We start from the raw sequence: 115,316 nt of genomic DNA, 5'->3' as shown, positions 1-115,316 counted from the left end.
GTTATTATTTTTTTATATCCACCTATTCGATACAAAGAGATCTTTTTAGAAATTAAATATTATTATAAAATGTTAAGGGACATGTTTCGCCCATATTAAGGGCATCATCTGCCTCAAAGTCAAACTTGTATGATGAAAAATCAGGATCCTGATTGCTCTTACAAGTCATAAAAAGAGGATATCATTGTAGATGTCTGTCCAAACATACAAATTATTAAAATGTCCTTGGCTAAAATTGCAGTATCAAGCTGCATGTCAAAAGTTCACACGATTATACTTTCCGGAGCGTTGAAAAACTTGTTGGGGGTAGAGCAATAAATAGCTCAGTCTTTGAAATGAAACAGAAATGTGCCTCCTTGAATGCTCCCACAATTACTTAAGGAAGACTGTTATCTTATCATAACGCATTCGACTTTCACTCCTTCAGCCAGTTAAATAGACTATAGGCAGCTGAACAGCCACTTAAGAGGGCTGTTATCTTATCACAACATACGAAATTGGCATCTGTAACAGTGTATCAGCTTTGCTTTTTCTTATCCTGTAACAGGAGTATTCAAGGAGGCACATTTCTGTTTCATTTCAAAGACTGAGCTGTTTATTGCTCTACCCCCAACAAGTTTTTCAACGCTCCGGAAAGTATAATCGTGTGAACTTTTGACGTGCAGCTTGATACTGCAATTTTAGCCAAGGACATTTTAATAATTTGTATGTTTGGACAGACATCTACAATGATATCCTCTTTTTATGACTTGTAAGAGCAATCAGGATCCTGATTTCTCACCATACAGGTTTGAATTTGAGGCTGATGATGCCCTTAATATGGGCGAAACATGTCCCTTAACATTTTATAATAATATTTAATTTCTAAAAAGATCTCTTTGTATTGAATAGGTGGATATAAAAAAATAATAACACTTGTAACATACTTTGTATTTACGTACATTTCAATACGGACTTAACATGAGAATTATAATGTGTAACATGATGTCGTTCGAGCAGCATGAGAAGGAAATGACCACAGTTTTAGATGAAAGTAACATTGATTTCAGGGATATTGAGAGTGACTTTCAATAAGTGGTGCGGAAGATATTGCGGAACTAGATTGTGTTGGTGAGTTGAGTGATGAAGATCCCAATAATGAGAAGAGTATGGCTGGGGTGAATACCATGACATGGACTTGGACTTCAAAAGAACCCCATTCACAGCCACCACAAGGGACTAAACCTAAGAGTGAACTTGACTTTGTCCAATTATTCTTGACTGATGAGTCATCTTTATCATCTGATGAGTTATTGTCGGAAATTGTGCGCGAGACTAACCGGTATGCCAGTGTAAACATTCAAATGGTTACACCCGTCAGACGTGAGTCTAGTTGGAGGTCATGGATAGATGTTACTCTTCTTGAATTCAAAGCATTTTTAGGTGCCATCCTAAATATGGAAATGAGCAGTAAGCCTGAGACTGTTTTTCTGTAATACTTGTGATTACATCCTGGTGAGTGCTTGACAAGTTCCACACAATTACAGACAAAAAGTGACAGATAATTTCAGGCTTAAAGATGCTGGATATTGTATTCTATTTATTTTGTATTTGAATTTTATAAATATGCTGTCCATTTGTTTGCGCTGGCTCTTATCCCTCTGCAAGCAGATTCCTGAATGGAACTGTAGAGGCAGGAGTGTTCAGGAAAAAATAAAAGGACAACTAAGGGTTAAAACTCATCCAGAATTATCGAACACTAGCTATAAGCATGTGTATGTAGGTAATATTGCAATATTATCTTGAATATTGGATGTACTCCATCCCAGAGGTCCGTAGGATATTCTTGAAATTTTCACGACAGCATGTTAGTGCAAAGAAAGGCATAAGAGTAATTCCACTAATAAGTTTTATTCCAGTCAAATCCCTTGTATCAGATAGTGTCTTCTAGTGGAGGTGTTGCCTGTTGTTTCCTGGTGAGTAACGTCAACATTTCAGTACCAAGTACTCTGTAGGCTCAGTGTAAAACTGGTCCTTCATTAACATTATATATCGGAATGATACTTGAAGGTCCAGGGTCCAAGTCACTCACGTCGCTTGTGCACTGAGAACATGGACTGCTTGAATTTCCATTTTTGGGCTGTTCAGATAAAAAGTTGCTTTCATCTAAATTTGTTGAGTCCAAAATTGAAGCAATCTATTGCTCACTGACTGTCTTCTTACTAACCATGTCGTAAAATAGCTGTATAAATCACAAAAAGCTAGTCTCAAAACTTGCGACACACCCTTTACTGAACACGATAACCTCTCATAGCATGTAAAAAGCTAGTGGGGATATAATTCATCTCCATTCGAGGATTCCTCTTTCAGCCAGACCTATAAGTATCGTTTACTGCCATCTGTTGAGTTTTTTATTACTACGCTGCCGCAGCACGGGGAAGAGATGATACTCCCACGTGGTGGATCCAAGATGGCAGATATAGGGGGTCCTAACCAGCTTGCCGGTGGATTTGAGGGAAATAAAACAGCTCTCGTGGACCAAACACAAGAACCCCCCGGTGGGTGGGAGAATACACACATGGTATCCCCTGCCTGTCGTAGGGGGCGACCAAGGGATGATCGAATTAGGACCATGAGACTACTTATAATTATTACCATCACACAGGATTGCCTTTGCTTGCGAGTAGTACCACTATTTTAGGTACACAATAGGTCTGTGATTAATACCAACAGTGTTTGAATCAAGTTAGGTTTTACAGTACCCATGATTAGTAGCACTACATGCAGAATACCAGGGGCTTATGTTGCCTGTAATTAGTACCATTATGTGAGAACCACCACAGCTCTGGGCATTTTCTGTGATTAGTTCCCACTATGTGAAGAACACCATAGGCTTGCATTACATGTGTGTATTACAATACCTGTGGATAGTACCATAATGTGCGGAATACTGCAAGTCTACACTACTTTTGATTAGTACCACAACATGATAAACACCATGGTTCTGCTTTACTAGCAATAAGTGCTATTATGAGGGACCGTTGACCTCTTTAGCAACAAGCATCATCGATTCTGGATTGTGCTTTAGAAGCAGTCCCTTGGTCAGTAATACTATTGTTTTACGCTACTTTCTGGGAATGTGGGGCATTACGGGTCGGATCCACTGATTGTTTTACATTCATATTCATCCATTCATTCTTCGTCATAACGTTTTAAATTCTGGTCAGTGGATGATTGTCATTACATTTCGTCTCATTTTGTACCGGTGACTTAGATGTTAGGCCCCTTTAAACAGCAAGCATCATCATCATCATCATCATCATCATCATTTACTACCATAAATTTCACTCTCTAAGAGTTAAGAATGTATTCCAGTGATTTTTTGATGTAACACACCACTGTGTGATCACTTGACCTAGGATAGAGAAAGTGAGGTAGATCTACAGTCGGATGTGTGTGCGAGAAAACTATAAATGCACACAGGTGATAAGTTAAAAACACCTGAAAATGTGCTGTGCAGTCTCAGATAAAGAAAACTTCTCTGTGGATGAGTCTCTAGATCCTAAGATCACTGTTTCAAACCCAGTAGAGCTATGGATTTTTGAGTCCCAAGACTTATGTAATATTATTTATTTGATATATTTCATTGAAAAGGTGGATCTCTTGTCAATTTATTTCTTATACTTGCACTTCAGTATGGGACAAAAATGAAATTTATAGCTTATAATGGTGGAAGAAAGTCCACATTGTAGTGTTGGTGTGTAAAGATCTCTGTTGACATGAACTAGTTGTAGTACCTGGCATTGCCCACTCAGTTGTGTGTGAAGTGAATCTTTATAGAGTATTTTACTATCTATTTTGTAGTTTTAGAGTTATTTAGACGTGTTCGATTTCAAGTTTTAGATTATTAAATTTTCGAGTAAAACTTTGTCCACCGGGCGAGTTGGCCGTGCAGTTAGGAGCTCACAGCTGTGGACTCGCATCCAGGAGATGGTTCGAATCCCACTGTCGGCAGCCCTGAAGATGGTTTTCCGTGGTTTCCCATTTTCACACCTGGCAACTGCTGGGGCTGTACAAATCCATTCATAATCTCAGTTATTTTTACATTAATTTTCACCCCTTCTCAACCTCCATTCTGATTGTGGCTGAAGTATGACAGAACTCAGCGACCTCATAAATAATGTACTTGACATTAATATAAGCCATTTTCGTTTATATTTCACCAGCTCATCGAGGAGTGCTAGGGGTATTTTACCCCAACAGTATTTTTTTCACATAGAAAATCATGTGTACCAATTTTGTATGAGGGCTATGCTGGAAGAAACACACATACATCTGTAATTTCAGTCATTTTGAACATATTCTTTTCTGACCCCTCTCATCCCCATGCCAATGGGGGCTAAGCATGGACTTCAACTATATCTGGAGTGTCATTATTCACATGAGCGACCCCTTACACTATGGGCTTCATGTACATCAGCCACCACCACCTCGACTGAAGTCCAGGAAGAGTTTTCTACAGTCTTCCGCTCCACTTGATTCTGACCCTAAAAAGGCCAGGGTAAGCTATAGAAACAAAGGTACCCAGATCATCCAGAACGTGTTGAAATTAGAGAAAAGTTGCCACCCGCTCACGAAGAGGGATGCTATATATATGGAAGTCCTTAAACAGACTGCAGACCGGCGTTGCAAGATCTTATGGCAGTCTTATGAAACGGGGCATTGTGCATGGTGGGGGCTCATTGTGTGAATGTGGAGAGGAACAGACTTCTATGCACCTCTTGGACTGTCGTCTATGCCCAGGTTCACGTACACGGTTGGAACTGGTACTGGTTGGAAACAATGTAGCTAAATACTGGTTACAACTTGTGTAAATATTGTATACTAGCTGTAGTACCCGGCGTTGCCCGGATAGTTTCTGAATATTTCCCTTTATGATTTGCATTACCAGTTAGTTATGTGTGAAGTGAATTTTTATAGAATTCCTTTTTGACTTGCAGATTGATATGTTACGATCTATTATGTAGTTTTAGAATTATTTAGATGTGTTTGATTTCAAGTTTTAGATTGTTTAATTTTCGAGTAAAACTTCGCCCTCATGGAAGCTCGAATCAACTGGGAAGTATTTGATCCTGTCAAAAATTAATAAGCGATAACTATATGTATTTAGCTGTCACACTATAGATACGATGTACAGGATTTCAACTGTCAATGAGACTGTCCCCCTCTCGCCCCCCACCCCTAAGAGATAAAAATCTGGATTGTCACCATTCATCTCAGTAACCCCAGAAACTGTAGATTCATCACTGTTTCCAATTATTTTTATATCTCACTCCCCCCCTCACCCTCACCCCAAAGGGGGATGAACATGAACTTTAAAAAATTCGGAGTGTCACTATTCATTTCAGCAACCATGAAAACTATGGATTCGATACTATTATAGATTATTTTTATACCACCCCCCCAATCCCCTGCCCATAAGGATGCTAGTGGTGTCTTACCCCCACACGGTTTGTCTCCTGATACTAATTGAGAAGTGTACCAAGTTTGGTGAAATTGCTCCAGTGGTTTAGGAGGAGATGTGTCATTTACACGCGCACACACACACACACACACACACACACATCCATTTTTATATATAGTAAGTAAGATAACACATTTATACTTCACCCCCTTCCCATCCCCACCCAAAGGAGTCCTATGAGTGCCTTACACAACAGTATATTTTTTTCCAGATAGTAAGTCTTATGTGTACCAATTTTGGTTGGCAGCTATGCCCAAACGTACACGCATAATCTCACTGCTCTAGAATCCTGGAGCTGACGTTGCCATGGTTACGGCAGTTCATTTCTTTTATCCGATTCCTAGAGCAGGTGTACTGTGGTGCCAATATCTCCATAACGGTTGGTTTTAGGGCCTTAAAACATGGTTTTCCGGCCCATTGAGCATTGTCTCGTTCTTATATGACAAATTCGATATTTTGCCTATATTAGCCTATTATTTTTATATCTTCCCCCCGTGCCCCCCAAATTGAATTGTTTTGAATATAAAATACAGCCCATGTTACTCACTGGCAATGTAGCTTTCTATAGGTGAAGAAATTTTTAAAATCGGTTCAGTAGTTTTTGAGTCTATTCGTTACAAACAAACATACAAATTTTTCCTCCTTATAATATTAGTATAGATATAGTGTAGATATTGTCATGTAATATTTGATTTCTCCTTTTTGATTTTTATGTATGTTTTTCCAATTTGTTATACTTCATATGCAAATTATTTCAAGTGCTTCATTTATAACTATATACAATTAATTTGTTCAGGTATATTTTTAATATACAGTATTTCTTTCTTGTATATATTGGTATCCCAACACGAATGAATAAATAAATAAATACTATGGGCTGTACATTAATATTTGTTGCTGTCAATTATTTGTATACATTTCACCCTTCTTTCTGAGTTTTTTTACAATTCAGCTCCACCCCTAAGGGTGCTAGGAGTATCTCACCCCATAGTAATCTCTTCCAGGTAGTGAAGCATATGTGTACCAAGTTTGGTTGAGATGTATGCTAGAACATGTCCGGCCCTGCGGTGTAGGGGCAATGCATCCGCCTGTCACCCGGCAGCCCCGAGTTCGATTCCCGGCTGGGTCATGGGTTTTTGATTGTAAATTATTAATATCCCTGACCTGGTGACTGGGTATTTGTGTTGTCCTTAATGTTCCTTTCCTCACATTCAACACTCTACACTTCCTCCATTCCAATTACATGCAGGTTCATATCATATGGTGCAAGTAGGGGCAAAAGATCTCTATAGGTCGATGCCTTGAACAAATAGCATTTTTTTATGTCATACCTCCACGCAGTTTGTCTCCTGATAGTAAGTCATATGTGTACCAAGTTTGGTTGAAATCACTCCTGTAGTTAATGAACGTAGGTTTTCGTGGCTCATTGTACTAACATAAGGAAATAAATGAACTGGATGAAAGCCACTATATATGTATTTATTTAATAATAAAGCCAAGCTTTCAGCCAAATTACATTGGCCTTCATCAGGGCATGTGAAGTTTTGCCTCCGACAATGAGCAAAGAAATTCTCCGAAGGAACATGGAAGTCATGCCCGTACTATCCACGGCCTACCCCACTAACTGGACTCAAGGATCGTCGCGCTGTGCTGTGGTGGTTGGGATGGAAGTTACTGATTCACCGCCCTCTGTTGACAGTTTGAGTGCGTCCCGCTGTGCCATGGTGGTGTTATGCATGTATTTCTGCAGCGTACAGTTCTCCATGTATTTGATAACTTGAAGCCGTCTTCCCTGTTGATGTTTTTTGGGCGCAGCTCTATCTCTATGGCTTCCCTCACAAGAGGAGCACAGAAATCTTTTACAGGCGCGATGACCTTCGCCTTGTCAAAGAGGATTTCATGGTGTGTACTGTAGAAATGTTCTGCTATGGCAGACTGGCTTATAGTGTTCTCCGTGGAGGATGAAAGAGCGACATTCTTTCCCGACCTGATGTGCTCTTTCACCCTGGTGCTGACAAGCCTTTTTGTCATGCCAACATATGAACAACCACAACCACATGGAATTTCATATACGCCCGGTGTTTCCAGATGTGGTTTTTCTTTGACTGGTCGAAACAGAGATTTGAGCTTCCGGTCTGTTTCATCTCAGCGACCCCGAAAACTATGGATTCAACACTATTTTAGATTAATTTTATATCTTACCTCTCGTGCACCGCTCTTAAGGGTGCTTGGGGTGTACCCCCAAGCAATTTGTCTCCTGATACTAAGTCATAAGTGCACCATGTGTGGTTGTTTAGGAGGACATGTAATACATACACACATACAAACAATGGCACTTACAAGGATTATATAGACTCGCATTTTCTCGCTGGGGGCCCCCAGTTGCTCTTCGTTAGGGTTGGGTGATAACGCATGTCATTCTACTGTTGAAATTCTACATTCTTCACAATTTCTTAAATATTTTTGCACATCTAATACACAGCGACATTGTTCAAACTGAGCAGACCTATCAAAGTTGCTACATCTCGATCACAGCATGTTGGATTGCTATTGCACGGTCATCAAACTCCTAGCAAGAAAGGCACTTTATAAAAAATGGTGGGATGTTCCCATTCTCCTATACAATGATGTAGTGTAAGCTGCTGTCTCCTAGCGACAATCTGTTCATCAAGTCGATCCAGTCTTGGGGCAACTTTGGAATTAATTGTGTAAAATTACTCATCATAAAAACTACCCATAGGATTTTGTTCAAACCACTTCCTAAACCCTCCCAGGAGTTTAAACTGTGTAATTTTCAGCAAAATCAGTCCAGTAGTTTTTGAGTCCATTCGAGACATACTTACAAACATTCATTTTTATATATAGAGATTATTCTTCTCCAAACCAGCGAGGCTGCTAGGAATGACAAAGAATATTACAGAACAAGTATTTCATTATAAAATAAAATGCATGGTTACAGGGGTATAAAGAAATCGATCATAAGGATATCTTCAAGTGGCTTTGCTTGTGAAATCGGATAAAGTGAGTTGTGTACATCCAAAAAAAACTTAGCCATAGATGGTCCAGTAGAGATCTGGATTGTCCTGTCCCCCAAATTAACACGTAAATGTTGTCAAATGTAAGTATCCACTGATAGCAGCTGAGGCCATGTGTTATTATTTGGATATAGGAAGAATTCAGCAGGTGAAGTTGACCCGTTTCTTGAAAGATCCTTGGTCAAGACAGCCTGTTATCAGCTTCTGTTCCTTCTCCAGGGTATAAATAAAAAAATAATTGGATCATAAAGAGTGTATTATAGTAGGCAGTCGTAAAGCACCACAAACCTAAAACAAAATGTTCGTTTTTATTAACCCATACATGCCCAGTAATGCATTTTCACAACACTGTGCAAGAAGAAAACTAAAACTGTGACATGTACAATATGACATTAAAAATTGATGAGCTTGCATCCGGGAGATAGTAGGTTCGAATCCCACTATCGGCAGCCCTGAAAATGGTTTTCCGTGGTTTCCCATTTTCACACCAGGCAAATGCTGGGGCTGTACCTTAATTAAGGCCACGGCCGCTTTCTTCCAACTCCTAGGCCTTTCCTATCCCATCGTCGCCATAAGACATATCTGTGTCGGCGCGACGTAAAGTCCCTAGCAAAAAAATAAATAAATAATTGATGAATAGTGGCATGGAAGTAAATTCCATCTTGTCGTCTCCATATCAACACAACATAAGGGGGGCGACTATGTAGATAAAATGTTGTGCACTGTTGCGATGTGAAGTCAATGTCCCCTTGTTAATCCAATACTCCCCTATCAAAATCAAATTGGATCATATTAAAAAATATAAAATGGTGTGAAACCAAGTTGTCAAGCTGATCCCCTCAGTAATATCTTGGCGGAGGGGGGGGGGCTGTTTCATTAGGTCTTATTGTAATATACAAATTTTCACCTATATCAAAAAATAAGGTTCCTGGATTTCAGAAGGCAACTTGGAAGGAAATTATGGTTTCCTTCTAGGAAACTTATTTTTTGATATAGGCCAAAGGCAGGCATTTAAACAAGTACATATCTGTACATATCAAGTATATGTCAACCAGCAATACTTCAGAGTGTGGTACTCCTGTCTGCAATGTTGTGTTTTTGCAATACAGTGCACCGTCACTGCATTGTCCTTGCAGTGGTGTCTCGACGGCACACTAGCTGCCAGCGTCTTGCAAAGGTGCAGCATTCCAACTGATGAGCCTGTTGCTGCAGTGAGGCAAAACGCTGGTAATTTCACAATTGAAATAACTTAAAGACTTACGAGCTCGAAATTTTAACCTATTTAGCTCAAGAAGAGAATGAACATATTCTCAAAACATGTACTATATATGTTGTAAATGTGAAATGTAAATAAATGTTTAATAGGTAGCATTGACTGGGCAGATTATTCATCTCTCTGTTTACTGTGATTAAGTCAATATGGACCCAATACTGGCCATTATGGTCAAGATGATTAATAATTCGATTGTAGACATACTCCCAGAGTATGTAGTCGACATATTTATAATGCAACCAGTACCAAACAAAATACAAATACCACAGCCAAAACTCATAGGACACTATAGCACTCACGTGGGCAGTTCTGATCAAATGTACCGATCAAATGTAAGATCTAAAAAATGGTGGTGGCCCATCTTCCTGCAGCTGCTTCACAAGAGATCTGGTACTGCATTAGAACTTTTAGATTTCAGAAGGCAGTTGTGCGTGGAAATAAGCAACAATTTGGTGGTGCTACAGGACCAGTGCAGAACATTATGATAATATTGGTCATTACTCGAAATGTCAGGGGAATAGAACAAGATGTGCTGTTTGTAATCTTCAAACAAACAAGAGATGTATAAGTGTCAAGTTAGATTTCAATAAAATACGTGGTTTAAACTACATGACTCCCTGTAAAGGAAATCTTTATTTGTTCGTAAACGTGTGTACTGTTTAACCCTTTCTCTCCAGTGTAGCGAGTACGGTTGCGTGACCCTCTGTATGGGATACTTGCCTCGCTCCGCTCTCCCATCCGCATACAGCTCACGACTTGAGGAGAGAACAGGAAGAGGTAAAATGTATTTTATTTTTAATGCGGAACTCCACCTGCAGCCATCTTCTGAGATAAGTATCTATTAGTCTCCTCGTACAGAAGAATTATGATACTCATGCTAAAAAACAGCTGAAAGAAACTTAACATTGTTCACTAAACTTTTCAGTCCAGAATTAGCTGCACAATGTTAAAAAGAGAGTTAAGAGGTTCCACCTATTCAATACACTGATATACAGTTGCACAAACTTATGTTTCAACATGTTTAATTCGGGACCGGTTTTGACACATATTTGATGCCATCATCAGCCGATTGAAAGTGCAGGGCTAAAAGTATACAATTATCAACACACATGACAACGTTCACACTCTAAAGGATGTAACACTTTGATGAAGATGAACTAGCAACGTGATGGTCTTGTACACTGCTGCGAGTGTTGGAATCACATATAATGATGTTGAATTAATGGATAAAAACTCACACTCAACATTAAGATTCTCAGTTCAACATGGAACAATTATGAAGTTTATAACTTTAAAAACCGGGTGAGTTGGCCGTGCGCGTAGAGGCGCGTGACTGTGAGCTTGCATCCGGGAGATAGTAGGTTCGAATCCCACTATCGGCAGCCCTGAAGATGGTTTTCCATGGTTTCCCATTTTCACACCAGGCAAATGCTGAGGCTGTACCTTAATTAAGGCCACGGCCACTTCCTTCCAACTCCTAGCCTTTCCTATCCTATTGTCGCTATAAGACCTATCTGTGTCGGTGCGACACAGAAAAAAAAAAGAAAACTTAAAAAAAAAACAGAACTAGCTGCGTCGAAATTATATTTCTACAAATTCAGGTTCTCCTTTTTCCAATTTAGTTTTATGCTCGGTGGTTCAGGCACATGGTCTTCATCCTCAGTTGAATTGTCGAACTAGGCGGACCTTTTTGACAACAAAGCTGAAACTGAAGTAGAAAACGTGCCCGAACTAGAAGGTGTAATTGAAATCGTTCCATCACCAGAATCAGATAACAAATCACAATCATCAACATCAGCTTGTTCAAAGTCACTACGCAACAAGAGGGCAAAGGCTTCGTCCGCAGTATATCTTTCCTTCGTCATCTGGCTTTTCACAATTTAAAAGCGATTGAAAGCCGAGTCAAAAAGCACAGGGACATCAGCACAGGGGAGCAACTGGGCGTGAAGTGAGTAGCATATCATCTTTGTGCTGATTATTGCTGTCATCTGGTGATCATAGCCATCACTACAGACTCCCAAGTCAGCCATAGGAGACCTGCAAGGCCGAACTTCGCCAGCAGTCCACTGGGTGCAAGGTACAGCTCTCTCCCAAGCAGTCGACCGGAGTGAAAGGATTAATGCCATGCAATGTTTTTCACAAGCCAGTATTATTTTATGTCTGTTTCCTAGGTTCAAAACTGTATTCGTTACCTAATAAACTATAACAATAATGTTATTTGCTTTACATCCCACTAACTACTTTTATGGTTCTCGGAAACGCTGAGGTGTTGGAATTTAGTCCCGCAGGAGTTCTTTTACATGCCAGTGAATCTAGCAACCCGAGGCTCACTTATTTGAACACCTTCATATACCAATGGACTGTGCCAGGATCGAACCTGCCAAGTTGGGGTCAGAAGGGCAGCAGGTGAAAATGTGTGAGAACAGCAATAGTGAAGTGTACATAAAAATAATGTGAGAATAAATTGCTGTTTTTAAAATACAAATGTATGAACCATTCTCATATTTATCTGCCGAGTGACGCATTTTTGCAACATGGGTTTTTACAGAGGAGACTTATAAAATAAATTGTGTCTGCACTTTGGCGTTACATTTCCTCCATTTTGAGAGAGTTCTATAATGTTTTTCAGGGCAATAATGCAATAAACTTCTGCGCATAAATGGGTTAACATGTAAAGATCTCAACTAACAAGTTAAAACTTTCTACCTTTCCACGACTCTAAATCTTCGATTATTCTGACATTAAGGGGACAAATTACTGAAATTTTCAACTTCTACACTTTTGCAGATATTGGTATGAAATTTTGTGAGTGCATTAACAAAGTAAATATTACCTATTATACCAAGTTTCAAAGCAGTGATTCAATCTTCTTCAATTATAATGTTCTGATATTTAGTTATGAGTTACTGAAAAAGGTTCCCTGAGACACAGTATTGGTTTCTTTTACTTCAATATTTGATAATGGTATTTGCATACATATATAAACATAAATAACTGAAAAATGTATCTCTCCTCAAATATGTCAGACTGGAAATGATTGATTTTCTGGTTTGGTAATTTCTATAGAAAAATAATATACTGTTGTAATCAAATGCATGTAATGTTGCTTCCAATCAACAAAATTTGTTTATAGGTATGTTTTGTTAGTTGAAAATATTACTATAACTCCAGAAAGTTTTGTATCAGTCAGACAAGAACTGCAGCAAATGGAGCTTTTCACAGGAAGCAAAGCAGTAAAAAAAAATGAAAGGTGAGAAAATGGCATCTGAAGTTTTGAATACACTTGTCATTTTTTAAGATTATGAGGTAAACAGTAAAGCGTTGACACCATACCACTATCACTTGTCACACCTTGGAAACAGATTCAAACAGAAATGGTATAATACTGCCAAAATGTGCAATAAAGTGTCATTGGCAAAGACACCCACACGGCAGTCCATTGAAATGTCTGTACAGACTTTAAAAATGGCAGAACTTCTGCCATTTCTGATAATAGAAGGATTGGTGTCATTATTTAAGAATAATTCCTGAACTTATTTTTTTTTTTTTTTTTGTAAGGAAATCATGAAATTTCATTGGTCCACTTAGAAAACATTAATCTATTAAAAAATGGTACATGCTTTGTGCTTTGTTTTCTCTTGAAAACATATTCAGCCATGTTCATGTTCAAGATTAAAATACACACCAAGTACAGGTTTCATAGATACACACATTGTACTAATTGTGGAAAAGTCTTTGAGTCTTGGAGCATGTGATGTATCTTGTTCGTAAAGGCACGTTACACGTGAAATTCATTTGATCTTTGAAATCTTACAAACGCTTTGAAGAATGAAGAATTACAACTAGATAAAATTATTCAAATATGTTCAGCAGGTCACTTGCTATTAGTAGAAAGGGAAATTTCTTAATTTGGACAAAACAGACCAATTGCTTTTGAATTAAAAGAGTAACTTCATGTGCAGTCATATCCTAATCCTGTATCACCTCCCACAGCTGACTCACACCTGATTACTTGCTGAACTCGCAGGAAGGAAGGCAGGGCAGATATAACAGACACTTTTCAAGAATGAATTCAAAAATGTCTAGACCACCATGTTACAAAAACTCAGAGGAAAGTCCTCTAAAAGCACATTTAGCAAGGGGTCTTACTGCTCACATCCAGTTTGGATTGATGTCGTTCTGGAAATCTTGCACAGCCATACAAGAATATGTGATGAAAGCGCTGAAAAGGCCAATTGACAGTTGTTTATATCGAAAGTGGCATCAGTGTAATATATTTTCCATTAATAATTGAAGAAAAGGAAGTGGAGGGAGAATTAGGGCAGCTATGGGAACAGTGGTGCCTCAGATTTCCTTTTTTGTTGCTTCTAAAACATGCTGTTCAGCAAATTAATGTGTCACTCAGTTTTCTTGAGTCAGGGAAATTTTTCATAGTAGGTCAGGGAAACGTGCGTGAACATGACAATATGTTGAAATCTTGTCATAACTTAGTTACTGGAAGGGGAGTAGTCTAGGACCCTGTCGGACATAAGACACCCTGTAAGACTTACGATGACTAGCGTGGTCTTTGGCACCAAGAAACAAAGTCTGTATATATAGTTTCTTAGGGAAAACAGAGAAATTAGATTTATTATTTGGTTGGATGCTGGAATGGATTGAAAGTGATTCTGTTCTCTTTTTTCATACATTAACAAGAAAGCGGACTTGTGTTGCTCCACAGCATAAACACGTCTTGTTTTGTCTGCCCTTTTCACTAGTTTTGAGAACTTTTAATACCGATACATAATAACTGATTCATTCGTTATGTAGTTCATAACACTTCTGTCCACACAGTATTCACTGTACTTTGACCATTTGGCCGAATCTGGATCTTAACATTTTCAAACAATCTTGCCCGAAATAGTACAGCATACAATTGGCAGTGACTGAATACTGGTTCACATAAATAGATACCGACTTTTCCAAGAGGTTGTCCCTGCGCTTTATTTCTGGTAATGGTCATACAGAAGGCTATGCAAATTCATACCTTCATAATAACACTTTGTTATTGCAAATCCTTTTCTCACAGGGTCGGTCCCCAAGCCTTTGAGAGTCCCTTCTCTAACCACAAGGCAGTGGTCTAATTAATCAGCCTTGTTTGGAAAGGGCTCTCTCTTCCGCCAGTTCTGCCGTACTGGTGATCATCATCTCTGCCTTCACTCTCGTTGAGGTTTGCACAGGTAATATTGTGGTAGTATGTAGGAAGGAGGTGCTGGATAATAGGACACAGATGAATGCAGATGAAAGCAATACAAAACGATTGTGTTCATTGTAATGGCACCCTGAAGTAAAAACTCCATGTCCTAGGCAATGCACTACTCTTGCAGAAACTATGATGCATGGCCAAGACGACTTATGGGAAGAAGAACCTAATCAGGAACGCCAAACTGCAGCGCTATACGATGACCATCTGGAACTCTGCATTGTATGCTACTGAGACCACATTAAGTAAAAGAGCTTATATTTGATTGGAAAAGGAGATATCCTGAGAGGTATATGTGGTACCAAAAAATAGGGTGAACAGATCAAATGCCGCGAGATACAAACCCTCCCTCCCTCATGTTCCTGGTTTTTGCCCAAAAGGGGAACTATTGAGAAATAATAGGCACCATAAGGTCAGGAGCAGTACTGCAGAACTTCTAAAAAATCTGCCAGACCTGAAGTCTTTGAAGAAGTGCACTGTATCTGTAGGGATGGATCCAGTAAATGTGCAGACAATTGACAGGAGAAACATCGACGTTGTTATCAATCCAACAATAAGGTTGGAGAGTAACACTTCACAGACCAAAGAAGTTAATTCTGAAAAGAAGAGACACTATGAACCCCGTTTTAAGTACTTTGAAGAAAAGTATCACACGCCCACCAGTGTCCGGGAGGTGCGCAAGGATATGTCGCAACATTTTCGGTTCATGTCTTCCTACATTTTGGTATTCCTCTTTCGTTTCTGAAAGATATTTGTTCAGAAGTTTTACGTAGTTCATTGTCAATGGTAAATCACCATTCATACGGTATATGTAAAGAAAAATAAAGTTTTCCTGATCGGGGATATCTGTACAACAGGGGAATTTCAAAACATAAAAATATATAACCTCATTTTATCCTATAACATGGAACAACAGGCAGTCACCACACAACCTCGGATAACACCAAACTGGCAAACAGCAACTGGAGGGACATACAACAAGATAAACTACCCAACAACTTTTAAATACCATCGTCGATTTACGTCCCTTTCAATTATGCCTTATTAAATCCATTATTTCAAGGTACGGTCACTGACGTCAACAAGAGCATATTTATTCAACAGCATTCGCCGAGGTCAAATGACAACAAGCATTTAAATTTCTTGAAGACCAACATTCATCCTGTCACAAGTTCAATTATCAAATTGACGAGATCTTTTTGTACTCTTATCCAAAAGGGATAAAAAACTTTTTTACCAGATCTCATTGCCAAGAAAATCTTCAAATTTAGCTCATAAGATTGATTTTCAACTCTTTCTAAGATCTTAGACATGATACTTGTTTTAAATATTTTAGAACAACCCATTCTTCCACAATTTTAATGTATCTTTCCTATTAAGCACATGTAATTAAGGCATGTCTCCAAAGATTCTGCATTTTATATTCTAATAGAGTAAGTTTTAAGTTTGTGAAAATTGGTCCAATAGGCTTAAGTCATTATTTACGAACATAACCATTCTTCGAGATTCAGATTTGGCGGATGATGCTCTGTAAGGGAGCGGAACATGTCCCACATATAACTTTTTAACTAATGAAGATATTTTAAATGTGACAACATTATAATGTATTGAACAGGTGGATCATAATAAAACTTTGTTATTGTAAATCAACAGATTTCAATACGGATTAAAACATGAGATTAGTCACTTGCAAAGAAAAGGATTCTGCAGCTCACTACCTCAGTTGTACCAGGTGTATGCATAAGTCTTTTCCAGTTGCACTAAGGGATGGTGACAGGGAACAGTATGCCGTGTATGAATTTGACACATACGTCAGTTTGTTCGTCCGACATTAACACACCAACACGTACAAGTTGACTCCGCCGAACACTAGCGTCTGTGTTCTACGGTTCAGTGATCATGTCGACGTTTGTGCCTGAAAAGATCATTGCGGTACACATTGCTTTTCTCATTTAATCAAAAGAAAAATGCTGTGGAAAGTCATCGTTTGCTGGTAAAAACATATGGTGAACACGCTCCATCGATTAAAACATGTGAGACGCGGTTTTGACAATTTTAATGTGAAAGACAGTGCGCTCTGGTAGAGCACAAAAGTGCAGGCGCTGCTGGATGATGACCCAAGTCAAACTCAAAGCTATCACCAGCAAATTATCAATTTAAATCACACATTAATCAAAAGATGACCGGAACTGGCCAGAAGACATGGCAAAGTGATTTTGTTACACGACAATGTGCCGTCTCACACAGCAAAACCAGTGAAAGACACCTTGAAATCGTTTGGATGGGACTGCCCCAACCTGGTGCCATCTGACTATCACCTCTTTGCATCAATGGGGTACATGCTTGCAGAGCAGTACTTCAGCAATTTCGAGGAAGTTGGAAAATGGCTCGACGAATGGTTTGCTGCAATCTCAAGGAGTTTTTCTGGCATGGTATTCATAGCTAACATGAAAGTTGGGTGAAGTGTGTACGGAAGCCAATGGCCAATATTTTGAATAAACAAATAATCAGTTTCGCCTGAAAAAGACATATTTTCTTTACCACAAAAACTTATGCATATACCTGGTAATCATGCTACTGGCAGTGCAGTAACTCAACACCATAATAATAATAATGCAGTCAAATCCCTGTATAATGAAATTTGATTTAACAATAAACCTGCAGTGCCAGGCAGAGTGGCTCAGATGGTAGAGTGCTACCTTCTGAGCCCAACTTGGCAGGTTGGATCCTGACTCATTGGTATTTGAAGTTGCTCAGATATGTCAGCTTCATGTTGTCAGATTTATTGTCACACAAAAGAACTTCTGTGGCACAAAATTCTGGCCCCTCAATGCCTCCAAAAAGCAATAAATAAATTATTTAGTGGGATATAAACCAGTTACATTATTTAACAACCTGTATTATGCAATGTTTTTGCACAAAACTGGCATGTTTCCTGTCTGAATATTGTTCACTGTAATTCACTACATTGCCGAAAACACCCTACAAAGCAGTGGTATACAAGTATTTTGCTTGGCGAACACCCAAAATTCAACTGTTTTGCCTTCATACCTCTGAAGTATGAGTGCTTTTTATTTTGTTATATTTTTTCTTTGTTGAATTGGCTTTACGTCACACCGACACAAATAGGCCTTATGGCGATGATGGGATAGGAAAGGGCTGTGAATGGGAAGGAAGCAGCCATGGCCTTAATTGAGGCACACATTTGCCTGGTGTGAAAATGGGAAACGATGGAAAACCATCTTCAGGGCTGCCAACTGTGGGGCTCGAACCCACTATCTCCCGGATGTAAGCTCACAGCTGGGCGCCCCTAACTGCATGGCTTACTCTCACGGTGAAGTACGAGTATATTGCGATTGTACTAGAAATAAAGAAGTGATTGTTGCTAGACACCAAATGATACCAACTATAATCATCATCATCATCATCATCATCATCATCTGCAGCTTATCCTGCTTGCTCTGGGCAGTGGGGTATGCCCTTCCTGACACCCCAGCAACACCAGATCACCAGAATGACAGGCAAGCAGCTACACCACCCTGTTCCCAAATAATAACGAGAATTGTTGTATGTATATCGTCGCTGGAGAAAGGAAACCTCGTAACTCCACTGGAGTAAAGTTCACAAAAGAAATCCAAAACTGAGTTATGAGCAATGAACGACAGTCCAATCATTCGACCTCTAGAGTCGTCTGCTGATTCTCAGGCAATGCAGCAAGCCTTCACAAGAGAGATGGAGAAACGTGGTTTTCTCACAAGTAGAATGATGAGGTTTTCATTACCTGGCAACTTTGCAACAATTGCTGTTGTGCTATATTTACAGATACTGAAAAAAATTGAAGTGAATAAGTGGAGTTTGCAACAAAAATTTTAAAAAGAGCAATGAGCCATCCCTAGTGAATGGAGGTACAAACTGACAAGAATGCTAAAACAAAACAAGATTTTATTGCAGATGGGAAGGCTCAACTCATTTCTCAACTACTCACTGAAAATTGTCAGAAGCTACGACCTCGCATACCGCTGGTGGTATTTTGATTACCACTGCTCTAAAGCAATATGTATCTTGTCTTTAGATGCTTTGCTCAAAGTGATGAGCTGATTCCTGGAGATGGTAATAGGTATGGCTATTGACCTGAGGATGGGAATTTCTAGGAATCAATGGAAACGTGATGTGTGGAGTCGTGACGTGGCATCTGAGAGACACCACACTAGATTATTTCTGTCATTGCAAGGAAACTATCAAGGTTATTGACTAGAAATTCCATCTACCTTTCAAAATAATTATTCACAACCAGCACAATAAAGCATCAGTACACCAGTGTAATCCTAACTTGTGTGGTAGTGAGTTATTGTTACCCAAGTGTCTGAAAGATGCCTCGCGAACTTCACCGCTACAAAGTAAGTTGATATAGATGTTGATTCCCATAGGGAACCTGAAATATTTGTCCCGAATGAGTAAATTTGTAATACCAATATAATGATCCATTATTGAACATTATAAATATTCCAGCTAACTCATTCCTGATTGCCACCGTTTGCCCCCTTGTGCTAAGGGGGCTCATCAGTTGGTAAATAGCACACCCACAGAGACGCATGGCTAGTGCATACCGTGGAGGCCACTGCATAGGCTACATGGAGCCACCGGCACTGCCAATGTAGTATGAGAAACTTAGTCTCATTACCAAAAATTGATGCCTGCCTGGCCATCAGATGATATAGATTTTGATTCCCATAGGGTGGCTCCAAATAGCCTATGCAGTGGTCTCCACGGTATGCACTAGCCATGCGTCTTGGCGTGTGTGCTATTTACCAGCTGATGAGCCCAGCTTAGCACACTGGGGGGGAAACGCTGGCAACCAGGAATGAGTTGGCTGGAAAATTTATAATGTCCAATAATGGACCATTTATATTGGTATCATAAATTTACTCATTCGGGACAAATATTTCAGGTTCCCTAGGGGAATCAACATCTATATCATCTGATGGCCAAGCAGGCATCATTTTTTTTTTAATGAGACAAATTCTCTCATAGTTCATTGGCACTGCCAGTGGCTTCATGTAGCCTATGCAGTGGCCTCTATGGTATGCACTAGCCATGTGTCTTGGTGGGTGTGCTATTTACCAACTGATGAGCCTAACTTAGCACACTGGAGCGAAACGCTGGCAATCAGGAATGAGTTAGCTGGAATATTTATAATGTCCAATAGCGGACCATTTATATTCGTATTACAAAGTAAGTTTCCAATTTGAAGTATTATCATCAATATTAATGCAGCAATTATTCTTCAGAATGTCTCAGATAACATCGTTTCTACCTAAAACATCAATTTTTCTTATTTTTAGGGATGAAAATGAGTGGAAAGAAGAGAAGATATAATCTTGATCATCTTGAAGACAGAAGGATTGTGCAGAGCTTGCTTGAAGATGATGTCAATGATGAAGAAGGTGAATTGTACAGTGATGAGGAAGATGTTCTAGGAAGCAGAAGGGAAAGTATAGACACTGAACAAGACGCAGACAGTAGTGATGAAGCACGAAAAATCCACAATACTTATTACCGAGAGTGAAATGGAGTTTCTAAATGGCATAAAGGTAATCCTCCAAGAAATGTTCAAACCTGGTGACAAAATATCGTTACGCATTTACCTTGTGTGAAAGTCTTGCAAAGCTTGCTAAAATGCCTAAGGAATGCTAGGAACTATTATTTCATGACACAATTCTATCTACTATATTTGAGTGCACGAACAGGAAAATTGAACAGGTTTGAAGGAACTACAGCAGGAGAGGGATGCTCGATCTACTGACATATGTAAATAAAGGCGCCAGTTGGCATACTGTACTTACATATTGTAAGGAAAAATATAACCACACAAATAGCAAGGAGATTTAGGCTAGCGATTAGACAGGTGTGCCACTTGTCAAGTGCTCTGAGAAACGAGGCATTTTTCTGACCCTTTTCCACAATGAAAGTAGAAAATGCAATTAAACAACTGAAAATTGGCAAGGCTGCTGGTCCTGACAACATCTACAATGAATTTATTAAGAACATGGGCCCGCATTGTATATACTGGCTCACTTCTCTCTTCACTTACATACTCCAAGAGAACAGATTGCCCAGACAATTCAAACTGTCAAAGGTTACAGCCATTCTCAAATCTGGCAAATTTGAGGACAGCCCTGAAATTTACCATCCAATAGCACTGCTCAGTTGCATACTCAAGCTTCTTGAACAAATCCTCCTAACCAGAATAGTTCTGCTCATTGAAGCAGTTACTCCTCCTGAACAAGCTGAATTCAGGCATGGACGTAGCTGCACCAATCAAGTTCTTGCCCTAACTACATACATTGAAGCTGATTTTCAAGGACAACTAAAATCAACAACTGTTTTCATCGACTTGACAGGTGCATATGGCACTGTTTGGCGACAGGGACTGATCCACAAACTATTCCAAGTTGTACCAAGGCGAGAAATCGTGGATCTAATATCTAGCATGCTTAGTGAAAGACAATTTGAAGTGTTTCTAGGCAACACTGAAAACTAAATAATGGTCTACCACAGGGATCTGTTTTAGCACCATTGATATTCAATTTGTACATTCATGATCTATCAACCACAACATCAACTAAGTTCACATATGCTGATGACATCGCACTGGTAGCACAGAGTAATAACTTTGAAGATGGTAAACAAATTCTTATGGAGGACCTCAAGAAGATGTCAACTTTCTTTGTTTAAGACCTGGAGGTTGATCCCCAGCACAACAAAATCTGAAGTCTCTTGTTTCCATCTAGCGAACTGTGTTGCAAACTACAAACCAAGAGTTCTGCTCAATGGACAAAAGCTGAGGTACAATCCTTTTCCAAAATATCTTTGAGTCACTATAGATAGAACCCTGAACTTCAAGAAGCTCATCACTAAGCTTTCTCATAAAGTCGCCGCAAGAAACAATATACTGCATAAGCTCTGTGGTACCTATTGGAGCGTCTCTGCTGATTGCCTATGTTTAACCGGCATCAGCCATGTCTACTCGGCTGCTCAGTACTATGCTTCTGTCTTGTTGGAAAGTGTACATGTGAAGAAGGTAGACACAAAATTGAACGATACAATGTGTTGCATTACAGGTACCATCAAATGAACTCCATATCTCTGGTTACCTGTGCTGAGTCACATCCCTCCACCTCACTTAAGGCAAAAGCAAGCTCTACTAAGGGAAGCTAAGAAAATCTTTGCATCACCCTCTTTGTCACTGCACCAAGAATTCTGCCATCTGTCATAGCAGCGACTGCAATCAAGAAGACCAGCAAGTGTCACTGCAGGGCAACTCATTGTGGATGGATTTCACCTAAATGAAAGCTGGAAGCATGAGTGGTTAACAAAAGCATTGTTAACAAGTGTCCACCATCTTGATCCCACAAAGAAACCAAACGGTTTTGACCTACCGAGGAACCTCTGGTGCCGTATCAACATGTTAGGGACTGGACATGGTTGTTGCAATTATTTTGGGTACAAGTGGTGTTGGATGAGTTCACCAATGTGTGATTGTAATCTGGAAGAACAAACGATTGAGCACTTGGTCCAACGATGTCCTCTTCATTCGTACCCTGGCACCCCTGATAATTTGTTCGCTCTCACACCCGGTTTATCTGAATGACTGAGGAGGATGGACTTTAAAGTGTGATATTGCCTTGTATATATATTGTATAAAATCACCATACAATTAAATAATAATGATAAATAATGTCAGAGAGACATTTCGGGTTCCTGTATATTGCCTAATGTCCATCGTTAGTTGATTTTATATCAGTAAATTAGATTTAGTGAGATGGATAGATCGAATCACGAATGAAGAGATACTGAATCGAATTGGTGAGAGGAGATCCATTTGGCTAAATTTGACGAGAAGAAGAGTTAGAATGATAGGACACATCTTAAGATACCCAGGACTTGTTCAGTTGGTTTTTGAAGGAAGTGTAGGTGGCAAGAACGGTAGGGGTAGACCAAGGTATGAATATGACAAACAGATTAGAGCAGATGTAGGATGCAATAGTTACGTAGAAATGAAAAGGTTAGCACAGGATAGGGTGGAATGGACAGCTGCATCAAACCAGTCTATGGACTGATGACTCAAACAACAACATTCATCCTTTCAAAATGTCTTAAAATTAATTAAATCATTATTCAAAATTTGGGTTATCATAATTGCCTCAGAAACAAAATGGCATCTCTCAGACACCACGTAACCTTCCATGACATAGAATTGTGTGTGACCACTGCAGGGTTAAAAATAGCCTATCTTCCCAGTTATTTTCTAATGCATGGATATTACATGTATGGCCTGTATTCAATGTATGCCAGTAAATTTGGAAACAAAATTAATGATTTGGATCATTCAAAGAAAGGGTAAACATTTGTAAAAAAAGAAAAAAAAGAGGGGGGGTTCATCTATGTTGGCGAAGTTTAGATAGTTGGCACATGATAATTCTGATGGTGTTTCCATACTGACTCATAAATTGTATGCTTCTAAAAGAAGAAGAATTAAGGTGGACCAAGTAAGTTCTCCTCTTAGAAGAACACAAAGTTTAGATAGGTTGGGACAAGTTCAACAAATTCAGAGTACTGCAAGTTACTTTCAATGTCTTACAAAGGAACAATTGCCACAATTTATTTCAGAACTGTTGTGTAATAAAATATATTTTTCCTTATGTAGTTCTTCCTGAGTTCACATTTCCAGTTCTTTCCTGGATTAGGGTTATCAATCAAGGATCTCTATCTTAGGCAGTCTCTCCGCCCCTCTTTACCCGTTTCCAATATTTCTCACCTTCTCTGTACTCTCCACCTATTTCGAGACATCCCTTAAGCATAACTATAGAGTCCGCCCCGCAACGTTAGTAACACGAGGCACCACTATATGCATGCGAAGTGACTGTGTTTTGTTCAATACTTAAGTTTCCACTAGTGGCACTGAGATAAGTAGAATAGCACTGTTGCCAACTGTTGGCTGTTGGTTTGTTATGGCTGTCTTTCTTCTTTCTTGCCATTTGGACAGTATGTGCCGCAGGTATAGATAAAGCGTCTCGAAGGGAGTGTGAACTGTTCTCACTACAAGATTGGCCTGGATATGCAAAAATACATTACAGCTACTAAATTTCCTTTTCTTTTTTCTTGTTGTAAGCTCTGAAATTAAAGGAGGAATTGAGAAAGAGTAAGGTCATCGTCTGACGCCATGACACTTTCAAAGTTCACGGGCCTCTTTAGCCTGATTTCTTCTGCAGTGGTTGGTAATGAAACCTCTGTCTCTTCATAGGTGGGAATGACGTCTTAATCTTCCGATATCTGGGCCAGTGCCCTTGATACTTGGCAGAAGCAATGGATAATGGCACCTGGACCATTATTTACGTTATAAAAGTATACTTGTCGGTGCAGGTGGGTTGGTCCCTGGCAGACGTAATGAACATGTGTCTCCTCCAGAATCATTTATAGGTAAGAATAGCAGAATTGAAACCAACTTGTTATAATCCTTACTGAGCGGACTCTACAGTTCTACCCCTCCCTTATGGTCTCTCTTTATAACTCAGCCTTCTACCATTCACACCACAATTCTTTACCATTTCAGCATGCTTTTTGTCTTGTCCTGTAGTTTAGAAACTCCAATCCTCCTCGTTTCTGATTCTATCTTTTCTTGTTTCTTCTACAGTATCTCTAATGAGTTTCATCTTGTCTGACTGAACCCTTGTTTTGTTGTTGTTTATGTACCTGCTGCAAATGCAGACTAAATACAGAACTTCTTTGCATTTCCTTGGAACATTTTGGTTTCACAGTACACCCTCATACCCCCCATGCAGTCTGGCCAGTTACTCCACAACAGTAATGCAGCAGACCAAGCAGCCAGTGTCTCAGCATCAGAAATGGCTTCTGCAGGATTTAATTCCCTTAGGTAGGGATTACATTGCACAATCCAAACAACTTTCTTTTTTCTATTTGCTTTACGTCGCACCGACACAGATAGGTCTTATGACGACGAAATCCAAACAACTACAGCAAAGACTGGCTTCAGAGTAATGCTCCCTGTAGCTGTAGGCCAACACGCTACCATGCTACACAGTCCAGGACCTCAAAGTTACTGTAAGTTCTCTACCAAATCCTTGCCCTGGCCAGTTATCGCTCACACATCATGCTTGCAACGTGGCCTGAAATGCTAATTTAAATTCCTTATGGTGCAAGTTCCGAGCATACTAAAGAACGACATACGTGCGTTATCTAGGTTTCTTTAACATGTATTTAATAGGACTGGACTGGGACTTCGGAATAATGGCGTAATAACCAAGAAATGCACTAAAGGTGGACATTTTTACCAGTTTCGACTGTATGTGGTTTCTGAGGGACTTGCCACCCTTTTACTCTGCAATTAAAATGATTTCAACTAGATCACTTGGGCTATTCTGCAAATGTTCATATTCATTTTGGGCCCATTTACCATGTGTATGCATAAGTTTTTGCTGGGTTTTATGGTAAAGAAAACACGTGATTTTCAAGGGAAATTCATTTTATGTTCATTCAAAATATTGGCCATCGGCTTCTACACACTTTGCCCATTCTTCAGGTAAGTTATGAATACCATGCCAAGAAAACTACTTGTCTTTTGAGGCAAACCATTCATCGAGCCATTTTCCAACTTCCCCGAAATTGCTGAAGTGGTGCCCTGTGAGCGTGTGCCCCTTTGATGCGAAGAGGTGATAGTCAGATGGTGCCAGGTTGGTGCAGTACAGTGGGTGCGGAAGGATGTCCCATCCAAGCGATTTCAAGGTGTCTTTCACTGGTTTTGCTGTGTGAGACGGCGCATTGTCGTGTAACAAAATCACTTCGCCATGTCTTCTGGCCCATTCTGGTCGTCTTTCAATCAATGTGTGATATAAATTAATCGTTTGTTGGCGATAGTGTTGTGTATTAACATTTTCACTGGGCAATTGCTCGTCTGCGTACTTTTGTGTTCTACCAGAGCGCGCACTGTCTTACACATTGAAATCACCACATTTAAATTGTCGAAATCATGTCTCGCATCTTCTAATCAATGGAGCGCGTTCATATGATTCTACCAGCAAACGATGAGTTTCCACAGCCTTTTCTTTTTGATTAAATAAGAAAAGCAACATGTGTCGCAAATGTTCTTTTTCTGGCACAATCGTTGACATGATCACTGAACAATACAACACAGATGCTAGTGTTCGGCGGACTCCATGTGTGTGTTGGTAGACAAACAAACTGACATATGTGTCAAATTCTTATGCAGTGTTCTGTTTGCTGGCGCCATCTCTTAGAAAAAATGGAAAAGAGTTAGGCATACACCTGGTAGTGACACCCCTCTTTTTCCTTGATGTCTTCAAATTATGTTAAATAAATCTAAATGTTAATTTTCATTGAGTTTGCATACTGTACCCCAATGTGCATGCATCGTAAAGTGATTCCATGTCATTGAACAAAACCTTTGCATATTTCTGTTGGCAGAATAAACGAAATACATTGGTCAAGGAGAGTTCACGATCATTTTCACAACAGCCTGAGACCAACACACGTCGGGCCACTGCACAGAGTGTAAGTTCATAGCTTTTTTAGTGTGAACTTGAATATAAGGAAATATTTTCACCATACTTCAGAACAGTGGTTCTCAATAGCTGTGTCACAAAACATGATGACATTGCTGGTAATTGTATTTTAAATAAGCAAAATGTATGACAAGTATTCAAGTCCTTTAGGCTTTTTGAGTTGTGAAATAACCGGCATTTCTCCTCAGTGTGGCACTGGGCTCGTTTGGATTGCCACACCTGTACAAGATGCTGGTACGTGGTACGTACGAGCCATATTTATTGACAGCGCCTGTGCTACCTGTGTCCTGATGAGGTGTGGCAATCCAACTGATGAGCCTGCTATCACACTGGGCCAAACTGCTGGTAATTTAACGCTTGAGAAAGACTAAAAAACTTTGAATACTTTGCAGTGTATCGAATAAAATGATTCACTCTTGGGAACTATATTCTTGATGAGAGAAATACTGTATTTTTCTTCTGTATATCATGCAGCCTAATTTTTGGTGTGGAATGATGGAGAAAAATAATCCCTGCGCATATCTCACATTGGTTTTACTTCATTACAAGTTATGAATCTCATTATAAAACCATATTGGATTTCAGAATAAGAAGTTATTATATTAATAAAACCACCTTTCCAATACACAATAGTCCTTTATATTTAGGATAAAACCATTTATAGAAATTACAAATAGGACATGTTTCGCTCAATCTTAGTGAGCATCATCAGCTAAAGATAACTTAGTCCATGGTGGGTCAGGGCCCTGATCCCGGTATATATAATGAAAAAACGTCTAATATTACATTGATAAAATATGAATTTTTACAATTTAAAAATAATCAATAAGATTATATTATGTCTATTAAAACAAATATTGATCTTTAAAATTGCTTAAAATATAAGTGGAATGAATGACTTGAAAATGTTACTATAATATGTAGTGATTAATTGTTCGTATAAATCAATGACCATAATAATCCTCGCTCAATGGCATTAGACTGTTTGTGATTGAAAACAGTTATTCACATAAGGGTGAGCTCTTGTAATGAACTGTGATGTTGTTTCATAAAATAAACATGATGAGGAATGCTAAAATCACATATATTGGTTGAAAACCGAACTGCACTGATGGATAAAACGTCGTCTGGATTGGCGTAAATAACCTTATGGGACTCCCTCGCGTTGTGTTGCAAACATTATTTAGTAGTGTGTTAATATTGGGCTTCAGATGGAGAACTACTAATCTCGTAGGTGAAAAAACATAAATCGGGTGTATCCTGTAAAAAAGAAGAGAAAGGAAGAACAGTATGTGTGCTAGTTGCTGGAATTTAAAGGCTGTACTACTGTAAAGAAATAATGTGTGTTAATTGAGGGGAGATTTTACAAGTTCAAACACCGTCCTAGGACTACGTTACAAAAAGAAGCAACTAAAACAAAAACTTATGCAACATTCACGTTTAACCCTGACATTTTCCGACTAACGAATATTTTCAAAAAAAGAAACATCAACATTTCCTTTAGGACTAACAACAGAAACCTTGATATTTTTCATAATTCTAAATTGGTTAATGTATCCAATCTGTTTGATAGATCAAAAGTTTATAGGTTTCATTGCAATGACTGCTCCAGTGTTTATATCGGACAAACCAGGAGACATTTAATATTAGATACAACGAACATATTAATGCCATTAAGTACAGGAAATTTTCAGCAATAGGCCAGCTTATACAAAAACACAAACATAATTTTCACGGTATTAGCAATGATCTGGATATCATTGAAACAATGAACAAAGGCCTACTATTAGACCTGACGGAGCAATGTTTCATTACATTAGATCAATATTATAATCCTAATTACAATCTTAATGATCTTTCGGAGAAACCTACAATTTTATTTGACGTGCTCACGTCGGTGATAAATGATCTAAAAATACCTAAAAAACAATTAGTACACAAAACATTACGCAGCACGCTAGCTTACTATCCCCAGCGAAGTCCGCGCCCCCGACATACAGTCTCACGCTACCGCAACTTCCCCTTCCCCTACCTAGCACGCCCGCCTAACAGCTGACACTCGCTGGCAGTCGCTTGACACTTCACAATCCAGTTCCTCACAAACACCACACGCAGTTGCATTGAGCTAGAGGTCCGTGCTGGTTTGAGATCAGTATTAACCTGTCCATTCCACCTGACATTGAAACAATTTTTCAAGATCTCAGCCATCAATATACAGCCTCAGCCATACAATTTTACTTTTTGAACAATATTATGAATGCAGAGTTCAAGCTTAAATTATATCAACAACTAGAGGTTTTATAATAGTCATACAAAGACTGTGATATTTTAAATACGAAGGAAAATTTATATACGATATTAATCTTATAACTATGTATTGTGAGGGACTGTTTTACATAAAAACGTACAACTCATACCTTAACCAAAGAACAATGTTCTAGAAATTATTATTCAACACGTCAGATGTTATTGAAGGACTGATGATAAATTTTATAAGGAACTCCTTGTACTTTTCTAGGCCAATTACAGACATTTTTAACTATTAACAAAATTTTTGACATACAAGATAATATTGTGTTTTAAGACGTATTTAACTTTCTAAAGAATAATTGGTCTTTGCTACTTAAGTCAAAGTCATAATACAGAACAAAAATGAAATTTATCAATCAAGACTTTGCTACTTAGTCAAATATATTTTAATGTATATATATAAAAGTAAGACTTGCTAATCAGCTCTGTATATATTTTATATTGTACTAATAGTTTATGTATTAATCCAATATACCTTACAATAATTTTCTCAATGGCTGATGATGGCACGCGAGATGCCGAAACCGGTACCATAATGTACACCATAATGTTTATAATAAATATGTGATGTCTTAATTGAATCACTATGTCAGTATATTGAATAGGTGGAAACCTTTTATCTTCAATAAGCATTGTAAATCTCTATTCAATACAGACCATAATGAAATTCTTAATATTAAATGTAAATGCCTTAGCATTATCAGAAGCTATATATTGACAAGGACCAAATGAACCAAAATTAGTATTCAAACAAGATATTGTAGACTGCGCGGTTGCCAGCTTATTTGGAAATAACCAAGAAAATCTAGTGAAGCCGTCTACACCTATCAGAATAAATTTATTTCCGTTCTCCTTGGATTGTGGGAAATGTCCGACGTAGTCTATATATAGACGTTCCATGGGGCGAGCCGCTTGATGAGATGACAATAGACCTAGCTTAGTGGACAAGGTGGGCTTACTAAGTAAGCAAGATTTAAGAGCATTTACCAATTCTCTGATTTCTCCGTCCATACCTTTCCAAATAAACATCTCTCGGACCTTTTCCCGAGTTTTAAAGGTGCCTAAATGCCCCTGTAATGGGGTCTCATGATAGTACTTGAAGATCATAGGCACAAGCACGGCTGGAACCAATACTTCCATCTTTCGATCGTGCCTCAAAGGGCAACACAAAACCCCATTTCTCAACACATAAGGGACATGTTCCCCCAAAAGACAGGGTTTCCATAATAGGAGCCAGCACAGATTTCGGTACAAGAAAAATGGGCAATGAATACGCTGACTTAAAAGGTCGAATTATTCCATCCTTTAACATCTGATCGATGATTTCCTTAAGAGCCTTCATTTTAGGTGGGGACAGTCTATAAGACAGGAACCTGACTGGAATTGAATCCGTAACCTCAATCTTATATTTGATAAGGTCAGTAACGCCAAGAGTATCAGGGAAAGGACTGACACAACTTACAAATACCCTCAGCCTGCTCCTCAGGTAGATGTCTAAGATCTAACATCATCTCACCCTGGGTAGGCGAAACAAATGAACATGACAGAATTACACTTCAAAAGGGAAATCTTACAATTATTAGCAAATTTGAAGGTGCACTACTTATTCTGAATGTCGAGCACCAGACCAGTATAAGACATGAAATCGGCCCCCAATATTACAGGGCAAGACAAGTGTTTAGCAACTAATAACTTCACTTCCCAGGTAAACCTGGAAATACGAATTTTAGCAAAAAGGAAACCTAAAATTTCTAATGGAGATGAGTTAGCCAAAACGCATTTAACAGAAGAGGAACTATAATCTGGAAACATACAAACAGTTTTAATTTAGAGTACCATTCTTCCGAAATTATGGGGCAAACACTCCCTGAGTCTAATAGAGTGGTGGTGGGTTCATTATTTACTTCAATTTTAAGGAATGGCACAAATGCAGGGGTCTCTGCCGCAATCCTGAGGCATTCTCTGAGGCCTCCAAATGATAAATTAGAAGAAACTTTACCCTTACCAGAACTTTTACAGGGTTCAACAGGGACTGAGCCTTGGGAAGGAGAACATGCTGACTCAGCCGAAGACACTAGTAATTTTCTATTATCAGAGTTAGCGTAGGTTGCACCAGAATTTGAGCAGGACGGGGTCCTATTGACATTAGTGCAATTCTTGGTGAGGTGAGTATGAGCCAGATTTAAAGCAACCTTGAGATGACCCGGTTCCATTCTTTGTCCCACTCGATTTTATCAAATGGCATTTATTTCAGAGATGTTCCGTTGAACCACAAGCATAACATTTGCAGGTGGTGGAGGCCAACAGCTGTTAGAAGACAGAGGGGGCTCCATCGCAACTCATAAGGTGTCAGCATACCTTACTCCTTCGGCTGATACAGCCATAGCCTTTAACTCTGAAAAGGTTTGAGGAGGAGACGCGAAACATAGATGAGACATATAGGGCGGAGAGATGCCTTTGACAATAGTTTGCACTATTTGACATTCAGAAAAATGAAGGGCGAATATCCTGGTGTAGAATTTAATATCTTGGATGAAGTCTGCAAGATTTTCATCCAATCTTTGTACCCTAAAACAGAACTTTTGGATCAATGATGTCAAGGCTCTGGCCAGAATGAAATTTGCCAGGAGGTGGGCATGGAAATCTTCTATGGATGATCTATCGGCTATAGCTGTAACTATTTTGTATGAAAGGACGCCTACGGAATAGGGATACATAATTTGAAGTATTTGAGAATGTGACAGTGAGAACAGTAACGCGTGATCTTGAAATTCTACCAAGAACCTTAGAAAAGAAATTACTTCATTAGTTGAGTTGACTGAAAATTTTGAAATGCCCTTCAGCAACATAGCCAATGGATGAGGCAGACTACTAAAACCGGGTGACATAATTGATGACAGCATAGAAGGTTGAGAGGTCTCTAATACAACATTATTCAAAAAGAAAGGTGGAATATGTCTAGGATGATCAGACTCCGTTTCCAATGGGGCAGAAGTTTGTTGAGTTGCCACAGATATCCTACTTTCTACAGCTTTACAAGAATCCTCCTCAGTAGCCAAGTTTATTAAGGGGACTTGGTCAGTTCTGGGTGCAGCTGCCCCAGTCAACAATTGACTAAGCCTATTAGACATATCTGAGAGATGTTCAACCAGATTACTAGCCTTCTTAGCATGATCCTCTTTTAATTTGAGAGACAATAGGTCCCTAGCCCTGTTATAGAAATGAAACAGTCTAGCCTGTACTCTCTTAAGTTGGTTAGCAGATTGATCGCTCACTTTAAAAAAACTCACTACTGACTCTAACTTGGTGGTATTGTCAGTGATGGTGGATAGAGCCTCATCAATTTCTATTTCCCTAAAGACTGGGATAAAAATAGGAAATTCCAATGATTCTTTGAACTTGGCAATATCTGCCACAACTTTGCCTCCAGACTGGACCTTTCTAATGAGTAACTCGTAGATCAATTCCTCCTTGTGCAAGTACCCGGGAGCGAGGACTTTGCGAGGACCAGACATGTTGACAGAAAGATGAATTATTTCGAAAAATTCCCAGCGACCGAGAAAATTCTTAGAGTTCAAAACAGATCCTACTTTTAGCCATCAAAAGGGCTCAATCTAGACCCATTCAACCACATTCTGCAACCATTTGTTACCGTGTTTTTCTGGATCACAGAGAGGTGAAAGAAGGTGAGGGCTTGAATGGGTCTATCTACAATATCAAAATTCATGTAAACTTTAACATAAATGTTATATTTCTTTTCAAATCACAAACTTAACAAACCTTTCACTAGGTGAAATAACAAGGTTACAGATACAAATAGCAGACTGGAAATTACAAGTGCTGACCTTCCAGCTCCAAATTTACAAATTTACCACATCGCAAATGTTGCATTTAGTTGGATGAAGGGAGAATCTCCCAATTCAAGAGCACTTTGCTCTCAAGGTTACAAATACGGCCTTCCAAAGGCACCCTTCAATATTACAGTAAAATTAACAATCTCAGAAAAGAGCTTACATACTCTCCAACTTTAACCAAGGACACTGCGCTCCCAATTACACCAAAAAAAACTTACAAACTTCTGGACTCTCTAGGCCCAACCTATAATTTACAATTTTTACATAGGGGTATCTATTACCCAACCTACTGGGCCATCGTGGAAAGAAGAACAGGTTAAATTACTGGCCCGAACACAAAATATATGGAGGCATACCCTTGTGCTGCTAGAAAATTAAGTGTAAAAGCCTAATTGGGCTCCTGGCCCAATGATGCAGAGGCTAATCCCAAGCTACTGAGGTAACTAGAATGAAGGTAATTTAATACTTTACAGAAAAGAGGAACAGTTACAAAATCAAAGTCGCCTCAAGAAAAATTGAATGGGAACTCGAGAGCGTAACACACTCTCTATCCTCGATTTACAATTTAAGTCGTTATGAAATTCTACATCAGCCGAGAGAAGGTTTACATTTTAGAAAACAGGAGGTTACATAGTTAGAAATTAGAACCTTCCCCTCGTGTAAGTCTGCGGAGGTAGCTACAGAAAAATAAGACTGGGGGCCATTACCTTGGCTGTTGAACTGCCTGGCAAAGAATGAGGCACCCTGCCTCCTGTCTTAACACACACACTCAGTAAGACGATGATCAGTAAGACAAGGCAGCCTGAAAAAGCCGCAGCTTATATACCGGAGGGGACTGTTCGAGAGGGTTCTGGACTAAATCCGGACACACCCTCTCATTTTTACTGGCCGAATTCAAAAGGTACAAGAAACCTATTATTGGCTGAAAAATAATTACAGAAAATTCATGATTGGCCAGATTCAAAAACTGGCAGAATGAGAAAGAAGTGTTGCAAACCTTGAAATAACAAAATAAATGAACATTACTTTAGTTCAGAAAATATAAGGAAACAAAACTTCTTCAAATCACTAATTATTTTACCTTGCACCAGAGTTGTTTTGTAATGACATCTATGGAGAAAAGTTTAAACTTTTTGAAGTAAACAAACACAAAACAAATAAATACCGTCAGTTTAGGCAACTTCAAAATAATACATTACTCAATAAATCAATGGTGATATCTTCTGGTCAATGTCCCAACTTCATGCAGTAGCTGTTTCACGTTTGGTAGGGGGGATGGCATTCCTTAAGGTGCTTCGTTTAAATGTGCGGATTTGAGATGTACCACCTGGTACAGTAACAATACAAAACAGAGTGAACTCACTGTCGAAAATTCAGGCAGAAATTCTGTCTTTGTAGAAACCCATCACATCAAATTGGCTAGGAGGTGAGCGGGAGCGAAAAATTTGAGAAACCAAGCTTGACACAACGTGCAGGCGAAAAACCTGTGACAAGGAAAAACACCGATGAAATTTAAAGCTTTAAAACAGCAGCATTCTTAATATCTTCTCAATCTAGCAGTCCCATTCTTGATTATCGTTTCATAATATTGGCTGGTTGGTTTGCCTTGTTATAAAAGGTCGGCAGGGCCGCGACATAAAATTGGGGAGCTGTGTTAGAGGAGATGACAGATGCATGGTAAACTGTAAGTGGCCTAGTGGAAACTGTCAATGAAATTCCAATCTGTAATGGAAAAAAATGAGGTTGTGTGAGAAACTGGGCTGATAAGTTAAAAATGTGGAATGGGTATGTAGAAAGCATAAACTTATGGTATTTAGAAGGTGGTTGTCCTCTCAAATGGCCTGGCCTTCTCAAAATAACGGTCTCGTTCACGCAATAGAGTCTATTGTTGGTTCAGCTGTGTTTGCGAGGATGGAAGGTGCGGAGGGAGAAGGGGTGGTGCAGGGCTGGTGTGGGGAAATGGAGTGGTGTTGAGTTGGAGAGATGGAGGCAGGGTTTGTTTATATTACGGAAGTTCTGACAAATATATGGAATGAATGTTGCAAGTAGAATGTTCTTTTTCTCGTTGACTTCATTTAAATTGTGATAGGGGTTCATTAACTTATCTAAATCGATGTGGATGCTCTTGAGAATGTTGAGAAAGGTGCCATTCTGCTCATAATGCAAGATCCTAAGATCTTTATCTATTGAAGTGTATTTGTGGCTGGATGCTTTATGACATTCACTCATAGCTGAAAAACAATTATATTTGAGAGCGTTGGGATGTTCAGCATATCTTATGACAAAATTGCAGCCTGTTTGACCAATATGGCTGGAATTACAGGACTGGCATTCTAATTTGTAAACTCCAGTGTTCAAATATTTGTTATTAATGTTGTTATTGTTGACAATGTGTGGACTGAAAATGAGTTTGGAGTTGGTGTGGAAGATTCTATATGCTATTTCATTTAGGAGTGGAATCTTCTTCTAGGGCAGTCTTGGGCCTGCTCTTATACCTATTGATGATTCTGCTGATGAAGGTTCTACTGAAACCATTGTGTTCTGCAATATTGTAAATAGTATTAATTTCTTTTTTGTAATTCTTGTGAGATAAAGGAACAGTTAATGCTCTGAGGACCATGCTATTGTAAACTGCTTTCTTATGTATGTTTGGATGCACAGAGGTCCGATGGATGGTATTCATGTTGTGGGTGGGTTTCCTGTATATATCGAAGGATAAAGTGTTGTTGCTGTTGCGCATAATGGTTAAGTCTAGGTAATTAAGGGCATTATTGTTTTCTGACTCTATGGTGAATTTTATATGTGGGTCAATGGAGTTGAGAAATTCAAGTACTCTGTTGCTGTTAGTAATGCGGGAGTCTAGAATAACAAACGTATCATCTACAAAGCGTGTCCAGTGTTGAATGCCATTAATCTTGCCAATGATGTGAGAATGCTCTAAATGATCAATGTAGATATCCGCAAGGATTCCTGAAGCTGGTGAAGTTGGGGTCACCAGACTTAACGCACAAGTACATAAATTTGCCGTTATGGACTATTCTATGACAGTGTCTGGTCCAGTGTTACATCGAGACATTTTAGGTTTGGGCTGTACAGTAAAATGCTGTCATGGAGAGTTACTTTCAAGGTGGTCTGAGGCAGTACATTTCTCAGATGAAAGCAAGATGTTCCTGTTTTGGTTGGACTAGGTGTCAGGTGCCACTTTTTGAAAAATATTTGTCTGATGATATTCTGCTTCCTTCATCCCCTTTCACCAGCTTCAGGAATAATGTTCATATAATTTCTGCGACTTATATGAAATGTAGTTACAACCCTAGGATGGAAGAGACCGGTGCAGGGCGATGCTCCTTTCTTATCAGTTGACGAGAATTCCGATACTCTCCATGCAGGTTGATATTCCTTTGCTGTTAGTTGTCGCGATTGCTGACAGGAGCATTATGAGGTGCTACCAACTGCTGGTTTTTCGATTACTAGAAGTTCGAGTTTTTCGGTTCCCATCATAAAAGTTTCCAGCTTCACTGTTACCCTTTCTTGTTAACTGTTCCTCACAAACCACAAATGCCATATTGCACAGTTAATGTTGCACAAAATTTGAGTTACAGAATATTTTTTGCTTCAAGGGAGGGAATGTTTGCTTTGAGAAATCGAGGAATTTGTGTAACCAGATTTTGAGAATAGAGAAATAAATACACATGAAGAAGGGGGAAAATGGCTGGAAAATTTGTTACTTCAGGATACTGAAAATTTGAATAATGGAGGTTCAAGATATCGAGTTTTGACTGTATTATTAATCGTATGTATGTGTATAAATGAGAGTGATTAGGTAATTTTCTTGTAACCATTTTTAGTTTAAGATTTTAAATTTCAATTCGCATTGTAACTGTAGATATGTATGCCTTTTATCATGTCCTTTTTTCTCTTAGGCCATGGCGCAATGTATGTGATGAATTACAAGAATTAAAAAATATTCCTATTTTTGAATTTTAAAGGTTGGCAGCTATGCATGCACATTTTATGTGTACCTATAGAGCCACGAAAGAAGAAGGTTGCCTCTGGATCCCAAGATAGTGGATTCTAACCTGACAGGGGTAGTCGGATTTTTGAAGAGTGAAAGAAAAGTCTGTTTGACACTCCATGGCATACAATGTTGGCAAGTAAAATATCTCAGCAGCAAATTTAATTAGAAACAGCCATAGAGGCCCAAGACAGATTAGGTTTTTTCTGCTATCTAGTAGGCCTCATGTAGAGTAAAATGGAATGTCAAAATTGATGATCAGAAGGCATCAATAAAAATGTATATGCTATGGGGTGATTCTGCTCTTTGTTTTTAAATAATGTACTCCTGCGGCATCTCATACCGCACTCCACAGCATTGACAGGTATATTTCTTTAGCCCTTCTTTCAATTTGCTGAAACATCTGGGTCACTGCTCCCCAAAGTGCATGGTGGTGGGAAAAGCGGAAGGGTACCCAGACAACGTACTCAGAAGAAAGAAGGAACCTGGAAAGTCAGTACTATTTTTGTGCCAGGCTGAGTGACTCAGATGGTTGAGGCACTGGCCTACTGATCCCAACATGGCAGGTATGATCCTTGCTCAGTCTGGTGGTATTTGAAGGTGCTCAAATACATTAGCCTCATGTGGGTAGATTTATTGGCATGTGAAAGAACTCCTGCAGGACCAAATTCTGGCATGTTGGTGTTTCCAAAAACTGTCAGAAATAGTAAAAACAATAACATTATTATCAAAAATTTGTTCAGGGAAATGGACAACAAATCTGGAAATTCGGGGAAACATTCCCTGATGATGGATTTGAGGGGAATTTTTCATGGCTTACTCTGCCATAAAACAGACTATTAATGGCATTTTTCAACAGCTTTTCACTTGTAAAGAACATGATTATATAATTGAGACCTTTTATCCAAACCAATGCCCATGGCATGCCTACCCTGAAGGGCTGTGGCTCCTTAGCAAAATTGCAAGCAGATTACAAGTGGTTGTACAGTTGTCACTACAAATCATATCTGCCATTATTCTTGACTTTGTAGACTGACACCAATCCATATAAGCTCTGTTGTATATTCTATCTGAGTACAATTTAAAGGCTAGAAGAGATAGCATGTAGCCTTGTACTAAAACATTAAAATGACAATTAGTTTAAACATTTTTCTTATTTATATTGACATGAGAAAGTTCAATCATGGGATAATTTTAATTCTCAAATATGGTTATGAATTTTCAGGTCTTCGCAATAATTAAACAGTACATCTCTCCGTTTTCAAATTGTCATCTGCATGCTGCCAAACATTAAAGCATGTGTTCTGCGATGTGCCTTTGGGCAGCAGTAAAATGAGAAAAAAAACAGGGGTGAAAGAGCATACAGTACTAAAACAAGAAAAGAAAGCAAGTCTGAAACTAATTTTCACATGGTGGAAAAAATAAGACATTGGATCTTCCATACTGGAAAAAATTACTAATCAATATGATCCCTGAATTTCCAGGTTAAAAAATACTTAAAACATTTCTCAATTTCACTTATAAATGGCAAATTCTTAATGACATGAAATTACGAAAAGAACATAACTTGGTCTGCTGTACCCATTACAGTCTCACACTCCTTTTATGCTAAGTTATCTATAGCGAAATAAGTTTTACATAAATATATTTTCTTTATAAAAATATAATTGTGAATTTTGTACAGAAATATGTGTAAATGTATATACAGTAGAACTACATTAGTCTGAACCCCATTAGTCCAGACTTCACTTAATCTGGACAGCCGTTTAATAATAGTACATAAGTGCAATTGCAGCATAAAGCTGAGTTACAAGCACTATGTTGTAAACTACGCAGTTTTTGCCACAGCTAGTGGCAAGTTGTAACACTTCCCAAAGCCCAAACTTGGTGAAATTAAAGACCATTGTTATTAAATACATTGAAGATAACGATGAAAACATATTTCCATATAACGATCATGAGAGACATCTGCGTGAGTTAAAATCTCAAAGGAAGACAACAAACGATCAGCAGTTTCTTCAAACCAGTAAGCGTGTCGGAAGTGTGCCATGTTCTAATTCTACACTGCACTAGTTATTCTGTATTTTGAAAGGCCTAACACTGTATTATAATATATCTTGTATAACAAATAACATTTATATTACTTAAATTTAAAATACTGAACTGTACACGTTCTTGTTACTCAACAGTGTGTTTTACATACCTTGGCTCATTTCGCAAGTTATTTAGTTTAATTCGGAAACTAGTCTGCATTAATGAGTCCTACGGTGCATAATTCTTCTATTTGTCTTTTTAAACACTTTTTAGCATACTTTAGTTTACTGCATATTGTTTAGTGTTACTTAAACAATGAAGAACTATCATGATTATTACTTTCTTCAACAGCTATCGTCATAAAAGCTGGAGACACCCCATGTCTACGTAATGCTGTAGTATTCGGAATGGCATTCTACGTAACTCCATGGTTCTGCATAATCCATTGGTAGTTACAGCAAGCTCAATGCCATCAGATAGCCTGGTAACAGGTTGCCAGAACATAATAACTGTTAGTTGCATGGAAAGAGAGGTGGTGGGTCAATCCACTGCTTGTATCAGCAATGTGTTGGAAGTGTGGTCAGGCAAACTGTGCTGATAGTGAACATTCAGGCTGTTTTCCCCATAACAGTATTAAGCAGCCCAGAGCATGCAAAATGCACATCACCAGATGATAAATATGCCAGCAACCAAAAGTACAAAAACAGGCTCCCAGAATTCTCAGTTTTAATTAACTACATACATTGCTCGAATTTAGAAAGGAGAGAGTCACGTATGAAGAGCCATGTGCTGGATAAGATCCGTATGTTTTTTAAAGGAATCTCCACATGTGAGACAAGATAAGGGCTTGAAGTCCTGATCCCTCTGTTCTTTCTTTTTATGGGCTAAAATATGGTTCTTCAGCGTAGAATATCGAGGATACTTCTTATCACATAATTCACACGCGTACGGTATGTTGCCAGCGTGAACAAGTTGATGAGTTGACAAATCGTGGGCCATCAGAAACTTCTTTGGGCACACTGTACAGGCATGTGGCCTCTCGCCAGTATGAGTCAGAATATGCCTTCGTAAATCAATTGGCCGCCGAAAGGCTTTTGAGCATAAGGTACAAGGGTGTGGTCTGAGTTCATTATGTATCATCATATGCATCCTCAGACTTTGACGCCACGTAAACCTTTTGTTACACACACTGCAAACGTGCTTCATTACACCTTTGTGCAATTCCTCATGATCTTTCATATCAGACCTTCCGCTAAAAGCTTTCTTACAAACAGAGCAGACATGTGAACGTCGAAGAGGACCCTTCGTCTCGGGATTTTCGGGGCTATGGGCCTGCATGTGTTTACGTAAATCAGCCGGACGCCGAAACGATTTTGGACATTCTTTACATGGGAACGGGCTCCTTTCACTATGAATCATCATATGCATCCTAAGACTTTGTCGCCATACAAACTGTTTATGACACACGGTGCATTCATGGTTCTTCACTCCATTGTGCATTTCCATATGTTCCTGATAATCAGCGCGCCGCGTGTACGTTTTATCACAGAACGCGCACACATGAGAAGAGAATGGCGCGACTTTCTTGTCGGAATCTTCACAGTGGATCAAACTATGGCGTTCAAGATCCCTATTTCGTCTGTAAGTCTTACAACACACAGAACAGGGAAATACCTTACCTCCAACTGGTGTTGACAATCGACTCAGTGAACCATTGGAGATGTCATCATAACTGGCCTCCTCCTTTAAAAAAATCTTCTCAGGATCTGCCACTGTATCAGCAGTGCTGGACGATAGCGAAGTACCATCACTAGAAAATAAAAGTGAACGCCACACTCCTCTGGCAACTCAAAACAGCTTGAACTTTGCACGGTACACGCTTGAACAGAAACTGTGTCCAAACATAAACAATCAACACTGCCCCCTCCAGTATTAATGAGGAGGGGAGGGGTAGTGTTGAAGGCAACTCCAGTACTGAGAACTAGGGTAAGGGCCGAAATAAGTATAAAATAGTGCTCAGTGCCTTTGCTGGTGAGATGTAGCATTTACAGCATTTTCTGGTAAGGGCTAGAATAAATTTGCTACTTTCATTGACCTGTCTCAGTCTCATCCTTGGCTTTGACAACATGAAAGTGTTTAATATTAAGAATTTCATTCTGGTCCATATTGAATCGAGATTTACAATGCTTATTGAGGATAAAAGGTTTCCACCTATTCAATACACTGACATAGTGATTCAATTAAGACATCACATATTTATTATAAACAATATGGTGTACTTTATGGTACCGGTTTTGGCATATCGCGTGCCATCATCAGTCATTGAGAAAATTATTGCAAGGTATATTGGATGAATAGATAAACTATTAGTACAATATAAAATATATACAGAGCATACAATTCTGATTAGCGAGTCTTACTTTTATATATATATACATACATTAAAATATATTTGACTAAGTAGCAAAAACCAATTAATCTTTAGAAAGTTAAATACGCCTTAAAACACAATATTATCTTGTATGTCAAAAAATTCTGTTAATAGTTAAAAATGTCTGTAATTGGCCTAGAAAAGTACAAGGAGTTCCTTATAAAATTTATCATTAGTCCTTCAATAGCATCTGATGTGTTGAATACATAATTTCTAGAACACAGTTCTTTGGTTAAGGTATGAGTTGTACGTTTTTATGTAAAACAGTCCCTTACAATATATAGTTATAAGATTAATATTGTATACAATCCAGTTCCTCACAAACACCACACACAGTTACATTGAGCTAGAGGTCCGTGCTGGTTCGAGATCAGTATTAACCTGTCCATTCCACCTGACATTGAAACAATTTTTCAAGATCTCAGCCATCAATATACGGCCTCAGCCATACAATTTTACTTTTTGAACAATATTATGAATGTAGAGTTCAAGCTTAAATTATATCAACAACTAGAGGTTTTATAATAGTCATACAAACACTGTGATATTTAAAATACAAAGGAAAATTTGAATACGATATTAATCTTCTAAAGATTAATTGGTTTTTGCTACTTAGTCAAATATATTTTAAGGTATATATAAGACTCGCTAATCAGAATAGTATGCTCTGTATATATTTTATATTGTACTAATAGCTTATGTATTCATCCAATATACCTTGCAATAATTTTCTCAATGGCCGATGATGGCACGTGATATGCTGAAACCGGTACCATAATGTACACCATAATGTTTATAATAAATATGTGATGTCTTAATTGAATCACTATGTCAGTGTATTGAATAGGTGGAAACCTTTTATCTTCAATAAGCATTGTAAACATGAAAGTGACCGAGGTATGAACGATGCTAGTAATACCATTCCTTATGCAGCCAGTCCCTGTATTGAATGGTGTGGAAATATTGTTCATAAGGTCAAGTTGGTGCATGCATTTCAGTGGGCTTGGAAGACTGATATGTAATAGCAACTTCTGGCTAGGTAAGGAAAGCGGCACAAAACATACTTCACTCATTTCCCTACTATGCCTCATCAGTGATGCCTAAACTACCTATGACAGCTGTTGGCGGAAATGTGGAAGATTAAACCAGCCTTCGGGCTGAATACCCAACATACAATAGTACACTGTGTGTATTGCTATACATCCAGCACTGTGCCCAACAGTCTTGTAGTGGGCTGTCTACCTGCAGCAATGCATTAAGCGAGGAAGTGGGGGGACGTCATACTTTGTTTCTATCGGGGGACAATTTCTGTGCACACGTGTACAATATATTCTTCTGGGCATTGCACAACAGTGGAGAACATGAGTAAGCTGCAGAGAGTATTGTGTCAAGTGTAATAGCTTATTAACCATCATTCCTCACCTCCCATCTAAAATGGATGCCTTCTATTCAGTCAACCTGACCTGATCTCCTATCTGCTTCTCAGGATATTGACCCCCTTTACCATTCATTTAGAATTTAGTTGAGAAAGGAGGAGTTGCCCTTCTCTGCACTTTACCGATACCTCTGGCTTTAAGAGGAGAATTTATTGGTGTTCTGCAAAGCTACGGAGCTAGAAGTCCGGGATCACCCATTTTAATACTGCATTAAGAGGAATATTGTTTACAGCAAATACGAATGTGCAAGAAAAAGAGTGCATGAATAAATGGATGATTAGATAACTACTGAGAGAATGAATCAGTAGTAAGAAATTATTTATAGGGGCATTTTCACAATATTAATTAATATGCTTTATAAACCATGTAATTAATATGAATCTCATTTAAATTACTAGTCTGTGGAATATTATTTTCACATATATGTGGAGTGTGACCTTTTTACTAGACCTTGAATATTTTTGTTTAGAACTGCGGGGAACCAATATATTGAAGCCACTAGAAATCTAGATAAAGAAATTATCAGGTGATTAACTAAGTTAATATACATGACAAAACTGAGGATATGATGAATAAGCAAGGTGAGTATGACACCATGAAACTCAGAAATACATTACGAGAATCTGAATTTGAGAAATGGTGCCAGTTGAGAAGCAAAAGTCAAGGAGTGTGTCTGTACAGGGAGTTCACTCCTGCAAACCACTGGGTTAGAAATCACAATAGCCTTTCTGGCACGGAGTGGAGAGATGCACTGAAAATGTCGTGTAATGTAAGAGCTCTACCGGGAAGATCCCTTGGTGGTAACCACTGCATAAGATACAGTGAGACTGAAATTTTACCTCACGTCTTTGGTTCCTGTACCTTCCGTGAAGCTCTTCAAAACACAAGACATCAGGTTGTCCATACCACAGACGCTCCATGAAAACGGATTTCAAGTGTTTATTTCAAGTCCATGGCATCAGAGTAAATGACAGCACGAGATGGATAGACATGATCACCATTAAAGAGAAGAAAGGATATATATTAGACCTCACAGGAAGATTTGAAATGCCATCCAATCAACGAGACGAAGTAGACAGTACTGTATTATGTCAATAAATTCGAGCTGGAGGACATAGAAGTGAGGGGGTCTCATGATTAGTGCGAGAAGGACAGTCCCGAAGAAGACAGTAGAGCTGATGAAGACCTTCAAGCATCAGTTCCAAGAAGTTTGACTGGGGGCTGAGACACCACTTGTATTCGTCAGACTGAGACATAATTTAAATGTTTTATATTTGAATGAAATTGCTTTGTGTATTCTTTGTCTTAGGCAACCTCCAACTGGAGGAAGATTTTGAAAATTAAAAAATATTCATTTCAGTGACAAGGTATCGAAAAGACTTTATAGATTTTGAGATTATCCTTATGTTCACATATTTAAAATGAGTTCTAAACATCTTTGTATGGTCATAACTAGGGATCGGATTCGAGCATATTATATTTTTTTCCTGAATAGTACACATTGAAAGAAGCCTTTCGGTAGTATTTTCATCTCTCTGGGACCAACAGAATTTAAATTTATCGAGCATATAAGTGCATAAAACCACGGTTTTCAGAATAGAAGCATATAAATGCATATTCTTGTGGTTTTCGTCTAAATAGTTTGTTTTTCTTCGAATTCCCCCGAATTCGGGCCCTGACCATCCTTAAAGTTCTAAAACAGAAATAATTAGTGAAAAGCCTATCTGGTGCGAATAATAGAACCGCAGGTTTTTAACCTTTAGTGAGGTGATTCACACGCCCTAATTGGCCTCTGCTGGATTAGAGTGCAACTCGTCAGATAAGCTCTGGAAGCCCCAAGCATCCTTTCACTTTGAAATGTGAGGTATTTTAGTGGTGTGCGTATTTTGGGAACCAGTATTGTTTAGGTGGATTTTCCCATGAAGTGGTGGAAGATCCGACCCGGTCAAGTGAAGTTACTGCATTCTACTCTCAGTTCTCAGTTTGTAATCGTATCCGTACATACCTATCGAGTTCTTGTGATTTCCAAATACGCGATGCCTAAAGTTAAGGACTCTCTGAGTGTTTTACTCTGATGATGTGCAAAGGAAGACCCTGATTCATTTTCTACTGACGGGAAAATTCTTTTCTGCAAAATGTGCGAAAAAGACATAAGTTCTTATTGACATTTTCACATCTACGTTCTTAAAGATATTACTGGTCAAACGGTTGAAATTTCAAGTAAGCCGCATGTGCAGCATACAGTGCCTACCTACTAGGTAAGTAGAGAGATGGCTAAGAATTCGGAGTGTAGACCAGTTAGATCATTTTACATTTCCAAGACAGAAATTGACGTTTGGATTTGCTGGGTATTCATGGGATCGTTGAGAGGGTGCTCGTATTTCTACTGCAATATTTGAAAATAATTTTATAGTCCACAATGCTTTATTTTTGTTCATCCAATGTATTTTTTCTCACTTATGCGAACCTACTTATTTATTTTCAGATCAAGATTTCGAAGGGTTTTCAATTTTCTCAACATAAAGCCACAAGTGGGCACTCAGCAAAAGTTGAAGAATTTAAAAAAAGGAAATCGAAGAAACAAGTGCTGATACAACCTTTGTTCAATCAGCAACAGCACTCGGACGAGTTCTTTTCCAGAGTTTATAGGGAGCTTTTAAGTGCCAACATACCCCTCTACAAGATCGAACATGCTGAGATTAGAGCTCTTTTCAAGGACTTTGCAGGAAGAGAGTTGCCTCATGAGTCGACCCTACATAAAAATTACGTTTCTTCAGAGTATGAAAAGGTATGAATTCATGCACAATTGCCGTATTCCGCATTCTCGTTTAAACAATTTAGAAGTAATTTAACATGGATCTGGCTCTGTCGTAATGAAGGTAATCTCTCGATAATACCTTCATTCCACGAAGAATATTCATTCAGGTACTTTCTTCAACAAGTTCTACACGCAATCAGGGACAACATCGGGAGCCACCCAATTTGGTTATCTATCGACGAGACCACAGACAGTTTTGGAAGATGCATGGCCAATGTTATTGTTGGAAAACTCAGTCCCAGTGAACCGGGAAAGGGCCACCAAATTCTGTGCAGGGAGCTAGATGTGACAAACCATGGTACCATTGTGCGAACAGAGCAAGCAGCTCTGCGTAAGTATATTTTTGTTAATTTATTTTTTGAGCATTTTGCCAAAGAAGAATAAGTACAGCCTGGCTATAATTTCAATGCATTCTACGTATGCTCAGTGATAGTTCTGATAGTTAAATATCTCTTACAGTCGTACGACATGTCAGAATCCCATTAACTGAACGGTTCACCCTTTATTTTATGCATTCCTGTTTCAGGCTTGCTGTGGCTAACCTTTTCAGATGAGGAGGTAAACTGACTGGTGACTGACGCTGCTCCCTACATGATTAAGGCTGGGAAGACCTTCACGCTTCTCTACCCGAAGATGTTAAATGTTACTTGTCTTGCCGATGCAATGCACAGAGTTGCTGAGGAGCTGCGCAAAAAATCGCCCAGCGTGAAGAAAATTTTTGTCAAGGCTCATTCTCGCGTCCATGCCTTCAAGACGATGCATCCAGAGCTCCCTTTACCTCCCGAGTCCATATTGACGCGATGGGGAATTTGGATATTGGCTGTCTTGTATTAAGCTGAAAATCATAGGGCAATTGAAAAGGTAAGACTAGCTGAAATGTTTAAAATCTTCTCATTTTTAAGGTTTTCTCTATTATTCTTTTCATATCTTTAATCTTTACTCCATCATACGGTGCCTAATTCTGTAATTTTCTGTTATTCTCCTCGGCTAATGTTTTTCATATATATTTTTTCCGGGTGATCTATACGTTTGACGAGGCGGACAACAAGTACATCGCGAAAGCTAAGGCTGCTTTTAAAATGAAGGGCTTGACGCCATCCTTGACTTTCATAAAAGCCAATATGAGCGTCATACCTGAGGCCATCCTAATGTTGGAATCGCAAGGGATGGAGTTGGTTGAAGTGGTCGCTACAATACAAGGAATCATCCAAGAAGCCGACTCGTGGCCTGGAGAGACTGGGAAAACCGTGAAACAAAACTTGGAGTTCATGCTGGCTCGAGTGCAGCGTTGGACTTGGAGAGGATGCTGCGTGGCGAGTCTGCACCATCAGAGGATTTTCCGAACTACTCTGCACAAGAAGCAGCATTATTCAAGTATTTACCTCTCGTGTCAGTTGACGTCGAAAGATCGTTCTCATCATTGAAACTTTTACTGACGGATTTAAGAAAATAATTCAAAACTGAAAACATAGAAAAAATTCTTGTTGTACAGAGCAATGCAGATGTACTTCAAAGACTTGCCTAACCCTGAACATCTTGTAAATGAACTTTTAAACTGTAACTTTTATAAGAAAACTTCTCATATATATACTTGAAACTTGAATGCGAGTATATTGCAGTGTATCATACATACAATTAGAAAATAAAGCTCATATATAAAGATATGTTATTGGTTTTTTAGTCTCACTTTCCTTTCTATAGTTTTTAACAGTGTTTTTGAGCACATTCTGCATATTTGACCGCATATGTTTTTTCGAGCATATCTATGGAGCATATAATGGGTTTTTGAGCATATCTATCGAGCATGTAACACATGGTTTTCGAGCATATCTGGAGATTTTATCGAGCCCTAGTCATAACATTTACGGCTATGATTTCTATGACACAGTATCCTTACCTCGGTCTCTCCTTATAAACTGAAGTTGTTTCATTCCATGTGCTTCAAGAGAGTACACCATCACTTACCACAAGGCAGTGAAATGCTTATTTAGTATGTGATGCTGCATGGGGGAGACCAATGAAGGAAGATAAAAGGAGACTGGAAGGATTGAGATGTGATTATGGTACAGAATGGAAAGGAAGTCCTGGGTGGAATTGGTAGCAAAGGATAGGGTATTGTAGAAAGTTTGAAACAAGAGAAAGTTATTAAATGCTGTCTAAAGAAGGAAAAAAAAATAGCACAGGCCACTGGCTGTGAAGAGTTTTTGCTGATGGTCATGCTGGAAAGAGTGATGAACAGAGAGAGAGAGAGAGGAAGAAGACATAGAAGGGATCAGTTGTTGGTGAGTGTCAGCAAGGTATGAAGCAAATCAGCAAACGAAAAAGACAGCAGAAGACTCCATTAAGAATAAAACATTAAGCGCTGCCTCAGTGCAGAATATATTATACTTATTATATAGCTTTGTGAACTTATGACAAGGATTTTAATTATTATATGAATGTGTTTTTTTCTAAATTTTATCATTAAGTGATATTTAACCACAAAATAGTAGAAAAGATATTTTTGTCATATAATAGTTTTAGCCTCTCTCCAAGTATCATACATTTTGTGCAGATAATGTAAAGTGATTTTGTTTGTGTTTCATTAATTTGAATTTTTGGTCCTCTGAGATATTTTGTGAGAATCAGGTTTTTGAAGAAATGACATACCATACAATTTAAACACCCTGCTATAAATCACTGTAGAGGTAGACAGTACATTACTTTTTCAAACTGGCCTAGTAATGTATTTAAAAAAGAAGTGATAATCACAAAATGACATAATGAACATCATTAATAATGCTTCTTGTTTGGTATTCCTCAAAATATGGTGCTGAACAAAGAATTTTGATACAGACTTTGTATTGGTGAGTTGTCCTCCTGGTTTTGTTATCTTGAATGCTGTTGAATTGAAAGAACTGTATGACTGCTTTCTTGCAATTATAGGACACGAATCAAGAAAATATAGAAGTATGGATAAGTGGATTAGTAGCCCATTAATCTTAATCTCCAATTATAGGTTTGTTTCTATGACCCACTAGCATAATAATTCCTAAAAATAAACTCATTCATTTCACACTTACATCAGACCATTTTTATAACTCAGGCCTGGGGGTAGAACTCGTGGACAATTTATTGGCGATTCAAAGCACACCACTGTGTGTCTTGACAAACATTTTTAGAAACATAAATGCTGTAAACAGCTCTCTGGTTGATTCAGCAATATGCAAGAAATGCTAAGAACTGCATTATTTCACCAATACTGCCTCCTTCAATATTACTTCCACCCAGGATTCCGTTCCTTTCTCTACCATAATCTCTGAACTGTATTACGTGCTGTTGATTGGGGCCTTGAAAGAATGAAGGAAATACTGAGTTTACTTGAAGTGAAATGACAAAACACCTAATACTTCAAAAAAGAAATGTTTTACCAACCCCTATAGCTCAGAGCAAACACAATGTCTGAAACTACTGTATATTTAACTGGACTCTGACAAAGCATGTTCTAATCCAATGTTGGTTGTCTTGAAAATGGTATTCCCAGGTTTTCCATTTCTAAGCAGAGTAATTTACTGACTTCCAACAAAAAAATCCCTTTGCAAAAATCAAATGATTATGAATTTGTCTCCTGTTCATGAACAGCTGCTAATTTCAGATGACAACTAGCCATGAGACATAACCCGCATGGTCGCTAGGTACCATCGTCTGAGCATCCATACATCACTGCCTACACAAGTGTGTGACGTGGTCAGGCACTTCAGTCGTAGAGTGGGACAAAGGAACTGCTTCGCTCTGTAGTGCGCACATGATGTACAGTACACTGAACCGAGCACATCACAGTGCGTTGCTCTGATACAACTAAATGTTTAGTTTGTAGAAATGAGCTACAGTATGTAAAAAGATATAATTTACAATGCCACTACAGTTTGTGTTACGCTGCAGATTATGATCAGTATCAAGGTGAAGAACAGGTACCTGTAATTGCAGAAGTGAACGATAAATGAAATAACCCTGTTGAGCATTCCATCAACGAGTCAGCAATTTGATTGAGTTTTAACATTTCATATTTAATTGCAAAATAACTTAAACCATTCAGTGACAGTGAATTTGTGTTTCATTCTAGTCGGCAAGGCAGTCCCTCGTTCCACTCTGCTCTCTTATGTCACACGGGCTCTCCAACATTACACGTCAGCCAGCTTGTGGACACTGGCGTACACAGTTGCTATACTTATCCTTCCTACACATATTTTGTTGTGTTACGTTTAACACAAATTTTTGCATGACCTCCAGCCAGAAAACCTATTTTTGTCAATAAGAATTTAACAACTAATTGAACACTGTATTTCTCAGACATACTCAATTTGTTAAATCCAAATCTATGGTATACTGGACCATGTTATATCAATCTTCTACTGTATAAATAAAATTTCAAGTTAAATGTAATCGACACACTCGTTGGATCAGTGGTAATGTGTTGGCCTTCAGATTGCATGAATCTGGGTGGCAGAGGGAGCTGGATTTCTGAAGGGAAGTTGGCATGTATACTATCTCCTGTGACACATGTATAAAATTAGTTTTGAAAAACTTGGCCACAGATCACCAAACAGATCTAATTCTCTGCAAGCTGCGAGAGTAAAATGGATTGTTGGGAGGTGACATAAATCAAAATGCCCGCAAATGGAAGCTGCTGTACAATTACTAAAGCTAAAAAACTGTAAATCACAAAAACTATTATAACTATACCTCCATCATCTTCGCTTTAGAAAAAGTTATTTCATATATTGCCTGTATCTAGTTAAGATAAGTACAGAGTGACCTAAAAGTCTATTAACATATACCGAGGGAATAATGGAGGCAGAAAGGTAATAATTGACACACGATTGGCATGACATGGCGTTTTATTGACAACAAAATAATGTAAATAAAACTTCACTAAAAGTGCATTTTCTGGTAATGTCAACATGCCGCAATTACAGATGCCCTCACTCATGGCAGCTCCTTTTATACAGTATACAGGTCTCACTGATGTGTTGCTGTCCAACGCCATCTCCTGGCCTGTTTGTGCACTTGTTGTTGGAGTCAATGAAACCCCATGTCATGCCAATCGTGCGTGTCAATTATTACCACTCTACCTCCAATATTCCGTGAAGTATTGCCTCGTCCAATGTTATTAGACTTTTGGGTCAGCCTGTATCATCTGAAGCAGTAAAACATGAACAGCATTATACTTACTCATCAAAGAGTGTTTCCCCAAGTATATCTTCATCATCAAGAGTTTCTTCTTTAAAGTTCTGTAGACAAAGCAAATACTATATGCAATAATTTATTAAACAACAGGAAGACACTTGTGGCAAGTTAGAACTTATGGCCATTTCCTACATTTAACCATCTTTATACAAAAGAGAAATGACGTTTGTCTGCCTTCCAAAACAACTTCATGTCTACAACATCTCACTGGAATTTCATGACATTCTGCACAAGTATTCTCAGAGGGACAATAATTTATTTTAAAACATAAACAGTATATGCATTTTTTGTGAAATTATTTGCAAAAAACAATGAAGTACCTGAAAATGAGACTGTGCCTGCATCTTTTTCACTCTGTCCTAATTTAAAAAAATTATGTCTGAAATGGTCCACCTTTTCAGTAAAATACTATATTACATTACATTACATTTTTAGTTAAGGAACTAGTTTTGACCTTGGCTGGCCATCATCAGCCATAAGAGAAATTAATAGAAACACATCTAATTCTTTTTACAAGTTGCTTTATGTCATAGCAGAAACACATCTAATAAGTAAAACAAATGTACACAATGGCATCTAGAGATCCTGAAATGAACACCACCATCAGGGTAGATATTAACGTAAGTTCTATAGGCCTACCATCTTTCCCTTTCACTTTCCCCATACTGAACCTCATCTATATCCACCTCACTAAAATTTGTCACTTTATCTTCTTTCACAGCTTCTTCTACTCCATACATAAAAATATTTTTCTTCCTTCATTCCTGGATGCCATACGCTACTTCTCTTTTCAGTGCCATCTCCCCTTCCAACATCAGCACTTTCTTTCACATTTTGTCCACCTCCTCCACATTGCTCTCTACTTTTTCTCTTATCCCTTCCACTTCCTTCATAAGGCGCTGCCTTAAGTCCTTTAACTCCTTGGATTGATCCCTTATCATTTCCTTTATTTGGTCTGTTTGAAATACCTTCCTTACCACGTCAATTTCTTCCCACTCAAGGGCGTCCACTGGACCAGGCCCTGGGTTAACCTCCACACCCCCTATTATAAGCAGCGCTACCATCACTACTGCCATTTTCCCTATGGTCTCTCCCTTTCTCTTCTTACACATTTCAGTTTTCTTCTTCCTCCTGCACTGCCAACTTCCTATCCTCACTCGATACAGCTTCAGCTCTGCACTCACTCAGCACATGCACTCACAATGCTTACTCAATCAAGACTGCTGAAATTAACAATGTACACAACACTTAAATATAAAATGGAATTAAAATAGGAATCTTAGTGAGATCTAAAATCAGGCCGATGACCTTCGATGTTAGGCCCCTTTAAACAACAAGTAAGCAAGCAAGATCTAAAATCCTTGGATGCACTGCATTGTGTTAAAAATATGTTTACTCAATGCATCCCATTATAACTTTATTGAGTAACTGTCTTGAAAATGCTGAAAGGTTCCTCTATTGGAAGTTATCAAATGGTGAGTCACAGATGGCACACGAAAAGATGTCTAAAGAGCTCACAACCTAAGACGTGCCAATTCATCATCAGCTGGATTATTTAAAGCAGCTGTTAGCAGAGAGGCCAACGTCCATTGAGGATATGGCACTTCCAGAGAGAGAGTAAAGAAGTATTAAGTTATTGTACGTGAAAGATTGACATATAAATTCAGTGGGTTTTTATTTTTTTATTACTGCAATTTTGTTTCTGAGAACAGGTGGGAAGTTGTTTATATTGGAATATTGTTTGCAATCAAACAGAGTGGTGCTTCAGAAGGGGCCAAGTGTGCTTCACACAAAAGAGTACGAGGAGCGACTTAATAAGAAGTCTACGATAACGGACAACAGAGCTCCAAGAATTATCACCCCAAACTACAATCAACAGGTCTTACTCGTCTGGTCGTTGAACATTGGCCCTTATTTTGTCGAGGATGTTGCATTGAATTGAAAAACAGTGGATCAGGTAGTCTGCAGAGTCCACATTATATTGGCACATTCGAACGGGAATTGCGCCATTTATATCGCACCAGGAATTTACCCCTCCAACAGCAATGGGAGCAACTATATTGAGCTACAGTTCACACCTCAGTGGGAGTCATCCTTCTACAATGACACTTTGGAGATTGGTTAATTTCTCATGGACCAAGCTCGATAGCTGCAGTCGCTTAAGTGTGGCCAGTATCCAGTAATCGGGAGATGGTTTTCTGTGGTTTTCAATTTTCACACCAGGCAAATTCTGGAGCTTTACCTTAATAAAGGCCATGGCCACTTCCTTCTCACTCCTAGGCCTTTCCGATCCCATCATCGCCATAAGACCTATCTGTGTCGGTGCAACGTAAAGCAAATAGCAAATTTCTCATGGAACTCCATTCCCACAGTCTTCCTGCTCCCCAGATCACACAAGCCATAATGTCTACATATGAGGGGGTGTTGAAAGAATCAAGAAAGATGACCCACCAACAGATACTCCTGAATTATGCCAAAAGAAACCATCTTTTTTTATTTCCTTACATCGACATGTTTTCATCATCTTACAAAATTGTACAAAACTGTTTTAATCCTCCTAGTCAATACTATATATGTTACTTCCAATTAAGATGAAACTTCACACAAAAATAGACATGTTTCAACCTGGCATTGGGTGATCCTCACTAAGACATAAAACATGGGAACACAGAAAATGAAATGTTAGTTAAAAAGTTTTTTTAAAAGCATGATGAAAGTTAAAAAACTGTGAAATGTTGATCGTTATAACAGTCTTGAGCTGGAGGTCTTTCTTATCCTTTAGTGTGGTTCGATTAGTATCTATATACTGTTGGCTTAGTTGTTGTGTTCCGACATGGGCTGATATACAAAAGCATTATTGAAGTCGAACCGTCTGATTTTAGTCTGTAAAATGGATAATACAAATGGTAACTAACAGGAACAACATTTAGATTAAGTTATTAAAAAAAAAAAAAAAAAAAAACACCATGGCACTACAGCCCTTGAAGGGCCTTGGCCTACCAAGTGACCGCTGCTCCTCCCAAAGGAATGCAGATTATGAGGTGTCGTGTGGTCAGCTTCCTAGACCAGGGCCGCTATCTCACCGTCAGATAGCTCCTCAATTCTAATCACGTAGGATGAGTGGACGTCGAACCAGCCCTCAGGTCCAGGTAAAAGTACCTGACCTGGCTGGGAATCAAACTCGGGGCTTCCGGGTAAGAGGCATGCACACTACCCCTACACCACGGAGCCGGCCTTAGATTAAGTTATGGAGAACGAAAATTAACTTACATTACGTGACCTGCTTGTATCACCCGTATTCTCTGACTATGAAGTACAGCTCTTGACTGACTTGCTCCAGCAAGACATGTTGCTACAAGGAAGTGGAGTGGGGAAATGGGGTGGGACTTGCGGGAAAATGGGGGGCGGTGACAAACTGAGTGTAATAATTGTGAGTTCTTGTGTTCCTGATTTTTACTACAAATGATCGGAATAAAAGTTTCCCATATTACGTTCTTTTCTTCATGTATCTCATTTAAGTTGAGGGCTGGGTTCTTATATTGGATCCATACTGATGTAAAAATTCTCTAAAATGTTGAGTAGTGGACCTTTTTGTTCACGTTGTAGAATTTTTAGATCTTGATCTATTGTAGTATAATAATTGTGATTATAGTCTTTTTGATGGTTACTCATGGCAGAGAAATGATTATATTTTAGAGCACACTCATCTTAAGCATTCATTCACTGGCGAGTCTAATGAATGTTGCCAATTATGGGATCTAAACCTTATCTCGAATGAAACTTGCAATTAAATCATATTAGAGGTACCATTGGGATTTGTAACTGTGAAATGCCGAATCTCCATAGTGTGACTGGTGAAGATGCCAATCAAACTGTGAACCACATAGTTACAGAGTATTCCCGTATGACACCAGGAAGAAATATTGTAGCAAACCTTCTGACTGTAAATCTCGACTCTTCTTGTGCATCCACAAACATTGTCCTTCAATCAATCAATCAATCAATCAATCAATCAATCAATCAATCAATCAATCAATCAATCAATCAATCAATCAATCAATCAATCACTACTAATCTGCATTTAGGGCAGTCACCCTTGGTTCCTTGGAGATGTTCAATAAATTTCCAATTTTCATACTCGGCAGTGAATTTCCAATTATTTTTTTTGCGATCACTTAAGAAAAGTCATCATGTGGAATACGTGCAGCACTGTAGTCCCAAAAATTCTCACAGGGTATACTCTAAGTCAGGGTAAGACAAATCCCGTATGTCACCAGGCGAGTTGGCCGTGCGGTTAGAGGCGCGCAGCTGTGAGCTCACATTCACGAGATAGTGGGTTTGAATCCCACTGTCGGCAGCCCTAAAGATGGTTTTCTGTGGTTTCCCATTTTCACACCAGGCAAATGCTGGGGTTGTACATTGATTAAGACCACGGCTGCTTCCTTCCCATTCCTAGGCCTCTCCTCTCCCATCGTCGCCATAAGACCTATCTGTGTTGGTGTGACATAAAGCAAAAAAAAAATCCTGGATGTCAGACAATTCTGTCATTTCAAATATGCAGGTTACAGCAAGTTGCAACAAACTTCCATCAATTTAGCATAAATCAAGCATGTAGAAGACATTTTATGATGACAGAGAAGAATTTTATATTTAATGCACTAGTTTGAAAATCTTAATTTGCTAACACAGTACTTTTCTACTGGACCTACTTCCAGCTATTTGTTCAAAAAAATTCAATGGTGCCTCTTTTGATTTGTGATCACACTTTTCACTGGAACAAACTCTTGAATTAGTGTATTAGGGGAATTCAAAACAAAATGAACCACTAAAACCGCTGAAAGGATCGTAATGCAATTGTCTGCGGAAGATGTGCTTCCTATAAGAGTGCTGAGGTGCTAAACTTGCAGCTGGAGGGACATGGGTGCACACCACATGAAGACAGAGCGAGCACACGCATACGTTGATTGTCCAGTGCACTCAGACATGCTGAGAACAATAAAATGGAGGCTTCAAAAGAAGAGTAAAGGGGTGTAGAGCATTTCCTGACAGCAGGAGTGAGGGGAACAAAAATTCATCGAAGAATGGCACAAATATATGGAGAGCACTGCTTGTCTGTTGCAAGGGTCAAGGTGTGGCACAAGCGACTCAGGGAAGGATGCATGTTGTTGGCCAATAATGCAGAGTCTGGAATGCCACACCGCATTACCAATGCCATTGAACAGCAGGTGGATGCCCTCATTATGTAAGATGGGAGAGTTACCGTAGCAGCCATTGCGGCAAAGGTCGGAGTGAGCTTTGGAACAGTTCATGCCATCATTAACGACAGACTGAAATTTCGCTAAAAGTGTGCCCGATGGGTGCCTCGCAGTATTCAACCAGCACAGGAAGCATGTCAAATGGACCTCTCTCTTGAACATCTGCTGCGCTGTGCTAAGGACGGGAATGAATTCCTGTCACGAGTGGTCACTGGAAACGAGACATGGTGTCAACACTTAGAACTCGAGTCAAAACGACAAAGTCTCCAGTCGAAGCATGCGAGCTAGAGAAGGCTGTGAGAGGCAAATGATTTACCTCGGACACTGACATCAAGCGGTACGTTCGGAACTGATTCACAACACAGCCCCAGGAATTTTACGACACAGCCATACACTGCCCTGTGTCGCAGTGGGACAAGTGCCTCAACAGTGCCAGGCAATACTTTTGAAATAATGGTGCAGGTTCTCATTTTATAGCCTCCGACTCGTTCTTTATAAATGGTCCTTATATTTTGCAGAATGGTGGTTTTGAAGCCACATCTTCATATATTTGTTAGGCTTAAATTTATCAACTGGTGAGGAATTTAAATGTGTGAACAGTAAGGCTGGAGATGTAAGCAATGAACGGTGATGACTGATGTTATTCATCAAGCTGAACCTTTGACGTTTACAATCACAAGCGTAGCTGCAAAGTTAAAACTCACTGACAGAAAGGCAAAATTAAAAAGAAACCAAACCACGAGGGGGGATCAATCTCTATAACATGATTAATGCATAAACTGACGATAATAGTTCGCTTCACGAGTTATGCTTTAATGTTAGAAAAGGAAATTTAAAATTTTGGCAATTGTTTATTACTCCAGTCTCCAAAACTGTATTTTTTTAAGAACTCACTGTTTATCAATATGTGTGAAACATATAATAACTTAATTAATAAGTATCATATAGATCTTGACTTTGCTTATGAATATGACACATATGTAAATATATTAAAAGAATTTTACTCGTCTAAGTGATTTGTTTATATGTATAATATTTACATAATTTTGTTACAATTCTTTTGTTTGATTTATTAACAGGCTTCTGTATATGAGATTTTGTTTTATCCATTTCATACAGAGCATTATCATCTCATTTACATAGCATTTTCACATTTTCTTCTTTTTGGTATTTCTATGTTATTTGTTCAAATAATTTGTAAAAGCCACCTATAATTGGAGTGTGTCTCTATTGGTGGCACATTTATTAAATAAATAAATAAATAAAATAAATAAATAAATTAACAGGATATCATTTTTTATTTAACAATTTATTGAAAAACACAAGGTAATTAAAATTTATTTTTCCACATAGTTTCCTGCTTTGGAAATGCATTTGTCCCAGCATATGGGCAGCTTTTTGATGCCCTCATCGTAAAAAGAACAGGGTCGTGTTACACTCTCGTCATCTTCAAATCTTTGCCCTCCTAGAGCTTCTTTAAGCGGTCCGAACAAATGGAAATTGCAGGGCAATAAGTCTGGGCTGTAAGGAGGATGATCAAACCTTGCTGTAAGCCTCTGGCAGACCTCCAAATGTCTCAACTTCAGATTTTCAGTCAAAAGGCGAGAGAACCATGTGGAACACACTTTATGGGACAGTAGGTCATTTGTGATGATTGCTTGACAGCTCCCACAATTGATTCCGACTTGTTCTGCAATTTCTGATATTGTCGCCCGTCAATCATCGTCAATAATGTCTTTAACCGCAAGAATGTTTTCGTCTGTAGTGCTGGTCCGAGGACGGTGATCGTGTTGCTGATTTTCCACGCGTTCTTATCGTTCCTTGAACTTTTATGCCAAACAAACACATGCGTCGTTGAGAATGTTTGATCACCGAACTATGCAGTCAATCTCTGGTAAATTTCTGCTGCTGTAACTCCTTCATGAGCAAGAAATTTTATTAATCATGCATTGCACAGTGGAGGGGTGCAACTATTACCCCGACATCGTGAACGTTATTGATGAAACAGCAGGAAATATCTAACAGCATGCTCTCCCCACTCTTAATGGTTTTGCCTAAGCATAGCAGAAGCACAGGGCCAGTCCTACCAACTGTTGACGTTCAGGAACAAAAAATCCTGTTTATATATGATCGACCTTTGTAGAAGGTATGCCAAGAAATAAGAAGGCATACTCTAATGAGTGGACTTCGCGTGAGTGTAAATGCTCATTCTCTTGATGAAGCTGTAAGCAGAAACAAGCTCGTTGGGGGCTGAGAGGGGAGAGCCTGTCTATTTGAAGAGTGGAGGTCATCTTTGTCCTTTGTGTTTCCATGTTTGTCCTCGTTTCCTCTTCCCACACTCACCTGCCATTGTGCTCATCCTATTGTATGTGTTCCTTTCTTATTCCCCACTCCCTTTCTCTTTCACTTAAATTACTGATGATGATGATGATGAGTGTTGTTTAAAGACGCCTAACATTTAGGTCATCGGCCCTTAATGATGTGAAATGAGACACAATGTAATGACAATTTTAAATTCCAAAATTTATCCAGTGACCAGAATTCAAAACGTGATGTTGAAGAATGAACGGATGAATATGAATGTAAAATAATCAGCGGATCCAACTCACAATATTGAAAAGTTAAAAATAATTCTAAAATCAGTCCACTGACTAGAATTCAAAAAGACGACGATGAAAAATGATTATGAACTTACAACAATGGTACATGCTGACCAAGGGGCTGCTTCCGAAGCACAATCGTGAAACAATGATGCTTGTTGTCTAAAGGGGTCCAAAATCCAGGTCAACAGGCCCTCATAATGGCACTTATCACTAGGAAAGTGGAACCATGGTATTTCTCATGTATCAAGACTAATCACAAGTAACACAAACCCATGGTGTTCCTCACATAGTGGTATTAATAACATGAATCCGTACTATCCTGTGGTGTTTCTCAAATACTGGGTACTAACCACAGACAACACAGACCCACGGCGTCGCTCATATACTGGTACTAATAACAGGCAACGCCCAGACCCAGGGTGTTCCTCAAAATGCAGGCCCATGGTGACCACAAGCAGATGCTGAACCATCCCAGAGAGTATAGCCTCTTTTTATCTCCATGGGATGTTCCAATCGAACCTGCACAGAGCGGAGCCGCCGTCATAGTGAGCCACACAGAGACCCAGGGTGTTCCTCAAAATGCAGGCCCATGGTGACCACAAGCAGATGCTGAACCATCCCAGAGAGTATAGCCTCTTTTTATCTCCATGGGATGTTCCAATCGAACCTGCACAGAGCGGAGCCGCCATCATAGTGAGCCACACAGAGACCCAGGGTGTTCCTCAAAATGCAGGCCCATGGTGACCACAAGCAGATGCTGAACCATCCCAGAGAGTATAGCCTCTTTTTATCTCCATGGGATGTTCCAATCGAACCTGCACAGAGGGGAGCTGCCGTCATACTGAGCCACACAGAGACCCAGGGTGTTCCTCACATAGTGGTACTAATTGCAAGAAAAGTCAACTCATGGTGTTCCTTGTATAATGATACTAATCACAGCGAATCTCACAGTTCAAAATTCAGCATCCCTTGGTCACCCCTTTTAGTCACCTCTTACGACAGGCAGGAGAAACTGTGGGTGTATTCTTTGTATGCGTCCCCCATCCACAGGGAATACTTAAATACTGGGCACGTGAAGAGATAGCCTGGCAAGTACTTGGGAGAGGAGAGAGACATGCTGGAGCTGGAGGCTTGAGCAAGAGCATAACATCTCCCTGACAAGCTTGCTTCTGCTTTCCGGCTTCATCAGGAAAGTGGGCATCAACACACACTTATTTAACATGAAGACTGAAGATCTGTCAAGCAACCCCTCAGTGATAAACGTTTGACCCAGGTGTTCTGTAGATCTTGTGGGCTCATGTGTGAGTGGGAATGGATGTACTGTCTTTTGTTGATGCTTCTTATATCATTTATAGTTTCTAGTTCTTATTATAGGCATAATTAAACTTTCTTTCAACTTTTGCATACTTAATTCAAGATCAAAATGATATACAGCGCAAACATTGCCAATATTGTCCCATGGATCTGAATATTTGACTTTGACAAAAAAAGATCTGAGTAGATTACAAATGACAGAAGTGTGCTTTCGGTGAGGGATTTTGGGTAAAATGAGGAGGGAAAAGATAAGAAATAAAACACTATGAATCATCCCCTAAAAGAAACTATGGCAAGAAATAGACTGAAATGGTTCGGCCATGTCTAAAGAATGGGAAAAGAAAGATTACCAAGAAGAGCTCTGGAATGGACAGAATATGGAGGAAGACCAATTAGATGAATACGAACAAGATCGAGGGATCAGGTGTAGGATGATGTAAATCAGAGAGGACTACAATGGGAGTAAGTGATGAACGATTGTCGGGAATAAAGAGAAGATTGGAAGAGGATCTGTGAAAGACATAGATAAGGAAGAAGAAGAAGAGGGCAAAAATATGAAGTGTAGGGACAAATTTATAATTTATTTTAATATGTAGATAATCTTTTTAGCTCTGCTTCTTCTATTCTTCTTTGCCACTAGGTTGCTTAGGACCATGCAGAATAAACATTTGGTGACTTTCCTTCAAGTCCAATACTTTCCCTCACGCCAAAAAAAAAAAATGTATTTCCGGTGCTCCAACCATGTCTTTCACATGTCTTCCTTGATCTCTCATATTTGTGTGATTCTGCACCTTGATCCTGCAGATTTGACAATCCCAGTTCATGACCTAAATAAGGAAGGAGGCATCTGGAATTGGTGGCATACACTCCAATTTACTTACTCCCTTAGGAGGAACTGGTATGGCAAGGATATTCCACTTAGTGTGCAAGACATATGATCCAGAAGTACCATCCAATTTTACACAGAATATTGTTATATGTAATCCCAAAAGAACAGGTACCAACAAGTGAGAAAACTACTGCACCATCGGTCACTTGGTCTTTATCAATATACCCCACACGAGGTTCTGCTATTTCCTCCCCTTCACTGGCACACTGTTCGCTTCTGCTACCATTGTCACAATTATTGCATTGTTCACTGTCTGAGTCAATTGATTCTTCTAACAAATGTCAGTGTCATTATCCAATTCTTCTAACAGCCACTGGATTACCTGAGCTTCTAACAGTCTATCCTTACTGCTGAGTACTACTTATAACTTTGCATGGACACTGAAATAGTAAACAAAGAACCAGGGAGGGTTAAATGCTATGTTAAGAAAGACCTGACAGACAACAATGCATATCTTGCGCCAGTAAATTGAAACTGCTAATAAAAGTAGTAATGAAAGATAAATAACACTGACATACACACACATTTTTTCTTACCCAGAACTGTGACTAGCTTTTCTTAAAACTATTCTGAACTTACACTGACAGAATGTAATGTTCACTGCAGCTGAAAAGTCACGTAAAATAAATATCATAAACAAACCATGCAGAAGCACAAATTTAATTTCAATAGCAATCAAGGAAACGTCTGAACTTACCACCAATGTGTCATCTTCTGTTCCAGGATCTAATGAATCATTCTCTACATCCGGACTATTCTCAGTAGTATGAGGCTCAATCTTCGCAAAGTGTTTGCTGTCAACATTGTTATATATGTCCGAATTCTAGAAAAGAAACAATTAATAGAAGATGTTGGCTAAATAATACTTCAAAATGCTGAAATGTAACTGACAGCAAATATTTGCCCAGGATATTTAAATAGTTCATAACATGAAGATTGAAGATTCACTATACACTAAAACCCCGGCAAAACACTCTTCAAGGGATAGCAAGTTAACAGCATATTAACTAGGATTGTGTATTAAGCAGAAAACACTCAATAGATAAAAACTATATTAAATATTTATTTAAATATTGTGCACACAACATTATAAACACTACACACATTTTGTCACTTAATAATGTGCCACTGAGGTGGGGTACGGGCCCACTCCACTCAAGTGAGGTCAACCTGTGTACGGCGAGCCGGAGCCCTCCGTCCGGCCAAGGCTGATGTGCGGCGCACCACCTACAAACTGCTCGAGGACTGTAAACAATCGTCGCTTCGTCAAAAGGAATCATTGGCTCCAGGACACAAAATTAAAAAAGAACTGATAACCAATCTTTTGGTATAAAACACTTTTGGCGCACACAGACTGCCCCGGTGTGTATTGGAAGTTGAAGGAAGGATGTTACCCCAGATACCTTACCAGATTTTTATAGAGATCAAAAAAGTGTGCTTGGATGTCATCTGAACTCTTTGCTGAATGGTTTACTGATCACTTTGTATTAAAAGTTATTAGGCGATAAAGGTCTGCCTAAAAGAGCGATCTTATTGATCCTTGCAAGTCATCTTCAAAGCGGCTTGTTGAGAAGGTCCCCACTCAAATTTGACGCCTTTCCTGCGGAGTAAGTTCACGGGCTTAGTTGACAAAGTTTTTGCCCGTTTTAATGACAATATTAAATTTATGAATATGTAAAAAAATAGAATATTTAGAATCGAGAATGATTATGATCCTAGAAAATAAAATCAACCAGTGTAATGACAAATTATTCAATATAGAGTCCAGTGTCCTAAGGGTTGTATATAAGACAAATAGTGAAAAGGAGGACACCACAAAAGCAATGTTTTTGAAGAGCTGTGTGGTGAGGTACATTTACTTGAGGAAGCTGTTAGCAAAAACAACATCATGCAAAAGTGCAAACTTGCTAACCAGAACATTCTTCAATATCAGTGAAGTAATATTATAAAAATTGATGAAGAACCTCTGCAAAGGAATGAGGACACTAGTAAACTCATAGACATATTTGTCTGAATTAAGGAAGTGGACACTAGGAAAATACTCATTTCAAATCAGCAGCAACTGAAGGAGACCAAATTAGGTCAATGCTCAGTTTGAAACATAACATAATGAGCAATGTTATTTAAATAAGGTATGAATATGAGTAAAGTTAATATTTGGAACCAAATCTATAGATGGCGCTATCCTCCTGATTATCACACATATATTCAATTACCATCTTAGAAATGGAACTTTCCCTGCACTCTGGAAACAAGCTAATGTCATCCCAGTGCCCAAGATAAACGATCCTAAACTGACCTCTGACTATCGCCCAGTTTCTATTCTTCCAGCACTTTCTAAGGCTTTGGAAAGACTGGTGTACAAGCAAGTATTGAAATATTTAAGTAATTATTCTCTCCTTGACCCATTACAATCGGGCTTTAAGAAAGGGTTCAGCACTGCCATGGCTCTCCTTAAAGTGACAGAAGACATCAGATTAGCTATGGAACATCGACAAGTTACAGTACTAACATTACTGGATTTCAGTGGTGCATTTGATACTATAGACTTACAGCTACCAATTAAGAAAATGGAATCTTACTTATTTGACCCTTTAGTACTGAAGTTTTTTACATCATATTTGAAAGATCGGAGGCAGCGGGTGATAACTCACGAAAGAAATTCAGAATGGCATGCAAGGAAAGTTGGCACTCCACAAGGTAGTATTTATTTATTTTTTCAAAAGAGGCACCTGAGCCAAGGCTCATAATGGTGCAGTACAATTAATTACATTTGGCAACAAAGATGAAATTTGAAAATATCAGCTTCTAGGAGCAAAATATAATATACTGTACAATGAATAATAATAATATTAATTACATTTGGCAACAAAGATGAGATTTGAGAACATCAGCTTCTAGGACAAAAATATAATATACTGTACAATGAAAAATAATAATAATAATAATAATAATAATAATAATAATAATAATAATAATAATAATAATAATAATAATAATAATAATAATAATAATAATAATAATAATAATAATAATAATAAGGTGTAATAGTGATATAAATCAAATATGAACAACAGTGACATAGTATACTAAATCAGTACTCTATAGGCTTGACATTTTTACTTTTAGAAAATTAACAAGCTTGGTTTTAAAGATGGGTAATTTAGCAGTTTCTCGAATATGCTCAGGAAGGCTATTGAAAAACTTTACAGTGAAATGCCAAAAAGAATTAGTGCCATACTTAGTACACTTTGATGATTTACAGTGAATGTTAGTAGATCCTCTTGTACTGTATGAATGTATATCAGAATTCAAGTTGCAAAGTGTATTCAAGTGAGTTTGTCCATTTTTCAATTTATACAACATAATAGCTGAAGCTTTTTTATGAAGACCATCTAGTGACAGCACATTAGAATACTGGTAGACCTGTACAGTTGGTGTTAAGGTGGGTAAGTTGAAGAGTATTTTCAGTGCTCTTTTCTGTAAGATACTGATCTTTTCGAATTGTTCTTTACTGCAACATGACCAGATAATAATCATGTAATTCAGGTGGCTTTCAATTAGTGCATGATAAATAGTCAACAGTCCACGAAAAACTTTGCTTTTTACATTGTATATCAATGACATTTCATCTTCTCTAAAAACGTGTAATTATCACCTATATGCTGATGATCTCCAAATATATTACCATTGCAGCTTAAGCGAATTACCAAACGCAGTAAAATGCATAAATGATGACATGAAAAACCTCAGTGAATATGCTCTCACAAACAGACTTCTCATAAATCCATCAAAATCGCAAGCTATCATTGTCAGTTCCCAGAAGCTCCTACACAAAATCAACGATTCGATCATTCCTCCTCTACAAATAAATAATAGCACAATCCCGTGCAGTAAAACTGTGGGAAATCTTGGGGTGACTATGACTGAAACTCTAAATTGGGCAGAATATATCAAAAATGTAGGTCAGAAGGTGTTTGCTACTCTACACCCACTGAAATTAAATAAAGATATTATACCACTAAATATGCGGCAAAGATTAACACAGACCCTAATTCTTCCTATCCTTGACTACTGTGATGTAATCTTGGTAGACACTACTAAAGAACAAACTAGGAAACTGCAGCTTATTATGAATTGTTACCTTAGATTCATTTTTAACCTAAGGTATGATGTGCATATTACTCCTTACTATCAAGCATTGCACTGGTTAAAACCTGATAAGGGACGTGAATATCATATACTTGTCCTAATACACAAACTTCTGTATAGTAACTTCCCCCAGTATATTTCATCTAAACTTCACTTCCTCTCTTCCTTCCATAACCGTAACACTCGCTCGGGCTCCACTCTAGCTATTCCTTTTCACCACTCTTCTGTGTATAATAAATCTTTTATTGTAACGGGTTCCAGGCTTTGGAATTCCCTGCCAGGGAATTCCCTGTCAAGGGCATTGACCCTTTCCTCAAATTTAAAATATCTTGCCGAGACTTCCTGTTGAGAGTTACTGATTGAAGTGTGGATTGGTGTGTATTGTGTGCATGTGATTAGTAATTAAAATTAAAAATTGTTTCTATTAGTTTTATATAATGTAAACGTAAGGGTAGTTGATAAGTGTGTAAATTGTAAGTGTGTGTGCAAGTGTCTGTGTGAGAGAGAAAAGAGGACTGAATTAACGAGCTAATAAGCTGCATATTCTGTGGGTGTGTACGTAAGCTTAATTAGAAAATAGTATAAGTAGTATAATTAGTAATAGGCAATCTTAATATTATTTGTTGTATTGTGGTTAAGTGTAACAGAGGGCCGTGTGCCCTAACTTTGCCACATTAAATAAATAAATAAATAAATAAATAAATAAATAAATAAATAAATAAATAAATAAATAAATAAATAAATAAATAAAACATGTGAAGAGGTAGGTTTTTCATGTATTCAAGACTCTTTAATTCCTCCTTTACACCAAAAACAAATTTCAGAATTCTTTACTTAAATGCAAGAAGTATCAGGAACAAATTTGATGACATAATGATATTGATATCTCAGGCTAACTTCCCAGAAGTAATTGTAGTTTCAGAATTGTGGCTTCAGAATTATGATAGTAAATATTACTCAATACCTAATTATACTCTCAATCATGCAGTTAAGAAATCTGGGATTGGGGAAGGGGTAACAATATATGTAAGTGCTAAATTTAATGCCAAAGTTCTCTATGAAACAGAAGGTAAACCTAGTATGATTTTAGCAAACATCAGAAGTAATACTTTTAATCTGAATATTATTGGTGTATATAACCCAGACGTACCAGCCAACTTTACAAAACCAAAAATCAGGAGATTTTGATATGAAAATCAGGAGATACAATTGGTCAAAACTGCTTATTCTACATGTCTTGCGCAATACAGGAGTAACACTTATTGTCTCAAAACCCGACTGTTGCTATATGAGCCTACTTGGCTAAAAATTACACATCTCTATTCCCTCCCAGAAAGTATGTGAGTGAGATGATCGGTCTCTGATAAGCCCTCCGAAAATAGTATGAACTCCTGCTCCTCATGTGTAAATCAGTCATGCAGTTAGATGCTATTTTTATCAAGTAATAAATTAAAATTTCCCGGAATTGTCTCCAAATGGCTCCTAAAATCTCTAGAAAAGTCACTCATCGTTATCTTTGAAATTATGTTACTAAATTACTAAAATATACTTCAAATCTAGTGACTAGTCTCTAGAATCAACTAGACTGATGTGAACAAACACAAACATAGCATGCAAGAACGGAAGACTGACAATCGATATATGCATCACGACATCACACATTCATGTGCATTTCTCGTATTAATAAACGTCGATATTTCATTTGAAAGCGGCAATGAGCCAAGGACTTCCGGCCACTGGCATACAAAGCAGAAATGGTGGAATTTGAAAACAAATGTTTGAAGTTTTATGGCAGGATTTGTAAACAAATGTATGAAGTTCACCAAAAAATAAGCTAAAATCAGAAGAAATAATCAAATAATCAGAAGGCAGGTAAAACTTTCGAAAATCGGGCATGTCACACTTAAATCAAGAAAGTTGGCAGGTATGCCCGGAAAATGGCAATAGTTACTGGTACTTTGAGGATTTGAAATCGATTTTATCTTTAACCACTGATAAAAATTGTCTGTTAGTTGGGAATGCTAAGACAGATATGTTATTGATAGAGAAAGTTAGCTTTCAATACCTACATTTACTCCTATGTGACAACTTCAAGCTTTGTAACCGAAAATCCCCTACGAGAATATCTCGTTGCACTGAAACATTAATTGACCATATTTTGACAAATGTTGATATACATACATGATTTTTTAATATTTCATCGTATTTGAATGATCAAAATTTGTTGATTTTAGATATTTTAGGTATGAAGGAAATTAAATTAGGTAGCCTTAATTTTTGTAATATATCCAGATATAAAATAGACTACAAATTACTGTTAAATTATTTGAAGAATGTGTCCTTTACATTGCAGATGCATAAACTTATTTTACAGATACAATTTCAGAGCCTGTTAAACATTCTAATTCCGGTCAACTTACAGCAGACAGAAAGTCAATTCCTCTTCAACCTTGGGTTAATGATCATTTAATTGCATTAATGAAAAGGAAAGACCGGCTTTACAAGAAAAGTCGCCAGCACTTAGTGTCATTACAAACTATTGAAGATTGTAAGAGGATCTGCAATGATGTCATGAAATTAAAAAGGAATCTTAACCTGACTATTACAGCTCTAAATTTTAACACAAGTCAAAATAAACCTAAACAGATCTGGGGTGCTATTAATGAGGTTCTCGGGAGTAGTAAGCATCTAACAACAATAACTCCAAGAATATTGAAGTACTGAAAGTTAATGGTGGTCAGTGTTATACAGATAATAAAATAGCTGATTGCCTTAACCCATTGCCTTGCAATGACAGAAATTTCCGTCATTATCAGCGGGTTCTCTTAAATGCAATGATGGAAATTTCTATCTACCCTCTTTATTGCTTTGTTGAGGTTTCCAAGGATACATATCGATATTTCTTTGCAATCTCAACATGTCTACGAGATGTTGGTAATCGTATTTCAGCTATCTTTGCCCTTCAGCTAAGTATTTCGCTACCAAAGAGTCTAGATATGATCGAGTAAATTGCCGCGTAAAGTTTTAGTGAAGGTAAAGTCAACGTCATGGCTGAGTCGGTTGAAGCTTGAATATTACGTTTTTTGGAGGAAAGCGATGTCAGTGACGGATTTTCCAATGAAAGTGATACTGAATTACCTTCGAGCAATGTTAGCATTAGTAATTCAGAAGAATTAGATGACATTATTGAAGAAAATGAAGACGGGGTTGAAGGTGGGTGTGTGCATAACCTGGAAGACTGAAAGTGTACACAAACAGACAATGTACCAAATAATATGTGGTGTAATCTTCTTATTACCACAGAGTTCAGTTCTCTAAGCCCCATAGCTTTTCTTCTGCTGAAAGAAGGTATTGATGCGGGTTGTCAGTCTTGTATTTATTATTATTATTATTATTATTATTATCATTTTAGGAAGGCTCGGCTTGTGCCGGTAACATAATGGGCTGACTCGGCCTAATCACGGAGTCACCCTCTTGATTATGAAACTACAGGTACATATATGTACAAATGTTTACAACAGAAATAATTACAACATATACATTTATACAATAAATACAAACAACTTCAGACTTCTTATGTCCCCGTTTTGGGAATCTGTTCTTCAGTATTACTGGAACTGCGGCCTGGATCTTCAAGCTGTTTGGCGTGAGTCAGAGGAAAAGTCGTTCCTAGGAACTTCCTCACAATGTGGCAAGTGCTCAGGAGGGTGGCTTTCTGTAGTTCTACGTATGTGTGATGATGCAGGTGAGTAGTATAATACAGGGATTCGGCGGCCTCCTCCTCCTCCGGCTCTCGGAAGAGGCCTCCTCCTCAGCCAGTGGCCTCCTCCTCCTCCTCAGCCAGTGGCCTCCCAGTGGCCACCTCCTCCTCCTCCTCAGCCAGTGGCCTCCCAGTGGCCTCCTCCACCTCAGCCAGAGGCCTCTTCCAGTGCTGCCAACTTAACCTAACTAGCGCGAGATAAACAAAGCCACGTGCTTTTTGACAGACAACAACGCACCGCTAACCTCAGTACTGCCATCTTGACGGGCCTAAACCTCAGTAGTGCCAACTTAACCTCACAAGCGCGAGGTAAACAAAGCCACGTGCTTTTTGACAGCCACGTGCTTTTTGACAGATTTGTAAACAAAGCCACGTGCTTTTTGACAGCTGTCATCGACAACAACGCATCGCAAACCTCAGTACTACCATCTTGACGGGCCTAAACCCCAGTAGTGCTAACTTAACCTAACTAGCATGAGGTAAACAAAGCCACGTGCAGCTGTCATCCGCCATCTTTGAGCACAGTGCTGCCCTCTTTAGCTACTTACCTTTGAAATGTGGTGGCGGATAATTTGAAAAATGCTTTTTTGACAGCAGCCATATTGCATCGCAAACCTCAGTGCTACCCTCTTTAGCTAGATACCTGTGGTAGCAGACAATTCCACGTGACAGCAGCCATCTTTGAGCACCGTGCTGCCCTCTATGTGGTGACGGCAAATTCCACGTGCTCTTGTTTGGAAACAAACCCGCGTGCTTTTTTTTTGACAGCTACCATCCACCATCTTTAATCAACAGAGCACAGTGCTGTACTCTTTAGCTAGATACCTTTGAAATGTGGTGGCGGCAATTTGAAAAATTCTATGTGCTCTTGTTGGGAAACAAAGCCGCGTGCTTTTTTTTTGACAGCTGTCATCCGCCATCTTTAATCAATAGAGCACTGTGCTGCGGGCAATTTCGTTAGCTGTCATCCGCCATCTTTAATCTAGAGAGAACAGTGCTGCCCTCTATGTGGTGGCGGTAAATTCTATGTGCTTTACAAACCTATGTGCTTTTCTGACAGCTGTCATCCGCCATCTTTAATCCAGAGAGAACAGTGCTGCCCTCTATGTGGTGGCGGCAAATTCCACGTGCTCTTGTTTGAAAACATACTCACGTGCTTTTTTGACAGCTGTCATCCGCCATCTTTGAGAACAGTGCTGCCCGGTGACGGCAAATTCCACGTAGAAACAAAGCCATGTGCTTTTTTGACAGCTGTCATCCGCCATCTTTAATCCAGAGAGAACAGTGCTGCCCTCTATGTGGTGGCGGCAAATTCCACGTGCTCTTGTTTGAAAACATACTCACGTGCTTTTTTGACAGCTGTCATCCGCCATCTTTGAGAACAGTGCTGCCCGGTGACGGCAAATTCCACGTAGAAACAAAGCCATGTGCTTTTTTGACAGCTGTCATCCGCCATCTTTAATCCAGAGAGAACAGTGCTGCCCTCTATGTGGTGGCGGCAAATTCCACGTGCTCTTGTTTGAAAACATACTCACGTGCTTTTTTGACAGCTGTCATCCGCCATCTTTAATCCAGAGAGAACAGTGCTGCCCTCTATGTGGTGACGGCAAATTCCACGTAGAAACAAAGCCATGTGCTTTTTTTGTCAGCTGTCATCCGCCATCTTTAATCACCGTGCTGCCCTGTGACGGCAAATTCCACGTAGAAACAAAGCCATGTGCAGCTGTCATCCGCCATCTTTAATCACCGTGCTGCCCGGTGACGGCAAATTCCACGTGGAAACAAAGCCATGTGCTTTTTTTTGACAGCTGTCATCCGCCATCTTTAATCACCGTGCTACACTCTATGTGGTGACGACAAATTCTAAATGCTTTACAAACCCATGTGCTTTTCTGACAGAGCTGTCATCCACCATCTTTAATCACCGTGCTGCCCCGGTGACGGCAAATTCCACGTGCTCTTGTTTGGGAACAAAGCTTTTAATCCAGAGAGAACAGTGCTGCCCCGGTGGCGGTAAATTCCACGTTCTCTTGTTAGTTCGTGATTTAAAATCTAAGCTAGCTGTAAATCCCCGATTCTCGACAGATTCTTAATCCGAGTTGACAGGAAGGGCAACCAAGAGCTTAGATACTGCTAGTTTTGCATCAGGGAGGGCGACTAGTCTTAAAAACAAATTCTTGCGATTTAAAATCTTAGTCAGGAAGGACATCCGGCCGTAAAACAATAGTTCGTGATTTAAAATCTAAGAAGTGCATCTAGCTGTAAATCCCCGATTCCCCGTGTTAGACGTTGTAAAACAGATTCTTAATCTGAGTTGTCAGGAAGGGCAACCGGTCGTAAAACTATGAGGTTAGATACTGCTAGTTTTGCATCAGGAAGGATAACTCAACACATTCATGTGATTTAAACACATTTTTATCCCCAAGAGAATCGAACCCGAGACTACCGGGTGAGAGGCATGTATACTGTAGGCTATAGATTCGTTCTACAGTCCTCGAAGTATCAGCACAGTCATTCTGAGCGAGTTGTGTAGAATGCATGTGTTAGCTGAAATTGTACACGTATCTTCCGGCTCGACCTTGAGCTAGGACACTGATAAGCGGCTTGTAACTCGCGAACGTCTTCTTATGTGAGTACCATTCAAGCTCTTAAAACACAGTACTAATTAAGGTTGTAAAATATTCTGAAATAGTCCACCTCTGTAGTGCAGTAGTTAGCTGCTACCCTCGGAGGTCCGAGTTCGATTCCTGGCTCTGCCACGGAATGTGTAGCATTTAGCCTATGTAAGTTCCTAACGTAAACTATCATGATTGTACGGAGAGGTTAAAACACACACAGTGCCTACTCCTATCGAAAGAACCTGCACGGTACCGGCATGTAGGCTTCTCCTGGTGAAGGAGCTTGCACATGGTTTAACGCCTCCTATCAACAGCCGTTACTTAATGCTGGCTTTTTTTTGCACACCCCGCCTCACACCATACGACCGGCTGCCCTTCCTGACTAGGATTTTAAATCGCAGTATACGTGATAAATTTGTTGTAGCGGGTTTTATAACTAGATATCCCGGTACCGATACATAGCCTACTCCACTGAAGAAGCCTGCACAAGGCTTATTGCCTCCATCCGACAAATGAATCAGCATCAACACTCTTGTACTCAAAAAATCATTTTCGAAGGAGTCTGCACAAGGTTTAACGTCCCCATCAACAGCCCTTACTTAATGCTGGCTTTTTTGCACACCCCGCCTCACATCATACGACCGGCTGCCCTTCCTGACTAGGATTTTAAATCGCAGTATACGTGATAAATTTGTTGTAGCGGGTTTTATAACTAGATATCCCGGTACCGATACATAGCCTACTCCACTGAAGAAGCCTGCACAAGGCTTATTGCCTCCATCCGACAAATGAATCACTGTCAAGTCTTGTACTCAAAAAAATCATTTTCGAAGGAGTCTGCACAAGGTTTAACGTCCCCATCAACAGCCCTTACTTAATGCTGGCTTTTTTGCACACCCCGCCTCACATCATACGACCGGCTGCCCTTCCTGACTAGGATTTTAAATCGCAGTATACGTGATAAATTTGTTGTAGCGGGTTTTATAACTAGATATCCCGGTACCGATACATAGCCTACTCCTGACTAGAAGAAGCCTGCACAAGGCTTATTGCCTCCATCCGACAAATGAATCACTGTCAAGTCTTGTACTCAAAAAATCATTTTCGAAGGAGTCTGCACAAGGTTTAACGTCCCCATCAACAGCCCTTACTTATTGCTAGCTTTTTTGCACACCCCGCCTCACACCATACGACCGGCTGCCCTTCCTGACTAGGATTTTAAATCGCAGTATACGCGATAAATTTGTTGTAGCGGGTTTTATAACTAGATATCCCAGTACCGACACATAGCCTACTCCTGACTAGAAGAAGCCTGCACAAGGCTTATTGCCTCCATCCGACAAATGAATCACCGTCAAGTCATGTACTCAAAAATCATTTTCGAAGGAGTCTGCACAAGGTTTAACGTCCCCATCAACAGCCCTTACTTATTGCTAGCTTTTACACACACCCCGCCTCACACCATAGTTTTATACGACCGGTTGCCCTTCCTGACTAGGATTTTAAATCGATATCCCGACATAGCCTACTCCTACCGAAGAAGTCAGCTTAACACCTCCATCCAACAAATGAATCACCCTCAAACACTCTTCAATCATTCTCGCTACTTCGGAAGATAGCGGGTTCGAACTGGAAGCCGTAAATGTTAGGCGAGGGACCTGCGTGATCGTCATTGCATGATCTAGCCGGATGCCCTTCCCGACGGTATAAGTTGCCAGGATTTGAATCGCGTACCCTGACTAGAAGAAGCCTGCACATAGCTTAACGCCTCCATCCGACGAATGAATCACCCTCAACACTCTCCAATCATTCTCACTACTTCGGGGGATAGCGGGTTCGAACTAGAAGCCGTAAATGCTAGGCGAGGCGGGCCTGCGCGATCGTCATTACATGATCTAGCTTTAGCTCAATACCTACAGGTAAGGAATACCGCGTATGTACCCTCGAGAAGTCGAGGATCACACGCTAACTTTCCAAGGATCGAACTCTTAAATTCTGACACCTCGGTATCAACAGGAGGTTTGAATACGTCAGCCTGCAGGTAGGAGCTCTTGTTTGCATTCGTTCCGACTGTACCGCAGTTGTCAGCTCAGCGATTATCATATCCGCTTGGTAACAAGCAGAATATTTAGCCGCAGCAGTCTGCGCGAAGTGCTCACAGTTCTCTGTATGCGTTTATTACGTACACACGCATCTCCCGTCTGCAGTGAATATTATTCTTCAGCTTAAGGTAAGGTAGAACTGTTAATTACCTTTTTTTTTATTTGCAAAGCAACTTCTACGCTAGACATCTACATTCATATATGTTCTTTTCTTTTTAGGTACCGTTCGAAAGTACGCAACAATTTTATTCATCCCAGTAACAGCCTGCAGCACGTGCATTTTTTTTTAAAGGTATGTTTTCGAACTTTGAGTTGTAAAGATAATTAGGTTAGATGATGTACCCTACACTACATTCATATATGTTTTTTCTTTTTTTTTAGGTACGACCAGAATATTATCATTCGAGTTTCAGGCTTGAACGCACGCATTTTATACATCCGAGTAACAGTTTGCAGCGCGAAGATTTTAAGGTATGTCTGACCTCTATTCGTTGAAACTTGGTTTCTTCTAAAACATCGTAACTTTAGTCTATTGATAAATAGTTGTTCTCTTTAATCCTCACGCTATAGACGAGGTGCGTACATAGCTATGTCTGCCCTCAACAGGCTGAAACTTGGTTTCTTCCGTAACTTTAAGCTAATCATAAATAGTTGTTCTCTTTAATCAACATACTATAGACGTGGTATAATTTCAAACACGTACACATAGCTATGTCTGCCCTCAACGGGTTGAAACTTGGTTTCTTCCGAACATCGTAACTTTAGTCTATTGATAAATAGTTGTTCTCTTTAATCTACATACTATAGACGAGGTGCGTACATAGCTATGTCCGTCCTCAACAGGCTTAAACTTAGTTTCTTCCGAACATCGTAACTTTAGTCTATTGATAAATAGTTGTTCTCTTTAATCCTCACGCTATAGACGTGGTATAATTTCAAACACGCACACATAGCTATGTCTGACCTCAACGGGTTGAAACTTGGTTTCTTCCGAACATCGTAACTTTAGTCTATTGACAAATAGTTATTTTCTTTAATCTGCATGTCATAGAAGAGGTTAATCTTATAATTTCAAACACGCACGCATAGCTATGTCTGACCTCAGCAGGCTGAAACTTGGTTTCTTCCGAACATCGTAACTTTAAGCTAATCATAAATAGTTGTTCTCTTTAATCAACATACTATAGACGTGGTATAATTTCAAACACGTACAGTCTGCCCTCAACGGGTTGAAACTTGGTTTCTTCCGAACATCGTAACTTTAGTCTATTGATAAATAGTTGTTCTCTTTAATCTACATACTATAGACGAGGTGCGTACATAGCTATGTCCATCCTCAACAGGCTTAAACTTAGTTTCTTCCGAACATCGTAACTTTAGTCTATTGATAAATAGTTGTTCTCTTTAATCCTCACGCTATAGACGTGGTATAATTTCAAACACGCACACATAGCTATGTCTGACCTCAACGGGTTAAAACTTGGTTTCTTCCGAACATCGTAACTTTAGTCTATTGACAAATAGTTATTTTCTTTAATCTGCATGTCATAGAAGAGGTTAATCTTATAATTTCAAACACGCACGCATAGCTATGTCTGACCTCAGCAGGCTGAAACTTGGTTTCTTCCGAACATCGTAACTTTAAGCTAATCATAAATAGTTGTTCTCTTTAATCAACATACTATAGACGTGGTATAATTTCAAACACGTACACATAGCTATGTCTGCCCTCAACGGGCTGAAACTTGGTTTCTTCCGAACATCGTAACTTTAGTCTATTGATAAATAGTTGTTCTCTTTAATCTACATACTATAGACGAGGTGCGTACATAGCTATGTCCGTCCTCAACAGGCTTAAACTTGGTTTCTTCCGAACATCGTAACTTTAGTCTATTGATAAATAGTTGTTCTCTTTAATCTACATACTATAGACGTAGTATAATTTCAAACACGCACACATAGCTATGTCTGCCCTCAACAGGTTGAAAGTTGGTTTCTTCCGAACATCGTAACTTTAGTCTATTGATAAATAGTTGTTCTCTTTAATCAACATACTATAGACGTGGTATAATTTCAAACACGCACACGTAGCTATGTCTGTCCTCAACAGGTTGAAACTTGGTTTCTTCCGAACATCGTAACTTTAGTCGTTCTCTTCAATCCTCATGCTATAGGCCTAACTCACAGCCATGTCCAACCTCTATAGGTTGAACATCGCAACTTTAGGCTAATCTCTATTGGTTGTTCTCTTTTCAGAACTTGTTGCATACGCTGTTCACCTAAACACTTTATTCGAAGAAAGAGAAGACACTATGTTCCCATGCGAGCTGTGTAAGGCAATGTTCACAAGACGTGACAACCTTGCACGCCATGTAAAAACAAAACATCATCAGCTATCTGCTTGCGACTATAACCCAACTATGTTCCCCTGCGAACAGTGTAAGGCAACGTTCGTAAGACAGGATAACCTCGCACGTCATATAAAAGCAAAACACCCTAGCATAACATCTGCTTTATGTGATGTTTGCGGGCTGTACTTCGCTAATGTAGAGCAATACCAGGCTCACTTAGCAGAGGTACATCAAATATCTACTTGCCCTCAGGTAGTAGTAGGGAAAACGCGTGCAGCTACTGATGTAGCTGTAGAAAGTACTAGTAGTAAAAAACCTAGGAAAAATGAACTTCAAACTATTCACTGCGAGCACTGTAACACTGATGTACCATCTTCGCATTTTCAGGGACACTTACGGAGTAATGCGCATAAAAATAATGCGTGTAGAAGTGGTAGTAACGCAAACATCGAGGAAATTAATACAGCATTTAAAAGTAGGATTGCTAGTTACCGAATTCGCACCAGTCAAAAGTTTCAGAGCACTTCAAACTTTTTAAATTGCGTTCAACCGGATGTACAACAGCTTCTTGCTAAATCTTTGTCCAATCATAGTTTATTTAAAGTTAATTTTGAACTTTTCGCCTTGTACATTAAAAGCACGGATGAATCCGAAATAACGGACATTAAATCATTTAATACGAAGAATTTTGTCATAAGTGAGTCGACTAATTTTGGTGATGTACTTAGGGATGTCTCTAACATTATTTCAACTAAGAGCGAGGAATTTCAGGAAAAGGAATCAGGGTGGGCTTTAGTTGAAATAATGTATCTAGAAGTTAACATCAATAAGTACAATCCCATGCGAGGTTCATCGTACATCGAGCTGCCGGCATGGATTCAGCGAAAAGAAGCTGTTGTAAACATCCAAAACAATGACGAAGCATGTTTCGCATGGGCGGTGATGTCGGCTTTAAATCCTGCGAAATCAGACGTAGCTAAGAGAACATCATCCTATCCACACTATTCAACGCAGCTAAATTTCGATAGTATAGAATTTCCTATGCAGATAAAGGATATTAAGCACTTTGAGGAACTAAATAACATTAGTATCAATGTGTATGGTGTAGAGAAAAAGTCTGTAGTAGGTCCTCTGTATTATACATGTCATAAGAAGAGTACTCACGTTAATTTACTCTATATTGAAAACAGTGAGAATAGCCACTTTTGCTGGATTAAAAATCTGAGTAGACTTGTTGGTAGTCAGTTATCCAAAGAAAGGTGTAAAAAGTGGCTATGTGATGGATGCTTGCAGTATTTTAGAACTGAAGATCAGTTAACGAAGCATTCCAAGAATGACTGCAATCATGTACGTACAGAGATACCTACTACAGGTAATAATGTTTTAAAATTTACAAATTTTCACAAGCAGATGTGGGTACCGTTCGTGATTTATGCAGACTTTGAAGCCATCCTCACGCCATGCAACACATGCTCACCTAATCCTGACAACTCTTTCACTAATACTACGCACATGCATGTCCCGTATAGCTTCGCGTATTACATCAAGTGTAGTTACGATAGTACGCTTAACAAGTTAGAGCTGTATCGAGGACATGATGCTGCTAAAGTATTTTTAGAAAGACTTGAAAGTGATGCAGTTCGTCTCGGTCGTATTCTGAATAGTAATATTCCTATGAAGCCACTCACCGACATTCAGTTAAATGATCATGAACGTGCTACAAAGTGTAGCATTTGTGATGGGGAATTTTCCGAAAATGACCCTAAAGTTTTTGATCATGATCATTTAACTGGTTTCTACAGATGTGCCGCTCATTATAGCTGTAATCTTAAGTATAGAGTTCCTAAATTCATCCCTGTAATTTTTCATAACTTATCCGGTTACGACTCTCATTTCATCATTTCACAATTTGGAGCTTCGGATGAAAAAGTAGATATAATCCCTCAGAATAAAGAGCGGTACATTGCGTTTGCAAAGTCTGTAAAAGTAGATGCTGAGCATTCTATAAAACTGAGATTCCTTGACTCGTTTCGCTTTATGGCGAGTAGCCTCGATAAACTTTCTAGTCATTTACAGCCTGAACAATTTACGGAAATTCGACGCGTTTTCCCTGAAGAAGCGCAGTTTAATTTACTTCGGCGTAAGGGTGTTTTTTGTTACGAATATCTCGACTGCTTAGACCGCCTCGAAGAACGTGCCTTACCATCGAAACAATCCTTTTACAGCTCGCTGAATTCAGCAGATATTAGTGATGATGACTATTTACATGCACAACATATCTGGGAGCAGTTCCACATTCAAACGCTGGGTGAATACTCCGATTTATATTTAAAGACAGATGTACTTTTGTTAGCTGATGTTTTTGAAAATTTTCGCTGTGTTTGCATGAACACCTACAGCCTTGACCCATGTCAGTATTTTACTGCACCTGGGTTAAGTTGGGACGCGATGTTAAAATACACGCGTGTGAATTTGGAGCTGCTAACGGATATCGATATGGTGCACTTTATAAAAGCATCCATTCGAGGCGGTCTGAGTCAGTGCAGCGGCCGGTATTCGAGGGCTAATAATAAGTACATGCCGAGTTTCGATTCCAGTCAGGAATCTCGGTATATCGTTTACCTCGATGCTAATAATCAGTATGGGTGGGCGATGAGTCAGCATCTACCGGTGAGTGGTTTCCGCTGGCTGACGCAGTGCGAAATTGATGCTTTACAGCTACACGCCCTAGGTGATGAAGCTGATAAAGGTTATTTCCTCGAAGTTGACTTACAGTATCCGAAAGAGTTACACACTTCTCATAATGACCTACCGTTCTGCCCTGAAAATATGAAGTCCCCGTACATTGCATCAACGACGAAAATGCTCATTGCTAATTTATGCGATAAATCTAAGTATATCATTCATTACCGAAATTTAAAACAGTGTTTGCAGCATGGTTTGAAGTTATCCAAAATTCATCGCGTACTAGAATTTAATCAGTCACCGTGGCTAAAGCCATATATCGATCTGAACAATAATTTAAGAACGAATGCGGTTAACGAGTTTGAAAAAGATTTCTACAAGCTCATGAATAATAGTGTGTTTGGTAAGACTATGGAGAATGTTGACAAACGCGTTGATGTAAAATTGATTACAAACTGGGATAATATTAAGAAAAGGTATGGTGCTAACTATTTAATAAGTAAACCAAATTTCCACAGCTGCACCATCATACACGAGAATTTAGTTATTATACAGATGAATCGTGTCAAGGTTAAGTATGACAAACCTACCTACGTCGGCTTCACAGTACTTGAATTGGCTAAAACACTCATGTATGAATTCCATTACGATTATATGATGAAGAAGTACGCGCATAATGCGCAATTGCTCTACACAGATACCGATTCGTTTATTTATCAAATCAAAACTGATGACTATTACAATGATATAAAGCCTGACTTGGGTAGGTTTGATACGAGTAACTATCCTGCAGATAATCAATATCATCTACCGCTAGTGAACAAAAAGGTTCTAGGTAAAATGAAAGATGAATGTGCTGGGAATATTATCGATTCATTTGTAGGTACTAAATCCAAGTCATATTGCATAAAACTCTTAAATGAATTACAAATAAAGAGATTGAAGGGGGTTAAAAAGAATGTCGTTCAGAATCAGCTAAGTTTTGAAAACTATAACAATTGCATTAAAAGTAATCCACCTGTTTTGCATAAGCAAATGTCTGTCATTAGAAGCAAGAAGCACCAGTTGTACACTCATTTAATTAGTAAGGTAGCCCTTAATAGCGATGATTGTAAACGGTTTGTCATTCCAAATTCTACCAACACGCTAGCCTGGGGGCATAGTAGTATTGATAAGTACTACTTTACATAAACATTATGCTAGAGGTGTGTGTACTTACGTTACGCTGTCTTACATCACAATTCGGGGAGGAACGCTGGTACGACAAGTCTAAACTTGTACATTCAAGAATTGCATCGAGAAGTACGCTAGGGTGAAATGATTCGAGATAAAACTTGTACATACAAGATGTAAATAAATAATGTAGAATTGGCATATTCTTTTATTTTAGGTTAGGTATCACCTTCCTCCCGCTCCTTATTTGCAGGATAGAGTTTTTGTTTATTACTCATAGAAGAAAGAAGGTGATGAGCAGTTTCGTGAGTATAGTTCGGTAAGTATCTCGAGAGCAGAATTTTTTTTTTTTGTCAAAAAAGCACATAGCTTTGTAAAGCACGTAGAATTTGCCACCACCGGGGCAGCACTGTTCTCTCTGGATTAAAAGCTTTGTTCCCAAACAAGAGCACGTGGAATTTGCCGTCACCGGGGCAGCACGGTGATTAAAGATGGTGGATGACAGCTCTGTCAGAAAAGCACATGGGTTTGTAAAGCATTTAGAATTTGTCGTCACCACATAGAGTGTAGCACGGTGATTAAAGATGGCGGATGACAGCTGTCAAAAAAAAGCACATGGCTTTGTTTCCACGTGGAATTTGCCGTCACCGGGCAGCACGGTGATTAAAGATGGCGGATGACAGCTGCACATGGCTTTGTTTCTACGTGGAATTTGCCGTCACAGGGCAGCACGGTGATTAAAGATGGCGGATGACAGCTGACAAAAAAAGCACATGGCTTTGTTTCTACGTGGAATTTGCCGTCACCACATAGAGGGCAGCACTGTTCTCTCTGGATTAAAGATGGCGGATGACAGCTGTCAAAAAAGCACGTGAGTATGTTTTCAAACAAGAGCACGTGGAATTTGCCGCCACCACATAGAGGGCAGCACTGTTCTCTCTGGATTAAAGATGGCGGATGACAGCTGTCAAAAAAGCACATGGCTTTGTTTCTACGTGGAATTTGCCGTCACCGGGCAGCACTGTTCTCAAAGATGGCGGATGACAGCTGTCAAAAAAGCACGTGAGTATGTTTTCAAACAAGAGCACGTGGAATTTGCCGCCACCACATAGAGGGCAGCACTGTTCTCTCTGGATTAAAGATGGCGGATGACAGCTGTCAGAAAAGCACATAGGTTTGTAAAGCACATAGAATTTACCGCCACCACATAGAGGGCAGCACTGTTCTCTCTAGATTAAAGATGGCGGATGACAGCTAACGAAATTGCCCGCAGCACAGTGCTCTATTGATTAAAGATGGCGGATGACAGCTGTCAAAAAAAAAGCACGCGGCTTTGTTTCCCAACAAGAGCACATAGAATTTTTCAAATTGCCGCCACCACATTTCAAAGGTATCTAGCTAAAGAGTACAGCACTGTGCTCTGTTGATTAAAGATGGTGGATGGTAGCTGTCAAAAAAAAAGCACGTGGGTTTGTTTCCAAACAAGAGCACGTGGAATTTGCCGTCACCACATAGAGGGCAGCACGGTGCTCAAAGATGGCTGCTGTCACGTGGAATTGTCTGCTACCACAGGTATCTAGCTAAAGAGGGTAGCACTGAGGTTTGCGATGCAATATGGCTGCTGTCAAAAAAGCATTTTTCAAATTATCCGCCACCACATTTCAAAGGTAAGTAGCTAAAGAGGGCAGCACTGTGCTCAAAGATGGCGGATGACAGCTGCACGTGGCTTTGTTTACCTCATGCTAGTTAGGTTAAGTTAGCACTACTGGGGTTTAGGCCCGTCAAGATGGTAGTACTGAGGTTTGCGATGCGTTGTTGTCGATGACAGCTGTCAAAAAGCACGTGGCTTTGTTTACAAATCTGTCAAAAAGCACGTGGCTGTCAAAAAGCACGTGGCTTTGTTTACCTCGCGCTTGTGAGGTTAAGTTGGCACTACTGAGGTTTAGGCCCGTCAAGATGGCAGTACTGAGGTTAGCGGTGCGTTGTTGTCTGTCAAAAAGCACGTGGCTTTGTTTATCTCGCGCTAGTTAGGTTAAGTTGGCAGCACTGGAAGAGGCCTCTGGCTGAGGTGGAGGAGGCCACTGGGAGGCCACTGGCTGAGGAGGAGGAGGAGGTGGCCACTGGGAGGCCACTGGCTGAGGAGGAGGAGGAGGCCACTGGCTGAGGAGGAGGCCTCTTCCGAGAGCCGGAGGAGGAGGAGGCCGCCGAATCCCTGTATTATACTACTCAGGTGTAATGCGGCCAGAGAGCTGTGCAAGCATTTTGGAATAACACCGGTACATGATATTACTATTGGAACTGTGGTGACTGATTCTAGTTTCCACAGGCGTTGTATTTCTATTGCCAGTTCTGTGTATTTTGATATCTTTGTGGCTATTGTTGTTTGCAGACTGGAGGTATTTGGACAAGCAATTTCTATAAGGGATGCGGATCTTTTTGATTTATCGATTAGGATAATATCTGGCCTATTGTTGCTGAGCGTGACATCGGTTATGACTTCTCGGTCCCATAGTAGTTTATATGAAGAGTTTTCGAGAATGGGTGGAGGTGTATATTTCCAATATGCAGTTGATGACTGAAGAAATCCACATTTTACAGAAAGTTTCAGCTGAATGATTTTTGCTACCTGATCATGTCGGTGCTTATAATCGGTGTTGGCCAAGTGTGGGCAACCAGAGATGATGTGCTGTATGTTCTCTGTAGTTCTGGAACAGCGGCGGCAGTTGTTTGAGACAACTGTTGGATCCTTCATGATAAATCTACGGTAGTTCCGTGTAGCAATTACTTCATCTTGGATGGCCAGAACAAATCCTTCTGTTTCTGGGAAAAGACCGGAGTAGGTCAGCCAAGCGTGCGACGCAGGTTTGTCGATATGAGGCTGATCCAGTTTATGGGGGTATTTCCCGTGAAGAGGTTTTTGCTTCCACATGGCCATATTCATCTCTTTTGTAGGTGGGGTAGAAACAGGCATTTCTGGCGACGACAGATTGAGAGGTGTATAGTTTATATCAGCTCTGCAAACAGCATGATGAAGACACGATGTATCAGCTCTCGAGTGGAAATATTCTCTTAGACTTGATATCAGATTGCTATGTAAATTGACAATGGATAAGAAGCCCCTACCAAATTCTGATCTCGGGAGTGTAAGACGTTCGGTTGCAGATTTAGGATGGTGCATATGGTACCGGGTGAGTGAAACTGCTGTTTTCGTTTGTAACTGCTGAAGTTCTGTTTGGGTCCATTTTATGATACCAAAGGAGTATGTGAGCAGTGGTACGGCGTACGTATTGACTGCTTTGGTAAGATGTTTAGCTGTCAGTTTTGATGATAGTACCTTGTTGAGACGTGTTATATATTGCTGCGTGACATTTCTCTTGATGTCGGCATGTTTCATATGAGTGCTCTGATGAAAACCGAGGTATTTGTACATTTCTTCTTCCTCCAGCTGTTGTATGGATTCGTCCCTTAAACTCGAAGGTGTCCCTTGTGCTGAGTAGGATCCTCTGATGACAGTTTGGGTCCTGCATTTGTCCAATCCAAACCGCATGCCTATATCTGAAGAAAACGTCTTGGTAATTGAGAAGAGATGTTGGAGATGGGGTTTGGTAGAGGCATACAGCTTAATGTCATCCATATAGAGTAGGTGGCTGATTTTTAATAGCTCTTCTCGCTTATTCTTAATGCTAAATCCATACCCACTTGTGTTCAGTAGGTAGGATAAAGGATTTAATGCCATGCAGAACCATAATGGACTCAGTGAGTCCCCTTGGAAGATCCCTCATCGTATTGGTATGGGTCTTGTTGCAACACTGCAGTTTCTTAGAGAAACGTGAAGTGAGGTGTTCCAGTCTGCCATTACCGTCTTCAGGAAGTGAATGATTGAGGGGTGAACTTTATATAGTTCCAGAACATGCATGAGCCAAGTGTGTGGTACTGAATCAAAGGCCTTTTGGTAGTCAATGAAGCACATGTATAGGTTCCAGGATTTATGGTGGGCTTGTTCCAGGACCACAGTGTCGATAATCAGTTGCTCCTTGCACCCCTTGGTATTCTTCTTGCAACCCTTTTGCTCCTCGGCAATGATGTGGTTTTCCTCGCAGTGTTTCAGAATTCTGTTGGCTATTATAGATGTAAATATCTTATATAGAGTAGATAGACATGTTATAGGCCGATACTTCGCTGGATTTTGCAGATTTTCATCCTTTGGTTTCAGATATGTGATGCCAGTGCACAGGAAAGCTGGGAATGTTGCCGGGTTGTCTAAAAATTTCTGGAAATGTTGAGTCAGAAGGAAATGAGTACATGTAAATTTCTTGTAGCAATAATTGTGTATACGGTCAATGCCTGGGGCCTTCCAGTTCTGCAGTTTCTTGATGCTCTGTTGTATTTCTCCGATCTCAACAGCCTTGGTTGCCATATGCTTCACTTCATTAGTTCTATCTTTCAGTTCACTGATCCAATGGGCTTCCGCATTGTGCTCTATTGGGTTCGACCATACTCCCGACCAATAGCTGTGAATTTTTCCTTCGCTGGGCGTATTTCCATCTTGTGCTGCATCTTGTGTTCTCTCGTTCAGATTGTTGTAGAACTGTTTCTCATTTCTTTCGAACATTGCGTTCTGTGATTTTCTCTCAGTGGTGTTTTGGTATCTTTTGAGGCGCTTGGATAATGCGGCCAACTTTTGCTTCATGATTTCGAGGGTTTCTTGTAGTACTGTGCTTCCAGGTTCCTCCAGGCTCTGCCTTGAACTGATTTTCAGAATTCGAATAATTTTGTTATTTTTGTTATCTTGTTATTTAAGCGTTTCCCTCTTACTCCATTCTTGTATTGTTGCAGGCGACTGACGTCCTGGATTTGGATGATGCGTTCTTTCAGGCGTTTTGCCCAAGGTGGATCTCTCAATTTTTTCTTGACCGAGTTATTGTTAGGCAAAAATGGCTTTCCATTGTTCAGTCGTACTGCGGCTAGTGCTGCACAGTATATAGCAGTATGTACTTCAGGGAACGTCTGATGCTCTTTCAGATATTCTGGCAAGACTTTCGAATTAAGATCTTCAATGATTTTTCCAAACTTTTTGGATGATTGCTGCCTTGGCAGTATGGGTCGTTGTGTAGGATTGGTACCAGAATATTCTAGAAGGGCCTTGTAGAATTCAACATGTGTCTTGTCATGGAGGTCAGAGTTATCTGAAAGTATCACTTCGGGAGTACTTGTATGTACTGTTATATCAGTATCAGGTGTTCTGTTAACCGTTGAGTCAGACTCGGTACTTTCAAGATGTGGAAAGAGTTCTTGTGTTACTTCTTGTCTGATTTTACTAAGAACAGGACCCGGGATCAAATTGTTCTTGATGATTGATCTTCGTTGATCTGCAATGCGCTGTTCAGTAACTTTCATTGTTGGGTACTGATTTGTAAAGGCTGTGTGTAGTTGTTGCCTATATCATGCAATTTCAGTTTCAAGACAAGTTATTTGAAGATATGCCCGCACGATAAATTCATTCATATCATTGTTCCATTTAATGCGTTTTTTGGGCTTACTGATACGAGTGGTCGTACTTAGCACAAAAGCACTCGCACCAGGTGCGGTATGATAATCAGGTTCTAGTGTTCCGCCATGATCGTCTTGAGCTACTGTAGCTTGTTCGGGTGACCCGATGGGAGGCCAGCAGCTTACGCTCCCACCACCACCGGCTCGCATGCTGTCATTTCTAGCGGTGGCTCCAGAGATGCCCTGGATTACCCCAGGCAGCGGCATTTTCCAAGGCACAGTTTTAGAACTCTTCATAGTTGATTTTTGCTTTTTATAACCTACAGCCAGATGATGTGATGTTCAGCCGCTCCATTGGAGACAGACGCTGACCCCTTTGCCGCTTGCTGCAAGTCAGACGCAAAGTGGATTTGGGTCGGTTCTTCCGCCCTCTCTGCCATAGGGATGTCCTCTTCTGCCGTTGAAGCCGTTGACAATTTTTCCTGACACCTCAGTTGATCCACGGGTGCTTATTTGGCAAAGCCTTATTCGCACCTGTCCTTATTATTGTAACCGCTAGTTTCGGGACAACTACAGTTGCACATAAATAATAATAATAATAATAATAATAATAATAATAATATAGAAATAATAATGATAATGAGATAGGAAAATGACGCCGTGGCGGAGAATTCATATAAACCAAATACAGGGAACACTTACAGGCCTAAAAATGACAACTGAGACAGGATAGTGGAACGTGCTGGGAAGCCCTATCTATGAGGTCCATGGGAACGTATGACGTTATGGGGGAGAAAAGACTTACAAGAAACACCCTCTAGCTAAACTATATTTAAAATGACAAGAAAGTTTTACAAAATACAGTTCCACGACACGGAAACAAGACATACTTAAGTAACTTAACATAAAATTTGATTTAACAAAGAAGGTGATGCTACATTAAAGGTATATGAGCCATGTATTTGATTTTCCCGCCCCTCTTCTACTATTTATTGTGTCTGTGTTTTTCAACTTTTATGTATTATTGTGTTTTTCGCCCGTTGTTGTCCCTTTGGGCAAATAATAATAATAATAATAAAATTATTCCTAAAAGATGCTCCCAGGGTAAAGGAAGTATTTCCGCCCTGGGAACGGCCCGGCCTGTGCTGCCTCCCCTCTGCCTTCCCTCCCGTACCCCTGCGGATGCGCCAAGCTCTTTACGCAGACACACCGTGTCGCCTCGCGTCACGTGGTCTCGCGTCACGGCTACTCTTGGCCAGGCCGTGCGGCCTGGCTGGGAGCAAGTGTCATTCTTGCCTCGCTCTCTGACTTGAGCATCTCACGCACCGCCTTCGAACCCCGGACCGCTAGGGGGTATGGGAGGTAAGCACTTAAAACTCGCTCTTCATCACAGACGATGGGAGGACATTATTTGATTGTAAACCACTGAATAGGCGCTAGAGTTGTTTCAAGTTGTTATAAAAGCACAGTTACCTCTAAATTGTAAAGTATGTGTGAACCTCTTGGGACCGTTTATTGCAGTCTTACTGCAACTTAATTTATTGGGCGCTTGTGCCCTTAGTGGTTGAAAGTATATATATGTATATGGTATCGTGGTATGTCATGTTAAGGGAAAATTGCGCTCCTCCTTGAGCCACCTGAGGTGGCGGTTTATCAATAAGTTTTATCCAGAATTGCCTTTTACACTGTTTTTGGGTGATGAACTGTGAACAGGGGCTGGATCCCTGTAAATTACCATTGAGCACGTGTCGGAGGAACCTGAGTGATGTTGTTTAAATACTTTAATTCTTTTTACCTTTTCTTGGTGTTTACCTATTTGTTTAATAAACTTTGTTAACCAGATTTCCTCGGCTATCTGTGTTCTTGCCCTCTGGGTTGTGCTATATTCTCGGGAAGTCCAGACCCTATGGAGGCCGCACCTTCTGTAGGTTTCGCCAGTGATAATTCACGGTACAGTATAGTTTAAAGCTAAAGTATTTAATGGATGAAAGAATTGAAAGTACGGCAATTGGAACCTAGGGTAAACTCGGACTCATCAAATTAAACTTTTAAGATGACATTAAGCGAAGAAATAATGAAACACAAAAGGAATTAAACCAAATGAAACGAAACCAGAAAACATTGAGAATAACATTGCAAAAACACTGAAATAACACATACCGCGGAAAGATGGAGCTCCCGAGAGTAGTAGCCCTCAAGCGCGAACGCTCGCTTGGGCGGTCGGATGGAAATTGACGCCGAGCTCACGCATAATTTTTCGAAGCCGGCCACAAGGCCAGAAATGGCCCGATTACAATTAACCAATAAGATCAAACTTACCCTAGATTCCTGGACCTTTTTGCCAATAGGAACTCTCATGTCCATATATGGTAATTTTAACATCGTTAGCAATTGCACAAGTTCTGGAAGATTACGATTACAACACCAAAATTTCATCATAGGAAACCACACGTGTGGTACAGGTACAGGATGCTCCAAAATAAATCACCTTACAAATTTTACATCAGATTACATAAAAACTACATTAAAAAAATCACTTCAAAACACTTTTGCATGTTGAAATGTTCATACAGTTCAATATTTCTTGCAGTTACATGAAATTCCAGTAGAGTCCAGAGTTGCAAAAAAAAAAATTAAATCCTTCAGACAAATAAAAAAATTAAAATTTACATTTCCAAACACACTGTAGTTTCAGTTCTCCGTCCCACCAACCGGTGACAATTATTATTATTATTATTATTATTATTATTATTATTATTATTATTATTATTATTATTATTATTATTATTATTATTATTATTTCCTTATGCCTGACTAATGAGCGTAATTAAACTTATTTAGCTGATGTCGTTGCCTTTTCCTTCTCCCAAAATCTCTTCATCTTCTCACTGTGCCTTTTCTTGCGAGGTCTGCTTTAACTGCAACGGAAAAAATCCCACGGGAAAGAACAGGGTGAATCCCACTATGAATGTGATAAGTGTAAGGTGGCACTACAAGTATATGAGTGTTTTAAGATCTACCACACTGTGTTGAACTATTGTTAGAATGTGAACTGTGTTTCAGGGTGTTAACTTGGTGTAGCAAAAGTGTTCTCTTTTAAGCCAGATTAAATCGCAATCAATGTACATTTATTTTCAAGAAAAATTGCAGTTCAATTATCCCTTCACTGCAGAAGAGCTAAACAAAAATATTCCTTATTCTTTTAAAGTTACAGCCTGTATTAAAAATATAAGTACCGGTAATTCTTTATTTTTTAAAGCAGTTGATGTTAAGTTCCACGTTTCATAGACCCGTTCTAATAATGGTAATATTTGTAGCAGTTACTTTCTAAAGAAATGCAAAGAAGTTTTAGTTATGCCCATAATGGAACTTATCACTAGCTAATGGTTAAGTGCCTGATAGCCTTAAAATAGCCAGAGTAGTCCCTATATACAAAGGTGGCAGTAAATATGAACCTGGCAACTACAGGCCAATTTCCATTCTCTTAGGATTGGAAAAAGTACTAGAAATGGCAGTAAAAACAAGACTTCTGAAATTCCTAGAATTTTTTTTTCCAATAGACAGTATGGGTTTCTGGAAAAGTCTAGCATAACTACAGCCATAGTTGATGTAGTGCAGGCATTACAACAAACTCTGGACTCTGGTCTTTGTGCTGGAGATTTTTTTATTGACTTGTACAGCATTTGATACAATTAGTCATAATTTGTTAACATATTGTAAAGTTGGAAATGAATGGAGTGAGAGGAATTGCACTGAAGTAGTTTGAAAGTTATTTAAATAATACAAAGCAGTTTGTTGATATCAAAAGTACTATAAGTTCCCCTTTATCAGTCAAGTATGGTGTACCTTCAGTTCTGTACTGGGCCCTGTATTATTTATTATTCTTTAATGATTTTTAAAAATCTTGATCTCGAAGGGAATCTGCTTCTGTTCGCTGATGATAGTGGTCTTTTTACTCAGGAGAAAATCAACATATTGTCATAAATAAAATGAAGAATGACTTCTCTGCATTAACTGAATGGTTTAAGTAATTATCTTACAATCGACTCCAACAAACTGTTTTTATACTTTTCCGAAGAGCTGGAGATATGTTTATAGGGCCGAGTAACACGCTGACTCTTAATGGTGATTACGTTAAACAAGTTGATTGTATTAAATATGTAGGTGTTTTTATAACATCCTCACTAGACTGGGACCATCATCTGCCATTTATTAAGAGTAAAACAGTACCAACTATAGGTGTATTGAACAGACTATGTGGAATAATTCCTTATTCTAACTTAAAAGTGTGTTTACTATGCTTTAATTCATAGCCATCTACAATACACTAATGTTGTATGGAGATGCTGCACTCAAGTTCAAATAGAAGAACTTCAAATTCTTCAAAATAAAGGGCTCAGAGTCCTTTATAGTTTCCCATTCTTAATGTCCAGACATATAATATACTCATCAATAGGCATTCCCCCAGTTAGTTGTATCTCCCGGTATTGTAACACTCACCTTCAAAATTAAACTTGGGAAAAAGTAAAACTCACAATTCATCAGGAATTTGTCTATTCATGATCACACAACACACAATCTGGAAACTTACATGTCCCTGGAATGAATAGAGGAACTAATGGTGTTAGGGCTATAATAGCATTTAATTCCATTCCAGACATGATGAAAGCTTGTCAGAATTTCAATAAATTCAAAGGAAATATTAAGAAACATTAGTGGACAAAATTTATGCTCTTGGATTTAGTCTGTTAAGATGCACTTTTTATCACGTTTCATTTTGAGCGATATGGTTCTGTTTATATAAATGTTTAAACAACAACTGTATCCTTGAAAAATGTTGTATTTTAGATTTAAATTATTATAGACTTTTATCAGCTTTGTATTGTAAATAATTCAATTTTTCTTTAATATTGTAACTGTGCCAGCTCTTTAATGTACTGTCCCCATAAAATAAATAAATAAATAAATAAATAAATAAATAAATAAATAAATAAATAAATAAATAAATAAATAAATAAATAAATAAATAAATAAATAAATAAATAAATAAATAAACATACATTTGTTCAAATGAGTTTAGTTGCATAATTTGTTCTAGAACAATTTGGTTTAATATCAGGAGTGACAATTTACTGCTCAGGTCAGGAAGCAATGTAAAATATCAGGTATGAGAGAGTTACCAGCCAAATGCATTCAAATGTTTAAGGGTTAAATTCTAAAGTTATCCAGAATGCTACTTACAAGTAAAGTATTTTCTGTTTCTTCAAGCCAGACTGGTTCCACTTTCAGGTCCATTTCACACAGAGATTGTGCTGGGGTTAGCAAGTACTTCCACTGAAACACGATCCAGAAAGATATATCATTGTTAGGGTCATCAATCCTCAGACCAGGAGTTCTCAAACATTTTGCTTTGCAATACTCTTGTGGGAAATGCAGCATAGCCAACCTGGTGTAGAATAGGGAGCAATCCCGATGGATGAGTGACCCTAGTGGAAAGAATAAAGGGTCTTTCTTACAAACCCAGACTGAACGTGCAGTGTTTGTACTCTGCGCTACGACAGCTACCTCAGCCGCCGCCCTGCTTTAAGCCTCTATACAATATTATATGAAATTTTATCTTACAAAAGATGCTGGAAGTTTCATCCTTCATAATGAGGGACTTCATAAACATCATTGGGATTTTCTCCAAGCCAATAGCGACAGTTATGACTGTTGACATGCGCATTAAGATGAAACCAGGCCTCATCCGAAAAGAACAAAAGCTGTGGGTCGAATAAACGATCGTTCAATGATGCAAGATACCACTCACGATATCTCACTCTTGTGGCTGGATCAGTAGGTTTTAAATAGTCAGCCCACGTAAACCTGTATGGTTTGATGTGCTGTAGCTCTGTGTGCAGAAGAAACCAAAACCCCTACTTATTGTGCTAATTTTGTGAGTGATTTATTTGGTGACCATGCAAGATTTTTTTTCTTTTTTTGCTATTTGCTTTACGTCGCACCGACACAGATATGTCTCGTAATCTATAATCTTCATTTCCGTATTGACAATTGCACAATTAAAAATAGGAGAGGATTTCCACCAATCAATACTTATTTATTGTATATATTAAACTACAGGACCGGTTTCGACCTCATATTCAAGGTTATCTTCAGCTGAACCATACATACATATTTATATAATGAAGCTTTGATTAAGATTGTGGTATTGAAGGAATGCCATATGATGATGATGTACATTTAGTTACATACAAATGGGGCACGTCTTAGCGTGAACTGGCGTGTATGTCATTCTGTACAATATTGCAACTGTATGTCTAAAATGTTTCTCCAAGGCCTTCGATAATCTTAATAGAAACATCATATCGTCGAAACTAGATTCTCTTGTAGAGGACAAGGCGCTCACTCTTTTGATCCATAACATGTTGATAAATAACACTGTCATCATCTCAGACAATATAACCTCATCGAGGGAGATCACGCAGACAAATGGCGTTCTACAGGGTGACCCTCTCAGTCCTCTATTGTTTAATGTAGCTACCTATGATGTGGTCCAAGCGATAAAAGAGGTGACAAACGAAGTAACCACGTATTTATATGCCGATGATATGGTTCTAGGATCACACGATGTTAAAGAGCTACAAAAAGCACTGGATGCACTGGAGAAGTGGGCAGATATAAATGAATTGCAGGTAAACATCGAAAAGACTGTCTACATGATTTTCAGGAAGGGTGGACGAACATCCTCAAGTGACAAAGTGACGTACAAAGCAGAAACATTAAACGACGTGAACAGTTTTAAATATCTGGGCTTGACGATGCAGACGACAGCAAACTCCTTTAGACTTCATATTAGACTACGTGCTGCGGCAGCTATGAAAGCGATATTTGACATCAAGAATCTAAACAGACTATCTCTCAAGATGGCCATTACCCTGTTTGACGCAAAAATAATCCCTATTTTAACATATGGACTGGAAATCATTTGGGATAAGCTAACAAAGAATGACCTACACATTCTAGAAAAAGTCAAAGCCCGATTCTTAAAGACAACCCTGTGTGTGTCTAGATTCACTAGATCAAGACTGGTTTATGAACTCGCAAAGGAGCCTTTCCTAATCGAAGATTTGAGATTCAAGCTTGCTCTACCTTATACAGACCAATGGAAGAAACTCCTGGACGAAAGAGTGGCCAAAAGGAATGATATTTGTCCCGAATTCTATACGACTGAAGCAATGACGAACAGAACATGGACCAATACAAACCAGGACCTCCGACATTTTATCAATTCTATGGCAATTCATGGATACCACTACAAACTCTGCAAAACCAGGATCTTTCATGAACCGGACGAGAGTTGTGTGTGTAAACTGTGTAATTTGACTTGTTCTCGTTACCATGTCGTGGAATGCTCTAAGAGAAATAGGCCTATAATTGACTTATGTTTAAATGACATGTAATCGCTTTATATACACAAATTGTGTGCTATTAAATTATATATAAAATGTTGAAGGTCTTAAAACTAGTGTATAAAACACGTCTTTTCCTAAACTAACTTATATATATATATATGTACAAGATAAAAACAATATATAAAAACACTTCATGCATATGAACATTCGTTCTTGCTTGGTAGTCAATACATCAACTAACTTCTGTATTTAAGTCTTATTCACAGTTGTACACTTCAGCTGCTATTCTTGGAGTTTGTAAAACTGCATGGATAAAAGTTTTGTCTTCCTGTGCGTATGTGAGATAAAACACTTTCAATTTTTAAAAAAAGACAACATGAATTGGTTCTAATAAAAGGGCAACACACACAGCAGAGCTGAACATATTTTACTTGAATTTCATCCATACATTTGGCACTTTTTTAAAATTGAAAGTGTTTTATCTCACATATGCACAGGAAGACAAAACTTTTATCCATGCAATTTTACGAACTCCAAGAATAGCAGCTGAAGTGTACAACTGTGAATAAGACTTAAATACAGAAGTTAGTCGATGTATTGACCACCAAGCAAGAACGAATGTTCATATGCATGAAGTGTTTTTATATATTGTTTTTATCTTGTACATATATATAAGTTAGTTTAGGAAAAGACATGTTTTATACACTAGTTTTAAGACCTTCAACATTTTAGACATACAGTTGCAATATTGTACTGAATGACATATACACCAGTTCACGCTAAGACGTGCCCCATTTGTATGTAACTAAATGTACATCATCATCATATGGCATTCCTTCAACACCACAATCTTAATCAAAGCTTCATTATATAAATATGTATGTATAGTTCAGCTGAAGATGACCTTGAATATGAGGTCGAAACCGGTCCTGTAGTTTAATATATACAATAAATAAGTATTGATTGGTGGAAATCCTCTCCTATTTTTAATTTAACAGATATGTCTTACGGCGACGGTGGGTTAGGAAAGACCTAGGAATTGGAAGGAAGTGGCCGTGGCCTTAATTAAGGTACAGCCCCGGCATTTGCCTGGTGTGAAAATGGGAAACCATGGAAAACCATCTTCAGGGCTGCCGACAGTGGGGCTCAAACCCACTATCCCCTGATTACTGGATACTGGCCGCCCGTGCAAGATTCACACCAATGGCATCTACCTTTCCCTCTATTAAAACTGTTCATGTGCGCACATATTTTTATTGAGCACTGAGCCAGTGGTTTCAAATTTAATTATAATTACATGAATCTGTGCTGAGCAAGTGCATGCTGTACACGTCGAGCCAACTCGTACTTAAAATAACTTTTACATATGAAAATATGGTGTTGCAATGATAGCTAACAGCTGAGATTCAGACTGGCTATTGATGCTAGGTCAAACATGTGCACGCTCCCTGCAAGGTCAAGAATTATGGGCGTGCCTCCCGTACTGCTGCTTAGGTTTTAGAAAGTAAAAATTCTGCTTGATGGTCTGGGTTTATAACAGGGCCCTGTATTCTTCATTTCACGACATAAGAATGCTGCCTGACAAAAAGCAATAAATCTGGCAAACACATGACACTAATGAGAAAAAGGACTGACAAGAAAAACTGCAATCCAACTCCCACCCAACAAAATCATTGCTGTCGTTTCTGTGCTTTATGCTTCCGAAGATGGTCCTGTTATAAAGGTGCTCCTAGAGTGTGTAAAATGAGGAACTGTAAGAAAAGAAGCCAGTGGAGAGAAAGACAGAGACAGCCAAACAGTTAACATGGCATTAGTCTATCGCTCTAGAGTAGTGTTCTTATGTCATGAAACAAACTTCTCACCCCCACCATTATTGATTCTAATACTGTGCAAACAGAGATTTTCGGCACTGATAGGGACAGAAGAGATTTTTTCTATATGATAAGAATTGAGAGTGTGTTTGTTGGCGATTCTTCCCTGTATTGAACAACTGTGCAAGAGTAAACGATCCCAAATTTCCAACTAACTTGCAACGATAATGTAAACCATTCCTCTTCAGTTTTGACTACGTGTCAACTCTTCCAGTCTGTTACAACACTAAGAACACTATAAGCTTGACCATAATGGCCACCAATGGTCCATATTGACCTAAATTACTGTTAATAATTATTTGAAGGTCTGCCTTGTAATATGTATATGTATTTGATATATTAGCAAGTATACTAGATTTTAATTGTACTGACAAGGCGGACTTTTAAATAATTAATAACGGTACACTAAGAACACCGCACTACAATTTGCCAATGTTGTGAATGAGGCTTGACTGCTGGACATAACAGATGTGAAACCAGAGCTGATCTTAAGTACGAAAGTACTGATGAAACATTCTTAATTTTTCCGTTTCTAGCTTTACCGTTCTCTAATGTTAATACATCTATATATTAACCTTTTACGTGCTGAGTTACCAGTTGACTGTTTGGTACCTCAGCACTGAGTTTTTTCATTAGTATGTACACAATTTTGTAGAAGCCTCAATTTTTAACTTATTAGCTTAAAAAGTTTATAAATGTTGGTTGTTTATAAATCTAAATGCAAATGGAAAATCCTACACTTATGTTCAATATTATTTTGAGAGAAAACAAAATTACACTTATGTGCCCATCCGTGCATTATATTTATATAACGTAAAGAGCCCAAAATAATATTATTTCGTAAAATCTGTAGGCAACTAATACATGTAACTCCTTAGAAGTATACAAGTTGATATTTTAAAATACTTTCCCAACCTGGAATGTGGCGATAGTTAAATGTTTTCTATTAGAATGTTGTGATGGCGATTTGTTCAACTATCTGCACCAACTCCACTGGCACAGAAGTTTCTAAAAATCAATAATTTTCGGGTTGTCATCAAACATTACTTGGCCCTCAGAGCCGGTCACAGTTACTTGAAACTCTGGTGAAATAATCACTTAAAAGTTCATAAAAATGATCATCTCCATCATCACTTTCCACTGTGGTTAATAACTGAAAGATTCTGTGATCCGATATAACATCGCTGCAAGAGCAACTAGATTGTTGTTCCACCATGTTTGTTTACATCACAGTTGAACTCCACAGACGTCTACAAAAAGCTCTGTAAGTTACTTTCTGAAGCTATAAACTCTGATCAATTAGTTCTACATAATGCCCAACAGATGGCAGAACATGTCAGAGATCAAATTGGCACTTGAAAGTGAACCGGGAAACTCAGAAAAATTAAAATTCTCGTGCCCCGTCTATCGACAGGCGTAGCAGTGGTGGTCCGGCACTCATCGAGTTAAAAGAGGTTACTAAAAACAGCTTCGGCAAATGCGTCCATCAATTCTACTTGTTTATTCTCTCCAGAATTACCTGCCGGTAAATCATGAGACATTGATAGTTCAGCCAACTTCAAGTAATCATAAAATCAAACCAGTAAGTGATCACTCCAAAAACTGCAGGCGAAAGCTTACTCTAACCCGCAATACAATCTGTACTTAGCAGGTTGCTAAGCGACAGACACTTTCATTCTTCTGCTTGTTTCCAAATTCGGCCGCCTATGGACCGCACTGAACTTAAGGCTTTCTCTTCTTCTTCTTCTCCCAGAACCTCTTCATCCTTTCACTTCTGATCTTTCTTTCTTTCTTTCTTGGATATGACCAGTTTGGGTCTACATTTTGGTGGTTTCTCCTGGAATGTTTTCATGCTGTCCACTCAGCTTCTAAATTCTTTTCTGTTGTGAACCATATCAATTGTAAGTCCACTTTCTATTGCATCTATTTTTACCTCTTCCACCCACTTCGTCGAAGTTTTCAGTCCAGTAATCTACTTGAATATTTTCTTAGTTAGCCGTTTCTCATCCATTCTGTCTAGATGCCCATAGAATTTTAGCCTTCACATTCGCATGGTGACACTTTCATTAATATTCTCATATATGTGATTTCCATCCTTAATAATGACATTGCATGCAGCCATGTTTGATATCAAACCAAAGAGTACACACTTCCTCTGATCACAGAAGAATACTGTTCCCTGCTAGATACTCTTTGATTCTCTACCTTTTCCAGCTTCCAAATATATTCAACAGATGGTAGAGCATTGCTAATAACTTACATACTGCTGAGAGAAAAACATCTGCGTACGAACAGACCCCATCATGACATAACCTTAATTTATCCATCGATAGGTGTTCCCAGATAATGTCTATCTACACTAGAAAGAGTGAAGACCAATGTATCTTAAAAAAGATCTGTGCCTGGCAAAAAGTGCTCCTTCCAGACTAACCTACGAGCTCACAAGACAACCGTTCTATACAGAAGAACCGCAATTAAAAATAATATTGCCCTCCGCAACACAATACCAAGATTGAAATCAAGAACTTCACAATACAAAAGCAAATATATCGATAGGTTTTGACCAAAGAGATGGCATGATGACGTCAGAATGAATGAATTCCGACTACAAACTGCGTCACACCATAATGCACTTATAAAATATTCATAAAACCATTGGAAAGGGCAGACAAAACAATATGACTACAACAGGCATATGAAGACGAGTTATCTGACCTATTTATAATGAACGTTACGGAGCAGCACGGGTCCTCTAGTAATGTCTGTTTTTGTGAGCTGATATTTTTCCTAGATTATTGTGGCACGCTCTTTGAGAACTACCATCTAAAACTGACTGAGCAAGCCTGTAGCTTTACGTGATTGTTGGAACCATCTGCTTTGCCACACAACCTCCAACTTAACATGCAATCCCAAACAAAGTAACGAGACTCTGCATATGCACAGACGAGGCTCAAACCACAGCCAGTAGTGACTGTGTTACTAGACAATCACATAGTGACTTGTGGCTCCAGAGACTGGCCTGATGACACCCTAACTAGTGCTAAGCACTCACTCCTCTAACATTATACATACACTCAAAACCAGACCTTCCCAAATACTCCTCCAGTCGTACTCCTACCGTAAACATTGAGCGCAGGTCTGGCTGGAGGTTAGGGCGTGAGGAGGAGATAAATAATACCAGTCAGTTCACACGAAAGTAGAGACTGTCTGCTTTTAAAGAGGGTGGAAGAATTCTAAGGGCTCAAGACAATTTCTATCCATTTACCAGACCTTTGTCTTTTTTAGCTGAGAAAGTTCATCATTACTTCCAGAATGAACTGAGAGATCAGCAGTACCTACAACTTTCGGGTCAAGGACATATTTCCACAATCCCAAGATGAGCACTGTTTCTATGAACATCTTCGTCAACTGCAATACTCTTGACTGCAGAGCCAAGCTACTACAATTCATTCAGGTTTAGAAGTGAAGCTTCCACGGTGTGAAGAATTATTTAATTTATTTTCCGGGTTGAACCGTGTGATATGCGTACAAGTACAACACGGTTCAACCCGGAAAATAAATTAAATAATTAAATCATTCAGGTTTAGTTACATCTATGCAAGCATTTTTTTTCTGTTATGAAATTGACCAAATCCTGGCAATATGCAGGTTTGACAGCCTGAAACCTGCGTGAATCATTATCCTTTGTTCCAAACACAGAATACATAGTAGAGTAGAAAGATAAATGAACATACACACACACATTAAGTCTCAGGTCCAAGCTTTTTATTATAAATACAAAACATCCTTATCACATTATGCCTGATTATGAAGGTTGTGGATATTGCTTCATCAGCCCAATTTCATCACAAACACACCCCAGCCTGCCACACCTGTCAGTATACATTGGTGTCTTGAACACATTTGTATCAAACATTGCAACCGTGGCAGACAGCTGGAGCAAGGGCTAGCAGTGGTTGGGCTCTTCAGGCGCAACACTGTTCTAATCTGTTTTCTATATTTTGTCTCAACATCCCCTATTATTTTTTATGATTGCATTTCCCTTCAAAACTAATTGGAAAAGTATTAAGTTTCCTACCAAGTGTCTTCATCTTCTTCTTTGTCTTCTTCGCTATTTGCTTTACATCGCACCGACACTGATACGTCTTATGGCAACGATGGCATAGGAAAGGCCTAGGAATGGGAAGGAAGCGGCCATGACCTTAATTAAGATACAGCCCCAGCATTTTCCTGGTATGAAAATAGGAAACCACGGAAAACCATCTTCAGGGCTGCCAACAGTGGGTTCGAACACACGATCTCCCGATTACTGGATACTGGCCGCACTTAAGCGACTGCAGCTATCGAGCTCGGTAGTCTTCTTCGTCTTCTTCTTAAGGTAGGTATTTGCAATGTGGTCTTTTACATCATATTTGTAACACCAGATTTCATAATTTCTATTATCTAAGCTCCTATAATCTGCATACTTGCTTGATCTATCGCTGTTCATGCTACACCAGCAGAACCCCATATCATGGATTCAAATCCAGCAGAGATATTCAGACATTAGAAATGCAGGTCCATTTGCCACTCCAGGTCTTCATATCAAAAATATCTGCCGACACATTTGGTGTTACCCTGCCAAAAGTAATTTAAAAACTAAGTTGTTAGTTGCCAACCAAGTTCTGACATGTACTTGAATGAAATTGAACATTGAAATTGACATGTAGGCAGCTTATAAGGCACCAAATCATAATTAATGCAAGCAGCAGCAAAGGCTGTATTATTATTATTAATATTATTATTACTACTACTACTACTACTACTACTACTACTACTACTACCAGTTATTCTACTGTAAGAGATGAGATTTGTGCTGTACAAAGGAGGCGCAACAGGTTTCCTCCAGTTACTCTGGTTTTACCTGTCATCTTTCATTCCAGCAACACACTCCAGTGTCATTTCTTTTCATCTGTCAGTCAGTCATAAATCATTGCTCCAGAGGAGTGCGACAGACTTCCGCAGCCGGCACAATTCCTGTTCTCGCCGCTAGATGGGGCTTCATTCATTTCATTCCTGTATGTTGGGTATTCAGCCCGAAGGCTGGTTTGATCCTCCACAGCTATGCCAATAGCTATCATAGATGGCCTAGGCATCACTGAAGAGGCATACTAAAGAAATGAAGAATGAAGTAGTTTCCCATTGCTTTCCTTGCCAAGCCAGAAGTTGCTCACATATCAGTCTGCCAAGCACACTGAAATGCACGCACCAACCAACCCTATGAGTGATATTTTCACACCATTCATAACAGGGACTGGCTGCATAAGGAATGGTACTTCTAGCATCACTCAGGCCTCAGTCACTTTCATATTGTCAAAGCCACGGATGAAACTGACACAGGTAATTGAAAGTAACAAATTTCTTCTAGGCCATACCAGAAGATATAGTGCACTGTAAACACTACATGTCACCAGCAGAGGCATGTTTCATTCCTCATGCGGTCAAGTAACTAGAAACAGGCTGTGATTTTCACTTTCATTCTACCGTTAAGTAACAGTTGCTTTTAAAGCAGCCTAGGTACTGAAATTTTGTCCTATAGGAGTTCTTTATGTGCAGGTAAATCTGAGCATTATCATATAATAACATCAAAAGAAAATGATTCTGGTGGCATCTTATTCAATACCAGACAAACTACATTATTTGAACATAATCAAATACCATCGGAGTGAGACGAAATGAACCTGCCCTCCGTTGGACTCTGAAAGGCAGCACTCTACCAGCTGAGCCACTTATTTCTACAAATGTTACCTTTATTATCATTATCGCCAACCTCTTCAATGGAGTATGGCAGCTCAAAGTGCCATTAGTATTTACAGAACTCTGTTCAGCAGCTTACGTCTGAGATTTAATTAATTTTGTTGGGTTAATAATAAACATGTCAGCAGAGAAATTTTACAGTTATAGCTGTTTCATCTCTTGACTTTCAAAATAACAATTGATATATTTCAAATAAAATTCCAACTTATTAGGACATGCTTATGCTGAAGAGTTGTTCAGTACACAAATGTAATTAAAATGGTCATGGCTGCATTAATTGAACAGGACTGTTATTTACTCACACACCAGTACCATGTTTATAAAAGAGCTTCACAGGTCCAGTTTTAGGAAGCTAAATTTTTGGCAGCACAAACTTCACCAAAACTTAGGTGATGTTTATTATTGCTCTTGTACGGGGTCTCTCATAGAAACCAAGATCGTCGATGCAGCGTTTTTACTCTCCGATGTGTAAGGTTCAGTACAGGAGGCGCGCGCATAGCTCTCGACCTTGCAAGCAGCCTGCCCGTGTTCGACCTGGTAAGTACTAATTAATACCAACATAGTTAGTCCGTTATTGGACATTATTGGGAATCGACATCTATATCACCTGGCAAGTATTAGTCCCCAGTCTGAATCTCAGCTGTTAACATGGTGAGACAGTTATCATTGCGACACCATATTTTCATATGTAAATGTTCTGGTTTCATCTTAACGGCCGTGTGAACAGTCATAACTCTCGCTATTGGTGTGCAGAAAATCTTAATGGTGTTTATGAAGTCCCTCATTATGATAGGAAGATTGGTGTTTGGTGTGATGTAAGTGCAAGACGAATAACTGAGCCTATTTTTTTCAGGACAACAGTAAACACAGAGAGGTACCAAGTTGACATTCTGAAGCTGTTCTTCCATCAGATAACGGAAGGAGAAAAACTGCATGGGGCGTTTCAACAAGAGTCAGCCCCTGTTCATACAGCAGAAGATTCCTTCGTACAATCTCGGAAGTGTTTGCAGACAGAGTGAACAGTGCTGGCCTGTTTCCCCCTCGTTCTCCAGATCTAACAGTGTGTGATTTTTACTTGTGGAGTAAACTGAAAGAAGAGGTGTATCGAACAAATCCTCACACATTGGAGGAAGTGAAAGAAAACATTACAGTGGCAGAACTCACTCGCATCAGCCAGAATGTGGCCTCAGGAAGGAGAACACTTCCAGCATTTAGGCTTAAAGCAGGGCGGTGAGACAGCTGCTGTAGGGCAGAGACCCTCTATAAAACAATACTATTCTCATGTAATTTATGTATTTTAATACAAATTAAATAGTTACTGCATTTTATAAATAAATAACATTAATTATCAGTGTAATATCACATTTTTCATATATTTTAAATTAAATTTTTTTACTTTGTACCAATTTCTTCACCTTTTCTATTCTACTGTTTCAGTATTATCCTAATCATTTATTATTTTTAATATTGTAATTTTTTATACTATATATTTAGTAAAAATAAGTAAATTAAGTATAAGTGTGTATTTAACACCAGAACAAAATCAATTCTTTAGAAATGTGGTGATGGCAAAGAATGTTCGGCATACCTTAGACAGCATCTCACAGCAATGATTCCATTATAAACCAGCTCAACCTCAGAATCAGATTATCGTCAATATGTAAACAAAGGGTTTTACAATTCTTTGGACACAATATGTGACGTGGGAATGACAGCATAGAACTGATCGTTGTTGGGTTTCCAGCAAGAGAGATCATGGACGAGTTCACACTCAAGAGTATAGATGGGTTGAACATCTTTGGTGCAGCACACATGGCCAAGGACGACAAGAGATGGAGACAATGGACAAACAGCCTCCTTGAAAATTACAATCCTCAGAATTGGGGGAACGATGAGAGAGGGGGGGGGGGGGAGGACACCTAGTATCAAAAGCCGCCAAATCCATTTTTGACAAAATGGAGTTACACATTGCTGACAGATTTTATACTGAGGAATTCAATGGAATGACGATTGTGGATCAAAACCAAATATATCCCATTAAAGTACATAGTCAAATAAGAGGCTGAGTTTTAATATCCACCAAATCCATGACATTTGTTGTGTCAAAGTCTGCCTAATCCCCATCACCCAATCAGCTTGCTGTGACTTCGCAGCATTGGCAGTTTGTGTGTTTCCTCTTACTTCCGCGATGTTTCACTGTTGAAGCCTTTTCTTCTTTTTGAATAAGGTGTTAAAATTACTAACAAAACATTCTGAAGAAGAATGGAGGAATTCTGGTTTAGAAAACAGAAAGATCTAGGACTTTAGCCTGAAGAAAATGAAGAAGACATAGAGGAAGAAATAGATACAGATGCAGAGTCAATGCAAGAACAGTGTAAAACAATTAATTTTCATTTTCATAATGCGTCTTGAAATGCATTGCCAGGCTCAGTAGCTCAGGCAGTAGAGTGCTGGCCTGGTGCACACGTGGACCAGTTCTATGACCGGATGCCTTTCCTGATGCTAACCCTATGCAGTTGGGTGAATATGAAGAGGACTGTTTTGGGACAAACACAAACACCAGCCCCTGAACCATACCGTACCGGGAACACAGCAAGTTCAAAGTATGAGAATTAAACCTTGCACAAGGTGAAGGATTGCCAAGCCCACCAAACTCAGCTGACGTACACAGCAGTGACGTGGCCGCCTTGGGTCAGCCTCCCTCAGCGAGCATGACTGTACATGGTAATCTTCCGATCCATCTGTAAAATGTCTATTTGGAGTTAAGATACAATTATTTTTGCACTGCCAACATTGAGGTTATAATAACAGCTGCAAACCATCAAATTCTTGAGCAGTACTTTAGGAGTTATAGAGGTGGATAATATCCACGTTTCAAGATGCTTCATCAGCTCCAGGTATAAAAGCGTGGCAATCTAGGCTACAGACAGTAATACTCCACTGTTTCTGTGATACGGGTGACAGGTCGAGCTCTACAACTGTGGCAGACCAATGCTATGTCCAGCTGGGACTCTGTATTTCAGTGAGATGACACTCTGTCTCTCTAGTGCTCAGTTCCAGTGGAACATACCATTGCTCTTCAAGTGTCATATTAGGACTTTTTTTTTTATTTTTTTACAAGCTGTGGTGTTCCAAAGGAATATAGAATTTTTCCAAGTGTTGTAATTTTTCCAAGTTTCATATTGAACTTGTGTTGTCTTAACAGACTGTGAGAACATAGAATATTTCCAAGTGCCACATTTAAACTTATAGTTTCTACTCCATAATAATTATTCACACACAGTGTTAAACATTCGTCAAGTGAAGTCAAACTTTAATAATTATTAATAGACAGTGTTGAACAGACTTCGAGTGCACGTAATTTCAATAATTATTTACAGGCAGTGTACAGCAGTCTCCATTAAATTTCTTTAATTTATAACAAACATGCTAACATGTCCTGAACTTGCACAAATTGTAAATATTATGTTCAGAGTTGTGTTCCAACCATAAAAATGATGAAGCCAGTCAGCTAGGAGCAGTGATAATACAAGTTAGCGACCTTATAGAATATTTCAGACTGTCGTGCCGATAACAATAACTTACGTCACGAACTTGACATTGTAAATTTGTACATAATTTTCCCAAGTATCAATTAAGTGTCAATTTCATGAACTTTTGACATGTGTGGATTCAACAAGTTGTTTGAGTCAAGGATTCAAGTTTCAATTTCATTAACATTTGATGTATTCCACTTATAATGAATCAATGCAGTATTTAAAGCAAAAAATAATTTATTACACAGTGATCCAGAAGTGAGTTGAATACCATACGGGGGACGTGTGTGCTCGAGATGCCTAACCTCTTAGTATTCTCATGCGAGATCGAACCCTGCAACGTGTGCACCTCAAAATTCAAGAACTTCCAGATCCTCCAGAAATTCAAGAAATTTTAGAACCAATATAGTTGGTCCATTATTGGACATTATAAATTTTCCAGCTGCTCATTCTTGGTTGCCAGCGTTACGCACCAGTGTGCTAAGTTGGGCTCATCAATTGGTAAATAGCACACCTACCAAGACGAATGGCTAGTGCATACCATGGAGGCTACTTGGAGCCACCAGCAGTGCCATGCACTATGAAAGACTTCGTCTCATTTTCAAAAACTGATCATCAGATGATAAAGATGTTGATTCCCATAGGGAACCTGAAATATTTGTTCCGAATGAGTAAATAACCAACCAACTATATTGGTATTATAAATTTACTCATTCAGAACAAATATTTCAGGTTTCCCATGGGAATCAACATTTTCATCAAATTCTAGAACATTGAGAACTTTGCATCAAGGACGAGCGTGGTCCCTGTCTAGACCGAGCCCAGCAATTATCCCGGAGTCCGGAGGTTCCAGCCTGCTACAACGCACGAACTCAACTTGCGTAAAAGGTGATATGAATTTCTTTTAAATGAACAATAAAACCAGATTTTCAAAATATAAATTCAATGAACTAATACCCTTTTCTGTACCAACTCCAATGCTATGTTTCACCCCTTAAAAATATTCCATTCTCTTCAAGCTAGTATCAGCAGCTAAAGGCACTGTTCCTGATACAACAGGCTGATAAAATCTCTGACCAAGTTGGGAATCGAGCCCAGGGTCCTCGGAACCAAAGGCAATTGCGCTGACACCAAGGAGCCGGACCTTGCTTGGCATATATTATATACTAGAAATAATGGTGTAGTAGCCACTAAGGAGAAAATATCATTGTCCCCCAGTAGTGGTGATTAGGGTGGTGAGAGGGGAGCCCCCTACCCCTGAGTTTTATTATTTCATTTTAGCTGGCTGAAACTAGCAATTTGTACGAGTCCTGTTGTTATCAGCTAATTCTTTCCTTTATTTTCTTCAATTATTAACAAAATTTTAAGCGGAAATACCAACAAAATGTCTGCCGTTCATTGCGGCTAACTGATTTGGATAGTGCCAAAGCAAGTAGTGCATGAGCTGTGAAGAAGGGGAGCAGGCGTACATTTTTTTGCCAAGGCCATGGGCACTGAGGTATGATTCACCGGCTTGCCATGTGCATTTGTCACTCTGGCAGTCTCTTTAATGTTTGTTAGTTTCTAAGTGTGTAGTCAAATACTAAATGATTTTAAATTGTATAATCATAACGTAATTCTTTGTTTATTGTAATACACATGTAATCTTGTTCCTTTGGTGAAAGTTTTACTGTATGGTATTGAACATTCTGTCAAAATCTGCTCAGATAATCAAACACTTACAATTTTGTAGTTCTTTTCAGTTTTAATGTATATAGCACCCTCCCCTTGACCGCTATGTTTCACAAACCCGGGTACTTCTAGTTATCTGTACATTTTTGCCCTCCTCTCCTGCACCCCCCAAACCCCACTTCTAATTCCCAATCACCACTACCATTGTCCTCCATACAAGCTTGTTGGTGTGAAGAAGGGGAGCAGGCGTACATTGTTTTGCCAAGGCCATGGGCACTGAGGTATGATTCACCGGTTCTGATGATTATGTTCTTTTCTTTCTCATAAATAGGTCTCAGAATTCTTTAACCTAATAATAACTCTGGGTGTATGAAAGCAGTTCTGTCAACAACAAATTTCATTTTTTGTCCAACCCTTGTCCCATTTCTCTATGCAGTCGGGTATGAGGTGAAATGAATCTGCATGGCTGGTTTTTATACCAGATGTCCTTCCTGACATCATCCTCGTCAGAGGAGATAATGAGATAAAATTAATGACGTGATGTATAATACTAGGAGGGGAAAGGCTGAAAGCTGGTGTCAGCATATAGGCTACTCCTGTTGAATAGCATCAAGGGGTCTGTTCAAGGCTTAACGTTCATCCGACAGATAAATCACCATGAAAAGCACCATATGATTTCCATATGATTCCGTCCTTTCTATTTCGACAACTTACTGGTCGTGAAACATGTAACCTTCAAACTTCATTTAACTACAAAATACTCCAGATGAAAACAAATCCCAAATAACAAAATATAAACAAAATCACTTGGCAATATTGCCACAAAACATGAGAAAAGTACTTGGAGAATGGCAAAAACTATAATTATATGACCAAAAATATATGTTTATACAATTTATTGGTCAAGTATGACTTCACATAAAAATAATAGATACATTTTTACTGGTGATATTTACATAAGATTGCCAGATCCTGCTTTTCTCGTATTCTTATGGGTTTTTTTTACAGATAATTTAGCCTTATGTTTTCTTATTTCCTCGTACAGCACTTTCTTCCTTTTAAAAAAAAATATTTAGCCCTGGCTGATAATAGAACCCATAACAATTATTCTCCTTAATATAACAAGATTAGACATTGTTTTGATTATTATCTTTGTTTAATTTTGCCTCAGTTATGAAAGATTGGATAGCAGCAATAAATTGATGTCGTGTATATTTGCAGATTCAGAAACAGCTGTAAAATTTTCCTGTGACAAAATGAAGGCAGAAATGTTAGTGAAAAACATATTAGCATATAAAAGTATCAGTGATTTTGTTGATGTCCTGAAATCCCTGGAAAGTATCAAGGAACAGGTGTTCACCCGAACTCATAAAATCAGAGCTTCAAATTGTAATAAATTTTGGCATGCCCTGTAAGTAGTGTTTTAACCTACTAAATAATAAGAGTAGACTGCAGGGCCCCACAGACCCTGTGGGGCGAGGGGGCCCCTGACTGTTTCTTACTTCAGTTGCTGAAGAGTAATAAAGCTACAGCACACAACATAATATTATTAGAGGGTTATTCCAAACTTCAGCCATTGAAGTGCAGAGCTTCTTTAGTTAATAGGGGTAAGGTAGTTATTTCTGAAAGAATGCAGGTTTCCCAACCTGTTCCAATAATAACCATTCCTTGCTGCCACTCACAATAATTAACATGTCTTTTGAAGTAATTAGCCAGTTCTGAGAACCCAGTAGTTAGCGAAGATGCAATAAAAAAGACATCCCCCTTACCTAAACCATAAATACTGAAGTTTCAAGCCTGTTAATAACTCTCGGCAGTCAGGCTTACAACGGATGGTTGAGTTGTAAATAGTAGTAAATTATTTGGTCCTAGGGACAAGATTATTTCTTAATATTGTGATGGTCAGCGTGTTTTAGTTACTGTAATTGGACTATGCTTTTCTTGTGTGTGTGTGTGTGTGTGTGTGTGTGTGTGTGTGCATACCATATAAATGTATTATTTTAATTCCTTCAGATATGAAAACTAAATTTGTATATTATTATTATTATTATTATTATTATTATTATTATTATTATTATTGCAGTTCACTGTAATAATATACAACCTTCTATTACAAAATAAACTTGAAATTTTGCATATCAGGGGCCCATTTTCAAGTATTGTGTATGGGAGGGGGGGGGGGCTTTCTTGGCGCCGCTACTGGCAGATTGCTAGATAGGGTGACCAACCATCTGGCATTTGCCAGTCATTTTTTAATGCTTGTCCTCTGTCCAGCAGACATTTATTTTTTGATGTTAAATGTCCAGCTTTTAGTATAATGTATTCTTGTTTGCTATGTTGCAAAGCTATTTTTTGTGAACTTTCTCCATTTTCCATATTTTGGATACCGCTGTCAGAATACGTCACTTACTCACTTGGTTTGTTTGATGCACATATGCTCTGATTTTGTCAGTGATGAAATCTTGCGATGCAATCGCAAGTTGCACCAATCTATTCATGTTCTCCCTCCCTACCCTGGATTTCAGATGAACAAAGACGGGTATTCACCAAAGTAAGCTTTTATGATAGGACGGAAAATAAATGTACGTGTTTTAAAAGTTAAACAGTTTCCTAAATCCTTCAGTGAAAATTGCTTCGAAAGAGAATGCATTGCATTTGTGGAACATGATGTTCTTTTTCATGAAATGTGCATTCAGTATCTGTTAAAAGGAGTAACCCCATGATGGAAGAATTTAAGTGTTTCCAATGGATGAAGCTTCATAGTATGAAAGACATTAAGTTTTAAGATGCTCTTCCTTGTCTCGAGTATTTGCAATCTAAAGGTGTGGAGATAAGACGATTCGAAATTTTTTGACCAATTTTGCAATGTTCACAATTACACTTGGAGTTCCAAAATTGATAAACCTGCAACATTAAACAAGCAGTGGTGAGAGTTTTCTGAATATAGCTCTGACATTGAAACATTTAGTAAGGTGGTTAAACTTTGTCAGTTTTATTTCGCTCTTCCAGGTTGCAATACAACGGTTTGAAGTGTTTACCCTGATTAATACACAGTGTTCAGAAGAAAGAAACCGTTTGCTGACTGAGTTGGTTAAGGGTATTATAATAGCGAGGTACAACTTTATAAAGATGCCATGTGGAGAGTTTTACAATTATTTTTTACAAAAAAACAACTCATTTTTCTTGTTGAAAGTGGGTGCAGTCGATAAGTATCAGCAAAAAATATCTACAACTTCGGCTTTATAATGTATGTAACACTAAACTTTGCATTTAAAATTAAAATTCCATTTTTTCTCCATTTTTATGAAGTCCTTCTTTTCTTTGAGAGTCTGTCCTCCAGTGGCGGTTCATGCATGAAGGGCTTTGAGGCACCGCCCCACCGCCTTTTCAAAATAATTTAACGTTATTTCACTCTGTAAGTGATTACATAAAGAGGACAAATGTACTGAAGTCAAACTTATGTGGTGTGATATTCAGTTATACAATGTATCTTTATTATTTCAGCTGTAAATATTTTGCTTTTCTATTTCCAAGAAAATCGCAAAGGCTTTCAGACCATGGCTGCTATCCAGCAAGCACAATGTTTCCTCTTTAGTCGTGAGGCACTCGGACTGTGGCAGCAGAGCCCTGAGTAGGTCCCCAAACTTTGCCAGTGTGCGGAGTGCAGGAAGAGCCTGGAAGGACAATGTGGGCTTTTCAGAGGTAAGAAGAGTGCAGGCGGGCATTATCTGTCCAACAGAGCCCTCAGTAGGTCCCAAGAGTTTGCAAGTGTGCAGGGTGTGGTAGAAGACTGAAAAAAGATATGGGCTTTTCAGAGGTAAGAAGAGTGCAGGCGGGCATTATCTGTCCAACAGAGCCCTCAGTAGGTCCCAAGAGTTTGCAAGTGTGCAGGGTGTGGTAGAAGACTGAAAAACGATATGGGCTTTTCAGAGGTAAGAAGAGTGCAGGCGGGCATTATCTGTCCAACAGAGCCCTCAGTAGGTCCCAAGAGTTTGCAAGTGTGCAGGGTGTGGTAGAAGACTGAAAAACGATATGGGCTTTTCAGAGGTAAGAAGAGTGCAGGCGGGTGTAAGCGCTGAACAGCGGAACCCTCAGCGACATTGTCAACCACTTTAAAATGTACCTAGACTTTTTTCCCCATGTCTTATATTAACTGTTGTTAGAGATTCATTCCAAAACATTTCACAAAACTATGAATTGCATTATACCGACTATTTAAACAATTCAGTTATATAAAGAAGCTAAAATAAAGATTCAAAATATAACCGTAACGTGACGGCACCATTTGTGGGGTGGTCAAATTGTTAAATACATTGTCATGCTTTGAAATTTGAGCAAGGAGATAGAAATTCGGAAGTGCACTGTTTGTTTTCATGAATGTTGTGATTATCAATTGTGATTGTGATCAGTGAAACAGTGCAGTGCCATAATAGTCGGGATTGCAGTAGCTGTTAGCCTATTAATGTGTGTGCATACATGCCATTGTAGTGTAGTTAATTAATTAATGTTGTAGTGCAAGCAGATTTCTATTCAGCCAGTGTCATCGGATTATTATTATTATTATTATTATTATTATTATTATTATTATTATTATTATTCATCTTAAAGTATCGTGGTGCTGGTCTGTGAAAACTCAACCGATTGAGGAGGGGAAAGAGATGGCGGCACAGCCCTGCCAGAGTGAAATATCACGAACCGCCACTGCTGTCCTCCATTTGAAAATTTAGAGTTGGTCACCCTATATGCTAGATAAAGTTAAATCAGTTTCAAAATACCGAAGTGTAGCAAAGCAATGGAGTTTAGGGCATAAATGTGTGTGAGTTTTGATCGAAAATAGCATTTAATACAAATTATGAAGACTCGAGTTATTTAAAAATATGTCAATCAAAAAATCTTCCTTTTCTTATTAAAAGAAAAGAGGGAACCCTATATTTATGTCACCAATAAAAACCTTGTCATCATGTACAGAAAAACTAGGAATGCATTAAATTTAACTTTAAAATAATACAAAGAGACCACGATAAAACCATGACATGTCACATACCCAAGCCTAAATCATGAGGTACAATAGGAAGTTATTTGTTCTCAGAAGAATGACAAGTGGATTCTATATGTTAGAGGTTATGAAGGCACTGTAAAACGAAACTTCTTAATGAAGGAAACTTTCCACATATAACACAATTACCGGAATAAAACTGTACAATGTATAGTATATATTGCGATATACGGGATATACACCATAAAAAAAACAATTGAGCACCAGCATTCAATAACTACATACCTACCATTTCGAAACTAAACCCGATTTAGTGACTCTGACACTGAAAACTATTTCTGAGGTTAAGGAGACAGGCTTTCAAGTGCTAAGAATTGTGACTGACAATTCTTCAGTCTTGTCTTGTCTTGCGGATATTTATTTGGGATTGAAAAGACTATTTCCCAGTCACAAGATCATTAATATGTTACACTTATATCACAAAAACACACGTTTACAACACAAATGTCCGATTTTAGCGTGATCACATGAAGATAGATGCACTTAAGGAAGTAAGATTATATCGGGTATGAGGAAGGGTTATGGAGGTAGTACATTCGGGACTGAGCAAAGACACAAAGAACTTAGAAGTGACGCTGTACGAGATCAGAAAATAATAAGAACCTTGAAACAGTATCTACTCACCAGGGGCATTGAGAAGTGCCACCTCATAAACATGTCGGAACAAAACCAACTGCAAAACTAAATCGTGATTACAATTTTATACGAGTGTTATCAAGGTACTCATTTAAAATGGTAATGATCGTAGGCGAAGGTTGGTGCAACAAAACTGAAAGTCGTGTAGGGAAAGATATTGGAACTTTAAGTAATTTCTGCATCAAAATGGTCTGGTGATGTGCATATTGGGGGCAATGAAAGAACAGGTGGTCACTATCGCACTCAGATTCTCCACAGGAACAAGTTGGGTCGTTCGTAATGTGAAAGCGAGTTAAATATACTGGGGTTAAGGCATGATTAAATCGTAGTCGGATGATATTAGTAATGTGACGTCGTGTATACGTACCATTTGCAAACCACGGTAGTGTGGGAATACTCGGTTGAAGTTGGTAGTAATATTGTCCTTTTGTACGAGCAGATAATCGCCATTGTGTGCACCATGTGTGTTGAGCTGCAGCTTTGATATTTGGAAAGAAGTCGAGAATCGGAATTTTGATTTGTAATATATTCGCGGTATCTGCACTAGCATCTTTCGCTGCTATATCGGCCATGTCGTTGTCTACGTGTCGATTATGCCCTTTGATCCATATTAACGTTATAACAAAACCGGATGTTTCAAGTTGAAATAGAAGGGATTTGACTTCGTAGACATATGTATTTGTATGAGGGGCGAGTGAATGCAGAGCTTGTAAAACACTTTGGGAATCGCTGAATATATTTATTTTTTTGGATTGCAACCGTTGAGCATATACAAGGGCCTGATATATGGCATATAATTCTGCTGTAAAAATAGTTAAATTATTAGGTAACGGATATTTAAAGCTAATGAGTAGTTGAGGATCGTAAAATGCCGCTCCGACTCCAGTATTAGATTTTGACCCATCGGTAAATAGGTGGTAATCTGGTGTAGTTATGGAACTTTTAAATTTCTTATGAACATATAGTGTGGGATAAGGTGCAGCCATTGATTGGGTTGATGCATCAGAAGGGGCAATGATAACAGAAGGACGGAATGTTTGAATATCATAGTGGTATGAATACGTATTAATACGTGGTGTACGAAATATAGTTTCAGTAAGATGGTGGATTTCAGCATAAGCCATATATATGGCGGGATACCGATGATTGGGAGGAGGACGCTGTTGATAATATTCATATAATAATTGTAATTTTGGGACAATAAGGGAGTTCGTTCTACTAATGTGTTTCAGTAGGAATTTTTTGGATAGTTTTATCCTGCGGATGTACAGTGGTTCTTCCGTCGTTTCTACTAATAAAGCGTTAGTAGGTGTTGTGCGGAGGGCACCCACGCTGATACGTAGTGCTGTAAATTGGAGACGATCCAACGCTAATAAACTATGTTTAGGGGTTAAGTCAATAATATGGGCGCTATAATCAAGTATGGACCGAATGGTTGCATGATATAGCTGCAGTGCTGACAAAGGGTCAGCACCCCATGCACGTTTCGTTACCGTTCGCAGAATGGTGATATAACGATCTGATTTCCTAATAAGGTGTCGTATATGAGCTTGCCATGTGAGTTTGTGATCGATATAAATTCCTAAATATAAGTGTTGTGAAACCAAGGGGATGCTATAGGTGTCAAAGTTAATAGGGCTTTTATCAAAGGTTCGTTTATGTGTAAAGATCATTGCTGCACATTTGGGTATAGAAAGGGAAAGTCCATGAGCCGTTAGCCACTGAAAGACTAAACTTAGAACCTGAGATATTTTGTCTCTACAAAGGTCAATGTGGGAGTCAGCACAATAAATAACATAATCATCCGCGTAAGCTAGAATACGGGCGTGTGGTAGCACAAGAGATTCGAGCTCTTTCATGTAAAGGGCAAACAGAACTCCACTGAGGATCGATCCCTGTGGTAAACCTTGTGATGTGTAACGGCTATCAATTGTGTGTTGGGGAGATTTAATAGTTAACCGACGGTTAGTAAATAGTTGATTTAAAATAGAAATAAATTGAATGGGGAATCCAACACTAAATAATTTCTCCCAGAGGATATGCAATAATACAGCATCATAGGCACCTTTAATATCCAAAAAGACTGCTACGATAGATTGTTTCCGCCATTTTGCTAATAAGATGTCGAGTAAGAAAATTATGATAGGGTCTTGTGTACTGTTACCCCGTCGAAAGGCAAACTGATATTTGGGTAATAGCGAGTGATATTCCAATACCCACGCCATGCGTTTCATAAGTATTTTACAAAAAACTTTGCGTATACACGATCCCAGAACTATGCCTCGGAAATTGTCAGGTTCGGTAGGTCGTTTTGTTGGTTTCAGGATGGGTGTGATGAAAAACTCGTTCCATGTTGCGGGTACATGTAATGTCTCGAAAATACTATTATAATATTTGAGTAGATAAATTTGGACATGGGGGGGTAAGGCCTTGAGCATTTGATAAGTAATTGCGTCAGGTCCTGGTGATGAGCTATTGACGGTACATAATACAGAGTGTAATTCATTATAGGTAATTGGATTCAAAAGGGAAATAAAAGGACAAGAATTATGCTGTGAGGTGGGTAGAAAGAATGGATTGGCGGTAACAGGGGCAAGGGTGTATAAAAAATCTTCTAGAACTTGTCGCGGATAAGCAGAAGAAGTTTGATATTGGAAAGTTCTCGTGATCATGCGGATCGCGTTCCAAAATTTCGTTGCTGGAAGTTGTGGAGTTAATTGAGAAATAAAAGATTGCCAAGCTTTTCGCTTTTTGGCATTAAAGACGAGTTTAGTTTTCGCGATATGGTTGCGCAATTGGAAATAATGCTGCGGCGTCATCGATTGTCGATATAGTTTGAATAATAGTTTGCGCTTATGAATAAGATCGTGACATTCTTTGTCCCACCATTTTAATTCGTATTGCTGTGGATGGGTCGTCACTTTTAATGGTCGGCACGGATGAAATATGTTTAAATATTGGGTTAAATAAGGGAGTAAAAGGGAAAAGGAAAGAGGTGACTTATGTTTCTGCTGCAAGATATAATTGAGGTATGATTGGTAATTAGAGACATTGAAGTTTTTATAAGATCGGACGTTACTTATACAGGAGGGTGCCTGAAACTGGGAATGTGGTGGGTGAATACCGTATGTGATGAGAATGGGGAAATGGTCACTAGTGTGCGTATCAGATAATGTATGCCAGGTGGTAACAGGGGCCATAGAGGTGCGGCAGAAAGTAAGGTCTACTGCGCTGGGTGGAGATCCAGGCGGAGTTAAACGGGTCGGGGAGCCGTCATTTAAGAGAAACAAATTCTGATGAGTTGAAATAGTAAGTAAGTTAGAACCTTTGATTGTATCGACCATGCATCCCCATTCAGTGTGGTGGCAATTAAAATCACCGAGAAGAAAAAGATGTGGAAAGGTGTCAAATTGTTGAATAAAATGCATCCATTGGTTCTGAGTAATGTAAATGTGGGGAGGGCAATAAATGTTGATGAAACATGTGTTATGGTGTACTATTCCTACAGCATAGGTGTGCGGGATGATATGTTGTAAAGGGAAATGTGTAACTGATAAGGAAGTATGTACACATGTGGCAACTCCATCAAAGCCGTTACCATCATGTCGGAAAACTTGATAATCTCGTAATCGAAAAATGATATGAGGTTGAAACCACGTTTCTTGTAAACAGATGAAATGTGCTCGTGTTTCATTCAGCAAAATTTGTAACTCATGTCTTTTAGAGGTGGCACTTCGACAATTCCATTGAAGTAGAGTAATCATGCTAGTATGGTCATGATGGAATCTCGTAGCTTATATAGGACATGGTGAAGTTGAGGCTCGTGACCCATGCTTTGAATTAACATTACCAGCAATTGCTGGATTTCTTGTTGTAGGCGTTCCTTGGAAGGAGGATAATGTATATCTTGAGGGGTTGCAGAGGGTTGCTGCCTAGCAGATGTGGGTGCACTTGAGGGATATGTTATTGACAGAGGTTGTTGTATGGCACTCGTTGATGGAATCGAATGTACTGGAACTGACGGTTCGTTTCGTAGAATGGCCATGTATCCTTGACGGTCGAAACCGGGTTCGGGTGTAGGAGGGGGAGATTGCATAATTACTTGGGTGAACTTGCGCTTACGCGGATTGGGAGTTGAAGGGGATGGGGGATTTGACGATAGAGGAGGG

The 115,316-nt window shown here is 38.9% G+C and overlaps 1 protein-coding gene across 1 annotated transcript; it reads right to left on the bottom strand.

Annotated features, from left to right (window-relative positions):
* Positions 1–39,634: 39,634 nt before the first annotated feature.
* LOC136881882 (zinc finger protein OZF) lies at positions 39,635–110,844 on the bottom strand. Its single transcript, XM_067154326.2, has 5 exons — positions 110,741–110,844; positions 90,411–90,503; positions 61,536–61,661; positions 50,763–50,821; positions 39,635–40,676 (listed from the first exon to the last, which is right to left on the bottom strand). The coding sequence occupies exons 1-5, from the start codon at positions 110,741–110,743 to the stop codon at positions 39,635–39,637; spliced, it is 1,323 nt and encodes a 440-aa protein (XP_067010427.1). The 5' UTR covers positions 110,744–110,844.
* Between the last annotated feature and the right edge of the window lie 4,472 nt (positions 110,845–115,316).

The sequence above is a fragment of the Anabrus simplex genome, chromosome 10, assembly GCF_040414725.1.
Source record: "Anabrus simplex isolate iqAnaSimp1 chromosome 10, ASM4041472v1, whole genome shotgun sequence".
NCBI classification, from domain to species: Eukaryota; Metazoa; Arthropoda; class Insecta; order Orthoptera; family Tettigoniidae; genus Anabrus; species Anabrus simplex.
The sequence above is the reverse complement of the archived record's forward strand: the minus strand, read 5'-3'. Positions and strand labels throughout refer to the sequence as shown.

Coding starts and splice junctions, on each gene's coding strand:
- LOC136881882 (XM_067154326.2), bottom strand. Junction 61,662..90,410: donor AAACAGAAAATACTTTACTT/GTAAGTAGCATT, acceptor TTTCTTTTCTAG/AATTCGGACATATATAACAA. Junction 50,822..61,535: donor CAGAAGATGACACATTGGTG/GTAAGTTCAGAC, acceptor CTTTGTCTACAG/AACTTTAAAGAAGAAACTCT.